Source organism: Coenobita brevimanus, chromosome 60 (assembly GCF_032717465.1).
Source record: "Coenobita brevimanus isolate Jiangsu-jjx chromosome 60, ASM3271746v2, whole genome shotgun sequence".
NCBI classification, from domain to species: Eukaryota; Metazoa; Arthropoda; class Malacostraca; order Decapoda; family Coenobitidae; genus Coenobita; species Coenobita brevimanus.
This window is the reverse complement of record NC_137013.1, coordinates 30,919,024-31,063,202: the sequence shown is the minus strand read 5'-3', so window position 1 is coordinate 31,063,202 and position 144,179 is coordinate 30,919,024. Positions and strand designations below refer to the sequence as shown.

The following is a 144,179-nucleotide window of genomic DNA, read 5'->3' as shown; positions in this document are numbered from 1 at the left end:
GCTGCTGAGAGTGCTAAATTATCACGAACATACTGTACTGATGTATCTTTTGGAAAACAGTGAATCTAAGCCTCACATAATAGTCAAAACTGTATAGGGGTCTCGGTCTGTCCATGAGAAAGGAGTGAGGTAGACACTTATGAAAGCCATACATGACAATGAAGGTGTTTCACCAATGAGGCAATTAATGAAGGAATTTCCCGAAGCAGCTCCCTGTGGAATCCACTTATCCCACGAACTCTGACTACCAACTACTGTAGGTGTCAGGGACTTCCCAAGACTTCACAATTTTGAAGTTCAACCAGACCATTAGAAGCAGGATGATGAGATACAACACTACATTTATTGCTATTATACTGCTGACAAATTTTGTTAAGGGAGAGAACTCTTAAATCCCCACCATTATCTGTGATGACAATATTACGCATCATGTAAGGACACATCACATTATCGATAAAGGCATGATCCACACTTGTTGATGTTTTGTTTTGAGAGGTGCAAGGATGTAAAGATGAGATGAGTGATTAACTGTACTCATTTCTGGATTCAGTAGGACATAGTTTAAGTAGGTCAACAGATACAGTTCCCCATGGATGCAATGGAACAGGATACTGTAAAAGTGATCCTGGAATCCAGTGTCAGACATCATCATGCACAAGAAACACACGAGTCACAAGAAAATATGATATGATGCATGGTGGGCCAGTAATAGGAAAGGTGAACATGGTGGAAACACCAATTCCTCCCCAGATGAGATGCATGGAGAGAGTCATGAACAATATGTAATGCAGCAGAAATGAAATCCATTGCAATAACCAATTGTCAGACCTCACACTAAAATGGGGTCATCTTTCTTTAACAATTTTATTACTGGTGATGCACTTTGGGCATAACTGTTAATGTACTGACAAGGATACCTGGACAGGCCTAAAAAGCGATGGATGTCATCAACATCAATGGGAGCAGGAAGGTTCTTCATTTACTTGGATCTTATCATCTTAAGTAAGAATACCATGAGCATCCACCACATGACCAAGGAACTTAAGCTGTTTCTTAAGAAAATGGCATTAATCCCTTTTAATTTTCAGGCATGCAGATTTCAGCCTTTTTAAACCATGTCTCAACATTTCCATGTGTTCTGACACACTGTGGGTTATGACGCTGGTATATTCAAAATAGAGTAAGCCCGACCATACTATGGAAAACTATGTAAATTAAAAAGATGTGTGGTGCATTTCTCAACCTGAAGGGCAGCCTCTTGGTAATGTCCTGACGGAGTGCTAATTGCTGTGATTGGACAGGAAGTCTCTTCCGTCTCTACTTGCCAATAACAGCATAGTACATTAGTTCAAATTTCAGCCAGAAACGTTCAAAATGTGACAAATGTGTGAAAACTTGCATACTGGTAGGATTTTTAATGCTCTTTCATGTAAAAACAGGACACACACAATTTGAACAAAACTGCGGCCACTCTTTTTATTTCAAAATGACCACCATGAAACAAAAAAAATTGCAATATTTCAACAGCCAGTGCATACATTAGCTGCTATAATCATCTGTTTTCATGTACAAGGAATTAAATGCAAGTGATAACAGTGCTCTCTGTTCCACCTAACCAAATTACAATAATATACACACATGTTATACTACACTGATCACAATACACAAAACAGAGACAACTTTTATACACAGTACACAGAACAATGCAAACTGGAAGAAAGGCTAACTGTCTGCAGATTGTCACAGACTATTAACAGTCACTCTGTAAGCTGGCATGTTCCTGCACAATTGCAAAGTTCTAGGCATGGGAGAGCTGCACTGAAACGCTTGCAAGGAGGCCTGCATGCCTTATTACTGGCGCATTTGATCAGTTGCTTGCATGATTTGGCTGCCTTTGGAAGTGTTGTACAGAAAGGAATCCACTGACTGCTGGAGTTCATGGTCCATCCCCCACTCAGATGGATGTGGTAAGCGATTCTTTGTTGCGGTTGACGGACCTCAATGTTCTGCTTGGTATGCGGGTCTCTTAACCCCTAAACCAAGGGGTTGTTTTGGTGCTCCTTGCGTGTCATGTGAGAATATTCGCGCTCCGACAGACTTTGTAAAAATATTTGCCAAAAATCAGTTATTACGAGTAGTCCTACAATATTATAACTAAATATGCATATGGCACATACCTTCAGCTTTCTCCTGGGATGTTTGTTGAGCCTTCGTCGAGTACCGTAGGACTTGCGGAGACTTCTGAATTTAGGTAACGAAGGCTCCACCTTACACTTCCAGACACCCCGAAATATGATTACCACAGCCTGATATTATCACTAGAAACACTATTCTATGATTTTCAAATAGTTTGGAAAAAAAAAAAAAAAAACACTGTAAAAGCAATGAAAATTACAAGTGCGTAAGAGCTTCCCACTTGCACTCGTTCCCTGCTGGTATTCTGTCATTTATTATTCATAAACATACTCACACTTTTTATTCCTATTACTTTATTACACTTATATATATATATATATATATATATATATATATATATATATATATATACAGTATTTATCCATAAGTTTCCTTCAGTAATAGTAGTTTATTTTCATTCTCGTTCAGTAAACCAGCGTAGAGAACAAAGCTTTGACTGTCATTACTCCAGGAATTTGTACTCATATTCTTATACTAGTAATTATTTACATTTCTATTTTATTTTATTTATACTATGTTATACACTGTCACTTCCAGTAAATAAGGGCTCCTTTCCCTTGGAGCCAGGATGAACCCGGGACACTGAAGCACTTGTAGTTTATCACCATTTCCTCCACTGGCTCATCACACGATTCACCAGATTGTAGTCACTGTCCATCATTATCATGGATAAATTAGCCAGTTCATGCTTCACAGCAGAGTCATTTAGTCCTTTACCCCTTCCCACACGAGGTTTAGTAGGGGTAGAGGTCACAGGGCCCTCTAGAAGCGGTGGAAATGGAGAGGCGCGAGTGCTACGTGCTTTCATCTCAAGAAACGACACTGAACTAAATGACGATGCGGATATGGGGCCCCCAAGGGTTGACAACATCAGCAATGTGACAGCTGCTAATTTATATGCTGTGAAATGATTGGGAGGAAATTAGGTAGTTCCAGGTGAATGTAAATATCACTTAGGCTTCTCCCTTCCTTTCTTATATATATTTTTATTACGAGAATAGATTATACGGCATATTTCAAGGGGAAATTACCTGGGAAAATTAGTGAACAAGTGCACGTGGGGTGCTGCCAAGTGATAATTAGCCAACTCCAGGTGTATGGCACTATCAGTTACCTTATTTTTTTTTTGTATATATTATTTTGTATAAGAATAGGGCATAGGGCTTATTTCAATGGATGAAATCAGTGGAAAATTCCGCAGAAGATATGCTTAGCGCAACGCGGACAGGCAGGCGAGAGGAGAGGGTAATGGAGGGGAGGTAGGGAGGGGAGTCAAGAACGGGGATAAATAGCTAAATTGTCAACAATGGATGGGAGTACAGATGAGATTAGGAGTGCTGACTATTGTTGGACACTGGCACTACTGATAGATGATACAAGCCACCACTTGAAAGCCCGGGAGAATGCAAAATAACACAGAATTGCAAAAGTGATGCCCCCCGGTATGATCCATTGCTCCTGAGTGCCACGAAAGTGACGCTCCGCAGTTAAGGGGTTAATGTGCTGTGTGAGGGCAGCCTCTGTCAGTGGTATGCGATCTTGACGCCTCCCTATGGCAAACAAAAGTTTACTTGCCTGATTCACCTGTGTGCTCTTGCTTGTCCTCTCGTAAAAAGTATCACAAATCTTTTGAGTCTGGCAAATGTTGTCATCTGTGATACAGGTGGGTGTTTGAGAGAGACACATGAATGTCTGTGTAACCTAGGGGAAAGCTGTCATTTACCAATACCACCAAACGATGAGGTGGTGTCGCATCCAGTAAGCATGAAAAAATGGACATGTTGTGGTCTTCTCTTCTAAGTTGGTTGCAATGTCATGAGCATGTATTAACCTATAATGTTTTTTGACTCCATGTGCAATCCACAGTTCGTCCACACGTAATGCATCATAGTTGGCAGATGCAAGGAGGACAACATCAGCGTCAACTGACCTGATCAAGACTTTCTTATGGCCATTGTGAGCAATGGAGAGCATGCAAGAACAGCCTAGTGTCAACTTCTTCATGATCTGAAGCAGCTAGGTCAGGTCCCATAGCACAGTCATGTGACAACACAGCATTCATGTCCTCTGTGCTATACACCTCCTTCCCTTCAGTGGATAAGTTGGACATGCACTGTGACAGGTACTGATATGGCTCGTGTTTATTTTTGTCAATGTGAAGGAAACTTTGCCAGTTCTTTCGAACTGGTGTGGAGCTTTTGAAAATAATGCGGTTCCCTGGTCTCCTTTACTGTCTTGCTGAGCCCTTCAAGGTGTTATGGACATATTGATCCCACACCACATCTAGGTGTTTTGTGGTTTCCAAATTCCTGATCAAGTAAGGTATGAAAACTTGTCCTGAACAGTCACCAAATGTTGCGCAGGATTTGAGAAGCAGCATGTTGACTACGACAGATCCATCTAAAATTTTTGCACTTACTGTAGGGGTGTCATAATCCGAGGCTGTAATCAGCTTATCAAGGCCTCCAATGAGGTATGACTTTGTGCATTGCCTCAGCTCTCCCATGTCCGAAAGAGGTGGTGGTGCTACCTGGTTGTTGTGTTTACAAAACTCAGCCATATCCTCATATCTTGACTGACAGGAAATGTTCATTCGGCAGAATAATTCACAGTTGTTTTTCAGACCCTTTATTTGATGTGAAGTCCTGGACTGTCTTGCAGTTGACGTCTTGTGGAAAAGAGTCATGCTGTTTTTTGGAATGATGTCTGACACTGGAGTCACTCGTTTTTCAAGCCGGGCAATAACACAGGAACCATAATGCGATTGCCCTATTGACTTAATTCTGGAGACTGGAAACTTCACCTTCATCCATGACCTTTGTATCCAGCCAAACAAGATTGCTTCTCTCTTCTGTGGATGGGTTACCCAATTCCTGAAATGTTGCAACCACTACCTTGCTGTGCTGCGAAAACTTCGACTGAATGGGGGGTAACTGATCGTGGTGTTGTGTAGTTTCTGAGCATGTCCTTTCGGTTGAAGTTTCAAAGTACTAACATTAAATTCCAAGCATACTTATTTATTGTCATATGGAAATAGGTTAGCAAATTCAGTCTTTCACAGTCCAGAGCATACCCTTTTCACAACACTGTGCATACCCTTTTCACAACATTGTGTATCCAGTGGCCAGTTGCACCAAACAGCTTTTCCTGATGTAGATTTGGTGACATATATGGCGTTGATTGTTATGAAAACCAGAATAACTTAATAAAGCTCTATTCAACAAAATACAACATCACAACAGATTTGTGGTCAGAGTAACGCTGGAAAATCAACAAGTGCCACAATCATCAAGTGAGTGCAATAATTGTTGCCAAATCTACCTTTTTTTTTTTTTTTTTTTGCAACCAGCCTCTGATGACTATCTTATTTAATTTCTTGCAGTACAACTGTAAAGAGTAGATAGGAAGTTGTTGAATGCTGTGAAGAGTATGTATGATGATGCTAAGGCTGCAGTGTGTGTGGATGGTGAACTGAGTGAATTTTTCTCTTTGAAGGTTAGCTTGAAACAGGGATGTGTCATGTCTCCATGGCTGTTCAATCTGTACATGGATGGGATAATAAAAGAGACACAAGTAGGGCAGTGGATGCTGGAATGGCCCTGGTGAGAGAGGGTAGTGTTTGGAAACTCCCTGTACTGTTGTTTGCAGATGATACTGTGTTGTTAAGTGAAAATGAAGGGGAGCTGCAAAGCTTGGTGGATGAGTTTGGGGGAGTGTGTAAGAAACGGAATCTAAAGGTGAATGTAAGGAAGGGTAAAGTGATGGTCTTTGAGAGAGGTGAAGTCAGTGAATGTGCAGTGAGGTTGGATGGTGAGAAAATGGAAAATGTGCGTAAGTTTAAGTACAGTGGAACCTCGGTCCTCGAACGTCTCACATGTCGAACAAATCGGACCTTGACCAAAAAATTCAAGAAATTTTTGCTCCAGAGGTCGACCAAAATATCAGACCTCGACCAACCTGAACGTAGCCAAACGAAGGGAAGCTGGCCGACCGACGGTCACGTGTCAACCTTTGTTGTTCGTCAACGAGGTCGTCCTGCTGTGCTTCACATTTTTCATGATTCAGTGCAGTATTAGCCCCTAATAATGGCTCCAAAGAAAGCAAGTTCATCCAGTACGGCTACTGGCAGTGAAAAGAGGAAAGTACTGCGGAAAATAATTGAAGGAGTGGAAAAATTATTGCTTATCTTCATCAATTTGAAACAGTTAGCAGGAGACAGTGTTAGTGAGTATATAATTTGTGAAAAGGCAAGAGAAATATACAGTCACTTCGTAAAGGAAAGCACTGGTACCAGTGCTGAAACTTAAACAGGTAAGCATCTGGGGTCTTGGAATGGATTAAAATGATTTACATTATTTCTTATGGGGAAAATTAGTTCGGTCCTCGACCAATTCGGTCCTGGAAGAGCCTTCCAGAACGGATTGTGTTCGAGGACCGAGGTTCTACTGTACTTGGGGAGTGTGATGAGTAAGGATGGAAGTTTGGAGGATGAAGTGCTTGAAAGGGTACAACAGGGAAGAAAGGTTGCTGGTTCCTTGATAGCAGAGATAAGAAATGGGGACGTGAGCAGGGAAGTGAAAAAGTTACTACATGACAGTATTGTGATACCAACTCTAATGTATGGAAGTGTAGCTTGGACATTGTTGGAAGGACACAAGTCAAGAGTGAGAGCAGTGAAAATGAGTTATTTAAGAGGAGCATGTGGAGTCACATGGAGAGACAGGCTGACAAATGAGGATATAAAGGAGCATTGTGGTGTAGATGTGGATGTGGTAGGAAGCATTAGGAGGAACACACCGAAGCGGTTTGGCCATGCAGAAAGGATGGAGGGTGAGAGGCTGACGAGGAGAGTGTATGTGAGTGAGGCACAGGGGGGGAGGGGGAGGATAAGGATGAGATGGAGGGATGGAGTGGAGAGGTAGTAGTAGTAGTTGTTCCCTAGGCAGTCTGGCCGAATGGCCCCGAGTCCCTTAGGAAGGCCATGGCCGAGACCGGGCTTTCCCACAGAGCTCTCAAAGAGTGTATGTTGTGTTGTTGGCGTAGGTGATTGTGTGCAATGCAGTCTTCCATAATGTGCTTAATAGTATGGGGTGTTGTGTTGCATCCTGGACAAGCATCAGCGACGGAGTCATCCACCCTCTTCTGGTAGCTTAAGAGGGCTGGATGGTGCCCACATCTCAGCCTAGCCAGGTGGTCCCTGTCCTCACGAGGAAGATAGGATTCAGAAGGGTGGATGTCAGGAGGCCGTGCATGCAGCTGTGTGTTGTCTTTAAGTGACTGAATGGAGGGGCGAGTGATCTGAGTGTGGATATGCTTCTGGAAGCTGGTCTGAGGTGGGCGAGGGGGGAGAGATGACAGTATTTGCGTATGGTATCGTGTGCTGGATGTTGTTTTGATGTTCCTTGGTGTGGGTGGATGTGCTGTCATGTACCATAGTGGATGCTGTGGGTTTGTGGCGGCTGCAGTAAAAAACTGGGTCCCTCTCATGTCTAGGTGATCCTTGACTTTGAGGACTTTGGTTTCTTGATGTAGGTTGTCTGTGGGTGTAGTAGCTGTGCAGCCTGTGATTATTTTTAGGGTCTTGTTCTGTATGGTCTGTAGAGTGTTGTAGTGTGTTTTGGTCAGGTTAAAAGCCCAGGCAGGGCTTGCATAATTCATCACTGAACGTATGTATTGTTTGTATACTGTTGTGGTGGTCTCTTTGTTGTGTCCGAATGTTGTTTGGGCAAGTGACCTCAAGGCATTGAGTCTTGGTGTTATTTTATTTTTAATGCTTGTGATGTGTTGTTTAAATGACATTGATGTATTGTATGTTACACCAAGGATTTTGGGTGTGTGTGTGTGTGTGTGGTAGGGGAGTGTTGTTTATGGTGAGGTGTGGGATGTGACTGTGTTCTGCTGTCCAGTTTGTGAGAAGAGTCACTGTAGATTTGGCTGGGGCTATTTTGAGCCTGTTTGTGGTGAACCATTCGTGTAGTGTGTTGAGGTAAGGTTGAATGATGTGTGCAGCTGTGTTTGCATTTTGGTGCGTACATGTAAGTGTTATATCATCTGCATAGGAAGCTATGTGTATCTGTGGCGTGTGAGGTGTGGGTACATCATGCATGTATAGGTTAAAGAGTGTAGAGGACAAAACAGATCCTTGGGGGACACCATTTGTGAAGTTTCTGATGTTAGAAGACTGACCGGCAAATGTTATGTTTGCACATCTGCCTGCTAAGTAGTTTGCCAGCCATCTTTTTGTGTTATTGTGCATGTTTGTGTTGAGTATTTTGTTTGTGAGGTTGTAGCGGGGGATGGCATCAAAAGCTTTGCTAATGTCTAGTGTGATTAGGATTGCTCTGTGTGGTGGCCTAGCTGAATTCATGCCATAGAAAACTCTCTGTGTAAGGTCTGTAAGAAGGGTGTTTGTGGAGTGTAGTGGCCTAAAGCCATGTTGTGACTGGGCTAGGGGAATGTGAGGTGTGACTAGTTGTAGTACGAGTCGTTCAGTGACTTTAGAGGGGGTGCAGAGGAGTGTGATGGGGCAGTGTGAGGAGGGTAATGTGGGGTCTTTGTTGGGTTTAGGGATAGTGATGATATTGCCATGCTTCCAGATGCTGGGTATTATGTTGTGTGAGTAGCTGTAGTTTGATATGTTGGTGAGTGCTTGTATCCCTTGTGGTCCTAGGTGTTTAAGGTGAATGTTGCTTATGTTGTCTGGTCCACAGGCAGATGAGTGCTTGAGGTTGTTAATGATGTGCTTCATCTGGTTATAAGTGAAAGGTGCGTAGACTGGGTCTGTGGGGAACTGTCTCTTACGCTGGATGATACTTCGGTCTTCGGGATGGGGGTTTAGATGGCTGACTTGTGAAAAGTGATTGATGAGAGTGTTTGCTTGTTGTTTGTTTGAGGGTATGGTGTCTGTTGTTGTGATGGCAGCGTGTGATTGTGTGGTGTTGCTGTTGGAAAGTGTGATGCTGTTTAGTGTTTTGTAGAGTTTGCTGATGTTTGTTTTGTGGCCAAGTGTTTGGAGGTAATTCTTCCAGTTTAGTGTTTGCTGTTCTGATATTTTATTGTTTATTTGAGTGTTGAGTTCTTGTATTTGTTGTACAGTGTCTTGTGTATGGGGTGTTGGGGAGTGTCGCAGTGTGTCCCGTTGTCTGATGAGGCCTTGAATTTCTGGTGTAAAGTTGGGGTTGTGTCTCTTTCTGTTGCCTCTAGGGATGTGTCTTTTGTTTGCGTTTTGTATAACTGTATTGAAAGTGTGCACAGCAGTGTTGATGCTTATGATGGGTGTACTGTTTAGTGTTTCGAGATGTTGTTCTGTTTCAGTTACAAAGGCCTCCCAGCTGGCTCTCTTATAATTAGTGTATGTGTGTTTGTGGCCAGCGGGGGTGATTCTGGTTTTGGTAGTGATGATGATTGGGAGGTGATCAGAACCTAGGGTTTTGACCACTCTCCATGATGTAGTGGGGATGAGGTTTGGGGAGCAGGTGATGTCTGGAGATGATGGGAGGAAGAGGGCTTGGTGTGGGATATGGGTATGTTGGTCTAAACTGTTTAGTATGAAAAGGTGGTCTGTCTGGGATTGTAGTACCAGACCTCTGTCTGTGTCAGGGTTGTTGACATGCCAGGCCGACGACTTGGCGTTGAAATCACCACCCAGGATGATGCTGGGTATGTTAGTGATGTGCTGTATCCATGGAGAGTAACTGTGTGGTACTGTGGGGGACGATTGGGGGGGGAATGTATGTGTTAGCGATTGTTATGTGTGATTTGTTGCCACTGCATATTTTAATTGATTGTATTTCTGTTCTGGTGTCACGTGGGGGGAGAAGGGACTTTGTGTGTGCACTGGTATCTGCAAAGTTGATGGATCTGTGTACCACGGTGATGAGTTCACCGCCACTGCCGTCGGCCCGGTCTTGTCGAATGGTGGTGAAGTTATGAAATGTCGGTGTTTTCTGTGCTCTGTGTAGTTTTGTTTCTTGTAAGATGGCAATGTGTATGTTCTGTTGTTTGATGAATTGTGTGAGTTCATGTTTTTTGGTGTTTATGCCATCTATGTTTAACCCCTTAAACGCGGATCGTCGCGTTTGCGACGCTCGGCCAAAAGGACATGACAGCGGGTCGTAGCGTTTGCGATTCTAGTAAATTTTGAATAACAGCGGGCAAGCAGGCTCCAGCTGGTATTGTCTATCAGTACCACCACCCTCTAGCTACAATTAGCATACTTTACCTTTGTACTACTGACCTCAGTTGTTGCCAAATATCGCGTTTTCCCCCCGTCCCCCCCCCACCATGGCCCGGCCAGCCTGGCTGTGATACATGGCAGCGCTCTGAGCGCTCAGAACTGTAAATCTGCGCTCTCCTCTCACAAGCAGTTTATGCTAATAGGAAACGCTTGTTTCCCCAGTTGTAACACTAGCTTTTTTTCTCACGGTTTGCCCCTGTTTAGCGTCAGTTTACTGCAGGCTTTCAAAGTGACATTATGGCGAGTTCTAGCTCTTCCCAGTCAGTGCAAGCGGCCGACAGGAACGAGAATAAAGTGGCGGACGTAAGGCAGAATAAAAAGCACGCCGTGGTGATCTTTTGGGAAGTAATATGATTGAAAATAATGTAGTATACATGTTTTTAGCTGTGAAAATGGAAATGTTTGCTGAGTGACGGGAAGACCGCCGCCACAGTGCATGTCGGCCGTACGCTCCATTGATTTTAGCCTTATTTTCAGTGCTTATTGTACAAATACGGATTCCTAACTACCTTTACGTTGTAGTATAAAGTTTACTGTGACAGAATGAGGCTGTGGTAGAGGGGAAACCGGGTTGCTGGAGGTGTGAAAGTGAAGATTTGGTTACCCAACTTTGCAAGTCTCCACAAGTCCTTGGGTAGTCCACGAAGGCTCAACACCTGTCTCTGGAGAAAGCTGAATGTAGGTACTATCTGCCATACCAAGTATAATGTTCTAGGGTTAATCTCTGATTTTTGGCGAATATTTTCCTACACGTACTCAGACCGCGATACAACCCCGCCACTCGGGGGGGAACGACTGTACACAGCCGCGTTTAACCCCTAAAACGCGGATCGTCGCATTTGCGACGGTCGGCCCAAAGGGCAGAACGGCGGATCGTCACGTTTGTGATTTGAGTTAATTTTGAATAACCGCGGGCAAGCAGGCTCCAGCTGGTATTGTCTATCAGTCCCGCCACCCGTGAGCTACGTTTAGCACACTTGACCTTTGTACTACTGACCTCGGTTGTTGCCAAGTATCATTTTTTTTACCCACCCACGCACCGATGCGCGGCCCTCCCTCGTCGTGCAATATGGCAACGCGCGGACGGCTCATATGTGTCAATCTGCTCCGTCATCTCGCAAGCACTTTCTGCTATTGGGAAACGCTTGTTTCCCCAGTTGTCACACTGTGATTTTTTTGCGCGGTTTGCCCCTGATTAGCGTCAGTCCACGCGAATCTTCCACGGTGACACCATGTCCAACTCGAGCTCTTCCGAGACTGTGCCTTCCAGCCCTCCGAAAAAGGGTTTTGTGACCTCAACCCCCTTCAAAACCTTACCAGGAACTGCTAAGGGCCTAAGTGACTCTGCAATAGCCAGTGAACTGTTGAAAGCCTCGATGGACTATGGCAGTGACGTCGGTGTGTGGTCAAGCCTGGCAGAGTCTGACACACAATCAAGTGCCGAGTCCGGGCGAGAAGTGATTGTTTCTGTGCCTGAAGTGAGTGTGTCAGTGCCCAGCACCTCAGCAGGGAAGGCTCCTGTCAGAAGGGGCCTTGAATATGGGAAGGGGGCAAAAAGAAAAAGGAGTGGTGACCCCAGCTCACTGCCATTGTCCCCTACGCCACGTCACGCCACCGCCAGCCCGCCACGTACTCCCAGCCCCATTCTCTCGTCCTCCTCTTCTGCTGCCCTGTCTCCTGAGTCGTCTGAGTCGCCTTCACCACCTCGAAAGGGAAGTAGATGTGCTACTTTACGTACTACAGGTTTTCGTAGGCCAAGTGTTCGTGTTGGTAGAGCTAGAACTTTGTCCCCTAGTGTAAGGCTAGCTCGTAAGGAAACTCGCACTAGGCAACTCGGCAGTCACGCCACCGCGAGTGACCTTGAACCCTCTGATAATGTCCCCACCACCACCACCACCACAACACCAACACGACCTGGGACAGCCTCTGCCTCACGTACTGTCTCACCGCCTGCCTCACCCACTCCCACACGACCTGCCTCACCCCCTGCCGCCCCCAGCACCTCCCAGCCTAGGCAGGGCACACTGGATGCCTTTGTGTGGTCAGAGGGATCAGATTTTGTGCCGGAGGATCTGCCCTTTGATGACAGTGGGTGTGGAGTTCAGGCTGACTTCCCTGTCGACGAGGATGGTGAATGCTTGGACTACCTGTTGGCCTTCCTTGATGACAAGGTTATGGAGCACATCTGTACCGAGACAAACAGGTACGAGGGGCAATGTGCTCCAGTTCGCGAAGGAGAAGGTGAGGCGGCCACGCCATCCACGTCGCGGATGGCAGCATGGGTGCCTCTTACGATCAGGGAACTTTTTGTATTTATTGGATTGATGTTACTAATGCCCCACAACTGGAAACACAAGCTAGAAGAATACTGGACTTCCAACGAGCTGTGCCCAACACCAATTTTCAATAAATACATGAGCCGCGATTGTTTTAGGCAGCTAATGACTTACCTTCACTTTGCGAACAATGATGAGCCTTCCCAAACTGACCCATTATGGAAAGTAAGGGGAATCCTGAACTTGATCTTAGGATAAGTTTATGAGGTTCCTGCGCCCTTTCAAGAAAGTGGTGATTGACGAGTCCTTGGTTTTGTTCAGGGGCCGTCTTCGGTTTGTGCAGTACATTCCAAGCAAACAGCACCGCTTTGGAATCAAGTTTTTCGTGCTGTGCGACTGCAAGACGGGGTTCATCTTAGACTTCGTCATTTACACCGCCAGCAATGTCGATTTGGATAAGACTGACCCCCTTGGATTCTCTGGTTCTGTGATGAAAGTGCTTTTGGAAAAGTACTTTGGCGAGAATCATGTCCTATATACGGACAATTACTATACAGCTCCTAAACTCGCCAAGTACCTTTCTGAACACGGCGTCGGCTCCTATGGCACTGTCAGAAGCAAAAGGGCACATTACCCTGCCTTCCCCGAAGCTGAAAAGTCAAAGTGGGGAGACGTGCACCTGAAGAAATCTGACAAGATGCTTGCGATCAGGTGGCATGATAAGAGAGTCGTGAACATGCTCACCACAGTACACAAGGGGGAAATGCTGGCAACAGGGAAGGTCGACAGAAGGACTGGCGAGCCTGTGATGAAGCCTGATGCTGTCATTGACTACAACGTCAATATGCGGCTGGTGGACAAGTCTGATATGATGATCGGAGAGATTGACTGCCTGAGGAAAAATTGTCGTTGGTACAGGAAGGTGTTCTTGCACTTGATTGATATGTGCATGTTGAACGCCTTCATCCTGTATAAAATCAAGAACAGGAAGCCAGCAAACTACTCTCTCAGAAGATTTTCCAAGACTTGTGTCTACCAGCTGCTTCAGTGTTACGGCCAGGTTCTTTCAACAGGTCCCAAACGCCACCCTCAGACACCTCCAGACCGCCTACAGTGTATGGCCTACCTTCAGCGACACCGCCTGGAGCCACTGCCAGCCACTGCAAAGAGGGGGAAAGCACTGAGGAGGTGTCATGTGTGCAGCCACACTACCAGGCAGGACAGAACCTTTAGGCGCACCTCCTTGCAGTGCAAAGAGTGCAAAGTTCCCCTCTGTGCTTACCCATGTTTCTTTGACTACCACAGCCTAAGTAGATTTTGAAAATAAGGGTAAGATTCTGTGAAATAATACTGAGAGTGACAGTGATAATAGTGTTTAGTTTTCTTTTACGTGCTGACAGTGACAGCCTGATGAGTGTAAATTAGTGTATGTACTTGTAAAAGCACTGACAGTGACAGTGTTTTTTGATGTAAATAATTGTACATAGTAATAATATAAGTATTGCGAGTGACAGTCACTCCAGTGTAAGAAGATGAAAGCATATGTTCCTATTCTATGTTCTGACAGTGACAGTTTGTTGTGTAGAAAATATTATTTTTATAACACTGGACAGTGACACTGATGAATAAGGCAAAAAAAGGACAGCTACAGTGAAAGTGAGCGATAGAAATGAAGTGCGAGTGGCCGACCAGAGCGAGAATAAAGTGCCTGCCGTAAGGCTGAATAAACTCGCGCCGCGGTTGTCTTCCTCAGTCCCGATCCACAATACTGGCAGTGACAGTGATTTTTATGGCCGTAATAGTGACAAGCGAATGTTTGCGAAGTTCTATGATGGAAAGTAATGTAGTATACGTGTTTTTTGCCGTGAAAAGGCAAATGTGACAATAGTGACGGGAAGATCGCCACCGCGCTGCATGTCGGCCGTGCGCTCCGTTCATTTTAGCCTTATTTTCAGTGCTTATTGTACAAATACAGATTCCAAACAACCTGTACGTTGTTGTATAAAGTGTACTGTGACAGATTGAGGCTGTGGTAGAAAGAAAACCGGGTTTCTGGAGGTGTGAAAGTGAAGACTTTGTTACCCAACTTTGCAAGTCTTCACAAGTCCTTTGGTAGTCCACGAAGGCTAAACATGTGTCTCAGGAGAAAGCTGAATGTAAGTACTATATGCCATAAAAATTTTAATGCTCTAGGGTTAATCTATGATTTTTGGCAAATATTTTCCCACAGGTACTCAGACCCCGCTACAACCCCGCCACAGCGGGGGGATCGGCAGTACACAGCCGCGTTTTAGGGGTTAAGGGGTTAACTGAAGGATATTTATGTTGTGTGTGTGATGTGTGTTAGCTGCTGCAGCACAGGGGAGAGGTGGTGTGGGTGGAGGGGAAGGGGTATGAGGAAGTTGTGATGGAGGTAAGGGTTGAGGTGAATTAGGATGGGTTGGAATGGGAGGAGTTGGGGGACTGGATGGTGTGGGAAGGGTTGGTGGGTTTGGCTGTGGAGGTGTGAAGGAAGTAGGAGTAGGATTGGAAGGGAGGTTGATGGGTGATGGGAAGGAGCATAAGGAGCAGGTCCAGGTGTTTGTGTAAAGTTTTCTGGATGCAAGTTTGTGCAGGTGTAATGGGTCCAGTCCTTGCAAGAATTGCACTGAACTGAACCCTTTGTCTGTCGGCTTGACGTGATAGGTTTTGAGCATGTTGGACATATGTATTTGCTGGTGGGTCCTGGATTGCTCTCAATGTCCCCGAATAGAAGAAGTCATCGAGAAATGACAGCCGGGGAGTCATTTCTTGGTGTAGAACAAACGGTGTTGTTGTGTATGTTGTGTTGGGAGATGTGGTACTTCCCGGATGGCCGAAGCCACTCCCAGGTACTCGAGCCCCTTGAGGGGCCGGGGGGGTTTGCGGTCGTTTGGCCCCCATGCTGTCCTCCTCTTCTCTTCGACAGCCTCTGGGAGGCAGACCCACGACGAAGACGCCACCGCTCCAGGTACAGTACAATCCCAGCTATCCGGTATCCAGACAAACGGAATACTCAGAACAACGGGAAAATTCAAGGGCTGGTAAAAATGTCAGTAAGTTATAACTGTGCGCCAATTTGAATGGACCGCCAAACCGCCGTTTGATTGTGTCACGTGAGGCTGGGGGAAGTCAGACAAAGCGAGGTGAAGGCATTTCCGGCTGATGTAAATCCCTAGCAAATCCTCTTAACCACCCCTCCTCTCCCCCTCTTTCCCCTACTTGAATTCAGTCATCCTCCACACCCTCCAAAAATCACCAGTCTGCGTTTTGCCACCAGACAGTAAACAAGGTCTTTTGCTGTTGTGTTCCTCTGATAGACGGTAATTTGTACACTCCAAAATGCCTGAAGTGCAAACTAAACGTAAGCGTATCGTGCTTACCTTGAAACAGAAGCTGGACATATGCAACAGACTTGAAAAAGGCGAACATTATAAAACACTAATGGCTGAATATAAATGTTAATAGGAATGAAAGTTTACTTTGTTGGAAGAAAAATAAATACAGTATATGAGAGAGGGGGGTGTGAGTTGGGAGCGGGGCAGTGAAATGGTGGGGGGCAGGGCGACGTGGAGGCGATTTGTTTGTGACCACCTCGTATGGGATTAAGGCGTCTGGCAATAGACAGACAGATAGACAGACAACTGTAAAAAAGCAATTCATTGCGTGAAAACAGATGATTTAGGAAATTATATCAACTTTTTATATGCCCTAGCAGTTGAAATACTGCAAATTTCATTGTTTTTTGGCAGCCAAAATCAAGGTGGCAGCTGCAATTGCAGTCAAATCGTGTGCATCCTGTTGTTATGTGAAAAAGCATTTAAAAATCTACTAGTATGCACATTATCAGACTTTTTTCATGTTCTGAACAATTTTTGCCTAATATATTGTGCTATAACCACTAAGAAGGTCAAGAGAGGAGACGATGCACCTGTCTTCCCCCAAGGACCAATAATTCCATTAAAACTATAAGAGGGAAATGGTTTGGCTCAGTTACCACATCTACCCTATGATAATCCACAACCAGAAACAGTTCACTGCTCCTCTTCAGAATGAGAAAGAGAGGGCTATTCCACGGACTACCTGATTTTTCAATGACATCCTTAGGAAGCAACTCTTTTATTAATTCATCACTTACAGCTTGTTGGCTATGTGGAAATCTGTACAATGGCACATACACTGGTTGAGTGCCAGATTCCAACATAATGGAGTGTTGAAGGTCAGTTTATCCTCCCATCCCCCCTCTTTTTTTTTTTTTACAAGGAAGAAGGGATCAAAGGCCAGGAGCCCACAAGATTGTTCCCTCCAAGCAAAAAACAAAACAAGATAACAGAGAGCCAAATTCAGGATCTGTTCATTTTGAGATGCCTGGACACACTGCATCTGAAAAACCGGTGGTCGTAAGCTACATGACCATGCAAGGCCACAGTGTCCCTAAATTCAGAGAAGTCAAGCATTTGATTCGTATGTTCTGGATAGTCACTTTATTTCAAATAAGGTTCAATGTCTATTGAAGGCATTCGCTAAGGCAATCACAGAGTCACTGTGCGGATTTCAGATACAGAGATGGGCAAATTCTGGCTCACCACTATGGCTGCTGGGTACCCCAAGAAAATTCCTAACACTGTCCCTCTCATAAGATACAAAGAAGCACTGGTAGTGTTAATCAGGTACCAAAAAAGATAGACCATCCTTCAACATCAAGCACAAAGCAAACTCGTAGTTTTTTTTTTTTTTTTTTTTTTTTTAATAACTGAACAGAGGAAGGAAAAATAAATGAATTAAAAAAACAAAACAAATCCATGCACCACACTACTGGTGTCCTCTGTTCATAAAATATCTGTAACAGTTTGACTTGAACATGCACCATATTACTGGTGTCCTCTGTTCATAAAATATCTGTAACAGTTAGACTTGAACAGCAGTAGGTTGAAGTTTGGAGGGAAACAACTCTGGGGAAGCGAGTTCCAGGGAGATGCAGTTCGGGGAATGAAAGAATTCTGACAGGCAGAAGTTCTGCAGTATGGCTGAGTGACATTCCTGTCATGAGCACTGCCAGCTGCCCCTGTAGCATGAGGGAAGGCATGGAGAGGTGGCACCATGGACGTAACTTCGTCTGAGCATTTGCTATAGAAATATCTGTAAAATAACGCAAGGGAGGCAACATTCCTTCTTACTTGTATGGGGGGGTAGTTTATTAGTAATAGCAGGGTTATTAATAATTCTAACAGCTTTGTTCTGAATTTTATCTACTTGTTTTAATGCAACCTCTCCACATCCATTCCACAAGGGTGAGCAGTATTCAAGCTGACAGCGCACATGACTCTTATAAATTATAGCTAACTGCTTGTCAGTGAAGAAGTTACGGACTCTGTACAATAATCCAAGTTTCTTTGAGGCGGTTTTAGCAAGTGATCTAACATGAGAGGTCCAGCTGAGGGCAGTGTTAAGCGAGACGCCGAGACTTTCAATACTTTTGGAAATGGGAATATTTGTAGCACTGAAGGTAATATACGATTCTGGCAATACCTGTTCAACAATTCACACAACATGTTCCTGGTACTGTAGTGTTACAAGCATTCACTCCTTGTGCTCTTACAACCGTGACTGAGACTTTCATGAATTTGAGCGGCAACAAAACCTTGCACTGTTCTATCACCGACCTATTCATCTCTGCCTGTCGTAGTACACCTGCTACCAGAACAATGTTAGAAAAGGGAAAAGAAGACAAATCTGTCTCTCTCACTACTACAGGATGGCACCTCTGTGTGAATGGTCTCAATTTTAATTATATTACTCCAATTAGGTGGCTTATCACAAGCAAAATCAGGATTAGGTTAAGACACAGTTGTTCGTATGAGTGATGGAGTTATGTGGGTCAGGTAGAAAAGTGTGCAAGAATTGGTTACATCTGATGAAGAAGGTGGTGTCTATAATTACATTTACTGTTATCTGAAGGGTATACAATAAGGGCCATCCGTGGCTTTAACATACTGACCATCAACAGCAATTCTTCCACTACCAGGCACTCTATTCTAGAATGGTACACAGGTCTCTTGCTAACTGCCAATGATTGCGAGCCATTTGGCTTCTAAGTTTCAGATTTACGAGCCAAATATATCTTTAGTAGCCAAACTGACTACGAGCTGAAATATTTTACGAGCAATAAATATATTTATTTATTTATTTAAACATTGTCTATTTTTAAACATTCACAGTGGCAACAAGGTAAGACTTAATAATCGATCACAACGTGCTTTTTGCTCATTTAAGTAAGATTTACTTCTTTTGTAGTTTACTGGGTTTGGATGTGGATGTGTTTTCTTCTTGCCAAAAAGCGACTTGCATGTAAAATCTGTTCGCCGAAGGGATTAAACACTCGCATTTGCGAGCTGTGGCTCCTTTCACGGATCCACCTGGTGAACAAGCCTACATCTTTTCTATCCTTAATGACCTAGAGCAGCTTGTACAGCACCCTACCCGTATCCCTGACCGCCTTGGAGAGAGCTCCAACACACTTGATCTCTTCCTCACAACTAATCCTTCTGCTTACTCTGTTAATCTTTTCTCTCCGTTGGGCTCCTCCAATCATAACCTTATTACCTTAACCTGTCCTATCACTCAGGTACGGCCTGTGGACCCTCCAGGGAAACGTCGTCTGTGGCATTTTGGAGCGGCAGACTGGCAGGCCCTCAGGCAGTACTTCTTTGATTTTCCCTGGAATGATTATTGCTTCCATGGCCGTGAGCCATCTGAGTGTGCCTTACACATTACGGAGGTTATTCTCTCGGGCATGGAAGCATACATTCCTTTCTCATATCCTTTGACTAACGCAAGAAAGCCTTGGTTTAATCACGCTTGTTCTAATGCTGTCCGCAACAAGGAGACGGCCTACAAAAGGTACCGGAGCCAACCCACCCCTGAATCACATCATCTTTACGTTTCTGCCCGGAATCGTGCTAAGTCTGTTCTTCGCTCTACTAAAAATAATTTCATCCATACTAAATGCTCTCAACTCTCCAACTCGAATTCTTCCCGCTCCTTCTGGCATCTTGCCAAAAATCTTTCTAACAACTTTACCTCATCATCCTTCTCTCCTCTTTTCTACTCTGATGGTTCTGTAGCTATTTCTTCTACTGATAAAGCAGATCTCTTCGCACAGACTTTCTCCTCCAATTCTACCTTAGACAATTCCGGTGCTGTTCCTCCATCACTTCCCCCCTCTGACTTCCTCATGGCTGACATTAAAATTTCTTCAGTTGATGTATTTTCTGCCATCACTGGCCTCAGTACTAACAAGGCATATGGGCCTGATGGGGTCCCTCCTGTTGTTCTCAAGAACTGTGCTTCTGTGCTTACACCCTGCCTAGGCAAACTCTTTCGTCTTTGTCTGTCAACTTGTACCTTTCCTTCTTGCTGGAAGTTTGCTCTCATTCAGCCAGTCCCAAAGAAGGGTGACCACTCCCAACCCTCCAACTATCGTCCAATTGCTTTAACGTCCTGTATTTCAAAAGTTTTTGAGTCAATTCTTAATAGAAAAATTATAAGGCATCTTTCCTATCACAACCTTCTTTCCGATCGTCAGTATGGGTTCCGTCAGGGATGCTCCACTGGCGATCTTCTCACCTACCTTTCAGACTCCTGGTCATCCTCCTTTCGGGACTTTGGAGGAAGCTTTGCCATTGCACTTGACATCTCAAAGGCTTTTGATCGAGTCTGGCATAAATCTTTAATTTCCAAACTGCCCTCCTACGGTTTCTATCCTTCTATCTGTGCCTTCATCGCTAGCTTCCTTTCTGGTCGTTCTATAGCCGCTGTTGTAGACGGCCATCGTTCTTCTCCTAGATCTATCAACTGTGGTGTTCCTCAGGGCTCTGTCCTATCACCAACTCTCTTCCTTTTATTCATCAATGATCTTCTAAGCTGTACATCTAACCCTATCCACTCATACGCTGATGACTCCACCCTTCACCTTTCCATTCAGTTCCCGCAACGCCCATCTCAACAGTTACTTCAACAAACAAGGGATGAGGCTATGGCACACCTAATGTCTGACTTGGCTCGTATCTCTGACTGGGGTAAAAATAATATGGTTGTCTTCAATGCATCTAAGACTCAGTCCTGGCACCTATCGACCCGACATAATCTTCCACAGGTATACTCACTAATGTTTAATAATGTTCAGCTTAATCCTGCATCATCCTTGAACATGCTTGGGGTTTCATTTACTCGGGACTTATCTTGGAAAGATCATATTACATCTCTTGTAAAATCTGCTTCCAAGAAACTGGGTGTGCTAAGCCGACTCCGCTCTTTCTTTACCCCTGCGCAATTGTTGACTCTATACAGGGGTTTTATCCGACCCTGTGTGGAATACAACTCTCATGTGTGGGGAGGCTCCCCACATACAGCTCTTCTCAATAGGGTGGAGTCAAAGGCTTTTCGTCTCATTAACTCTCCTCCTCTTACTGACTCCCTTCAACCTCTGTCTCTTCGCCGCACTGTTGCATCTTTATCTCTTTTCTATCGCTACTTTAATGGTCACTGCTCCTCTGAACTGTCTGCTTGCATTCCTCCACCTCTACGACGGGCGCGTAGCACCCGTCTGGCAGCAAACTCTCATCCTTTTTCTGTCCAAGTCTCTAACGCAAGAGTTAACCGTTACTCCCAGTCTTTCATTTATGCAACAGGTCAGCTCTGGAACTGTCTCCCTCTGTCTGTATTTCCTGCTGCCTATGATCTCCAGTCTTTCATTTATGCAACAGGTCAGCTCTGGAACTGTCTCCCTCTGTCTGTATTTCCTGCTGCCTATGATCTCCAGTCTTTCAAACGCAGTGTGTCCAGGCATCTCAAAATGATTGGATCTTGAATTTGGCTCTCTCTTGTATTTTGTTTTTCTCTTGGAGAGAACTGTTACTGCGGGCTCATGGCCTTTGGTTCCTTCTTCCTCGCATTTAAAAAAAAAAAAAAAAAAAAAAAAAAAAAAAAAAAAGCCCTGGAACATAGTATTAACTTCAAGCAAAATGTCAGAGGGATATCACAGGCTAGGGATGACACAGAACTCACAATTAATTGGCCCTACCACATTATGCAAAGAAATATCAAGGGCAGCATGTCATAAATGATTTATGACAAGACAGTGATTTAAATCATGTGCAAAGAAATATCAAGGGCTAAAAGAGTCTTCCGAAATCAAGCTCCTGAATCCATAAATAAAGAAACATCCGTGTCACCATATTTCCATGGTATCACAACACCTAAAGATGTTAAAGTATAATGAAGTAAAATAGTAACTCTGATTCTTCTACCTTTGCTTCGGAGAACAGCCCTGAAATTGAGCCTGGTCTTCCCGAACTGTCTATGAGCAAGCACTCTGCATTCACTAGTAGAGTGTGCACAATGTCAAAGGTCTCTAATTAATATTAACCCTTTAGCCTCCCCCCTCCTGTTTTTTTTTTTTTTTTTTTTTTTTTTTTTTTGCTAATGCTGACATGCTTAATATCTACACTATAAGTGCAACATATATAAGAGGCAGTGTACAGTACACTATTTTTTGGTTCAGCTTAAGAATGCTACACAGTATGATGGGGCTGAGAATAATTTTCAGTAAAGTAATACAAGATGTACGGTACTATTTATTAAGTAATGGCTCATGTCAGACATTCAGGTTAGGATCATCAGGCTGATGGGACAAAAACCTGCCTGACAAGATACCATCACTTACTCTATCCTGTTGCAGGGCCAAATTATGCCCAGATCTGATTAGATTTAGCCCCAGCTTGGTCTAGATTAATCAACTCCCTGAATCTTTTTTTTTTTTTCCCCTATCAAATGCTCTATTAAACTCTGGAAAGACCTCTCACACTGAAGGAGATTTTCAAGCTTATATTTAACCCCTTCAGTTCAAGTCTAAGCTAAATAAATAGGGTAATTTTCTCATTTCACCCCAAACTCTTTTTGGTAATAAATCTACAGCTTTCCCTTTGAATTTCTGAGTGCTTTGTGCAATTACAATCTTCCTTTCAGTCAGAAATTACCAGTTTTTGGGAGATGACCCCCTAGCTCCTAGCAATCATGGGTGACTCACAGGAATCACGGTTCTTAGGTGGGAGAAAGTGGAAATAACTAACTGGTAATTTCTGATGGAAATGTGGCTAGAAATGACACAAATCACACACGTACACACACACACACACACACACACACACACACACACACACACACAAACACACACTAGAGTATACATGAATGTTTGTAGTTTTTTTTCGGTAACAGCTGTTTTGGTACTTTAACCAACATCAAACATGGCCGAAAATGTAAACAATGAGGGACTAGAATTTCAAGGATTTGATACAAATACCAATGTCATGGACCTGGTTAAAACATTAATTATGAGGATTAGTGAACTTGAAAAGAAAGTAGAGAATCTAGTGATAAATGATGTGTCTGAAAATACGGAGACTACCGTACAGAGTCTGATCCAGTCCAATGAGACAGCGAATGAAGAGATTAGAAATTTGAAGCGTGAAAATGTCGACTTGAGGAGGAAGCTAGAAGAGAGTACTAATAAAACGGAGAAGGTGAGTAGTGTGGTAGAAGAACATGAGGCAAAGTGGGCACACGTAAAAGAAGAACAGAAAGAAGTGGTCAGCTTAATAGAAATCATTCAGGAAGAAAGGGAAATGAACAAGAAAAAAATGGAAGAAAATGTAGTGAAAATACTGAAGGAAAAAGAGAAAATAGTGAGAGAAACTGTAGAAAGGAACAGATGTGTGATAATATTTGGAAACAGGGAAGAGGAAGAAAAGGTTAGGTTCGTAAGACTCGAGAGAGACACGAACCTGGTGAGAGGAATATTAGGCAAGATTGACCCAGAAGGAGACGAGTGGGTAAAAGAAATTGAAGTAAGGAGGATAGGGCCTTATAAGAAAGGGGAAACAAGACCAATGAGAGTCAAGTTTACATCAGAAAGTGTAATAAATGAGATACTTAAAGTGACCTGGAAATTAAGCAAAGAGGCAGGGATGGAAAATATTATAATAAAAAAAGATTTGAATGAAGAAGAAAGAGAAGTTTTAAAATCATTGAAGGAAGAAGTAAAGAAAAAAAATGATAAGAGGACAGAGGAAGAATGTAATACTTTTTTTGGGAGAGTGATGGATATGAAAGTAAGGAAGTGGTATTTAAGGAAATAGAAGTGAAGGAAACTAAGGGGAATGGCTGTGAAAGATCAGAAGTTGAGGAAGTGGTACTGACAGAGAGTAGGAGAGAAGAGGGTATTAAAAACGTCAAAAATAATTTGAAGGTGATATTTACTAATGTTGATGGTTTCATATCGACAAGGATCGAAATTAACGATATCTTGAGAGAACATGAACCTGATGTCATGTGCTTTGTAGAGACCAAATTAAGAGAAGATATTGATGTTCATTTGGGAGATGGTAAATACAAACTGTGGAGAAAAGACAGGAAAGAAAAAAAGAGAGGAGGAGTGATGATAGCAGTGAAGAACAACATAAATGTAGATACCGTGGAAATGGGAGAAGGCAGGGCTGAAGTGATATATATGAAATTAGAAACTGGAGAGTATGTTAAGAGAGATATGGCGGTAGTGTATGTTCCCCCAAAGCCGAGAGCATGGAAGGATGACGAATACCAAGAGATGTTGTCAGATATGGCCAGCTATTTACAAAAAATAATTGAGAAAAGCAATAATATAATTTTGGTGGGTGACTTTAACTGTAAAGAGGTGAACTGGGAGGAATGGTACTCGGGAGGCGGCAAGGATTCGTGGAGCACTATGTTATTAAATATAATAATGAATAATGTGATGACGCAATGGGTCAAAGAAGAGACACGGTTTCGAGGTGAGGACACACCAGCAAGGTTAGATTTACTGTTTACCAAAGAACCCGATGTAACAGAATCATTGAAATATCTCTGTCCTTTAGGAAAAAGTGATCATGAGGTCACTGAGTTCCAGATGTTAATAGGGAACGTTGGGCCAAGAGACGAGCTTCATAGACAGGGAAGATACAACTTTGGGAAAGCAAATTTTACAGGATTGAGAAACTTTTTTGAAAATGCGGATTGGAGAAAATTCAGAGAAACAAGAGAGATACAGAGGAAGTGGGATATCTTTCTAGACCTCTATAATTTGGGAGTGGAAAAATTTGTACCAAGAGTAAGAGGGCAAGAAAACAGGAAAAAGGAGTGGTTTAATATAAGGTGTATGATAGCAAAAAAAGAGAGAGATAAGGCGTGGAACAACTGGAGAAAGAGAGGTAACAACAGAACACAGGAAGAATATAAAAGAACAAGAAATGAATACACAAGAATACGTAGAGAAGAAGAAAGGAATTTTGAAAAAGGTATAATAGACAAATGCAAGGATGAACCCAAACTGTTTTATAGATTTGTTAATGGCAAACTGAAACAAAAGGAAGGAATCACCAAACTGAAAGTAGAAGGAGAGGTCTTTAAGGATGCGGCAATGCAAACAGAAATAATGAACAAACGTTTCCAGTCAGTTTTCACTAAAGAAAGGAAGCTTGTGGAAGGGGAGGGAGTGATTAGAAATGTTCCTGTGATAAAAGATATAAAAGTGGAGGTACAGGAAGTGTATAAATTACTGGAAACTCAAGATGTAAGGAATGCCCCAGGACCTGATGGAATTTCTAATTGGGTACTGAAGGAATGCAGAGAACAACCGGCGGATAAAATTCACAGTTTAATCGTATGCTCATTGGAAGAGGGGAAAGTGCCACAAGAATGGAAGAGGGCAAATGTGGTACCAATTTACAAGGAAGGAAACAGGGAAGAACCCCTGAATTATAGACCAATGTCTCTAACCAGCATGATCGCAAAATTGAGTGAGAGAATCCTGAAAGACAGATGGATAAAATATCTGGAAGAGATTAATATTTTGGCTGAATGTCAGTTTGGATGCAGAAGTGGAAGGTCATGTGTTTCTAACTTGAGCTTTTACTCATGAGCGATTCACGTGGTACAGGAGAGAGACGGTTGGGTGGATTGTGTGTACTTAGACTTAGGGAAGGCCTTTGACAAGGTACCTCATAAGAGACTAATGTGGAAACTAGAATATATAGGAGGACTGAAGGGGAAACTTCTGGAATGGATGAGAGACTTTTTGAGAGACAGACAAATGAGGACAGTAATAAAGGATAGGATGTCTGGATGGAGGGATGTAACAAGTGGAGTCCCTCAAGGCTCGGTGTTGGCGCCAGTAATGTTCCTGATTTACATAAATGATATGGTAGATGGAGTGAACAGTTATGCAAGTCTGTTTGCTGATGATGTAAAGATCTTGAGGAAGGTAGAGGTTGAGGAGGATTGTAAAATACTGCAGGAGGATTTGGATAGGATACACGATTGAAGCCGGATGTGGGAAATGAAATTTAATGTAAAGAAATGTAAAATAATGGAAATGGGTAAAAGTACCAGGAGGCCATCACTGAATTATTTGTTGGGTAATGAATTAATCACAAAAAGGAGAGAAGAGAAAGATTTCGGAGTGCTGGTCCAAGATAGTTTGTCACCAGAAAAGCACATTAACAAGATAGTTGGAGAGACTTATAAACTCTTGACTAACATAAGAGTAGCATTTCATTATATGGATGAGGAGATGATGAAAAAATTAATAGTGGCAATGATCCGCCCCAGGTTAGAATATGCAGTGGTAGTGTGGTCCCCACACAAAAAGAAAGATATAAACAAGATTGAGAGAATACAAAGAACAGCAACCAAGATGGTCCCCAGTCTGACAGACCTGTCATACAGAGAGAGGCTGGAAAAACTGGATTTGCCTTCGTTAGAGGAAAGGAGAAAGAGGGAAGACATGATTGCAGTGTTCAGGACCATGGTGGGAGTAGATAAAATTGACAAAGAAGATCTGTTTCTATGGGATAAGAGAGCAACAAGAGGACATGGAATGAAATTGAAAAAGTCAAGTTGCTTGAAGGATATCAAGAAATACAGCTTTCCTTACAGAAGTATAGACTTATGGAATAGCCTGGACAAAGAGATCGTCCAGTCTAAAAACTTAAACGAGTTTAAAGCTAAATTTGACTTATTGAGAAACAGCGACGGAAACCCACGAGCAAGGTGTATACCACAATTAGGTATATTAGGTAAATACTTAAATATTTGGAACGACTTAGACAAAGAGGTGGTGCATGAGAAAAACAGTCATGTGTATAAAGGTAGACTTGATAAATGTGGATATGGAGACAGGACAACACGAGCATTGTTCAATTCCTGTACACTACAAATGGGTAAATACAAACAGGTAATACACACACACACACAAATGAAAATGTACAGTTTTTCCACCCCAATCCACATTTTACTTAGATGGAACTACTGTACAATATGACAATGAGCGTAGAACGATCAGCCAATTAACCCCTGCTGGGCTGATTCTTTGTAAGGTGGCTTCCTTCTCCTGAGTCATTATTTTATAACCAATGCAAACTGTACCTCACATGAGGCTTGTATATTGGCTCATGCAGACCTTCATGGTGCCTTATATGAGGTCTGCAGCTCAGCAAGGGCATTGACCTATCCTGATCCGAATTTATCTAACCAATACCTTGAGGCAAGCACTCCAAACTTAACTGTTCTTTAAAGGTGGGAGGGGGGGGGGAATTGACTACATTATCTAATTTATGTATTTACTCACCCTGACCCCAAGCCTAAATTAAATCAACTTAAACCTTATCAACACAGGAAGCAGGGAGTCAACACACAGGGATCGGGAAGAGTACATACCGTATTAACTTTCAGCCCAAAAAGTCTCACACGCACACACACACATTCTCCTTTGTGTGTGTGTGTATTGATGTCCATATGGGAGATGGTAAATAAAAACTGTGGAGAAGAGACAGAAAAGAAAAAATGGGAGGAGGAATGACGATAGCAGTGAAGAACAACAAATGGGAGAGGGCAGGGCTGAAATGATAAATATGAAATTATATACCGGAGAGAATGGCAAGAGAGATATGGCGGTAATGTATGTTCCCCCTAAGACTAGAGCATGGAATGATGATGAATACAAGGATATGTTGTCAGACATGGCCAGTTATCTACAGAAAATGATTAAGAATTGCAACAATATCATTTTAATGGGTGACTTTAACTGTAAAGAGGTGAACTGGGAGGAATGGGACTCAGGAGGCAGTGAAGATTTGTGGGGCACTATAATATTAAATATTACAACGAATAATGTGATGAAGCAGTGGGTCAACGAAATGACACGATTCCGAGGTGAGGACACACCAGCAAGATTAGATTTACTGTTTACCAAAGAACCCAATGTAACAGAATCTTTGAAATATCTGTGCCCTCTAGGAAAAAGTGATCATGTTGTCACTAAGTTCCAGATGATAATAGGGAAAGTGGTGCCAAGAGACGAGCTTTATAGGCAGGAAGATACAACTTTAGGAAAGCAAACTTTACAGGACTGAGAAAATTTTTGGAAAATGCAGATTGGAGAAAATTCAGAGAAACAAGGGAGATACAGAGGAAGTGGGATATCTTTCTAGACCTGCATAATTTGGGAGTGGAAAAATATGTGCCAAGATTAAGGGGGAAAGAAAGCAGGAAAAAGGAGTGGTTTAATATTAGGTATATTCATTCATTCATTCATTGCCAGACGCCATGTATCCCAGACGGGGTGGCCAATGGCTTAGAGTTAATTGTTTTACAGGGAGGGGCACTAATCCTCCACCAACCCCACTTGACACGTAGGGATGCCAACAGCATCTGGTGTTCCCAGGCGGTCACCCATCCAAGTACTAACCAGACCCAAAAAGAGAGAGAAATGGTGTGGAACAACTGGAGTAAGAGAAGTAACAAGAGAACAAAGGAAGAATATAAAAGAACTAGAAATGAATATACAAGAATATGTAGAGAGGAAAAAAGGAGCTTTGAAAAAGGTATAGTAGACAAATTCAAGGATGAACCGAAACTGTTTTATAGATTTGTCAATGGCAAAACTGAAACAAAAGGAAGGAATCACCAAACTGAAAGTAGAAGGAGAGGTCTATAAAGATGCAGCAATGCAAGCAGAAATATTGAACAAATGTTTCCAATTGGTTTTCACTAATGAAAAGGAGTTTGTGGAAGGGGAGGGAGTGACTAGAAATGTAGTGATAAGAGATAAAAAAGTGGAAGTACAGGAAGTGTATAAGTTACTGGAAACTCAAGATGTAAGGAAAGCACCAGGACCAGATGGAATTTCTAATTGGATACTGAAAGAATGCAGAGAACAACTGGCGGATAAGATTCACAGTTTAAATGTGTGTTCTCTGGAAGAGGGAAAAGTGCCTCAAGAATGGAAGAGGGCAAATGTGGTACCAATTTATAAGGGAGGAAACAGGGAAGAACCCCTGAATTACAGACCATTGTCCCTAACCAGCATGGTTGCAAAATTGTACGAGAGAATCCTGAAAGATAGATGGGTAAAATATCTGGAAGAGATGAATATTTGGGCTGAAAGTCAGTTTGGATTCAGAAGTGGAAGGTCGTGTGTTTCCAACGTGTTGAGCTTTTACTCAAGAACAATTGATGTGCTACAGGAAAGAGATGGCTAGGTGGATTATGTGTAGATTTGGAGAAGGCCTTCGACAAGTTACCCCATAAGCAACTAATGTGGAAACTGGAGCACATAGGAGGACTGAAAGGAAACCTCCTGGAATGGATGAGAGACTTTTTGAGAGACAGACAAATGAGGACAGTAATAAAGGATAGGATGTCTGGATGGAGGGAAGTAACAGGTGGAGTCCCACAGGGCTCGATGTCAGCGCCAGTATTGTTCCTGATTTATGTAAACGATATGGTAGATGAAATGAACAGTTATGCGCCAATAATGTTCCTGATTTACGTAAATGATATGGTAGATGGAATGAACAGCTATGCAAGTCTGTTTGCTGATGATGCAAAGATACATGATTGGAACTGGATGTAGGAAATGAAATTCAACGCAAAGAAATGTAAAATATTGGAAATGGGTAAAAGTACCAAGAGGCCATCACTGAATTATTTGATGGGTAATGAACCAATCACAAAAGCGAGAGAAGAGAAAGATTTGGGAGTGCTGGTCCAGGATAGTTTGTCACCTGATAAACATATTAACATGATAGTTAGGGAGAAGTATAAATTCTTGACTAACATAAGAGTAGCATTTCATTACATGGATGAGGAGATGATGACATTATTGATAGTGGCCATGATCTGCCCCAGGTCAGAATATGCAGCAGTAGTGTGGTCCCCACACAAAAAGAAAGATATAAACAAGATTGAGAGAATTCAAAGAACAGAAACCGAGATGTCCCCAGCCTGACAGATGTCGTACATAGAGACGCTGGAAAAGCTGGATTTGCCTTCTTTAGAGGAAAGGAGAGAGAGGGGCGACACAATTGCAGTGTTCAGGACCATGATGGGAGTAGATAAAACTGACAAAGATCTGTTTGTATGGGATAGGTGAGTAACAAGTGGACACGGAATGAAATTGAAGAAGCCAAGCTGCTTGGAAGATATCAAGAAATATAGTTTTCCTTATAGATGCACAGACCTGTGGAACAGCCTGGACAAGGACATCATCCAGTCCAAAAACTTAAACGAGTTTAAAGCAAAATTTGACTTCTCGAGAAACAGAGACGGGACCCCACAAGCGTAGCTCATTTCCTGTATATCACAATCATGTAAACACACACACACACACACACACACACACACACACCACTCGCTGGTGCAGTGGTAACGTTCTCGCCTGCCAACGGGTGGACAGGAGTTCGCGCCTCACTCAGGTTGCAAAAAGTTTCACTGACGAAGTGGGTGGTTACTGTCCCCCTTGAGCAAGGGGACGGGTGTGTGCTTGTGTGAAGGTCACAGCCTTGCCCTTAGATCAGACTATATGAGCTCTCAGCTCCCTTCCGGGAGGGTAAAAGCTGACGATCACAACCATCAAGTGATCCTGACCGACCCGGTGAATTACACAGACTCACAGGTTGCCAACAGAGACATAGCTCCTTGTGGATCATGAGGAAATTGCCGAATCAGCGGCAAAAAGGAGACCATCCTATGTGAATGAATACGTGAATGGTGGTCCTGTCTGATAATAGTGTGGGGGGGGGGAAATGCGGATTTCGGTCGAACAAGAGTACAAAACACTGTGGATGCAGAAAGATTTCATAGGTTGCACCATGGTGGAAGGAGGTAGTTCATTGTTTACATCTGATGGTGGTGAATTTGCGAGCTTCTCAGATGAGGATAAGGGTAAAGGAAGTACTAAACTGAACCAAATATGAGTAGCAGGAGTGGAGAAAATGGCAGAGAGGAATGTCCAGGAGATAAAAAAGGTATGGACAATAATTAGAGAGTTATAGGAACGGGCCTTAGAACAGGAGAAAGAGATTGGAAATGACAGCACAAGCAGGATGAAAAGCAATCTAGATGAGCAAGAATCAAAATCATGGATGCAAGATAAGCATACAGTATTAAGGAAATCAGGGAGCAACATGAGGGGTGGAAAAAAATTCAAGTGGAAGGAAATATAAATTTGAGATTACAGAATGACAAAGCAAGGGAAAAGTGGAAAAGGAAGTGGTTAGAGTACTAAGAAGTAGAGAATCTTCAATCAGGGATGTAGCAGACAAGAAAAAATGTGTGATAATTTCAGGAGTAAAGGTAAAACATATGACGGTAAGATCAGAAAGGGAAAGAGAAGAACTGAGTAAGGCTGAAGAGATAATATCAGTAGTTATGAGGGATAACAACGAAGCTCAAGAAGAGACTGAAGAAGTGTTTAGGTTAGGAAAGTACGAGGAAGGAGGGACGAGGCCACTTAAAGTTTGAATCGCAGGTAATGGTAAATGAAATCATCAATAGAACATGGAAATTATCAGAAAAGGAGGAGTTCATGAATGCTTGGATAAGGAGAGATGCAAATGAGGAAGAAAGAGCTAAGATAAAGAAGCAAGTAAATGAAGTAAAGGCAAAAAACAAACAGAGCATGGAGGAAGAGAAGACAGAGTTCTATTGGAGAATTATCGATCAGAAATTAAGGAAGTTGTGATGTGGATGTGGATGTGATAGGAAGCATTAGAAGAAACACACTGAGGTGGTTTGGCCATGTGGAGAGGATGAAGAGAGAGAGACTGATAAAGAGAGTGTATGTGAGTGAGGTGGAGGCCAAGGATGAGATGGAGGGATGGAGTGGAGAGGTATGTGAGAGAGGGGGGTGTGAGCTGGGAGCAAGGCAGTGAAATGGTGGGGAACAGGACGACGTGGAGGCGATTTGTTTGTGGCCACCCTGTATGGGATTAAGGCATCTGGCAATAGCTAGACAGAGAGACAGTACCGACAGAGAGAGGGAGAGAAGAGGGATAAAGAGCAATGAAAAATGTTGGAAAGTGGCATATATTAATGTTGATGTTCAATATCGGAAAGGTTAGAAATCAATGATTACTTAAGGGTACATGAACCAAATATTATGTGCTTTGTAGAGACCAAGTTAAGAAAGGATATTGATATCCATATGGGAGATGGTACATACAAACTGTGGAAAAGAGACAGAAAAGAAAAAACAGGAGGAGTGATGATAGCAGTGAAGAACATCAATGTGGAAAATGTGGAACTGGGAGGGAGTAAGGCTGAAGTGATAAATATGAAACCAGAAACTAGAGAGAATGGCAAGAGAGACATCGCAGTGGTATAAGTTCCCTCTAAGACAAGAGCATGGAATGATGATGAATACCTGTACAAGGAGATGTTGTCAGACATGGCTAGTTATCTATGGAAGGTGACTGAGAAAAGCAACAGAACAATTCTGATGAGTGATTTTAATTGTAAAGAGATGAACTGGGAGGAATGGGAATCATGAGGCAGTGAAGATTCATGCGGCACTATATTGTTAAATATAGCAATGAATAATGTAATGATCTAGTGGGTCAAAGAAGAGACAAGATTCAGAGGTGATGACATGCCAGCAAGACTAGATTTACTGCTGACCAAAGAACCTGACATAACTGAATCTTTGAAATATCTGTGTCTTATAGGAAAGAGTGATCATATGATCACTGAGTTCCAGATGATAAAAGGGAACATGGTGCCAAGAGATGAGCTCTATTGGCAGGGAAGATACAACTTTGGAAAAGAAAACTATACAAGATTGAGGAAATTTTTTTTAATATACTGACTGAAGAAAATTCAGAGAAACGAGAGATACAGAGGAAGTAGGATAGCTTTCTAGGCCTCTATAATTCAGGAGTGGAAAAATATGTGCCACGAATAAGTGGGAAAGAGAACAGGAAGAAGGATTGGTTTAACAGAAGGTGTATGAGAGCAAAAAGAGAGAGAGACATGGCATGGAACAAATGGAGAAAAAGAGGTAATAATAGAACAAAGGAAGAATATAGAAGAACTAAAAATGAATATACAAGAAGAGAGGAAGAGAGGAACTTTAAAAAGGGTATAATTGACAAATGTAAAGAAGAACCCAAACTGTTCTAAAGATTTGTTAATGGCAAGTTGAAACAAAAGGAAGGAATCACCAGACTGAAAGTAGAAGGAGAGGTCTATAAAGATGAGGCAATCCAAGCCAAAATAATGAACAAATGTTTCCAATTAGTTTTCACCAAAGAAAAGGATTTTGTGGAGGTGAAGGGAGTAACTGATCCATATTCTCTTATATTCTCCTTCTATCTGTTACTCACAACAATACATACTCCTTCTTTTGCCCTCTCATTCTCACCTACTACCATGCATATACCCCATCCATACTCCCATGCTCCCACACTCTCACCTCCCCATTTAGTTTCAGTTAATCCACATACATCCACTTTCGCACCCTCAAGCAACTGGACAATCTCTCTTTCTTGCACCTCATCATTTGCACCCCATACATTTCATGTAGCTATCTGTACCATGTCCTTTGTTTGGTCCTTAGTCATCATCTTTTGGTCACTCCTGTTCCGAGGCTTCTTAAAATAAGTACGGTAACAAGCTTATTAATTTCATTGTGTGATAGTTGGGTGTAGTTCCAAAACTTATTTAATGGCAGTCCAATGCAGGCATATTGCCCCTATTGCCTAATCATGTTTCACAGTCTCCACACTTTTATCCAACCACTACTAACCTAATTAGGCTGTGCTAGAGTACTTGCTATACATCTCTTTCACCTGATGTCATTGTATAAATAAAAGAGGTCATAGTGGTTAATACAAATAAATTTTGAATGAGCTAAGAGAATGATTGTTTATGATCCATCTCAACCTTCCTCTAGAGGTGGGTCCACAGCAGACCACAGATTCTGCTGAGTCATGACCGACAGATCCCAAGACCCGGATTCAATGACCCACACAGAACATCATCTGACTGTGGATCTGTGGTGTGATCTGTGATCTGAAACGGATCCTCACTAACAGAAGAGGCCTGTACATGAGTAGGAAAGGAAACTACGCTACAGTATAAATATATGTAGTTGTTTGGAGGTAAATTTGCTTCATTCCCATTTCTACTAAATATACCATGACAGAGAGATATCAAGGCTATATCCATTAATAAACTGTAATTCCGGCATAAAATATAATAGTTGAGTATGTGACAAATCATGAACAAAAAAAAAATAATAATAATAACCACTTACCTGGGATGGGTTGAGCCAAGAGCAGGTGAGGGATATCCTTGTCACACCTGGCTTTGTTATTCATTCCACTATAAAGCAATGCGAGATTACATTTACTTGTCCTCTACAGATGAGTTGAAACCTTTCTTCTTATCATTTAAATGGAAATGAAATGTCAAATTTCCTCCGTATCTTCTCAGTGACGGCTGAATGGCACACCTTTTTCCAGGAATTTTCACTTATTGAAACTGCTGTCTAATCATTTTGATTTTACTGCGTCTTACGAACAAGTTTTCTGTTTTAGATTGCCGAAGATGGTAAGAACTATAGTATTCTGTTCATACAGACTAATAGTTACAGTTTGAGATTTTCCTTAATAGTGAGTAATGTGCTGAAACATTACATTTTATACGAGCTATAGTATTTACTTTACTTTGATAACATACCAAGAAAAGTCAGAAATGTAGAAAAGTTTAATATTTCGACATCTCTTATGGGTAATAATACAATATCCCAGATAGTGTCCGGGTGGTCGTAGCTTTCGAAAGTCAGCTGATAATCATAACACGGAGAGGCAACACAGTGTCTGCATCAAAACACGTCATTTTAAAACAAGTATCGCTGAAATAGTGACATGGGGATATATAGCTCAATGTAAACCAGAAAAATAATAACAGAAAAGAGAGAGGCATCAGGATAAAAAGTAGAAAAGCCTTGCCATTCCCGGATTTGATTACTACCACGCCTTCTCTGTTTCTTCGGAGGGTTGGGAACGGGAGAGGATTTCCTGTGTTGAAATCATTTGTAATGTTGTGATGAGATTGTATCAGACCATGTAAAGCTACATTGTAGTTATGGGTCTTTCAGAGGTGGGAAATTAATTGCTGTAGTATGAATGAGTAACTGTGCTTACGTCTCTCAAGCAAGGCAGCAAAGTGAGCAGACGAACTTACCGTACAAAGACATTCAGTGGACTGTATATTGTAGGTATTCAGTATTAACGAGGATTAACAACAATGGATACGGAAACAGCACTACTCTGGGGGTTTCTGGTGTTGCTACTTCTTGTTTTAGTAACGATCTTTTTACTTCTGGTTCATTCTGGGATCTTCACACATGTTGAGGTTAAAACATGCAAGTAAGTCTTACAGCTTTGTAATAATAATTTGTCATGTTCCCCAAACTATATTTTTTGAACAAAATCTAGGCAAGATCCCATTCAGTCAGGGGATGAAAATTTTGTGTCATGTTGGATTTTCTTGGTACAGTGTTTGACTCTTAGGTCATGTGGAAATAACGGTAAATTTTACAAGTTGCCAATATACCCACCAAGTTATGTAATATATTTGTCTGGTAGTTTTTTATTAGATTTGAGTAATTTTGACCTTCATTTTTGTCAGAAATGCTTCATTTTGCCTCTTTTCCAATCATGAACTTTAACTGGATGAGGAGATGAAGCATTTTTGCCTGAAAATGAAGGCAAAAGTCACTCACATTGCATAAAAAACCACCAGAAAAATATACTGCACAACCAGTTAACCTAACTAAATAGACCTCACCTAACCTAACCCAACCCAACTGACAAAAAATGAAGGCAAAAATCACACAAATTGAAAAAAAAAAAATCCAGAAAAATATACTGCATAACCGGTTAACCTAACCAAACAGACCTAAACTAACTGAACGTGCTGCAGCGGAATGCTTACCTTAGAGATATGATGGTCCAGGCTGTGCAGGATATTTTCTTGGTGGTTTTTGATGCAATTTGAGTTATTTTTGTCTTCATTTTCAGTTGAAAATGCTTCATTTCACTTCCTCATCCAGCCAAAGTTCATGATTGGAAAAGAGGCAAAATGAAGCATTTGTGACAGCAATGAAGGTCAAAATCACTTAAATCTCATCAAAAACTACCAGAAAAAATACACCGTGTTTTCTCAATAACTCAATGGCTTCCTCCGGTTCTGAGTGGAAACGCTTAACGTATAAATAATCAGTGTTACACCCAGTGGACAGATCATGTCTTCATCAGAAGCCACAGTGAGAAGGATTTGAATTTTCCACCCAGAAGGAAGCAAATTGATTGGCAGAATGCCATCACGTGACATAAAGTAGGCCCATGCCTATGAGTGGGTGAAACAAACCTGGCAGACGCATATGCAGTCGACAGAGAGAGAAACACACGTACGAACGCACGCATTTTTTACACGGACTGGCCGAGTCAAGATCCAAAGTATGGTTTTTTGAGAAATTTTAATTAAATTCATTATCTCTGCAAATATTGATTTCCGAATGGGGTTAAGAGGGTTCATTAGCATTCATAAGGCCGGTTCACACGATCAAAGTCGTGGTCGTTTTTTGCCGGAAATTGCTTCCCGGTAGAAATTCCGGCAACTTTTTTTTGCTGGTATGGAGAGACCGACATGTCGGTCTTTTTTTTTGCTGGAATCGGGAGAAAGAATCTGGGTCGATTTAAAGAGAAACACTGAACAAGGCAAAGCTCTGGGAATGAAGTCGAATACAACATCTTTTGTTTTTACACTACTACTACTCTTACTTTAACGTTCATTCCAGTTTGGATGTATCTGGTATGAGCCTGAGTATAAAAGTATGATTATTTAAGTGTGAGTTAAAAGTATACACAAGGAATCTTATACTGTACATGATATACTTAAGAAAATTTATGCATATGGCCACTGAAGCCACCAGAAAGCTGAGTGACAGTAAAGGCCTAGTCACATGAGCTAAATCACGGCCGTGAGGGCTTATCTTGAAGTAGGAAAAGTGTAAGAGCAAGAGCTGCACACCTAGTACGAGTACAGTGGTCCATCTTTGTTTGTAGACACTGTTGCCGCCTTCCTGCCTCTGCAGTCCCCGCACACGTGAACACCTTTCTGGGAGAAATGCTGAAATCAGCATTTTTTCCCCGCAAATCAGCGGAAAAAACGGCCATGATTTAGCTTGTGTGAACTGGCCTTTAGGTAGTATACTATGTGTTTATGGTGATAACATTCGTGAACTGCATATTGGCAACTTGTAAAATAATACCAAAATAAGTCTAGGGTAGATTTGAAGAATGTGTCTTTAATGGTTAGGTCAGTAGGCATGGTTTGTGTGAAAAAGTCAACTAATAAGGAAAAATTAATGACATCAGAATTGGAATTTTATAACTTTGAAGCTCTTAGCTATACAGTAACCTGTTTCTGTGCTTTGATAATTGTGTTATATTTTATGAAGGAAAAAATACAGGTACTACCAGTATATTGTTTTACAGAAGACAGAGCTCTCCAAGATTTTTGCGACATTTGTAATTGTTTATTGCATATACTGTAGTTAGTGCTGTTCATGAGTGTGTTGCAGATTAACTTATGCCATAAACTTTTGGAACATCAGCTGTACACTGTGAGCTATACAGTACCGTACAGTACTTGTAAAACAGTAGTGTGTACAGTTGCAGCTTTGGTATACAGTAAAACCTCGATATAACGGACTTCATTATAGCGGAACTCGCTTTTATCAGACTCGAGAAGCCAAGTGGACTAAATTTTTATGCGTCAGGAAAAGTCCAATAAAGCCAGAAGCAGTCCTCTCTTGGAATAAATGAATAAACAAACAAATGGAGGAGATACCATAACATCGATCCCTCCTCTCTCTCTCTCTCTCCTCCTCCATACCTTCCCTTCCTCCCCGTCCCTCTCCCGTGAGAGAGAGAGAGAAAAGGTAAAATGAAAATAACTGTGAAAATGAGGGTAAAAGTGAGGTTGAAAGAGAGCACACAAGTGAAGATGGAATGTCAAAGTCAACAGAGAGAGAGAAAGAATAAATACAGAAATGACAAGTGGCATCCCCATGGCATAAACAAATGAGGGAGATAGGCATAACCTTGCTCCCTACTCTCTATCTCTCCTATATTTCCTCCCATTCTCTCTGTCTCCAGGAGAGAGAGGTGAAAGTGAATGAAAATGTGAAGGTTAGTGAAGGCATTGTGAAGGTGAAAGTAAAAGTAGTGTGAAAGTAAAAGTGAAGGTAAAAGTAAAAGTGAAGATGAAAGTAAGAGTGAATGTGAAAGTGAAGTTGAAAGTGAAAATAAATGTGAAAGAGAAGGCAAAGGTGAATGTGAAGGTGAAAATGAATGTAAAAGTGAAGGTGAAAGTAACGGCCAAGGAGAAAATGAAGGTGAAAGAGAAAGTGAAGGTGGAGGTGAATGTGATAGTAAAAGAAGGGAGGGCAAAAGTGAAGGTGAGTGAAAAATTGTAAAGGTAAATGTGAAAATGAAAAAGTAAGGTTGCAAGTGAAGGTGAAAAGGAAATTCAAAATGAGTGATAGTGAAAGTGAGTGTGAAGGTGAAGGTGAAAGTGAAATGAGCATGGAAGAGAATATGAAAGTGAATGTGAATGTCAGAGTGAACTGAAAGTAAAGGTAAAAATGAATGGGAAGGTGAAGATGAAGGTGACGATGAAGACAAAAATATGTGAAGTAAAATAGAAGTACCCAGGGCGGAGAGAGAGAGAATAAATGCATGAATGACAAGCAAGCCTCTGTGCATAACAAAAGGAGGAGGAAGTCCAGGGGGGAGTCCTGATGCGCTTTTATCAGACTTTTGCTTTTTTCAGAGTGGCTTGGGCCCCAATTAGTCCGATATAGTGAGGTTTTACTATATCATCATCGTCATCCGGACCTCTTTTCCCACCCTAGGGCAAAGTGAGGAGTAGCAATGTCCAGACAGCCCAAATTTGCCCAATGTAATGGGCCACGCTTTCATTCAAGCCCCCGGAATCCTGACTCTATCTGATACGCCAAAAACATCCACCATGTTCTGTAGCTTCACATAAACGTATGGTAGGCTATCTGATAGAGTCAGTCCGGACGCTGTCATGTTAAAAGGGTGCTAAATCTCTGATTGTGTGCTTCTCACATTATTCATCCAGCCAGCTTGATCTCTTGTCAGTCTCTTAGCCTCAACGACTTCCAAACCTCTCTTCCTCACACACTCATCCACCATATCCCTCCACCTTCTCGTTGGCCTACCTCGCCTCCTCCCTCCTTCAAATTCTCTCGGATATACCATTTTCACCACTCTATTGTTATCTACTCTCTCCACATGACCATACCATCTAAGTACACTCTGATCGATTCTGGTGTCCACAGATTTCCTCACTCCACATCTTTCATGAATCACATTATTTTGTATCCCATCCATTCTCTATACTCCACATACATTCCTCAGCAGTCCCATCTTCACTGCTCGTTCGGTACTCTTAACTTTTCAGTTTCATGCAACACCATAGTCTCACATCCATATGTTGAAGTTGGCACTAATACTTCTTCATGTAAGCCATGTACAGCTGCAACACTCAAGCCTTTGTTTCTTATCAAGGCCTTCATTGCACCAGCTACTTTCCTTTCTTGTGTCACTCTACTTTCCACTTCTCTTCCACATTTTCCTCTCTTCTATCACTGTACCCAGGTTTTTGAACTTTCACCATTTCCATTCTCTCTCCATTCACTGCAACATCATCTTCCATCTCAATAACCATCACTTTACTCTTTTCTACATTTACTCTCAAGGCACGACGGTCACAGACATCAGCAAAAGTCTGCACTATGCTACCAAGTTCTTGTCTGGTACAGTATGTGCAAGTAGTACTGCATCATCAGCATACAACAAATCTGAGATATTCTGTCCATCACCATTCATTACCAACGCCATCCCTTCTCCATTACTCGTGTTATTACTTCTCGCATCACCCAATCCATATACATATATACAGTAACCCCTCGTTATACGATGGGGTTCCTTTCCTGAAAACCCCATCATATAGCGATCCATCGCATAGCGTGCCCATTATAACATGGAGTCAATGGGGATATGTTCCCAGATCTGCCTAAACTCCCACATACACACACCTTAGCACTCACATGCATGAAATATCCTTATGTTTAAACATTTAAAGTAACACATTACTAATGAATAAAGAGGATAAAACATGAAAACTACAGTATACGGTAGTTCTTACCTTTACTGAAGCAAGTAGGGTTGTTGATGTGGTTCCGAATGAATTCGCCGTAAAGTCAATTCACCGTCAGAATATAGACGATTCCCCGTCAGGACAATTCCCCATCATTCTATAAATATACTTATTATTGATTAATTGATACTTTAATAACTAATTTTCAGGGGGATCTATCAAAGCCTGTGTTCATTTAATAGCGTAGGCTTTGGATATCATTTATAAGTTGCACTTTTAGACAATAATTAACTTGTTTCTGCCTCGCTGTAGTTGACTTTGAATTATATTCTAGCGTCACCCATAACTGTCTTCATTAATTTCCATTGGTACTAAAACATCCTGGGTATATTTTAAAATGACTTTGAATAGGTACAAGTATTCAATGACTAGTGAACTTGCTAAATAAACTGATATGTAAATAAATGACGGGGAATCGTTCTGATGGCGAATTGTCGTTATCATTGTGATGGCGAATTGTCCAGAAACGTTTATATAGACATAACATGAAGATTATTTGTATAATTCCAAAGTATGTCGATCGTTCACTTCAGGTCATTAGGCATTTATATAAATGCCAATGTCTCATATGTAGCTTTGTGTTAAACGATGAAGGAAAGATCATAAATCGCCTGATTCGCGTTTCAATATATTTATATTTTTTTCGGTTAATACCCATTATTTGATGCCATATTTTACATTTATTATAAAAACAATAAACCACCATCACCTTTATAAATCATATATTTCAAAAACTAGTGTACTTGCTAAATAAACTGATATGTAGTCATTACTCATTCTACGATGGGGTTATGTCAGGTCATACCTTATCGTTTACCGATTTTATCGTAAATCAGGAGATTGAAACCCATTATAAAAAGGGGGTTACGTCAACTCAACTTCTCAAAGTCACCTAACCAAGACTGAACCATAAATGACAACCCACCTTCATTCCTTCCTGTGTTGGTCCAAGTCGTCTCCAAGTCATCCCCACCGAGGCTGGGGGACAGCGTGTGCTTACAGGCACTAGTGGTCAGCCTCTGAGTTAGACAGGAACAGGTTAGGGGGAGGGGAATCCAGCCCATACCTGCACCAACTGTAGAACTGGGGTCTACACTGGCATTGACCTTACCACAACCATAGCACTGGGGCTTACACTGGCACTGACCTTACCACTGGGCAAACAAATCCACAGTACAGTAATTCCTTAATTCAGGTGAACTTTTTTCACGCGACTTCGGTTATCCACGAATTTTTCGTACAATAATTAAAACAAAATTTTAGTATTCAAATAAATAATTTTAATATATGAGAGAAATAAATAAAATATAAAAATGCCTACCTGCTGCCAGTATGCATACATGTGTGTGTGTGGGAGGGTGGGTGGGTGGGTGGATGGGTGGGTGGGAAGTCGGTCTACCACGCACCACACAGTCAGTTTGAATCTGACGGACGAACTGTGCGTGACTCATGAATCGTTATTTGTGGCTTATTTTTCTGCCTTCCAATGATTGGTTGCCTTGTTTATCAACATGGGGCCTAAGCGTGGTGTTAGTGATGCATGTGGTTTCACACCAAAGCGGGCTTGTAAAGTGATGTCGCTGACAGAGAAAGTTAAAGTGTTGGACAAACTTAGGGATGGAATGTCAGTGACAATTCGCCGTCAGGACGATTCCCCGTCGTTTATTTACATACCAATTTATTTAGCAAGTACAGTACACTAGTTTTTTACTTATATGAGTTGTAAAATCCCCCTGAAAATTAATTATTAAAATATTAATAAGAAGTATAATTATAGCATGGCGGGGAAGTGTCCAGGGTGCGAATTGTCCTGACAGGGACTCATCCATGTTTTGACGGTGAATTGACTTTTTGGGGAATTGTCTCGGAACCATATGTTTGGGGTGAATGAGTCAACTGTTGGTACAATAAAGAAGGCAGAATGTACAGTAGCATATGGGAGGCAGTGATGGCTAGTGCAACAGACTGTGTTACAGTGTCTCCACCTACGCCTGTGCTTGTCAGCTTTCAGGAAGTGTTAAATTTCTTACGTTTTTGTTGTTTTTCATACTTTATGCTAGTTTATAAGGTATATGTAGTGCATAAACAGTATTATTCAGATGTAATACACTTAACCCCTTAACCGCGAGGCATCACTTTCGTGACGCTCGGGCGCAATGGATCATACCGCGGGGCATCACTTTTGTGATTCTGTGTTATTTTGAATTATCCCGGGCTTTCAAGTGGTGGCTTGTATCATCTATCAGTACTGCCAATGTCCAACACTAGTCAGCACTCCAAATCTCATCTGTACTCCCATCCATTGTTGACATTTTAGCGATTTTTCCTCCTTCCTGACTCCCCTCCCTACCTCCCCTCCATTACCCTGTCCTCTCACCTCCCAGGCCGTGCTGCGCTAAGCAAATCTCCCCCGGATTTTTCCACAGATTTCATCCATTGAAATAAGCCCTATGCCCTATACAGTAGTGCACCAACTTTCGCTACAGCAGGATTCGCGGAATCCACTTTCTCGGCATGCACCAAATATTCCCTAACTTCCACTTTCGCTTGAAAAAAATCGATTTTCGCACACAAATTTTGGGTTTGGGACAATATTTTGAACTTTGAATTTCCTGCACTGCCCGCCCGCAACCCACCGCCATCTTGAATGACGTCATGTCAACACTCTGTCCACCCATTCCCGCCATTGTGTACGAGCGTGCTAGCTCCATTGTGTTGGATTCTCACGGTTCAGTGGCCATAGAGGAGCTTAACCTGGATGAAGATTTCAATGGATTTGTTCAAGAGAACCTAGCACAAAGGGAAATTCAGCACAGAGTGGAAGTGTTGCATTAAGTTGCATCTGAGGAGGCAGAGAGAAAGAGTGGTAGCGAGGCAGCAAGAGGTGGCGCCAATACGTCTGGCGTGGCTTAATAAGCCCGCCACGCGCCTCGGGTACTTACCCCCAACATCCATTAAACACCTCAACCTGGTCTCTGTGGTATGTTTCTCCTCATATAATGTGTACTGTACAGTTTTTATTGTTTGTATCTCACAATGCAATGTACAATAGTGATTTGATGTACTGTATTGCAAGTGAAAATGAAAATCTGATGTTACTTTAGGATAACCGGGAACCAATTAGCCTTTTTGCCATAAAGACAATGCCCCAACTTTCGCTAATTCCACTTTCGCACATTATTTTTGGACCCAATTAGGCGTGAAAATTGGTGCCCCACTGTACTTACACAAAATAATATATACAAAAAAAAATAAGGTAAGTGATAGTGGTATACACCAGGAATTGGCTAATTATCACCTGACAACACCTTACATGCATTCATTCGCTACATTACCACGGTAATTTCCCCTTTGAATTATGCCTTGTAATCTATGTCTGTAATAAAAATATATATCAGAAAGGAAGGGAGAAGCCTAAGTGACATTTACATTCACCTGGAACTACCTATTTCTTTATGTATTGCCGAGATTTTCTACCAATAATTTATTACCATGTAAGTTAGCAGCTGTCATCCTCATTGTCCTTGTCAACCCTTGCCTTCTCAGATAAGCTGCGGCATTTAGTTCCTTGTCCTCCGCTGTGGTCAAAACATGTCGCACTCGCGCCCCGCCATTTTTGCCGCTTCTGTGCCCATTGCAAAGGGCCCCGTGACCTCTACACCCAGAAAAAGTCGTGAGGGAAGCAGGAAAGGACTAAGTGACTCTGCAGTGGAATGTGAACTAGCGGAATTGTCAATGGTGATGATGGATAGTGATTTTGACCCTTCGGGGGAATTGTGTGATGAGCTGGGTGAGGAAATCGTGCCAGAAAGTGCTAGTACGAGTGCTTCAGTGTCGAAAGTTATCCCTAGCTCCAAGGGAAAGGAGCCGTTAGTGCAGCAAGGGAAGGAATTTGGGAAGGGAGTGAAAAGGCAGCATGTTAGCCCCAGAACAATGACCCCGCGTGACCCAGCCCGCCATGAGTCCCGAGTTGATCCACCTCCCCGTTCCCCAAGCCCCACTTCACTCATTTCTTCCTCTTCTTCTGCTGAATTATCTCCGGAGTATTCGTCGTCGGAGTCACCACCAGCATCAACAGTGAAGGCAGGCCATAGAGGAAGAGGTAAATCCCTGACCCGTAAAAGAAGAGTTGCTACTAGAGTAAGGGCTGCTCCTAGATGACGAAGTCATGCAGCACATATGTGATGAGACCAACAGGTATGAATGACAATGTGCTGCAAGTGGTACAGGTGCAGCCATGATGCAACAGTGGTCCATGCTGGGAGTGCAGGAGCTGTATGTGTTCTTCGCCCTCATGCTTCTCATGCCACACTCAAAGAAGCATGAGTTGGAAGAATACTGGTCCATGGACCCCTTACTACCCTCACCCACCTTCAATAAGTACATGGCCAGAGATCGCTTCCGGAACATCATGGGAAACCTGCACTTTGCCGACAACGATGTACCTTCCCAAACCGATCCACTCTGGAAGATCCGGGAGATTCTGAGCAGAATGAAGGATAAGTTTATGTCATTCTTCCACCTCTTTCAGAAGGTTGTCATTGACGAATCCTTGGTTTTGTTCAGAGGACGTCTTCGGTTTGTACAGTACATTCCAAGCAAACGCCATTGCTTTGGAATCAAGTTCTTTGTACTGTGCGACTGTAAGATGGGGTACATCCTTGACTTCGTCATTTATTCAGCCAGCACTGTCGATCTGGATAAAACACACCCCCTTGGCTTCTCAGGCTGTGTAGTGAAAGTGTTCCTTGAAAAGCATTTTGGTGGGAATCATGTGCTGTATACAGACAACTGTTATACAGCACCGAAACTTGCCAAATACCTTTCAGAGCACGGCATTGGCTCCTGCGGCACTGTCAAAAGTAATCGTGCCCACTTCCCTAAATTCCCAGAGGCAGGAACCTCGCAGCGAGGAGACGTGCACCTATGCAAGTCTGAGAAGATGCTGACAATACAGTGGCATGACAAGAGGGTCGTGCACATGCTCACCACCGTACATAAGGGGGAAATGACAGACAGTGGGAAGGTCAGCCGTAGGACAGGCGAACCTGTGATGAAACCTGATGCTGTGTTAGACTACAATATCAACATGCGGCTGGTGGACAAGTCCAACATGATGATTGGTGAGATTGACTGCCTCAGGAAGACTACTAGGTGGTACAGGAAAGTTTTTCTGCATCTCATAGACATGACGATGCTGAACGCCTTCATCCTGTACAAGATGAAGGTCAAGCCACCCAAGTCCTTCTCCCTGAGGTTGTTCACCAGGACTTGCGTTCAGCAGCTGCTGGAAAGATATGGTAGGGTGACAGCAGCAACTTCAAGGCGCCACCCAGTAACACTTCCCGACCGACTTGAGCAGAGGGCGTATGTGGATCGGCACAGATTGGTGCTAATGCCTGCCACAGGCAAGAGGAAGGCTGCGATCCGCAGGTGCCAGGTGTGTGCACATACCACCCGACGCACACCTGAGCACAAACGCACCCCTTGGCAGTGCGCTGAGTGCTGGGTTCCCCTCTGTGTTACCTGCTTCTTTGATTACTACAGCCAGAAGCAGTTCTAAAAGTGCAAGTGGGAAAGGAGAGTAATGTGAAAATAATGTGTAAATAATGTGTAAATAGCAAGTGAATGCAATGGATGTTCAGTACATATGATTGAACAGTGTATTATAGTTTTATCTTACTGAAAGTGACAGTGAATAACATAGTGTAAGTAAAATAGAAGGGTAAATATTGAAAATACAATAGAAAATGTAAATAGTAATGTAAGTAATTAGTAATATAAGAATATGAGTACAAATACTTTATGTTATAACAGTGAAAGTGAATCCGTGGCTCTCTACGTATTTTACTGAATGAAAAATTGAATGACTTCAGTGACAATAAACTAATACTACTGAAGGAAACTTATGGATAAAAACTCCAGATATATATAAGTGTTATATAGTAATAGAAATATAATGTGTGAGGGGTTTTATGAATAATAAATGACAGAGTACCAAGAGCGAACTAGTGCAAGTGGGAAGGTCATACGCGCTCGTAATTTTCATTGCTTTCACCGTGTTTTTTTTTTTTTTTTTTTTTTTTTTGGAGTATGGATCCCAAACTACTTGATAATCATGAAGTAGTGTTTATAGTGTTAATATCTGGCTGTGGTAATCATATTACGGGTTGTCGGGAAGTGTAAAGTGGAGACTTCGTTACCCAACTTCAGAGGTCTCCACAAGTCCTTCGGTAACCGACGAAGGCTCAACAAACATTCCAGGAGAAAGCTGAAGGTATGTGCCATAAGCATATGTAATTTTAATATTCTAGGACTAATAACTGATTTTTGGCAAATATTTTTTGAGAGTCTGTCGGAGCCCGAATAACCCCGCGGGACACGCAAAACATTGGTAAACATGCCCGCGGTGTAAGGGTTAATACACATGCGTAATTACGTGCACACATGGGCAGAATGTTTATGCGAATTTACCACATACGCAAAGGGTCTGGGAATGGAACCCTCGCATGAATTAAGGGATTACTGTACTGTAGTACGATGTTTGGCTGAGAGGTGACGATAACAGGGGCACACATGAACAAGTTGAAAAGACAGCTTTGAAGGGGTGGCGGGACCTGAACCATAACAATGCACACCGGGGCTGCCATCTTGCCTGAGACAAGTGACGGTCACCTTGCGTGTGCTTGGCGCTTTCCGATGGCAAAATCGTTATAGCGGGAAATTTATTGTAAATTGAATTGTGGGAGTGGAACTTTTCTATTATCGTTGTAGCGAATTATTGTAAACTGAATCACCGTAAAACGAGTAATGACTGTATATAAATGACGGGGAATCGTCCTGACAGCGAATTGGCTTGACGGTGAATTGTGCCGACTCCGAGGCTAAGGGACAGAAAGGGCCTCACAGCCCTCATTCATCACTGTCAGAACTGGTAGGGTGGGCAGGGTTGGCTGACTGGGCAGGGTTGGCTGACTGGGCAGGGCTGGCTGATGAGGCTGGACTGGTGGACGAGTGTGGGTGTTGTCCAGCGCCGACCGTGTGGGGACGTTTGCATTGCATTCGCTGTTCACTGAGCCGCGGACTATCCATCGTTGTAGCAAATCGTTCCCATCATATAGTGAATGTAGGTTACTAAACTGTTGACACTGTATAAGTGAAGTATTGTATAATGAGGCATTGTTTAACCCTTTCATCCCCTGAGCAGTACTTTCCAGACATGACAACTCGACATTACAAAAATAACAGGGCAAACTGTAATGCATACAAAAAAAGAGGGAGGTGCAAGCTGGGAGCAACGAGAACATATACTCCCACTCTCGCTTCTGGGTAAGCACTGACATGCTGAGTGTTTCACCACCTCCCACCAATACCAGAGGAGTTGCCAGTTACTTCTTTGCCTCAAAACTTCACTTGGTAGAGGTGGAAACACAAAGCAAAGAGAGACAACTCTCCCATAGCAATTCTGTGCGTAGGTTCTAAGTCAATTTGCAGTGGGTGTATATATATATATATATATATATATATATATATATATATGTATATACAATATATATATATATATATATATATATATATATATATATATATATATATATTTATATATATATATATATACAATATATATATATATATATATATATATATATATACTGCATATATATACAATATATATATATATATATATATATATATATATTTATACACACATATAGTCAACCCTCTGTCCTCGCAGTTCCTCTGTTTGCGGTTTTGATTGTTTGCGGTTTGTCACCGGGGAAACCAAATCACCTTTTTTGAAGTCCAGAGAAAAATGGAAACACATTCAAATCGCACACCACCCGCAGCGCCACCTGTGCCACCCCTGAATTGTTTTGAATCTCTCGTGGCAGGCTCTCTCATTCTCAGGTTCCGAGATAATTCGCCGTCAAGTCAATTCACCGTCAGACAATTCTCCGTCAAAACATGGACGATTCCCCGTCATCCTATAAATATACTTATTTTTGAATAATTAATACTTTAATAACTAATTTTCAGGGGGATCTATCAAAGTCTATGTTCATTCAATAGCGTAGGCTTTGGATATCATTTATAAGTTGCACTTTTAACCAATAATTAACGTGTTTCTACTTCGCTGTAGTCGTCTTTGAATTATATTCTAGCGTCACCCGTAGCTGTCTTCATTAATTTTCTTTGGTACTACAACATCCTGGGTATATTTTAAAAAGACACTGAAGAGGTACAAGTATATTTTCATCTCAGACGAGAATATCCAACGTATTATTCTGATTGGCCATAGTGGACTCAAACCGTGGGGAACGATATGGCTGAGCCTCAACAGATGTCACTACATTTATTATAAAAACAAAAAACCACCACCACTTTTAAAACTCGTATATTTAAAAGACTATTATAGTATGTAAATAAATAACGGGGAATCGGCCTGACGGCGAAAAGTCCTGACGGCGAATTGTCTTGTTATTGTTGTGACTGCGAATTGTCCCGAAACCCATTCCGAGATAATTCGCCGTAAAGTCAATTTGCCATCAAAACATGGACGATTCCCCGTCAGGACAATTTGCACCCTGGACAATTCCCCATTATTCTATAAATATACTTATTTTTGAATAATTAATACTTTAATAACTAATTTTCAGGGGGATCTATCAAAGTCTATGTTCATTCAATAGCGTAGGCTTTGGATATCATTTATAAGTTGCACTTTTAGCCATTAATTAACGTGTTTCTACTTCGCTGTAGTCGACTTTGAATTATCTTCTAGCATCACCCGTAGTTGTCTTCATTAATTTTCATTGGTACTACAACATCCTGGGTATATTTTAAAATGACTCTGAAGAGGTACAAGTATATATTCATCTCAAATGACAATATCCAACGTGTTATTCTGATCAGCCATAGTGGACGCAAACCATGGGGAAATGTATGGCTGAGCCTCAACAGATGTCACTACATTTATTATAAAAACAATAAACCACCACCACTTTTAAAACTCGTATATTTAAAAGACTATTATAGTATGTAAATAAATGACGGGGAATCATCCTGACAGCGAAAAGTCCTGACGGCGAATTGTCTTGTTATTGTGACTGCGAACTGACGACGGCAAATTGTCCCGAAACCCATTCTCACTGTGACCACGCTTGTGTGTGCTTGTACTCGCTGATCTCTCCGTGACACCATCATCTTATCTACAATGGGCCCTAAAAGAGCAGCAAAGACATCTCCTGAACGCACCCCAAAGTGCCAGAAGAAGGTAATGACCCAGCTGGAGAAGGTAGAATTGCTGGACATGTTACGGGAGGGAAAATCCTGGTAACGGTGGTGGAGGGTGAGAGTGTAGCTGTGACGAGCGGTGTGAGCGGCCATCCACCTATGCAATTACAGTAAACTATTTTTTTCACACTTTAATTATAAATAAAGTGTTTATTGACATGTACACAGGGGTTTTCTTTCATTAAAGAAAGAAATGGGGGGCTAGGGGTGTTTTTAGGGGGGCACCAAGTTTACACGGATTTTCGATCTTCATGGGGGTCTCAGGCCCCTAACCTCCGCGAAGACAGAGGGTCGACTGTATATATATACATACAGTATATATATCCTACCCGTAGCCCTGACCGCCTTGGAGAGAGCTCCAACATACTTGACGTCTTCCTTACAACTAATCCTTCTGCTTACACTGTTAATCTTTTCTCTCTGTCGGGCTGCTCCAATCACAACCTTATCACCTCAACCTGTCCTATTGCTCCGGTACGGCCTGCGAACCGTCCAAAGAAACGTCATGTATGGCAATTTGGAGCTGCGGATTGGGAGGCCCTCAGGCAATACTTCTTTGATTTTCCCTGGAATGATTATTGCTTCCATGGCCGGGAGCCATCTGGGTGTGCCTTGCACATTACGGAGGTTATTCTCTCGGGCATGAAAGCATACATTCCTTTCTCATATCCTTTGACTAATGCACGAAAGCCTTGGTTTAATCACACTTGTTCTAATGCTGTCCGCAACAAGGAGAGGGCCTATAAAAGGTACTGGAGCCAACCCATCCCTGAATCACATCTTTTATATGTTTCTGCCCAGAATCATGCAAAGTATGTTCTTCGCTGTCCTAAAAATAATTCCATCCGTACTAAATGCTCTCAACTCTCTAACTCAAATTCTTCCCAATCCTTGTGGCACCTTGCCAAAAACCTTTCTAGCAACTTTACCTCATCATCCTCTTTTCTACTCTTTTCTACTCTGATGGCTCTTTAGCTGTTTCTTCTACTGATAAAGCAGATCTCTTCACTCAGACTTTCTCCTCCAATACCGCCTTAGACGATTCCGGTGCTGTTCCACCATCACTTCCCCCCTCTGACTTCCTCATGGCTGACATTAAAATTTCTTCAGCTGATGTATTTTCTGCCATCACAGGCCTCAGTACTAATAAGGCATATGGGCCTGATGGAGTCCCTCCTGTTGTTCTCAAGAACTGAGCTTCTGTGCTTACACCCTGCCTAGGCAAACTCTTTCGCCTTTGTCTATCAACTTATACCTTTCTTTCTTGCTGGGAGCGTGCTCTCATTCAGCCAGTCCCAAAGACGGGTGACCATTCCCAACCTTCTAACTGTCGTCCAATTGCTTTAACATCCTGTATCTCAAAAGTTTTCGAGTCTGTTCTTAATAGAAAAATTTTAAAGCATCTTTCCTATCACAACCTTCTTTCTGATCGTCAGTATGGGTTCCGTCAGGGATGCTCCACAGGCGATCTTCTCATGTACCTTTCAGACTCCTGGTCATCCTCCTTTCGGGACTTTGGCGAAAGCTTTGCCGTTGCATTTGACATCTCAAAGGCTTTTGATCGAGTCTGGCTTAAATCTTTAATTTCCAAACTGCCCTCTTACGGTGTCTATCCTTCTATCTGTGCCTTCATCTCTAGCATCCTTTCTGGTTGTTCTGTAGCCACTGTTGTAGACGGCCATCATTCTTCTCCTAGATCTATTAACAGTGGTGTTCCTCAGGGCTCTGTCCTATCACCACCTCTCTTCTTTTTATTCATCAATGACCTAAGCTGTACATCTAATCCTATCCACTCATATGCTGATGACTCCACCCTTCACCTTTCCATTCGATTCCTGCAGCATCCATCTCAGCAGTTGCTTCAACAAACAGGGGATGAGGCTCTGGCACACCTAATGTCTGACTTGGCTCGTATCTCTAACTGGTGTAAAAATGGTCAGGTTGTTTTTAATGCATCAGAGACTCAGTTTTTGCACCTATCAAGCCGACAAAATCTTCCACAGGTATACCCGCTAATGTTTAATAATATTCAGCTTAATCCTGCATCATTCTTAAACATGCTTGGTGTTTCATTTACTCGGGACTTATCTTGGAAAGATCACATTACATCTCTTGTAAAATCTGCTTCCAAGAAATTGGGTGTGCTAAGCCGACTCCATTCCTTCTTTACCCCTGCACAATTGTTGACTCTATACAGGGGTTTTATCCGCCCCTGCATGAAGTACAACTCTCATGTGTGGGGAGGCTCCCCACATACAGCTCTTTTCAATAGGGTGGGGTCAAAGGCTTTTCACCTCGTTATCTCTCCTCCTCTTACTGACTCCCTTCAACCTCCGTCTCTCCGCCGCACTGTTGCATCTTTATCTCTTTTCTGTCGCTACTTCAGTGGTCACTGCTCCTCTGAACTGTCTGCATGCATTCCTCCACCTCTACGACGGGCGTGTAGCACCCGTCTAGCAGCAAGTTCTCATCCCTTTTCTGTCCAACTCTCTAATGCAAGAGTTAACCGTTACTCCCAGTCTTTCATTTATGCAACAGGTCAACTCTGGAAGTGTCTCCCTCTGTCTGTATTTCCTGCTTCCTATGATCTCCAGTCTTTCAAATGCAGTGTGTCCAAGCATCTCGAAATGATCGGATCTTGAATTTGGCTCTCTCGTATTTTGTTTTTCTCTTGGAAGGAACAGTTTTGCGGGCTCGTTTCCTTTGGTTCCTTCTTCCTCACATAAAAATATATATATATATATATATATATATATATATATATATATATATATATATATATATATATATATGGATATTTATAGATAGATGGATAGATAGATAGATATAGATAGATAGATAGATATATGTGAATGCATTTAAGTACTTGGGTAGTGTGATGAGTAAGGATGGAGGTTTAGAGGATGACGTGCTTGAAAGGGTACAACAAGGAAGAAAGGTTGCTGGTTCCTTGAAAGCAGTTATATGAAACAGGGAAGTGAGCATGGAAGTGAAAAAGTTACAACACATGACTATTGTGATACCAACTCTAACAAATGGAAGTGAAAGTTGGACCTTGTTGGAGGGACAGAAGTCAAGAGTGAGAGCAGTGGAAATGAGTTATTTGAGAGGAGCATGTGGAGTCACATGGAAAGACAGACTGCCAAATGAGGAAGTGAAGGTGCATTGTGTTGTGGATGTGATAGGAACCATTAGGAGAAACACACTGAGGTGGTTTGCCCATGTGGAAAGGATGGAGAGTGAGACTCTTACAAGGAGAATGTATGTGAGTGAGGTGGAAGGGAGGAGAGGGAAGTGGAGACCAAGGATGAGATGGAGGGATGGAGTGGAGAGGTATATGAGAGAGGGGGGGGGGGTTAGCTGGGAGCAGGGCAATGAAATGTTGGGGGACAGGGCGACATGGAGGCGATTTTTTTTGTGGCCACCCGTTACGGGATTAAGACATCTGGCAATAGATAGATAGATAGATGGTGAAAAATTACAGGATGTGCTGTTGCTTGTGATATTAAAATGATAGCAATGTTTTAACTTTGTATTGCAAATAATTTATCTGTCTATTGCCAGACACCTTAAGCCCATAAGGTGTGGCCACAAACAAATTGCCTCCATGTCGCCCTGTCCCCTGCCATTTTGTTGCCCTCCCCCTAGCTCACACCCCCTTGTCTCATATACCTCTTCATCCCATCCCTTCAACACATCCTTGTTCTCCCACTAACCCCCTCTAACTCACTCACGTACACTCTTCTCGTTCGTGTCTCGCTCTCCTTCTTCTCCACATCAATAAGCTGAAAGTATAAGGAAATGTCTATAAAGATGTGGTTATGCTAGCTGAAAAAATGAACAAATGTTTCCAATCAGTCTTCACTAGAAAAAGTTATTTTGTGGAGGAGGAGGAAGGACTAGAAATGTAGTACTGCATTAAAAGATGTAAAGGTTGAAGTGCAAGTAGTATACAAATTACTGGAAACTCAGGATGTGAGGAAGGCCCCAGAACCAGACAAGATCTCTAATTGGATACTAAAGGAATGCAGAGAACAACTGGCGGATAAGATTGACAGTTTAATTTTGTGTTCTCTGGAAGAAGGGAAAGTGCCCTGAGAATGGAAGAAGACCAATATGGTACCAGTTTATAAGGGAGGAAGCAAGGAAGAACCCCTGAATCATAGACCAGTGTCCCTGACCAGCATGGCCGCAAAATTGTGCGAGAGAATCCTGAAAGACAGATGGATAAAATATTTGGAGAAGATGGACCTTTTTTGCAGAAAGTCAGTTTGGATTCAGAAGTGGAAGGTCGTATGTTTCCAACTTGTTGAGCTTCTACTCAAGGCCGATTGATGTACTACAAGAGAGACATTATTGGGTGGATTGTGTAAATTTCGATCTGGAGAAAGTCTTTGATATGGTACCCCACAAGCGACTAATGTGGAAATTGGAACACTTAGGAGGACTGAAGGGGAACTTTTTGGAGTGGATGAGAGACTTATTGAGAGAAAGACAAATGAGGACTGTTGTAAAAGACAGCATGTCTGGGTGGAGGGAAGTAACGTGGAGTCCCGCAGGGCTTGATGTTAGTGCCCGTAATGTTCCTGATTTACGTAAATGATATGGTAGATGGAATGAACAGTTATGCAAGTCTGTTTGCTGATGATGCAAAGATCATGAGGAGAGTAGAAGTTGAAAAAGACTGTAAAATGCTGCAGGAGGACCTGGATAGGATTCATGATTGGAGCCGGATATGGGAAGTGAAATTTAACACAAAAAAATGTAAAATATTGGGAATGGGTAAATGTACCAAGAGACTTTCACTGAATTATTTGATGGGTAATGAACTAATCACAAAAGCTATATCAGAAAAGGACATGGGAGTGCTGGTCCAGGATAACTTGTCACCCAAAAAACACATTAACAAGATGGTTAGAGAGACGTATAATCTCGACTAACATAAGAGTAGCATTTCATTACAGTACTTGGATCAGGAGATGATGAAAAAATTGATAGTGGCCATGATCTGCCCCAGGTTGGAATATGCTGCAGTAGTGTGGTCCCCACGTAAAAAGAATGATATAAACAAGATTGAGAGAATACAAAGAACAGCAGCCAAGGTGATCTCTAGCCTGGCAGATCTGTCATACTGGGAAAGGCAGGAAAAGCTAGATCTGCCTACCTTAGAAGAAAGGTGAGAGAGGGGCGACATGATTGCAATGTTCAGGACCATGATGGGAGTAGAAAAATTGACAGAGAAGATCTGTTTGTATGGGATGGGAGAGTAACAAGAGGACATGGAATGAAACTGAAAATGCCAAGATGCGTGAAGGATATCAAGAAATATAGTTTTCTTTATAGATGCATAGACCTGTGGAATAGCCTGGACAAAGAAATCGTCCAGTTTAAAAACTTAAATGAGTTTAAAGCAGAATTTTACATCGATAAACAGAGATAGGACCCAGAAGCGAAGCTCATTTCCTGTATATCACAAATTCGTAAATATATGGCCAAACCACCTCAATTTGTTTCTCCCAATGCTATCAAATCCACATCCACACCACAATGCTCCTTGACTTCCTCATTTGTCAGTCTGTCTCTCAAGGTAGCTCCACATGCTTCTCTCAAATAACTCATTTTCACTGCTGTCCTTCGTGACTTGTGCCCTTTGAACAAGGTCCAAGCTTTGCATCCATATGTTAGAGTTGGTATCAGAGTACTATCATGCAGTGATTGTTTTACTTCCATGCTCACTTTCGTATTTCTTATCAGTGCTTTCAAAGAACCAGCAACGTTTCTTCCCTATTTTACCGTCTCAAGCACTTCATCCTCCAAACTTCCATCCGTATTCATCACACTTCCCAAGCTTTGTACTTAAATGCACTCACATTTTCCATTTCCTCATTATCCAATCTCACTGTGCATTTAGCAACGTCATTTCTACCAAAGACCATAACGTTACCTTTTTTTTTTTTTTTTTTTTTTTTTTTTTTTTGTCCGACTCTGGGCATAGGCTTCACAGCCTGCTATCAAGGCCCAGCAGGCCTCCTACATACCATACGCCTCTACATGTCACCACTTCGGCGCTAACACCCACCGTCCATATTGAATACATGCTAGGGCAGTCTCATACAGGACTGGTGTATTGGTATTAGCGGGGGTATTTTTACGACATGTCGGCGGGTCTTCTGGTAGATCAGTAAAGCTTGATTTAATGAAATTCAAATCTTTAAACTGTTCCCTGCCCCAGCCGGGATTCGAACCTGGGTCCGTTAGGACTGCAGGCCACCTCTCTACCGATTGAGCCACCGCCTCCTCAATTCACCTTTTGATTCTGTTTTTTACACACTTTCCCAAACTCGTGCAAATAGTGATAGCTTAAAAAAATAAACTAAAATAAAATAAAATCTGTGCACAAGAATGGTCGTATTTGAAACAGGTTTTGGGTCAAAATATATACATGCTTAAGAAGTTTAGTACAGTATTGTATTATTGTATTTATCATCTGACTTTAACTTGAATTTTTTTCCATTTCCATCAGGCCAGACATCGGTGAGATTTACATTGCCTACAAGTTTGCACGTGGCCCCTACAAAGAGTCTGGAGCACTCTTCACACAAATACACACTCTTCTACCGGAATACCGTACAGTTGGAGTCTACTATGATGATCCAAAAATGGTGAGCTGCAGTTTTTGCCTTCAAATGTGCTATTACTTACAGTTATATACAGATAGCTACAGACGTCCTTCTGGAAGAAGCTCAATGAGCCTGTGACTCCAGATCTTGAATCACAACATTTCTAGTGTGATAGCTTTGTATGGTGGAGATAATTTATGCAATGTATAGAACTGATCCTGTTTTTTCCAATATTTATCCAAATTCCTTTCAAAAATTTCAACTGAATCCGAGTGTATCACCAATTCAGGCAACCCATTCCAGTTATCTGTTATCTACTCGTCTCTCATCTGAAAGACATCTGTGCAGCAGTCCTCGTCATACTTTCCAATTAGAATTTTGCAGGTTTCTATTAAGGCCTCTCATGATCTTCTAAACGTCATAGTCGGTAAATTTGATGCCCCTAATCTTTCCTCGTATGACAGTTCCTTCATTTGTGGCAGAAGTTTGGTAGCTCTTCTTTGAATGTTTTATATTGCTTCAATATGCTTATTCAAGTTGAGGTTCCATACCTGGTTGGCATATTCCAGATGAGGTCTTATGAGAGCAACATACAGGGATTTAAACATCTTTGCATCCAAACTAACAAATGATCTTCTAAATAATTCCAGTTTGTTGTCTGCCTTATTAATTTTTTCAGAAAGATGTGTTGAGGAAATCAACCAGTCATCAGCTATTGCCCCAATATCTTTCTCAGCTGTGGATCTGTCACTATACTGTAGTTGGTCAAGTAATAGCTTTCATCTTCAGCATTCGTTTTTCCAATCCTCATGTATCTGCTTTTTTGGGATGAAAACTTAACAGCCATTTTTCAGTCAATGATTTCATTTCATTCCAGTCCTCTTGCAGCTTGTCACGGTCGTCTTTACTTATTATTTTCTGAAAATCTTAGTGTCATCAGCATACAAATATATTTCACTCTGATTCTTTATACATTCTGGTAATTTATAAATATGACAAGCAGCAGAGGACCCAAAACTGACCCTTGAAGTACCCCACTAATTACATCTCTCCAGCTAGGTGCTACCCCGTTAACTACCACTCTTTGCTTCTGCTTCATAAGAAATTCCTTTATCCAGGCCAATTATTCATCTCCAATACCACAGCATGAAATTTTCTCCAGGAGCCAGTTGTGTGGTATTCTGTCACGTGCTTTCTGGAGATCACAATATATTACATCTACTACGTGCCCCTCATCTATTACGTCAGTCCATTTGTCCAACACTTTAATAAGTTGCAGTACAGTAGAACGTTGACGACCAAGGACCGGACAAAGGACATTGCAATTGGAACGTGGAATGTAAGGGGAGCAAATGATGAGGTGAAAGAGAGAGAGAGATTGTCCAGGTGCTTGAGGATGCGAAAGTGGATGTATGTGGAATAACTGAAACAAAATGGAGAGGAGAAAGTGTGAGAGAATGGGAGTATGGATGGGTATATGTGCTGGAGTAGGTGAGAATGAGAGGGCAAAGGAAGGAGTATGTATAGTTGTGAGTAAAAGATGGAAGAGGAGCATAAGACAGTATGGATCAGTTGGATCAAGGATTGTGTGGGTAAAGTTGAAAGTTGGAATACAAATGTGGGCGATTGTCTGTGTGTATGCGCCAACGCAAGATCGTGCTAGAAGAGTGAGAGAAGAGTTCTGGACAAATGTAGAAGTGTGCATGGAAAAGTTTGGAAGGAATGATAGAGTGTTTTTGATTGGTGATATGAATGGTAAAGTTGGGAATGTGAAGGTGGATGGAATAGTTGGTGAGTGGGGTGTGCCTGCTGAGACAGAGGAGAATGGGAGTGCGTTAGTGGACATTTGTGCCGGGAGGGGGTTGGTGATAGCCAATACCCTCTTCAGGCATAAAATGATCCACAGGTATACATGGCGAGTGGTGAGAAGGGTGGGTGGTGAATTGAGTGAAAGGAAGGCAATGATTGATTATGTGTGTGTGGACGAAAGGATGCGAAGATGTATATTGGATACAAGAGTTTATAGAGGTTGGGGGAGTGGACTTTCTGACCACTACTTGGTGGTGGCCAGAGTTAAAGTTCAAGTAAGATGGAGGAATAGAAGAAGGGAAAGACGAGAGGAAGGAGTAGTTGCAAGGAGAGTGGAAAGGTTACAAGAGGATGAGAAAAAGGCAGAGTATAAGAGAGAAGTGGAGGAACGATTGGGCAAATATGAGTTGGAGCAGATGGGGACGTGGAAGGTGTGTGTAGAATATTTACAGAAGAAATATGTGCAGCATGTGATGTGGTGTGTGGAAGGAAGAGAAGACGGAGGGGGGTGCAAGGAACAGCGTGGTGGACTGAAGAGGTGAAACGGGCTGTGGCACAAAAGAAGAAAGCATATAATGAATGGATGAGAAATAGGGGCGTGGAAGAAGTTGAGAGGCGGAAGAGAGAGTTATATGTAGAAAGAAAGAGAGAGGTGAAAAGATTAGTAAGAGAGAGTAAGAAGAGAGTGAATGAGGAATTTGGAAGGAATTTGAGTGTAAAGTGGAGGGACTGTAAGAAAATGTTCTGGAAAGAGGTGAAAAGAGTAAGACAGGGTGGAAGTGAAGTTAGCAGGGGAGTGAAAGATAAAAATGGTAGATTACTAGTGGAGAAGGGAGAAAAAGTGAGCAGATGGAGAGAACACTTTAAGGAATTGTTGAACGTGGAGGATGGAAGTAATGCGAGTATAAGTGGCTGGGGAATGGCTGGAAGAAGAAGGGAGGTGAGAAGACAGGAAGAAATCAGTAGGATAGAAGTTGTGGAAGCAATGAAGAAAGTTAAATCAGGGAAAGCCCCAGGAATTGATGGAGTGTGTGGTGAAATGCTGAAGCATGGGGGAGAGATAGTAGTAGAATGGATGTGGAAGATGTGCAGATTGGCCTGGGAGGAAGGTAGAGTCCCGGAGGATTGGAAGTCAGGTATAATTATTCCCTTGTACAAAGGAAAAGGGGAAAAAGAAGTGTGTGGTAATCACAGGGGCATTTGTCTTCTTAGTATAATAGGAAAAGTGTATGGTAGGATACTTATTGACAGAGTTAGAGAAAGAACAGAGAAATTAGTTGGAGAAGAACAGGGAGGCTTTAGGAAGGGAAGAGGTTGTGTAGATCAGATATTCATTCTCAGATCTTTAGTGGAAAAGCTTCTAGAGAAGGGAAAGAAGTTGTATGCGGCGTTCATGGATTTGGAGAAAGCATATGACAGGGTGGATAGACTAGGATTGTGGAAAGTGTTAAGAATATATGGAATAGATGGGAAGTTGTTGAATGCTGTGAAGAGTATGTACGATGGTGCGAAGGCTGCAGTGCGTGTGGATGGTGAACTAAGTGAATTTTTCTCTTTGAAAGTTGGGTTGAAACAGGGATGTGTCATGTCTCCGTGGTTGTTCAATCTGTACATGGATGGGGTAATAAAAGAGGTACAAGGTAGGGTAGTGGATGTTGGAGTGGCCCTGGTGAGAGAGGATAGTGTTTGGAAACTCCCTGTACTGTTGTTTGCAGATGATACCGTGGTGTTGAGTGAAGACGAAGGGGAGCTGCAAGGCTTGGTGGATGAGTTTGAGAGAGTGTGTAAGAAACGGAATCTAAAGGTGAATGTAGGGAAGAGTAAAGTGATGGTCTTTGAGAGAGGTGAAGTCAGTGAATGTACAGCGAGGTTGGATGGTGAGGAATTGGAAAATGTGAGTACGTTTAAGTACTTGGGTAGTGTGATGAGTAAGGATGGAGGTTTGGAGGGTGAAGTGCTTGAAAGGGTACAGCAGGGAAGAAAGGTTGCTGGTTCTTTGAAAGCAGTGATAAGAAACAGGGAAGTGAGCATGGAAGTGAAAAAGTTACTACATGACAGTATTGTATACCAACTCTAATGTACGGAAGTGAAGCTTGGACGTTGTTGGAAGGACACAAGTCAAGAATGAGAGCCGTGGAAATGAGTTATTTAAGAGGAGCCTGTGGAGTCACATGGAGAGATAGGCTGACGAATGAGGATATAAAGGAGCGTTGTGGTGTTGATGTGGATGTGATAGGAAGCGTTATGAGGAACACACTGAGGTGGTTTGGCCATGTGGAGAGGATGGAGGGTCAAAGACTGACGAAGAGAGTGTATGTGAGTGAGGTGGAGGGGGAATGAGGGAGGGGGAGGCCGAGGATGAGGTGGAGAGATGGGGTGGAGAGGTATATGAGAGAGGGGGGTGTGAGTTGGGAGCAGGGGAGTGAAATGGCGGGGGACAGGGCGACTTGGAGGCGATTTGTTTGTGGCCACCCCAAACGGGATTGAGGCGTCTGGCAATAGATAGATAGATAGATAGATTATGCCCTCAGAATGTATTTCTTCTCAAAGTAGGGTTTCCATACCACATTTGTTTGATTCACTGGCCAGTAGTTTCCAGGTTCAGATTTTTTACCCTTTTTGGGTATTGGTGTTATGTCTGCTTTAACGCAATCCTGTGGTAACTGTCATGTGGTAAAGGAATATTAAAAAACAATTTGTAATGGTTCCAGAATTTTTTCCATCACTTCCTCAATTATTCTTGGGTGTAAGTGGTCAGGACTGGGTGATTTATTCCTTTTTAGTTTCTTTATAATTTTTCTGATCTTTTCTTTAGTAATTGCCATGTTGCGGATTGTTACTTCTTCTCTTTTTTCCCTTGGAGTTTCATCGTCAGGTTCTTTGATGAATACTTCTGAGAATTTCTTGGCCAACACTTCAGCTTTTTCTTTATCACTAACTGTTTTCAAAGTTTTGTCATCATTAACAAAGAGCTTTGGTATTCTTGATTTTGTTCGGGTCTTTGACTGAATATACTTCCAAAATATTTTGGGATTGTCCTTAATGTTTCATGCTATTTCTTGTTCCTTGTTCTTCACTGCATTTCTCATTTCCCTTCTAACTTGATCATTGACTTTCCTGCTGTCCTTGTCAACTTCAAGATATACTTCATCTTGTTCATTTCCCCCACTGTCTCCCCTACCTCTCATTTCCCTCAAATGTTCCCAAAGCCTCTTATTCATAGACAGAGCCTCATTCAGTCTCTTCCTTTCTTTTCTTATCTAACCCAATATCTTTTTTGGGAACACCTTCATCGATAGTCGCATGCATTTTGTTCTTAAATTTGTTCCACTTCCCTTCCACAGTATGTTTTGAGGATAAGTAGTCCTTCCAATCTGTGTTTAGTTTTTGTCTCATGAAAAGGTAATTAGCTTTTTCGTACATGTATAACACTTTTTTATGCTCTTGGCCCTCTCTTCCTCTACATCACAAAAGAACTGTATGCATGCGTGATCACTTTTCCCAATCAGACTTCCAATATTAATGTCCTCAATAATATTTTCATCATTGCTCAGTATCAGATCTAGGATGTGCCTATGATTGTGCCTCTGAATCTAGTTTTTTTTCATTAACATGTTGCACCAAGAAACATTTTCTGACTTTTTCTGTGAATAAATCATTTATATAATCTACAGTAAAACCTCAATATAACGGACCTCAATAGACTGGAATTCGCTTTTATCAGACTCTAGTAGCTACCGGACTAAAGTCCTATATATCGGAAAAAGTCCGATAAAGCAAGAAGCAGTCCGGACTGCCTGACCACTTCAGGTATGTTCACCACAATAAGGTAAATAAAAGGCATGTTTATCAGTGTACGGTACAGTATTATTATATGTACTATACCATTTGATTAATGTAGTGAAGTTATAACACAGTACAGTACTGCAGTGGTAGTCAAAACAGTTTAAAAACTGGTCATTAGATCCGGACTAATGTCTGATATATTGGAAAAAGTCCGGGTTAGCAGGGGGAAGTCCGGATGTCACTTTTATCGGAATTTCACGTTTTTTGGAATGGCTTGGGTCCCAATTAGTCCGTTACAGTGAGGTCTTATTAGTCGAGGATGTACAGTATGACCAGTCTACGAGTGGAAGACTGAAGTCTCCCACAATCACTTTATATTTGCTTCTCAAGTTACTTATTTCATCATTAACAGTAGCAGCTTTTTAATATTTTCTTCATCACTGTTAGGGCTTCTGTAAATTGAAGAAAATATAAAACTACCTTCTCCACAAAAGATCTCCATGCACTGATACTCGCAGTAAGTAGAAGTGAGACACATTATTATGTTTTATGTTCATCTTAATATATATCATTACTCCTCTACCTTCCTTTCCAGTAAAATTTGTATCTACAATATCATATTCTTCTAAAATCCTCTTGTACCTGTAGTGCTTGGGGCTGACCTCTTGTAGAGCAATAATCTGCAGAGGAGTATTCATGGCATTAATTCTATACCTTAAATCATTGACTTTGTCCATAGTATAAACATCAACATTACTAAACATTATATGGAAATTACACTGTGTACATTTTCTAATGGTACTGCACTTCCTCTGGCTGTTGCTCCTGCTGCCGCAGAAGTTGTTCCCCTTCAGGCACTTTCTTAATGATCCTGATTACTCTGTTCATCCATGGTGGTCCCCCCCACACTGAATTTCACATCCACCAACTGGTCTCTGTCATGTTTTTTTTTTTTTTTTTTTTTTTTTTTTGTGAAGCTGCCTTCTGTTCCCTCTCCAATTTAGTCATGTCATGAGTGGTAGGTGGGGACACCCATCATCCACCCACTTAGTGTAGTGGTACTCTGTTTTGGGGGAAGCTCTACATTGAGTGGCAAGCCAAATGATTTTCTGTAAACCGGGAATGCATTTACAACACTGGGTGGTAACCTCATAACCAACCAGCATGTCTTACCTACGTGACAACAAGTGGGTCCCTGGAAAACAACTAACTAAAAATACAAACAAGAAGCCTTGGAGCAGGACTGACCAAAAGGTGATGGTTAAGGACCGAATGAAGGACATGGTATGGATAGCTACATGGAATGTAAGGGGTGCAAATGATGAAGTGAAAGAAAGAGAGATTGTCCAGGTGCTTGAGGGTGCGAAAATGGATGTATGACAAGTGGATTAACTGAAACTAAATGGGGAGGTGAGAGTGTGAGAGAATGGGGGTATGGATGGGGTATATGGACGGGAGTAGGTGAGAATAAGAGGGCAAAAGAAGGAGTGTGTATTGTTATGAGCAACAGATGGCAGGAGAATATAAGAGAGTATGGATCAGGTGGCTCTAGGATTGTGTGGGTAAGATTGAAAGTTGGAGTACTAACGTGGGCGATTGTGTGCGTTTATGCGCCAACGCAACATCGTGCAAGTAGAGTGAGAGAAGAGTTCCGGACAAATGTGGAAGTGTGCATGGAAAAGTTTGAAAGGAATGAGAGAGTGTTTTTGATTGGAGATATGAATGGTAAGGTAGGGAATGTGCAGATGGATGGAGTAGTTGGTGAGTGGGGTGTGCCTGCAGAGATGGATAAGAATGGCAGTGATTTAGTGGACATTTATACCAGGAGGGGGTTGGTGATAGCTAATACCCTCTTCAGGCACAATATGATCCATAGGTATATGTGGCGAGTGATGCGAAGGGTGGGTGGTGAACTGAATAAATGGAAGGCAATGATTGATTATGTGTGTGTGTGGATGAAAGGATGAGGAGGTGTGTAACGGATGCAAGAGTATATAGAGATTGGGGGAGTGGACTTTCTGACCAGAATCAAAGTCAAAATGAAGTGGAGACATAGAAGAAGGGAAGGACAGGAGGAAGTAGTTCATACAGGGAGGGTGGAAAAGTTATAAGAGGATGGAAAAATGGCAGAATACAAGAGGGAAGTGGAGGAGCGATTGGGTAAATTTGGATTGGAGCAGATGGGGGATGTGGAAGGTGTGTGCAAGATATTCACATAAGAAGTCTGTGCAGCATGTGAGGTGGTGTGTGGGGTGAAGAGAAGACGAAAGGGGGTGCAGGGAACAGCATGGTGGACTGAAGAGGTGAGAGAGGCTGTGGCACAAAAGAAGAAAGCATATAATGATTGGAAGAGAAACAGGGGTGTTGAAGAAGTTGAGAGACGGAAGAGAGAGTTATATGTAGAGAGGAAGAGAGAAGTCAAAAGATTTGTGAGAGAGAGTAAGAAGAGAGTGGATGAGGAACTTGGAAGGAACTTGAGTGTAAAGTGGAGGGAATGTAAGAAAATGTTCTAGAAAGAGATAAAGAGAGTTAGATAGGGTGCCAAAGAAGTTAGTTGGGGAGTGAAAGATAAAAATGGTAGATTACTAGTGGAGAAGGGAGAAAAAGTGAGCAGATGGAGAGAACACTTTAAGGAATTGTTGAACATAGAGAATGAAAGTAATGCAAGTATAAGTGGCTGGGGAATGGCTGGGAGGAGGGATGTGAGAAGAGAGGAAGAAATCAGTAAGATGGAAAATGTCTCAGCAGTGAAGAAAGTTAAAATGGGGAAAGCCCCAGGAATTGATGGAGTGTGTAGTGAAATGCTTTAGCATGGAGGAGAGATTGTAGTAGAATGGATGTGGAAGATGTGCAGATTGGCATGGGAGGAAGGAAGAGCCCCGGAGGATTGGAAGTCAGGTATAGTTATTCCCCTGTACAAAGGAAAAGGGGAAAAAGAAGTGTATGTTATTCATAGAGGCATTTGTCTTCTTAGTGTAATAGGAAAAGTATATGGTAGGATACTTATTGACCGAGTTAGGAAAGTAACAGAGGAATTAGTTGGAGAAGAACAGGAAAGTTTAGGAAAGGAAGAGGTTGTGTAGATCAGATATTCATTCTTAGAGCTTTAGTGGAAAAGTTTCTAGAGAAGGGAAGGAAGTTGTATGCGGCCTTCATGGATTTGGAGAAAGCACATGACAGGGTGGATAGACAAGGATTGTGGAAAGTATTAAGAATATATGAAGTTGATGGGAAGTTGTTGAAGGCCATGAAGAATATGTATGAGGGTGCTAAGGCTGCAGTGCATGTGGATCGTGAACTGAATGAATTTTTCTGTTTGATCGCTGGATTGAAACAAAGATGTGTCATGTCTCCATGGTTGTTCTGTCTGTATATGGATGGGGTTATAAAAGAGATACAAGGTAGGGCAGTGGATGTTGGAGCAGCCCTAGTGAGAGAGGGCAGCATTTGAAAACTCCCTGTACTGTTGTTTGCTGATGATACTGTGTTGTTAAGTGGAGACGAATGGGAGCTGCAAGGCTTGGTGTATGAGTTTAGGAGAGTGTGTAAGAAACGGAATCTAAAGGTGAATGTAGGGAAGAGTAAAGTTATGGTCTTTGAGAGAAGTGGTCAGTGAATGTACAGTGAGGTTTGATGAGGAGGAAATGGAAAATGTGAGTGTGTCTAAATACTTGGGTAGTGTGATGAGTAAGGATGGAAGTTTAGAGGGTGAAGTGCTTGAAAGGGTACATCAAGGAAGAAAGGTTGCTGGTTTCTTGAAAGCAGTGATAAGAAACGGGGAAGTGAGCATGGAAGTGAAATAGTTACTGCATGACAGTATTGTGATACCAACTCTAACGTATGGAAGTGAAGTGAAGCTTGGATCTTGTTGGAGGGACAGAAGTCAAGAGTGAGAGCAGTGGAAATGAGTTATTTGAGAGGAGCATGTGGAGTCACATGGAGAGACAGACTGACAAATGAGGAAGCGAAGGAGCATTGTGGTGTGTGGATGTCATAGGAAGTGTTAGGAGGAACACATTGAGGTGGTTTGGCCATGTGGAGAGGATGGGGAGTGAGAGACTGACAAGGAGAGTGTATGTAAATGAGGTGGAGGGGGGGGAGAGGGAGGGAGAGGCCAGGGATGAAATGGAGGGATGGAGTGGAGAGGTATAAGAGGGAGGGAGTGTGAGCTGGGAGCAGGGTAATGAAAAGATGGGGGACAGGGAAGCATGGAGGCGACTTGTTTGTGGCCACCCCTTATGGGATTAAGGCATATGGCAATAGATAGATAGATGAGTGATATAAATATTCTTAAACTTGTCTTTTCCCTGGAGCTTTCTGATGTTTTTTTTTTCCCTGGAGCTTTCTGATGTTTTTTTTTTCCCTGGAGCTTTCTGATGTTTTGGAATAACTTAACTTTTGTAGTAGATTCTGCAAGTGTAGCCAGCAGAGGCCTCCTCTGCTGACATTCCTCATCATTTCATTTTCCCAGCCTGATCACTTTCCTAATCAAACTTTGACTTCTACCTAAGCCACAAATACAGTACAGTATAGCACTGTTAGCCTTTTTAGTGGCTGTATTGATACTGAAACCCCAGTAAACTGACTGAAATACGCTGCAAACATCAAATATAATGCTGTATCATTTGCACTGTATGTAGTAAACTGTCTACCCTAGCATGTGGACAGAGTCATTAGAAGAAACTCAGCTCTTCCATATGTACAGTAATATGTTAACTTGCTTTGATACAGAACTGTCATATTTCCATACACACACATAGTTACAATACAGCCAAATACCACTGCATATGTTATTTTTGTAGCTTTGAAGCCCAGTCTGATTTTTCTCCATTATCCTAAACAGAAACAACCTCAAAAGCTGCGTTACATCGTAGGTGTAATCCTGGCAGAGAATGGATCCGCAGTTAATCCTGAGCATCAGCAGTTGCTAAAAGAACACGGATACGAGTTTGCCACATTTCCAGCCATTGACCATGCAGTGCAGACAACCTTTCCTTTCAACAGCACCATCTCCATTGTTGTGGCTGTCATGAAGGTTTACCCTGCTCTTCGGGAGTATGTTGGTGAGTATAGTACAGGTATATAAGGTAATATTGTACAGTAGTTCATATTAACCCCATTAGGGTAGTCATAGTGAGTCATTTATTTTTCATCATTCATCATCCAGTCCTATGTCGCCCCATGAGGAGTGTAGGAGCGTTGGGCTAGGCAAGTTGGTCCTGACATTTGAGATGAGAGTGACCAGCCTCACTCATCCCTGAGTGGCATTACAAGGGCAATAAACCCCAACCACCCCTTGGATATAAACCTGCACTGGCTCAATCCAATTGGAGTGCCGTAATTACCAACTAAACCACCAGGTGCCAGAATTTGCTTATGTGGTTACCACCCATTGTAGTGAATGGTTTCCTGGTGTACAGAAAACCATTCGGCATGTCACTCAGTGTAGAGTCACCCACAGGCAGAAGGAAGACGAAATTATGAAGGAAAAAAAGGCAGAACTGGGAGTGTAAAGTCACCCATAGGCAGAAGGATGAGGAAAGAATGAAGGAAAGGAAGACAGAAGAAGATGGAAGGAAAGAAGGATGGAGGAGAGGAACGAGCACCCACCCGAGAGCTGCACTACATTTTATTTATTTATTTTACTTCCAGCCTCCAGACTATCTCAACCCTATCGGGTTTTGGGGCTGAGCTGATTGTGTCTGTGCTAGAGTCAGCCACACTCAAGCTGACCCACATCTTCACGGCACGATATATTTCTTTGATCCCTTTGTGTAAATACAATTTTCATGATAGAATGTTGGTTCTGGTGTCATTTTAAAGCTGAATAGTTGTACTTTATTATAGCAACATGTCAAAATGACGAGTTGAAGTTAGGCGAAAACCAAAAATTTTATACCTTGACATAGAAAAATATTCGGCAAAAAAAAACTAACAAAGATATGTAAGTCTGGTTTAAACCATGCAAAACTACAACAATTTACCTTTACTATGGTATATAGATTATAGTAACTTTTGCATTTTATTGCGCGGTCAAGCGAGAGGAAAGAGATGCACAATTTTATTTTAGACTTGGCCGTATATTTGCTTTGCAATCTTTTTCTTTGATTGGTCAGTGTAAATACATTTTGTATGATAGGATGCTGGTTGTGGTGTTATTTTGAAGCTGAATAGTTGTACTTTATCATAGTATGTTCAAAAAAGGAAAACAAAGAATATAAAAAGTCAAGGTGACAAGTTGAATTTAGGCAAAACCAAAAATTTTTACCTTGTAAAATATATTTGCCAAGAATAAAGTGATAAAGAAACAAAGCCATGAGTCAGACCAGCTGTGCAGTACCGGCCACGCATAGAGCAACTATTCCTTTACATCAGGCTCAAGTCTCTTTGTTATTACTCGTAAACGTGATTTATGATGAATATTTTACAAAAGTTCCTTAAAATGACGATTAAAAGTGTCATCGAAATCTCTGAGGTTGGATTTGAAATGACGATCAAAATCGTCTTTGGAATCTCAAAGGGTTAATTTACTTTTGGAAACACTTCCACAGTGAGAGTATAGTAACAAACTTCTTTACTGATAAAGAACCCCCTGGTCCTAAGTAAAACAGTTAGATGTTAAAAAGAATGTTTAAAATATGTTCTTGGGTTAACATCTGCTTAAGGACATCTTTCCACTAAAGAACTGCACAGTAAATTTTACTGGATGTTTTGGGTGTAGTGTCTCTACTAATGTTTATCCGTTGCCAAGCCTAGTACAGTCCAGGACTTCATGTTGTTATATTTAGTCAGAAATGCAATATAACTGATAGCCAGCACTTATTATGAGCAACCTTTATGACTAATAGACTAAACTTCAGACCACAATTGACCACTTCCATTTGTGGAATTTTTATTTGCGCATTCCATTACTTTGCTTGCAGTTGCAAAATGTTTATGTTGTGTTGATCTTTTCTGTATATTATCACCTTCGTATGGCTTCAAAGCATCCAGCACTAGCTTCTTCCAAAGGTGGTAATGCACCCTCAAGACATAAAACTTGAGAGCATCCCTTAAATTTTATTCTTGCCATCTGATAATTTGATTCAGCTTGGTTTAGACTCAGTGAACTGGAGGGGTTAGATTTTGTTTTAATGAACCCATTCAATATAAGAATCATTTTTTAAGCTGAGTGGATAATCTGATAACAGGTAGGGGTTCACACAGGGTCAAGAAGTTAATGCCTTGCATCTGTATTGCTGTGCAATGGTGTATTATTGGTGGGGTAATAGTGGCACTGTTTTTTTTAAGTGACTTTATACTGAGTGACAATCCAAGTGGTTTCCTATACACCAGGAAACCATTTGCTATGCTGGGTGGTAAACATATAACGAAATTACGGTGCCTGGCGGTTTAGTGGGTAATTAAGGTGCTCCAATCGGATTGAGCCTATGTAGGTTTATATCCAAGGGGTGGTTGGGGATTATTGCTGACATTATGCCACTCAGGGATGAGAGGCTGGTCACCCTCATCTTAAATGTCAGGACCAACTTGCCTAGCCACGGACTCCTATGCTCTTCACAGGGCAACATAGGATTGGATGATGAATGGATGGTGCCAAGTGTTTTATTCCTAATAGCTAATGACTGTGTTCCTTATGATGAAAGGTTTAGTTTGAAACCAGTTTTGAGTTAATTATTTTGCAAATTTTTGACTGATAAAAAAATATGAGCCGTATCAAAGACCGAAAAATGTACTGGGAAATACGTGTGTGTATGGCACCTGGACAGCCCATTTGCATCAAACCTGTATACCTCCTGCATACTATGGATTTTATAAGGTAACTCGTAATGTAGAGGTTTTTATTAGTCGTTCTCCAAGATGGGGTAAGAATGGCATACTTCATGGGGTAATATCGGCATAATTCATGGGGTAATAATGGCATACCTTTGGAGGTAATAATGGCATACCTGTTGGGGTAATAATGGCATATCTGGTTGGGGTAATAATGGCATATCTGGTTGGGGTAATAATGGCATATCTGGTTGGGGTAATAATGGCATATCTGGTGGGGTAATAATGGCATATCTGGTGGGGTAATAATGGCATACCTGGTGGGGTAATAATGGCATACCTGGTGGGGTAATAATGGCATACCTGGTGGGGTAATAATGGCATACCTGGTGGGGTAATAATGGCATATCTTAAGGAGTAATAATGGCATATCTGGTGGGGTAATAATGGCATATCTGTTGGGGTAATAATGGCATATCTGGTGGGGTAATAATGGCATATCTGGTGGGTAATAATTGCATACCTGGTGTAATAACAGCATCAGTTTAGGTAATGGATTTCTGCCAGCAGGAGTGAAATTAAGTGCCCAAGCAATTAATGTAATCAAACTTCTGTGTTTCAGCCAGGGATTTAAAACATATTTTTGGACAACAGACCATTTCTCCAGCTGCTTAATCACCCTCTGTACTCTATAGAGGCTCGGAGTCTTTGTGCACGGCCATTCCTAGAAGTATACAACAACAAGGAGGCTGAAATCCTTTTCATCGGCCCATTAGCTCGGCAGGACGACTTTTACGTCCCTGAGGTGCAGCTTGATGAGGATCAGGATCACCAGGTAAGCAAGTAAACTGATTGGGAGGGATACTCATTCATTTGTATCACAATCCACAGAGATGTTAAACAGGATCACCAGGTAAGCAAGTAAACTGATTGGGAGGGATACTGATTCAGTTGTATCACAATCCACAGAGATGTTAAACAACCGTGGTAACTTGTCAGTGCCACACCTTGCTTATGCTTCTCCCCCTACCCACCCTCTCCATCCGTCCATCCCCACCTCTCTCTCTCTCTCTCTCTCTCTCTCTCTGTGTTGCCTGTACAGTGGGGCATCAATTTTCGCGCCTAATTGGGTCCAAAAATAATGCGCAAAAGTGGAATTAGCGAAAGTTGGGGCATTGTCTTTATGGCAAAAAGGCTAATTGGTTCCCGGTTATCCTAAAGTAACATCAGATTTTCATTTTCACTTGCAATACAGTACATCAAATCACTATTGTACATTGCATTGTGAGATACAAACAATAAAAACTGTACAGTACACATTATATGAGGAGGAACATACCACAGAGACCAGGTTGAGGTGTTTAATGGATGTTGGGGGTAAGTACCCGAGGCGCGTGGCGGGCTTATTTAGCCACGCCAGACATATTGGCGCCACCTCTTGCTGCCTCGCTACCACTCTCTCTCTCTGCACTGTCGATTCTGGGATGTTAAATATACGGCAGATTTCACTGTTTTTTGCGCCCTTGTCCATGTGCTCAACTATCTTCCTTTTCATTTCATTATTATACTGCCGTTTCATCACTCCAACACGATACTCTCTTTTAGCCTTGGCCTTTCCTCCTGACTTTGAATGTCCCGGCCACTTTTTATCACCACCACTGCCTCCCGGCCCTACCCCCACACCACCAGGCTCTCCCCCCACACCACCAGGCCCTTTCCCCACACTACCAGGTATAGTAGAGGCCATTGAACCGTGAGAATCCAACACAGTGGAGCTAGCACGCTCGTACACAATGGCGGGAATGGATGGACAGAGTGTTGACATGATGTCATTCAAGATGGCGGTGGGTTGCGGGCGGGCGGTGCAGGAAATTCAAAGTTCAAAATATTGTCCCAAACCCAAAATTTGTGCGCAAAAATCGATTTTTTTCAAGCGAAAGTGGAAGTTAGGGAATATTTGGTGCATGCCGCGAAAGTGGATTCCGCGAATCCTGCTGTACCGAAAGTTGGTGCATTACTGTATAGGCACTGCTTTGTCCTTAGAAATAATATTGTCTCCAGTAGTCTCCCTTCTTTCAGTAAACATTTACCATCATCATCAGGTGGTTTCATTTATAGTCATAATCTTAAAACTGTAAGGGATCAGGTGTAGACTGGCCTCCAAACTGGTGGTCATACATGAAACAGTTTTGAGCATGAGTTGTTTTTTGTCTACATGCCATATTACAGAGTACAGTTTGGAGCAAGTTAGAAGGAAAAGATACATTTTGTCCCCTTATTTCACTAATGAAATGACCATAGTTTCAGGAATAAGATAGTTCCTTCCGAACTCTTCATTTGATTTTTTCTGAGCCTCATATTCCTTCATCCTCTTTGCTTAGACCACCTTAGGTACTTTGGATTCCATCTTCCTCTTTTGTTTGAGTGATTTACGTACTGTGTATTCATTCATAACATTTCATCCAGGCCTTTTTCCTCATCCTTGGTAATAATTCTGATGTCTCACTGTTGTAGTTGTCTTAATTATTTTTTAACCACATACATCCATTGGATCTATTATGTGGTAGGTGGGAGTGCACACCGTCCACTCACTCAGTGTAGTGCTGCTTTGGGTGTATGCCCTTTCCTGTCGTCCCCCCTTCCGCGTCTGTCTTTCTTTCCTTCATTCTTTCCTCTTCCTTCTGCCTATGGGCGACTTTACACTCCCTCTTCTGTCTTTCCTTTATTCTTTCCTCTTCCTTCTGCCTGTGGGCGACTCTACACTCCCTCTTCTGTCTTTCTTTCCTTCATTCTTTCCTCTTCCTTCTGCCTATGGGTGACACTACACTGAGTGACAAGCCAAGTGGTTTCCTGTACACCAGGAAGCCATTTACTATGCTGGATGGTAACCATATAACCAATTTGTGGTGCCTAGTGCTTTAGTGGGTAATTAAGGCGCTCCAATCGGATAGAGCCTATATAGGTATATATCCAAGGGGTGGTTGAGGTTTATTGCTCATGTAATGCCACTCATGGATGAGTGAGGCTGATCACTCTCATCTTAAATGTTAGGACCAACTTGCCCAACCCTGGGCTCCTACACTCCTCATGGTGCAATATTGGGTTGACTGATGGATGGATGGATGGATAAATTAATATACTGTACTACTGTATTAAGAACTGCTTCGCTGTACTTGGTGGTAATACTAAGTAAGATGCACCATTAGAATTATCTGCCATTGTCCCTGGTGATATTGCCATAGGAGTGATGTTACTAAAAGCTTAGTTTTAACCACACAGTCTGCATGCCTAAGCAGGTGATTCACTCGTAGGTACAATGAATCTAAATGCAGTTAGTGCTTTCGCACTATAGCCTTCTTTTTCCTAACGGTGTTCTGTGGCTGTCATGAAATAATTTGCTGTTTTGGCACCACGTTAAACTTCAAACTCATGTAAAACCATCATTTGTACTATAGGCAACCCCAGTATGTGGCTTCATGAGGAGGGAGCATAGTGCCATTATGATCATGCCAGTAATGGACACATGGTTATTGTCATATAATTACAGTAGCACAAGAATATCTCCCTAGTATTCTCCCATAGGGAACAGTGCCATATGATGGTGATAAACGGACATGTGATTTTTATTTTGTTACCAGTAGAATAAAGCAGGGTAATTTCACCATAAACAGTGGTTTTTGCAAAATACAAAGAGCCATATATGGAATATTGGCATTTTTATTGCTTTATCAATACATTCAGCCATTCTGCTAAAGATACCTGTAATCTTTTTGTAAAAATTTTTTTGTCCCATGCCACAGATTTAAAAAATAGCGTGTCTCGCAGTGAAATTACCTCGCCTAGCGGGGTAATTTTGCCGCAGACTATTTATTGTTGTTATTGTCATAATATTGTTGTTATTGTTATTATAGTTATAATACCACACTACATATACACAATTGATTATAACTAGGCTTAGGTAGCCTAGGCTATACCATACAGTAGGGCCAATGCCATGTATTGGGTGAACTTTATGTCGACTGCATCCTTGATTGTTTCACTGTTTCGTGGTTGGTAAGATGGTCAGGGGGACTCCCATGGCACGAATGCAAGGCGGGGTGGTGTTTTGTTCTGTGTGTGTGTGTGTGTGTGTGTGTGTGTGTGTGTGTGTGTGTGTGTGTGTGTGTGTGTGAACAATGCAAACAGTTCTGGACCACTTTCAACATGAAACATATAAATCATGGTTAAATAGAATGTTTTTTTCCAGTTGTTATTGATTCAATAAATGCTGAAAATTTTCAGTAAACAGTTTAATTTCATCAGTGCCATTTTTTGCACAATGGGGCAAAACTTCACATGACTTTGTTAAGTCAGCATATAATTACAGAGAAGCACTGGAATATCTTTCTAGTATTCTCCCTTTGGGAACAGTGCCATTCGTTTTTTTTTTTTTTTTCATTTATAAAGGCTCCAGTATGCTTGCATGTGTTGGCCTTGGTCACCTAATGGTGGCTCTTGATGCTGCTCGATCTCTGGCAGCCTCCCTGTTCAGTTCCTTATCCCTGAGATCACATCTATGACCTCTTCCCAAGTCTTTTTTGGTCTGCCACTCACAGCCTTACCCCCAGTGTTTAAACTTCTCACTTTCTGCACCTAGTTGTCATCCCCCATCATCTCTGTATGCCCAGACCATCTCATTTCACCCCCTCATCACAACACCAATACACTCCAGCCCCATCCTTCCTCGCAGTTCTTCCGTCATAAACCTAGCCCCCCAGGCCTCGAATTCAAGGATGCACTACACATCCACTTAATTATTGTCATTTCTGTACATTGAAGCCTATGAATATCCTCTTCCTTAACTGCCCAGATATCACAACCATACAGCATTACACTCCTAACACATGCCACATGTAGAGATCCCCTAGCATGGAGGGAGAGCCCTCTCAGTGTCAGTAGAGGCAACAGTTCCCAGAACTTCCTCTAACCACTTCTCACTCCTGCCCTATACATGTCTCCAAAGTGCCATTCATTGAAGATAAAGACGTGATTACAGTATTATTTTGTTTTATAATTACAGAGTAGCACCAGAACGTATCATAATTCCCCTATAGGGAACACAGTGCCATTCTTTCCTACTGCTTTCTTTCATAATTACAGACTACTGTATTACAATAATTACAAACTATTACAATAATCAAGTCGTATGATATTTTCTAAACAGAATGACTACGATGATGATGATCGGACAGAGAACTCAAGTCGCTCATGGAATGAGTCTGCTTCCTTTGTCAGAGGTGAGGCAAGATGTACAGAATGCACCCTTGGTTTTAGGGGTAGTAAAATTTGGACACTGTGGACACCAAAGAGCCTTGACAAATTTCCACAGTTCATTACAGTATTATGTAGTTTGTACTGAATTTTTGAACTGTAGGTTACAGCTGTTTGGGAATGTAAATTGTACTAACATTAGTTGACTGTACAGTATTGTTTTAGTGATCAGAGTTTGCTTAGTTAAGGATTAAATTACTATACTGTAGTACCAAATTACAGATGAATTACTGTATTTTATTAACTAATGATAATTTGGTATCCACATTGCCATTTTTGATGGATGAATTAGTTTCCACATCTTACCTAGGACCATATTCTCATGAATGTAGGAGGCTTTCATGGTGTACATTTTTTCATTTGTCAGCTTATTTCCAGTAGCTAATTGACACGTTAAGATAATACTCTGGTTTTGCATCCTTTCTGTAGTATGTCTTTATGACCAGCATCATATTCAAGTGTTAATCCCTCATTATAGCTCACCATTCAAGATGTAGAGATGGCAGTTTTAGGCCTTGTTAAAGTGGGCAGGACATAGCTCCACTCCCTTAGAAATATTGCACATCCCTTTTCAGTACTATGCCATTTATTCCATGGCAGTTGACTTAGATTGCATAAACAACTTTAAGGCTATCAGTACTGGTAATGCATCGTTATGTTGAAAGAAGTTGGTAAGGAAGAGTTGCTCAAAAGCCTCCTAAGCTGGCAAGAATAGGAGTCCTCAAGGTGATAGTTCATATTTAGGTGATTTCTGAATGTATATATTTCTCTTGCTGTTTGTGGTGAGATCCTGCTGGTGTTTTGCTGTGCCTGGCTTGTTATATTTAGTGTTAATGCAAGGGTTTAGTTTAGTGTGCATCTATCAGATCTTTATTGAATGTGAGTTAAACCCTTTCAGTCAGGTGGTGTGTTTCTTTCCCTATCTCCAGGCAGTTTGAGGATGCTTAAATGGGAGGAGTTAAACTGAGCCTCCACTAACCTTTCATTACTATTATTAGCTAGATCTCCAACTTACAAAAAATAATTTGGCAGCAACCTGAGTAAAATGAAAATTGTCATCGCAGTGAAGGGGATAATGGAAGAATATGAGAAAAATAAGGAAGGTCTGGTGTGGAAAGGAGGAATGTAATGGGAGAAAAGGATGTTGGGAACAGGGAATCAGAAAGAAAGTGGTACAGAATGAGAGAGAGAGAGAGAGAGAGAGAGATGATGATGATGATGATGATAATGATGATGATGATGGATGAGTTGAAGAATTACCCTTATATTGAGGGAGGTTCCTATTGCTTATTTAGGCTCTTTCTGGTTCATCTCCTTAGGGAAAACCTGGATTACCAAATGCGTTATAATGCAACATGTTTGAAAAACATTGTGCCTCTTGAATCAGTCATTGTGTTTATTAACAGTGAAATTTCTGTACACAGATTACAATCATTAGTGTTTTGTGTATTTTTTATTTTATGTTTCGTAAGGACTCAGCACTTCATTTGACTGTGACAGTCATGCGTCACCTTCACAGTCTTGTTTTTTCTTGCATTCTTCAGCCATATTTTGTAGTAAGCCTTAGCTTAACCCCTAAAACGCTGGGCGTCGCGTTTGCGACGCTCGCCGAAAAGGACATAACGGCGGATCATCACGTTTGCGATTCGAATTAATTTTGAATAAACGCGGGCAAGGATGTTCCAGTTGGTATTGTCTATCAGTACCACCACCCTTTAGCTACAATTAGCATACTTTACCTTTGTACTACTGACCTCCGTTGTTGCCAAGTATCGCTTTTTTCTCCCCCCCCCCCCCACGGCCCAGCCAGCCTGGCTGTGATACATGGCAGCGCTCTGACTGCTCAGGACTGTAAATCTGCGCTCTCCTCTCACAAGCAGTTTATGCTAATAGGAAACGCTTGTTTCCCCAGTTGTCACACTAGCTTTTTTTTTGCACGTTTTGCCCCTGTTTAGCGTCAGTTTACTGCAGGCTTTCAAAGTGACATTGTGGCGAGTTCTAGCTCTTCCGAGTCAGTGCGAGCGGCCGACAGGAACGAGAATAAAGTGACGGGCGTAAGGCAGAGTAAAAAGCGCGCTGCAGTGATCTTTTGGGAAGTAATATGATTGAAAATAATGTAGTATACGTGTTTTCAGCTGTGAAAATGGAAATGTTTGTTGAGTGACAGGAAGACCGCTGGCGTGCTGCATGTCGGCCGTACGCTTCGTTGATTTTAGCCTTATTTTCAGTGCTTATTGTACAAATACGGATTCCAAACTACCTGTACGTTGTAGTATAAAGTTTACTGTGACAGAATGAGGCTGTGGTAGAGGGGAAACCGGGTTGCTGGAGGTGTGAAAGTGAAGATTTTGCTACCCAACTTTGCAAGTCTCCACAAGTCCTTGGGTAGTCCACGAAGGCTCAACACCTGTCCCTGGAGAAAGCTGAATGTAAGTACTATCTGCCATACCAAGTATAATGTTCTAGGGTTAATCTCTGATTTTTGGCTAATATTTTCCTACAGGTACTCAGACCGCGATCGAACGCTGCCACCCGGGGGGGGATCGGCTGTCCTTTGGCCGTGCGTTAGGGGTTAAGATGGTCATCACACGAGCCAAAGTACATGTTGCTGTCATTTATGCACACCCCGTTAATTTCAGATTCAGATAATGAATTATTTTTGCAAACTAGAATTCAGTTATACTTAGATTTTTTTTTTTTTTCTAAAGGTGTTTGGTTTGTTAAGCTTGAAGACAAAGCCTTTCCACCTATCACTGTGGACAGGTTCACTTAGGGTGAGGGATTCATTGTGACACGGCCATAAGTTGAGAAGAGGTAAATTGAAACTCGTCTTAAAATCTTGAACTATTAGGGTGCCTAATAATATAAGAAAATCCATTATTATACATATACAGTACAGTATCTCAGTTCGTGGGTCTCACATTTCGTGCATCCATTTGTTACGTTGACAGGTTGCACTGTAGGAATCTCTGATTGTGTGTTCATATGCCAGCTATCCCCATTGTGTGCTAGTGTTATTCCTTTGAATACTGTATATCTTTCAAATACCAGTCTTTGAGAGAGGTGAAGTCAGTGAATGTACAGCGAGATTGGATGGTGAGGAATTGGTAAATGTGAGTATGTTTAAGTACTTGGGTAGTGTGATGAGTAAGGATGGAAGTTTGGAGGGTGAAGTGCTTGAAAGGGTACCAGCAGGGAAGAAAGGTTGCTGGTTCCTTGAAAGCAGTGATAAGAAACAGGGAAGTGAGCATCATTCATTCATTCATTGCCAGACGCCATGTATCCCTAACGGGGTGGCAAAGGGCTTAGAGTTAATTGTTTTACAGGGAGGGGCACTAATCCTCCACCAACCCCACTTGATATGTAGGGATGCCAACAGCATCTGGTGTTCCCAGGCGGTCACCCATCCAAGTACTAACCAGACCCAACGTTGCCATGCCACGTTGAGTACACCTCTTCCCGTCCGATCAGCAAAGTTAAGCAATGTTGGGAAGTGAGCATGGAAGTGAAAAAGTTACTACATGACAGTATAGTGATACCAACTCTAACGTATGGAAGTGAAGCTTGGACGTTGCTGGAAGGACACAGGTCAAGAGTGAGAGCAATGGAAATGAGTTATTTAAGAGGAGCCTGTGGAATCACATGGAGAGACAGGCTGACAAATGAGGATATAAAGGAGCATTGTGGTGTGGATGTGGATGTGATAGGAAGCGTTAGGAGGAATACACTGAGGTGGTTTGGCCATGTGGAGAGGATGGAGGGTGAAAGACTGGCAAAGAGAGTGTATGTGAGTGAGGTGGAAGGGGGAAGAGGGAGGGGGAGGCCGAGGATGAGATGGAGGGATGGGGTGGAGAGGTATATGAGAGAGGGGTGTGTGAGTTGGGAGCGGGGCAGTGAAATGGTGGAGGACAGGGCGACATGGAGGCGATTTGTTTGAGGCCATCCCAGAAGGGATTGAGGCGTCTGGCAATAGATAGATAGATAGACCAGTTGAAAGTATGTTTTTTATTCATAGGACATAATATTGGCCAGTCTTTATTATTTATCAGCACTTCAAATTTTAAATGGAAATGGTGCAACCTCTATTATGAGATTTCTGTGCTTGTTTAAATTTAAGTGGAAACTGGTGGAACTTCTATTATGAGATCTCTGTCATTGTCCCAGAATGCCTTTGTCAGTGAATGAAATTCTTATTACCATGATTACATGTCTGTCTGCTCAGTGTTGTGTGGTAAGTGTGAATTATGTACAGTATACATTCAGTGGGTCCACATTGATGGACCCTTGTTGGGTGATCCCCTCATGGCAGCTGTTATTTCCTGCTCTAAAAGTTTCCATAGGTGCCTTGTGTTGAAATATAACCTTGGTTGTATGTGAAATGGAGAGGGAGTATTCTAATGCCTTTGGGTCAAAGTGCCTTCCCTTCAGAATGCCAGCCAAAGACAATACAAGCTTTTCAGGAGTCGGTTTTGCCCATACTCTCCTCCCGTCTCCTCTCCCCATCTCTGTCAATATCCCCAACTTGATCTCCTGTATCCCAACTTCATTCACATTACTAGGTGTCCAGAGGTGCCTCTTCTCATACCATCAGAAGAGGCGGATACAGTACATACTGTACTGTACAGTATAGTGTATGGCTATTGATTTTCTGGTGGTTGGTAGTTACCCATGCAAGTGGTGGGGGAGGGGGAGGGGGATGAAGAGTGTAGGGGAGAACAGGGAAGTCAGTCTACAGTATTTGGCAATACTGGTACAGGTACTTTGGTGTTCAGGGCAATGATCCCACCTATACCTTCACAGGCCTAGTTTTCCACCCCATTGCTCACTTCTCACATAAGCAAGCAAATTGGTTGTTACAAAATGAGGGGAGCATGAGCTGTGTAAATAGAGATACAGGGTCAGCCTCGCTTTATCCAGACTCACTCAGGTATCTAGCAGTTTGAAACTTGGTGTGAATTTCACATTATTTTTACAAAGAGACAAATTCTGGCTGTGTCTAGGTTAGTGTCACCCCCTCACTGGTCTTCACTGTGTGCAGCAATAAGTATGAAGGCTGTACCTCTATGATATCACACTGGGAGAAACATAGCTTTTGGCTGTGCAAAAATGTGTTGTAAGTATTGAAATGATGAGGCTGAAGTACAGTACACGGAAACGAAAACCAGTCACACAGTTTTTTCTTTTATCCTTCTTTCCAAGGATAATAATCATAATGGTAATAATGTTAGTTGCACTTGGAAGACCCCAAGTGTTTGCAGGATATCTTTGTAATGACATCATGTGTACTATAGCTGCTTCTTTATTAATTGACATTAAATTTTATTAATTTATTTATTCATTGCTCTTATAATGTAAATTATGAATTAGGTGTTCCAGTACATTATAGATATATCTTGCCTTATTTTTTTAAACCCAGGTCATTGCTTAAACTTCCAAGGATGGCCAGTAACTACTTAAACCAGATGTTGCATTAATGTTAGGTTTTGATTCATGTGATTCATTTGACCTACCCCTGGGGGTAGGGTTTTTTTTTTTCAAGAATACTCCCCCAGTATCCCTGCTTGTCGTAAAAGGCGACTAAAAGGGTTGGCGGAGGGTTAGTGCCCCTCCCCGGAAAACAACTAACTAAAAAAACAAACAGTAAGCCTCGGACAAGGACTGACCAAACGATGACGACCAAGGACCAGACAAAGGACATGGTTATTGGAACCTGGAATGTAAGGGGAGCGAATGATGAGGTGAAAGAGAGAGAGATTGTCCAGGTGCTTGAGGGTGCGAAAGTGGATGTATGTGGAATAATTGAAACAAAATGGAGAGGAGAAAATGTGAGAGAATGGGAGTATGGATGGGGTATATGTCCAGGAGTAGGTGAGAATGAGAGGGCAAAGGAAGGAGTATGTATAGTTGTGAGTAAAAGATGGAAGAGGAGCATAAGACAGTATGGATCAGTTGGGTCAAGGATTGTGTGGGTAAAGTTGAAAGTTGGAATACAAATATGGGCGATTGTGTGTGTGTATGCGCCAACGCAAGATCATGCTAGAAGAGTGAGAGAAGAGTTCTGGACAAATGTAGAAGTGTGCATGGATAAGTTTGGAAGGAATGAGAGAGTTTTTGATTGGTGATATGAATGGTAAAGTTGGGAATGTGAAGGTGGATGGAATAGTTGGTGAGTGGGGTGTGCCTGCTGAGATAGATGAGAATGGGAGTGCGTTAGTGGACATTTGTGCTGGGAGGGGGTTGGTGATAGCCAATACCCTCTTCAGGGATAAAATGATCCACAGGTATACATGGCGAGTGATGAGAAGGGTGGGTGGTGAACTGAATGAAAGGAAGGCAATGATTGATTATGTGTGTGTGGATGAAAGGATGCGAAGATGTGTAATGGATGCAAGAGTTTATAGAGGTTGGGGGAGTGGACTTTCTGACCACTACTTGGTGGTGGCCAGAATTAGAATTCAAGTAAGATGGAGGAATAGAAGAAGGGAAAGACGAGAGGAAGGAGTAGTTGCAAGGAAAGACGAGAGGAAGGAGTAGTTGCAAGGAGAGTGGAAAGGTTACAAGAGGATGAGAAAATGGCAGAGTATAAGGAGAAGTGGAGGAACGATTGGGCAAATATGAATTGGAGCAGATGGGAGACGTGGAAGGTGTGTGTAGGATATTTACAGAAGAAATATGTGCAGCATGTAATGTGGTGTGTGGAAGGAAGAGAAGACAGAGGGGGGTGCAAGGAACAGCGTGGTGGACTGAAGAGGTGAAACAGGCTGTGGCACAAAAGAAGAAAGCATACAATGAATGAATGAGAAATAGGGGCGTGAAAGAAGTTGAGGGGCGGAAGAGAGAGTTATATGTAGAAAGAAAGAGAGAGAGGTGAAAAGATTAGTAAGAGAGAGTAAGAAGAGAGTGGATGAGGAATTTGGAAGGAATTTGAGTGTAAAGTGGAGGGACTGTAAGAAAATGTTCTGGAAAGAGGTGAAAAGAGTAAGACAGGGTGGAAGTGAAGTTAGTAGGGGAGTGAAAGATAAAAATGGTAAATTACTAGTGGAGAAGGGAGAAAAAGTGAGCAGATGGAGAGAACACTTTAAGGATTTGTTGAACGTAGAGGATGGAAGTAATGCGAGTATAAGTGGCTGGGGAATGGCTGGGAGAAGGAGGGAGGTGAGAAGACAGGAAAAAATCGGTAGGATAGAAGTTGTGGAAGCAATGAAGAAAGTTAAATCGGGGAAAGCCCCAGGAATTGATGGAGTGTGTGGTGAAATGCTGAAGCATGGGGGAGAGATAGTAGTAGAATGGATGTGGAAGATGTGCAGATTGGCCTGGGAGGAAGGTAGAGTCCCGGAAGATTGGAAGTCAGATATAATTATTCCCTTGTACAAAGGAAAAGGGGAAAAAGAAGTGTGTGGTAATCATAGGGGCATTTGTCTTCTTAGTATAATAGGAAAAGTGTATGGTAGGATACTTATTGACAGAGTTAGAGAAAGAACAGAGAAATTAGTTGGAGAAGAACAGGGAGGCTTTAGGAAGGGAAGAGGTTGTGTAGATCAGATATTCATTCTTAGGTCTTTAGTGGAAAAGTTTCTAGAGAAGGGAAAGAAGTTGTATGTGGCTTTCATGGATTTGGAGAAAGCATATGATAGGGTGGATAGACAAGGATTGTGGAAAGTGTTAAGAATATATGGAGTAGATGGGAAGTTGTTGAATGCTGTGAAGAGTATGTACGATGGTGCGAAGGCTGCAGTGCATGTGGATGGTGAACTAAGTGAATTTTTCTCTTTGAAAGTTGGGTTGAAACAGGGATGTGTCATGTCTCCATGGTTGTTCAATCTGTACATGGATGGGGTAATAAAAGAGGTACAAGGTAGGGTAGTGGATGTTGGAGTGGCCTTGGTGAGAGAGGATAGTGTTTGGAAACTCCCTGTACTGTTGTTTGGAGATGATACTGTGTTGTTGAGTGAAGACGAAGGGGAGCTGCAAGGCTTGGTGGATGAGTTTGCGAGAGTTTGTAAGAAACAGAATCTAAAGGTGAGTTTAGGGAAGAGTAAAGTGATGGTCTTTGAGAGAGGTGAAGTCAGTGAATGTACAGCAAGGTTGGATGGTGAGGAATTGGAAAATGTGAGTACGTTTAAGTACTTGGGTAGTGTGATGAGTAAGGATGGAGGTTTGGAGGGTGAAGTGCTTGAAAGGGTACAGCAGGGAAGAGAGGTTGCTGGTTCTTTGAAAGCAGTGATAAGAAACAGGGAAGTGAGCATGGAAGTGAAAAAGTTACTACATGACAGTATTATGATACCAACTCTAACGTACGGAAGTGAAGCTTGGATGTTGTTGGAAGGACACAAGTCAAGAGTGAGAGCAGTGGAAATGAGTTATTTAAGAGGAGCCTGTGGAGTCACATGGAGAGAGAGACTGACGAACGAGGATATAAAGGAGCGTTGTGGTGTTGATGTGGATGTGATAGGAAGCATTATGAGGAACACACTGAGGTGGTTTGGCCATGTGGAGAGGATGGAGGGTCAAAGACTGACGAAGAGAGTGTATGTGAGTGAGGTGGAGGGGGAAATAGGGAGGGGGAGGCTGAGGATGAGATGGAGGGATGGGGTGGAGAGGTATATGAGAGAGGGGGATGTGAGTTGGGAGCAGGGCAGTGAAATGGCGGGGGACAGGGCGACTTGGAGGCGATTTGTTTGTGGCCACCCCAAACGGGATTGAGGCGTCTGGCAATAGATAGATAGATAGATAGAATAGACCTCAATGGTAGTACAGTACACACATTGGAAATGCACGGTACAATCTGTTGTATCTGTAGACTACCAGTTATGTGCAATTTTCATTCTTAAACTGTTGAAGTATTCATATGCAAAGTTATCAAAACTTACAATATAAAGAGCTGACCTTAGTTTGGCACATGGACACCCATCACAAATTGACTTACAACCTACACACAGAATTGCTATGGGAGAGCTGTCTGCCTTTGCTTTGTGTTTCCACATCTACCAAGTGAATGTTTTGGGCAAGAAGTAACTGGCGACTCCTCTGGTGTTGATGGGAGGTGGTGAAACATTCAGCACGTCAGTTCTTGCCCAGAAGCAAGAGTGGGAGTATATGTTCCTTTCACTCCGAGCTTGCACCTCCCTCTTTTTATGTATGCATTACTGTTTGCCCTGTTATTTTCCTAGAGTCGAGTTGTAATGCCTGGAAAGTACTGCTCAAGGGATGAGAGGGTCCGTATCATTGCATGGAGCTAGGATAATGTCCCTATCAACACGATTTGTGAACATATTGGACGCTCAAAGTCGACTGTCATGAAGATTCTTGCTGCAGTGTGCAGCCTGCCACCTGATGTCGTACAAGAGCACAAGCATGGCGGTGGAAGAAGAGGACTACTTCCAGAGTTACAGATACTTTTCTGAAGAGGGAAGTAATCAAGACTCCTCGACTGACTGCAGCAGAATTGAAGAGAATGCATCCTCAGCCGTTACAAGACGTCTCAGTTTGAACTATCCAACACCGCTTGCAGAAGGAGCTGGGTTTGCCAAGCCACACTGCAGCCAAGAAACTGCTTCTCACTGACCGCATGAAGAAGCAGCACATTCAGTTTGCCAAGATATATGCACACTGGACATCAGATGATTGGAGAAAAGTTATGTTTTCCAATGAAAGCACATTTCTAGTGTTCCAGGTGCCTTCTGCCAAGGTTCGTCACCCTGCCTTCCGTAGTCGATATGACCCAGCTTACATGGTGCTGACTGTTAAGCACCCACAGTCAGTAATGGCATGGGGGTGTTTCTCAGGTGCAGTGGGAAGGGGAGGCCCATACTTTCTTCCTGAGAACTTGATGATGAGTGGTGGCCGGTACATTCAAGTTCTGAAAGATCATTTGTTAAACTTTTTTGCTACTCATGGGTGCAACCTTTTCATTCGCGATTCAGCTCCATGTCACAAGTCAAGAAAGTTGACAAAGTGACTTCAGGATAATCGGATTGAGGTCCTCGACTGGCCTGGCAACAGTTCGGATCTAAATCCAATAGAAAACTGCTGGGCAAGGATAAAGAAAATCATGGCAGAGAAGAAGACACCCAATCTGGACAACCTCAAGACTGAACTGAGAGATGTTTGGTTTAAAGAAATGTTCTTAGATTACTTTAGAGATCTAAGTGATTCCATGCCAAAATGCATCCAACTGGTCCTGAAAAACAAGGGAAACATGATTTCATATTAATGAATGGCATTTCATGAAGAAACATTATGATATACTATGATTTCTGTGTTTTTTAGTACCTTGTGGGGGGAGGTCCTATGTCAATTTGTGGTAGCTGTATCTTATGGCTTAAATGAGGGCAAACTGTACAGTATATCATACATTGTAGATATAGACCGATTAATGTCCATTTGTATGAATGTATAAAATATCAGTAAGCAATAGATGCAGCACAAAATACCACAACACTCTAGGCAGTACAGTGATCCTTTGGCTATCGTGCATAATTGGTGCTGAGCTTGGTGTGTGATAATGAAATTGCCCCACAAAAGAACAGAGCATATGGAATTTATCCTATTTGGTACCTGGCATCCCAGGTGGAAGCCCAAATTTTTCTTTTTACAACAATTTAAACCCATTACAACATATATACTGTTATGGTATCAGAAACACACGTACATGGTTATATTAATAGAAAGTGATGAAAAGGGCACAGAAAGGAAGAAACATGTACCATAGAGAGGGCTGAGATGGGCTTGAGGTAAGGGGTTCCATGGCTAGAGTGTGGAGAGTTAATTGTCTCCACCACCTGGGATTAACTTCTTGAGTAGGGCCTCATCCGTGAATCCCTCCAAGTCATCAGAAACCACAGACATTGCACAATCATTGTTGGCAGAAACAAGCTCAGGTGCATCATAATGGTGTTTTTTAGCCAAGAAATGTGCTATATTTGCAGTAAAGCAGATTTTCATCACGCGATGAAAATGAAAACTGCTGTAACCAGGTGTGCGGTAACCAAGGGATCACTGTATTCCAAGAGGCATGGAATATAACATTCCCCAACACTGTTTGTGTGACAAAACCATACCCTTTTGGATTTAATAATTTCAATCTGTAGCATTACATCCAGATGCTCTACAGTATTGACTCCTTTAGTCTGCTGACATATATTCATTTTTTTCTTGCTATCTCTAGACAGTTTTTTCAGCTTTTGAGACACATCTGTAACTGGACTGGTTAAATGTAGCCTTCATTTACCTCATCACCACCAGAAGCCTCCCCAGAGTTAAATAAAATCATCTGCAGGTAGCAAAATAAATAAATCAAACATCCATATTGAACGAGTTAAAACTTTTTGTTTGTTCATAATGGTGCTGAGTCTGTGCCACCTATGCAGATATTCATCACCACAGGTAATTGTGTTGAAAATGTTGCAGGAATGTATTTCCCCCCCCCCCCCCCATGAACTAGAGTTTGACAAATATAACTACAGCATAAACGCTGTGGATGTGATGTCTGCAAAATGAAAATGCATGGTAAGTAGAGTTTAAGCTGCAGTAACTGTTCCTGGAGGCCAAATTGCAGTACAGTACTTATCTGTCTGTTGTAATATAAAATTGAAGCCTCACCTCCACTTCCAGTTCAGTATTACGCAGTAGCCATTAAGTAAAGATAGGGATATATTCTAAGTGGGTTTGGATGCTTGTAACAAATTTTTTTAGCATTTCTTTTGCTGCACATTACTGCTGTATATCCTCTTCCATTATTGATGCAAACTATGCCAATAATAGAGTGATATATATAATGTACAAAACAGTGTTAAGTTGTATTATGCAAAATAAGCAAATTATATTGGTAAAGAAGAGGTGCTATAAAGTCTCGTGTCTCACTTAGAGTATTACCCTTAGCCTTATCACCTCCAACCAAACTCAAAATACTGTAAACCCTGCTTCAATTTGCACTCTGCCTGGGCTCATCATACAGGCGACTCTGAGTGTTCCGATAGTGCTGGAGATGAGAGTTTCGGCTATCCACCACCACCACCACCACCACCACCACCACCACCACCACAACAACAACAACAACAACAACAACAACAACAACAACAACCATCCCCAGCCACTACCACCACCCTTAGCAAGCCCACAGACTCCCCTAACCCCATTACCACCACCACCACCACCACCACAACTACCACTGCTACCACCAGTACTACCACTGTTAATCCATCGCAACCACCACCACCACCACCTTCATCCTCCATTCCTGTGCTTGAAGGTTAGTTTGCCTTCATACTTACCCATGAAAGATACAGTAGACATTATTAGAAAGTAAGACAACCTATATGACTTGCATTTGTCATTATTGTAGACACCTCAGAGACATAATGTACTCTGCCCATTTTACCTTGGCCTGAAATTTTCATGACTTCATTTTGATTGGTAAGCTGTAACAAGAGGTTAGCACTTGAGCATGGTACTGAGTTCTCAGAAATAAGCTGCAAAAAGACAAAAGCCTCCACCAAGTTAAGGTGTAAAAACAACAGGCAGGGTTATAGATTAAGACTACCTTCTCTATATAAATTCACATTTGTCATTATCACAAACCTCTGAGTAGAAATCTATTTGCATTTGTGATTATTCCAGCTCCATGGCAACTTTTCTGCTTTTGCCTTCTTGGCACACTGACATCATGAATGAACATCATTATAATGTTTTCTCCTCTCCAGTTGACTTCGAAGAGTCTTACTTGCCTGAGCTAAGGAAGCTTGGTAACACCTTTGCCATAATGATTTAATTTGAATGTTACACCTTAATATTCAGTTACATATTTTTTTAAAACACAGGTATACACTGTACATACTATTGTAACAGTTTGCATAAGTAGGATACTAGAAAATATTAATGCACACAATGTACCATATGCAAAAATATTATTAGGAAGAGGTGGTAAAAAGTGAGTGAGGTGGAGGGGGGAAGAGGGAGGGGGAGGCCGAGGATGAGATGGAGGGATGGGGTGGAGAGGTATATGAGAGAGGGGGGTGTGAGTTGGGACCAGGGCAGTGAAATGGTGGGGGACAGGGCGACTTGGAGGCGATTTGTTTGTGGCCACCCCAAACGGAATTGAGGCGTCTGGCAATAGATAGATAGATAGAATACAGTCCTCTTTATCTTACTGTCATGAAGGCTTCTTTTTGCTTCAGACTAACTTTAATCCTTTCAGTATGATGATTTGTTATTTTATTCTCGTAACTTTTTTTTTTTTTTTTTTTTTTTTTTTTTTAAAGGAGTGACATAATCCTTTCAGTATGATGATTTTTTTATTATTTTATCTTCTTGTTATAGACAGCTTTTTTTTTTTTTTTTTTTTTTTTTTTTTTTTTTATATAGCTTAGGAGTGACTTATAATTGAGTGTGACACAGTCTCCACTAACCCCACCAGATGACTTTATTCAATGTAATGAACACAGCCTCCTGAATGAGTTAACTTCTTGAATCAGGGTGACTTTATTTTCAGGTTGTTGTTATTACAAGTATACAATTTTATTCAACTTTAAAGGGCCTTGTATACTGAAGGAATTTATTGAGGCTATTGTAACCTCTCTAGCTGGAAGAAAGACTCCTAAGCTTAATTAAATCATCAGGAGATGGCAAGAATAAAATGAAAAAATTACCCTGAATTCAGTGGGTTAAATAAATAATAATCATAATGAAAGGAAGCCGTATTTTCCCAATGCTTACCCCTAAGCCATGTATTACACTTCTGAAAACATAATTGTAAAACAACAAATCACCACTCTGGAGCATTTACACGAAAACATGAGCTACACACTAGTTCTTAGTCATAGTGCTGTAAGTATGGTTATACGTAACCTATGTCAGTGTACTTATTTTGAGAAAATTGGCACATGTTTAATTTGTCTGTGTTATTTGACATTGCTTAAATACAGGGTGGTCTTTATATTGCACTCCCATGACTTAACTGGAGGTCCTTTTTTGTAATGGACACAGCTGGTTTGCTGTGCGAGAAGCATAGATATTGTGGCTGCCTCATAAAATATTATATCCTTTTAATCTAACTTGGCCTAAAATTGCATTCTTCCCCATCATGAATTTTAAGCCTTAATGGGGGCACTCACCATCCACTCACTTGATGTAGTGCTGCTTTGGGTGTCTGCCCTTTCCTCTCTTCCTTCCATCCTCATCTGTCTTTCTTTCATTCTTTCCTCTTCCCATGGGTGACTTTACACTCCCTCTTCTGTCTTTCTTTCTTTAATTGTTTCCATCACACCTTTCTTTGGAGAGGTCATGAGTTGTAATAGGTTTCAGCAGATTCTCAGCCGCCTCCACTTTTTTGATGCAGAAGATCCAGCTAATGCAAATAACACTGATAAAATGAGGAGAATTAGGCTTGTTTTTGATCACCTACAGGAAATGTTCCGCTCCTCAGTTTATCCTTACAGAAACCTCGTCATAGACGAGAGTCTTGTGTTGTGGAGAGGCAGTATTTCCTTTCGCCAGTACATACCCAGCAAGAGACACCGTTTCGGGTTCAAGATCTTTGTTATGTGTGACTGTAAGACTGGTTATGTGCAAGACATAGTCTTGTACACGGGCGCACAGACAGACATAACAGAAGATCGTAGTTTAGGACTCTCAGGGGCCGTGGTGAAGACAATGATAGAGGAGTACCTTCATCGTGGTCATGTGTTGTACCTGGACAACTGGTACACTAGCCCTCTTCTCGCTCGGTTCCTCCACCAACACGACACCGGAGTCTGTGGTACAGTAAAGAGAAACCGTCGCCATATGGTCAAGATAGGGAGGAAACTTGACAAGAACGAGGTGGTTTTCTTCCAGGCAAATAACATCCTTGCCACCCTGTGGAACCACAACAGGGAAGTTTGCCTCCTATCGACTGTACACAGCCCCCTGATGCACCGCACAGACTCCGTTGATCACCGTAGCGAGAGGAGGCGCAACGTCTGGAAACCTGAGTCTGTACTTGACTATAATCTGAACATGAGGCAAGTGGATCAGTCAGACTCCATGATTTCCAGTGTGGACTGTGCCAGGACCACGATGAAGTGGTACAAAAAGCTCTTTTTCCACTTGCTCGACATCACGGTCCTCAACGCGCACTACCTCCACACCATAATGGAATCTCTGAGACCTTTGAGGGGTTTGTGAGGGAGCTGTCACGTGAAATTATCGCCAGGTACGCACAAGACAGGCCCACACACCACACACGCACCCCCATGGCTGCCCAGACTCCCCTACGCCTCGCAGGACGCCACTACCCTAGCACAATCCCTTCCCAACCAAACCGTCGTAAACCCCAGCGCCGCTGCCATGTATGCAAGCACTCGACAGTCAGACCAGCCACTCAGAGAAAAGACACAAGGTATGAGTGTGCAGAGTGCAATGTTGCGTTGTGCCTTCAGCCCTGTTTCAAAGAGTATCATAACTTCCTACACTACTGAAACTGTGTGGGATGGCGATATGACGCTCAGTATAATGGTAAGGCCAGTCAGTATGTGATAAGTTTTATATAAAGTTGAAACAGGTGTAATGTTAGCAGGAATGTAATGTATAAGTTGAGAAATAGTGTAAGTTGAAAGAAGTGATATCAAAACTACACCCACTGTGTAAATCTGCGAAAATATGACGCTCAGTATAACAGTCTGGTCTGTAATTATGTGATAGCAATGATATAAAGTGGAAACGGGTGTAATGTTAGCAGGAAAGTAATGTATAAGTTGAAAAATAGTGTAAGTTGTAACAATTGATATCACGAGTACACCCACTGTGTAAATCTGCGAAAATATTATGCTCAGTAGAACAGTCTGGTCTGTAAATATGTGATAGCAATGATATAAAGTGGAAAAGGGTGTAATGTTAGTAGGAAAGTAATTTATAAGTTGAATAATAGTGTAAGCTGAAACAAATGATATCGCGATAACACTCACTGTGTAAATATGCGATAATATGATGCTCAGTAGAATAGTAAGGTCTCCAGTTATGTGATAGCAATGATGTAAAGTGGAAATATGTGTAATGTTAGTGGAGAAGTATTATATAAGTACAAAAATAGGTTGTAAGTTGAAATAATAGTCATAGCGACTTCACCCTCTGTGTTATTATGCGCTATTATTACGCTAAATATTATCGTAAGGCCTGAAACTATCTCAAAGCAGTTCTCTAAAGTGGAAAAGTGTATAATGTTATTAGGAAAGTAGTATGTAAGTTGAAAAAACACAATGCGAGTTGAAACAACAGTCACAGCGAGTTCACTCACTACGTAAATATGCGCTAACATTACGCTAAATGTTATCGAAAGGCCTGTGAATACGTAAAAACAGTTCTATAAAATGTAAAATGGTATAATGTTATTGGAGATGTATTATGTAAGTAGAAAAAATGATATGTATGATGAATCAGCAATGCTAGCAATTCATCAGTGAACAGTTTGGCCGATTTTGCTCAGTTCGCCCGATGGAACAATGCTTATTTCACCTCTATTTTTGTATAAAATCCAATTTACTCTTGTATCACATGTTTTTATGTTTGTAATAAATACATATCTACTTACTTTTATTGGTTTCCCAGACTTATAATACCATAGAAAACATGAGAGCCACAGACCACCTCCACAGAACACGGTACCAGGTGTAACGAAGGTATACCTGTTTAGGCCACTTATGGACCCCAGTGAACACTTTCTTGGTGATTGACCATTGTTTCTGACCAAAAGCGAAAGTTTGAGCAAAAAAAATTTGGGTCCAAAAATGGTCGGGATTGGGGGGTACCAGTGGTGAAAAAGTGGTCTGGACAGGGTGGGTTAAGGCCAGTCAAATGTTATACTTCTTCCAGAATGCAACAACAGTCAGTATGGTGGGGGTTGCAGGTATGCCAGGTGAAGCAGATGAGTCAGGTGGAGCTGTGGAGGTGGAGGGGGCTGCGGTAGGCGAGTCAGGGAAGGTGGTGAGAGGAGGATCCTCCCTCTCCTCTTTGCTACTGCTCACATTTTTGGCAGTTTCTTTCATCTCATCTTGTTTGTCTGTTTCATTCCTCATCATGTTATGGACGTATTTGCAGTATAACAACATGGCATTCATGAAATAACCATTGTTCAAGTGAATCCAGATGTCCTTATAGAAACTGGGTATCTATTCTAACATACCGTTTTTGCCGAAAACGTTATTGTCGAAGTTGTTATTGGCGAGATCTTACTGTAGACTCCTCTTAAGCACCTTCCCCACGAGCCTCTAAGTCATGATGGGCACGTTGTGTGGGGAAGGGGGGTTGCGTAGTCTGGGAAAATAGCGGTTTTGGGCCACTCCTTTTTTGTCTTGCATATGAGCTAAACTTGCGCATTCAATTTTTATGGTTATCATTTTTGGTCACTCGTGTACTATGCGATTCATGCACTTTGATTACGTGTACTGTGCGAGTGAACTGTGTATATATCTGTGTGTGTGTGTGTATGTGTATATATATATATATATATATATATATATATATATATATATATACTGTATATATATATATATACTGTATATATATATATATATACTGTATATATATATATATATACTGTGTATATATATATATATATATATATATACTGTGTATATATACAGGTAAGCCCTTAATTCACGCGAGGGTTACGTTCCCAGACCCTTCGCATATGTGGTAAATTCGCGTATACATTCTGCCCTTGTGTGCACATAATTACGCATGTCTACTAAGTATATAACATCTGAATATTACTGTTTATGCATTACATACATCTAATAAACTAGCATAAAGTATGAATAACAACAAAAATGTAAGAAATTTAACACTGAAACCTGACAAGTACAAGCGTAGGTGGAGACACTTCAGCAGTCTGGTGCACAAACCCTCACTGCCTCTCATATGCTACATTCTCCCTTCTTTATTGTCCAAACAGTTGACTCATTCACCCCAAACATACGGTTCCTAGCCAGTTCACAGGCGTAGATGGAGACACTTTAGCACAGTGTGGTGCACTAGCTCTCACTGATTCCCGTATGCTATGTTCTGTCTTCTTTATTGTAAGAACAGTTGACTCACCCCAAACACACCGTTCAGAGACATTTCACCATGAAGTCAATTTACCATCAAAACATGGACGATTCCCTGTCATTCTATAATTATACTTATTATTGATTAATTAATACTTTAATAACTAATTTTCAGGTAGATTTTATAACTCATATAAGTAAAAAACTAGTGTACTGTACTTGCTAAATAAACTGGTATGTAAATAAATGACGGGGAATTGTCGCCTACATTCCTCCTTTAAGTTTGTCCAACACAACTTTCTCTGTCAGCAACATCACGTTACAGTTCGTTTTGGTGTGTTACCACATGCATCACTACCACTATGCTTAGGCCCCAGGTTGGCAGACAAGGCAAGCAATCACTGGAAGGCAGAAAAATAAGCCACAAATAACGATTCGCGAGTCATGCATGGTTCGACCGTCTGATTCAAACTGACTGTGTGGACCGACCTCCCACACACACACATACATATATGTATGCACACGGGCAGCAGGTAGGCATTTTTATATTTTATTTCTTTCTCTTGTATATTAAAATTATTTATTTGAATACCATAATTTTGTTTTAATTATTGTACGAAAAATTCGTGGATAACCGAAATCGCGTGAAAAAAGTTCGCGTGAATTAAGGGCTTATCTGTATATATATCTATCTATATATAGCCCGACGCCCTAATCCCGCAAAGGGTGGCCGCAGACAAAACGCCTCCAAGTCACTCTGTCACCCACCATTTGACTACCCTCCCCCCAACTCACCCCCCCCAACTCACCCCCCCCCTCCCTCATGTACCTCTCAAGTCCATCCCTCCACCTCATCCTCGGTCTACCCCTCCCTCTCCCTCCCTCCACCTCGCCTACATACACCCTCTTAGTCAGTCTTTCATTCTCCATTCTCTCCACATGTCCAAACCACCTCAGTGTATTTCTCCTAATCTTCTCAACCACATCCACATCTACCCCACAACGTTCCTTCACTTCTTCATTCGTCAACCTGTCCCTCCACGTCACTCCACATGCTCCTCTCAAGTACCATAACTCATTTCCACTGCTCTCACTCTTGACTTGTTCCCCTCTTGCAAGGTCCACGTCTCACTTCCATACGTCAGGGTAGGGATCACAATACCATCATGCAGTGACTTCTTAACTTCCATACTCACCTCCCTATTTCTCATCACTGCTTTCAGTGTACCAACAACCTTCCTTCCCTGCTGTACCCTTTCTCGTACTTCATCCCCCAAAGTTCCATCCTTACTCATCACACTGCCCAAGTACCGTATTTCGCGGCATATAAGACGCACTTTTTTGTCTCAAAGTTACCTTAAAATATCCCCATGCGTCCTGCACGTTAGACTAAGGCAGGTTAGTTAGGCTTCACTGAGAAGAAACTCTTATAAAGATGATCATCTCAATGCTTAGCAACCACAGGTGTTTTCTACAGTATGCAGACTTGATTTTATTTTTAAAAATAATATACACTAGTGTGTATATGCAGCAGATTTAAGAAACACCCGAGATCAGAAACACATAAAACTTTCGCGGGTTTGTTTACAGCTCAACTAGCTAACATCGTGAAAATATTTAGCGGTTTAGCAATTTAACAGTTTAGCATCCGCACTATTCCAGCAAGCTAACATACATGATCACTGGTGAACTGTCTGCTAACCTTCTGAAAGGCAATCATGACCACTTTGCTTGCCATCCATTCACTAACGAGCAAAGCAATCATACTGAAGAGATGCTGGCTAGTGAAACTGCCAAGTCATCAAAACACTTTCGTCACGTATGGAAATACAGTAACCCTAATTAGGTCAGTTACTTTTGTGACATTTTGTGAGTGTATATATGCAGCAGATACTAAAACACGCAAGTTCAAAAACACAAAGCATTCACGGTTTGTTTTCAGCTCAACTGGCCAATACCGTCAAGGGGTTTAGCGGTTTAGCAACTTAGCAGTTTAGTGTCTAGCGTACACCCTACTCTAGCAAGCTAACGTGCTCACTGGTGAACTGTCTGCTAACCTTCTGAAAGGCAATCTGACCACTTTGCTTGCCATCCATTCACTAACTAGGAAAGCAATCATGCTGGAGAGATGCTGGCTAGTGAAACTGCCAAGTCATCAAAACAGACTTTCGTCACGTATGGAAATTCAGTAACCCTAATTAGGTCAGTTACTTTTGTGACATTTTGTGAGTGTATATATGCAGCAGATATTAAAACATGCAAGTTCAAGAACACAAAGCATTCACGGGATTGTTTTCAGCTCAACTGGCCAATACCGTCAAGGGGTTTAGCGGTTTAGCAACTTAGCAGTTTAGTGTCTAGTGTACACCCTACTCTAGCAAGCTAACGAAGTTACAGCTTCACTTTTTCAGTCAAGTGAAGTACTTTAGCAATGTCTGTGCAACTCAGGGCACACCAAATTACAGTATTTTGTTATGAAAATAGGATAAAATTCATTGAGTAGCATAACTGATGCAATATCTGAAATAGCAGTGCCTGACGGGCATTCATATCAGCGTCCGCCATTTCTGCTGTATTCTTAGCAGACGAAGTGATCAGAATGATTGACAACGTTCACTCTCTGCATCTCTGCTGCCTAAGCAAAGCTCTCATGATCGGCAATGGGGATCATTTAGGCCGTAACGTCCAAATTTGTTAGGTTAGGTTAGGTTGTAAAATCGTTTGCCATTTTGGACGTTACGGCCGAAACGACCAGAATTCTAAGGTGTAGGTGAGAGTTTGGTGTGGGTGTAGTTAAGGAAGTAGAAGTGGGAAGAGTCAGGCTAGGGAACTGATAATCCGCTTATTATAATCCCTTCAGCCCAGCAATGTATTTTATAGTGTAGTTTATTCATGCTCGCCATATGATTTTATTCAGTTCAGGAAACATGTACTGAGGAGGTTAATGTGGACTGTATCAAATGCCCCAAGTCTGAATATCGCCTGTGCTCAGTTAAAACGATTGCCAAGTTAAAATCGTATGAAGTGAGGTATAAGCAATTCAATGGATGGTACTGAGGACCATTTACTGCATGAAAGTGACAGTGAAACAGTGATGATGACCGTGGTGATGACTTCCAGTGATGCTTCAGGACTCGGGGGAAGTAGTGATGAATTCTCAGGATTTGAAGACGAGTGAAATTTTCACCATGTCAGTAATATGAAGTGAATATAGGTTTTAGGTGATCATGACAGATGCAACCATGGAAAATTTAGGATCAATGGTGCTGTACACCTTTAGTCTTGCACTGACGATGTTTGGATGAATAAATTGTTTGAGATGTTTCATGTCCTTAAGTGATGATATTTATATTGAACAACCAAATACATTTTGATGTTTTTGGCATATAATAAAGCCACTGGGTACTCCAAAACGGACTGATGTAAATGTTTCAGAGGTGAGCGAATGTTGCATGTGGTGTGTACATGTGTGCGTGTGTGTGTGTGTGTACCATAGCGACTAGGAGGCAGCAGTGTTAAGACCAAAAATGGATGTTTTCACAGTACAATGTGTTTTGAGATGGATGTCTGTTTTTAGCAAATTCTGGTAAGAGAAATATGCATTTTTAATTGTTGATGCTGCAAGGAAAACAGCTGACAGTAAGGGAGTGATACTGGGAGAAGAGGGTTGAGCCAGTTGTCTAGCGCTTGGGATGCAACAGTGTTGCTAAGAGATAGTTTCACGATTCTCGACATGTTTTGAGATGAATGTCTGTTTTTAGTAAATTGTGATCAGTGAAGAACGTATTTTTAACTGTTGATGCTGCAAGGGAAACATCGCTGACAGTGAGGAAGTGATACTGAGAGGAAGGGGTAGAGACTGCTGTCTAGCGACTGGGAGGCAGCAGTGTTACTAAGGTGTAACAATGGATGTTTTCACCATAGTATGTTTTGAAATGAATGTTTATAGTAAATTATGATCAGTGAAGCATACATTTTTAATTGTTGATGCTGCAAGGCAAACATAGCTGACAGTGAAGGAGTGATACTGAGAGAAGAGAGTAAAAACAGCTGTCTATCCTGTTCCCAAGCAGCCTTGCTATATTGAACTTTGGTTGTAAAACATTGTAATTTGTGTATTTACAAGTGCTACCTTTTTATATTATTTGTGGAGGTAATTACAGGTTAGTTAGAGTGCATGATTAATGATGGTAGTCGTCTGATATTGTGCTTGAGTCAAGGCAATGTGAGGATATTCCGTAACAGGTGTGGAATATGAGGGGGTTCTTTTAGGATAAATGAACTGATGTGAACATTCATTGTACTTTATGTTTTCGTCAGTGAATGAAAGAATAGAGTTTATTGACTTCATTTGTGGTTTTAAATTCATAAAATATTAAAAACAGTGTTTATATCAGTTTACTGATACATATTTATCAACAAAGTTGAGATGGCCTCGTGGTGTGAAGTCACGTTTTGTTAAGACGGGGTTTTATTTTCTCTTTTCCTGTATCATTCTTTGTACATAAAAGAAGAAACTAAAGGATGATGAGCAGTACTGAATAGATTCTGAAAGGTGAGTGTTGTATCTAAGTGATAGTGGCTCATATCAGTCACGTTTTGTCAAGAAGGGGCATTGTTTTCTTTTCCTGTACCATTCTTTGTCTTTTCCTGTACCATTCTTTGTATATAAAAAAAGAAACCAGAGGCTGATGATCAGTAATGAATAGATTCTGAAAGGTGAGTGTGTATCTGTGTGGTAATGGCTCTTATCAAGAAACCTTACTGCAGTCTTGGTTGGGGCAAACTTTTTTTTTCACAGAACTGCCCTGCCAGAATTAGGGTGCGTCTTTCACAATGCTGCGTCTTACATGCCGCGAAATACGGTACTTGAATGCACTCACATTCTCCATATCCTCATCATCCAACCTCACTGCACACTCTGTGACTTCATTCCTCTCAAACACCATAACTTTACTTTTGTTTACATTAACTTTCAGCTTCCTCCTCCTACACACTGTCCCAAATTCATTCACCAAATCTTGCAACTCCCATTCATCTTCATTCAACAATACTGTATCATCAGCAAACAGCAACACAGGAAGCTTCCAAATCTCACCCTCATTCATTAGGGCCAGCCCCACATCCACTGCCCTACCTTGCACCTCCTTTACAACTCCATCCATATATATATTAAACAGCCTTGGAGACATCACACACCCCTGTTTCAGTCCCACATGTATATGTATATATATATATATATATATATATATAATATACAGGTATATATAATATATATATTATATATATATGTATACAGGTATATATATATATATATATATATATATATATATATATATATATATATATATAATTCATTCATTCATTCATTGCCAGCCGCCATGTATCCCAGACGGGTTGGCCAAGGGCTTAGAGTTAATTGTTTTACAGGGAGGGGCACTAATCCTCCACCAACCCCACTTGACGTAGGGATGCCAACAGCATCTGGTGTTCCCAGGCGGTCACCCATCCAAGTACTAACCAGACCCAACGTTGCTTATTTATATATATATATATATATATATATATATATATATATATATATATATATATATGTATGTTTATATCTATATATATAATATATGTATATATATAATATATGTATATATATATATATATATATATATATATATATATATATATATTTATATAATATATATATATATATATATATATATATATATATATATATATATACACTTTATATACAGTCATCTCGCATTACGTGGGTGAATATGGGCAACACAGCCTGTCGCACTTTATGAAGTCGCACTTTGCGAAGCATAGGATCCCATGTTAAAAAGGCTTTATGGGCGACCTATCCTGAATTTTCATATACTGATTCACCAATACCTATCCCTAACTAAAATACAAAAGGAACACTTACAAAAGAAACATGCAAGAGTAATTCTGTATATTTATTATGATTATTCAAGACCTTACCAGCATTGTACAGGGGGTAGATAATGGGAATTGTTGTTGTGGTACACGAGGCAGTACCACGGAAGCTAGCTGAATCAAAACACTCAACAGCTGTTCTGCACGAGCCTCATCCTCACTCTCACTTTCACTCTCATCACTACTGGAGGGGTTTTGGCTCTCATTTGTATTTTTTTTTTTCTCTCTTGGAAGGAACAGTTTGTGGGCTCTTAGCCTTTGGTTCCTTCTTTCTTGCATTAAAAGAAAAACAAAAAAATAATCCACCGTCTCCACCTCGGTACACTCATACATGTGAAAAATCCTTTTGGTAATGAATCATTCTGAATCATTATCGATTGAATTTTTGGTAATTATTCATTCTGAATCATTACCGATCGAAATTTTGGTAATTAATCATTCTGAGTCATTACTGATCAAATTTTTCATTACCAGACTGCCTCATATTTGGTAATGAAAAATACCACATGGCAACCCTGGTGACAACTGCACCATTGATTAACAAATGCTCTTAAAGCACAATATTGTGTGGCCGGTTTTATGGAATGCACATCTTAGTTTGCACTAGGTTAGGTGATGCCAATTGCTGCTCCAGGAAAACCCTCAAAGTCCAGGTCAGACACTACAGACATTACGTCATGATCTGCTGCTGTGGCCACCACACATGCACCGGCTGCACCCCATCACACGTACTCACTAGCCCCACCCTTACCCGTCGCACGCTACAAATTATGCTCGTGAGTTGCAAGAGAACCATATATACCTCAGTTTTTCATGCCTGTTGCACACTGAAAGTAGCAAATGCACTTTCTAAATAATTAATTATTGTCAGACCCCCGTCGCACATTAGGCATGACGCACTTTGCAAAGGCGCATTTTAGGCGGGATGACTATATATATATATATATATATATATATATATATATATATACATATACACACACACACACACTAGGCTCTCCACATCTGCGGGGGTTAGGGGACACAGACCCCCACGAAAGTGGATTTTCCACGAATGTTTGGCGCGCCCCCACCAAAATGCCTCTACAGCTGCAAATCACCCCTTGTGAGCAAATGTACACATGCTGTACCTAATAAACCATATCGGGGACCTGAAAGCAGCATAAAATATTACAAATAGTAACAGACCAACTGTAAAAAAAACTTTAATAACAATTTAGTTTTGATTGGGTATGGCTGCAGTACAGTACAGTGCAGTACTGTACTCAGTTAGGGTAAATACAGTAAACTCGCCCCGAACACGTTCTCGACGAACACGCTCGCAATTATACACGGTTAGTGCTGGGATACGTATAAGACAACGTAAGATTAAAGAACCATTACGAAAATCATAAATTTATGCAAGAGAGGCCTTTGAAAGGCCAAATCCTCAAACATCAGCTCAGCACGCACAGTTTGTTTTGATCACGTGAAATGATTTGCTGTACTGCTTTTCCACAGTACTGTATTTGTAAGTTAAATATTTACATTACTGTTCTGGTAAGTTTATATGCAAGTTAAAGTACAATTAAATGACGTTCAAGCAGGAAATAATCTTATAACCTGTTTATCTGATAGGTGTCGGAATATTACCTTTTTTATTTGTTAAATATTTGCTGTACTGCTTTTCTACAGTACTGTATGTGCAAGTTAAATATTTACTATTCTGGTATGCACTTGTAAGTTAAAGCACTTAAAGAAAGTTAAAGCATTAAATAAAGCCTTGTAACTAGTTAACCTGATTTATATGATTACCCACGATCGGTGGGTTCTGAGACAATTCGCCGTCATGTTAATTCTCCGTCAAAACATGGACGATTCCCCGTCAGGACAATTCACATTCTGGATGATTCCCCGTCATTCTATAAATATACTTATATTAATTAATCAGTACTTTTATAAATATACTTATTATTAATTAATCAATACTTTAATAACTATATTTCAAGGGGATCCATCAAAGTCTATGTTGTCTTGTTATAGTTGTGACAGTGAACTGGCTTGACAGCGAATAGTCCTGAAACCATTTTGCTCCATAGGTCTGCTAAACGTGGTATTTTGCTGTTATATTCCATTGGTAATCAATATGAAGCACTTTAAGTGGCTAGAAGGTTTATTTAATGTTATGACTTACAAATACAGTACTGCACAGCAAAACTTCAACATACAAATACATAAACACAGGGCAACATTCCAACGCCGATTGGTTTTGGCATCGGAATGTTGCCTTGTGTTTACGTATTTGTATGTTGAAGTTTTGCTGTGCAGTACTGTATTTGTAAGTCATAACATTAAATAAACCTTCTAACCACTTAAAGTGCTTCATATTGATTACCAATGGCAGATAACAGCAAAAGACCACATTTAGGGGCTCTAGGGAGCAAAATAAGGAGTAGTTAAAACTTATGCGGTTTCGCACCACGTTAGTAACGAATCCCACGCATTGGGACGAGCTTGCTGTATGTACCTGGTGGCTTCCACAGACTCCCACGAGTGAGTGTGTCTCGCGCTCATCCACGTGAGTGTGGGCAAGTCATCAGCTACATATTTTCCCCTACTTCTTACAACCATACCCATTTAATTCAGAGTTAACTCACCACTGTCCCTGAAACTTTGGCAGACGAACTCTGACGACTTGTGAGGATGATGATGATGATGATGATGACAATGATGATCATGACATTGATGACATTGAAGGTGATTAGCCGGTGGGCTTGCTGGGAATGGAAGGTGATATCTGAGACTGTAGGTAGTCCTACTGGGTCCCTGGAGGATGGCTGCTGCTCCTCCTCAACCTCCCTCATAAATCCTTTGAAATTCCTCTCACCTTTCTTCTGCCTCTCGATGAATTCTAGCTTGGTGGCCTGAGGGAAGTGCCGCCACTTCTTGGGATTCTCAGAAGGCTTCCTAGGTATCGTGAGCAGGGTAAAATGCAGTAGCAAGGGCAGAAAGTGCAGCGAGAAAAAAGCACTGTCCAATGCGAATTATGCAACTGAGTGGCGCTGTGGCGGGAGAAATTTAAACAAAACATCATGTGAGAGCAGAAGCGTTTTTCTTTGGGCGACATCACGATAGTGGGCGGGGAGGCTACTTGATCGGAAGTTTTGATTGGCTGTCAGCGTCACGGGAACGTCCAGCATGACCGTGTTGGACCGGGGGTGATCGTGCTAGAGGCGAACTCTGCGGATTTTGCCCACTTCTCGGAGCTCCGCCAGTGTTATGCTTATGCACCCATTTTACAGTACAGTACTTAAATCATATTAAATCGTACTAATTTTTTGCTCTCTGTGCTGGATGCGAATCGTGCTGGACAAATGCATGTTGGACGTGAGGGTACTGTACACGCATATGTGTACACATACCCTCAATGAGCTGGTCTAAACCAGTTTGCTGCCCTCCCCCCCTCTCTCTCTCGTAAATAATACGAAGCAAGACGCACCCAAATCGCACTGAAATTGTTCAAGTGGCTGGAAGTGTTATTTTATATTGTGAATTAGTTTTTTTTTTTTTTTTTTTAATAACAGAACAGAAGGAAAAACAAATGAATAAAAAAAAAAAAAAAACTAATCCATACACCAGATTACTGGTGTCCTCTGTTCATAAAATATCTGTAACAGTTAAACTTGAACAGCTCTAGGTTGAAGTTTTGAGGGAAACAACTCTGGAGAAGTGAATTCCAGAGAGATGCAGTTCAGGGAATGACAGAATTCTGATAGGCAGAAGTTCTGCAGTATGGCTGAGTGATATTCCAATCACGAGCGCTACCAAATGCCCGTGTAGCACGAGGGAAGGCATGGAGAGGTGGCACAATGGATGCAACTTCATCTGAGCATTTGCTATAAAAATATCTGTAAAATAATGCAAGGGAGGCAACATTCCTTCTTACTTGTAGGGGAGGTAGTTTATTAGTAATAGCAGGGTTATTAATAATTCTAACAGCTTTGTTCTGAATTTTGTCTGGTTGTTTTAATGCAACCTCTCCACCTTAGTTCCACAAGGGTGAGCAGTATTCAAGCTGAGAGCATACATGACTCTTATAAATTATAGTTAACTGCCCTTCAGTGAAGAAGTTACGGACTCTGGACAATTCTGTACAATTGTCCAAGTTTCTTTGAGCCAGTTATAGCAAGTGATCTGACATGAGAGGTCCAGCTGAGGGTATTGTTAAGTGAGACACCGAGAATTTCACTACTTTTGGAGATGGGAATATTTGTCATATTTTTGTGATAATCAGAGAAGTCATGATGCTAAGCGCATTAGCTAGCGAACATTTTTGCGGTTGCAAACTGTGCAGCTATGCTATGAAATGACTCATGACATTATATCAATAAGCTTTATAAAAGTAAGTGGTAATACAAGTCATTCATGAAGTTTGATAAAGTTTGTAATGATTTTCCTCACATCATTACTGTTTCGGTAAAGCCTAATGTACACACTGGAATACCTTAACAAAATCATAGGAGACTGGCTAGAAATGTTTTATTTTTATTATTATTGCAATTACTGTGATGAGCCATAACCCTATTTTGTATGGAAAAAATCTTGTATTTTGGTGGAAATTTCTGCCTCCCTGGGCTATTTCCTGCAACAGACAGTCAAAACACACCTTGTATTCTCTGAACTCATTCTCCTTGCTTGGAGTGCCTACGGTCATGCAGTTTGTTGCAAACGATAGTAGAAAGATTGACGTTTGTCTGACAAAAATTTTAGCTCTCAAGATTAATGATAAGTGGGTTAAAACATGAGTTGAAAACACACAATCTTTTTTTTTCTTTCTCTACAATGAGCACAGTCAGTACATTGTCATCACAGCCGCTGCAGCCAAAGGGTTAAGGTATCTACAGAAGCCAAGATTCAGCAGATCTACATCATGGAGAGTACATGTACAGTACATAGGAAATGGGGGGTGCTGTTACCTACAGAAGATTTGTTTTTGTTGTTGGCAATGTCAGTGACGTGGAGGTTGGAGGAGGGAGCTTGGACAAGTAGTCAGAAGAGGCCATCCAGTAGTATTCATTATTTTTAACTTTTTTAGTGTTTTTGTATTAGAGTGGTTGTAAGCATGCACATAGGTTTTTCTTTATTTATATAAGGAAATGTGGGGTCCAGGGGTGTTTTTAAGGGGGGCAGCAGATATCCGTGGATTTTTAACATATGTGGGTGTTACCTAACCTCTGTGGATGTTCAGGGAGCACTGTACATTTATGACATTTTAGCGCATTTTTTATGATTTACAGTATTATTGCTTACATAATCACTATGATGCCTGATATCTTGTTATACAATCATTTTCTTGCTTATGTGGTCACTTTGATGTTAAAAATTCATTATATGATGAATTGTTACATGATTGGATTTTTATAAACGCATCCCAGTCATATAACAAGGGCATGCCATGTTTGGCTTATCACCAAGTGTAGCCACACGAAAGCAGCATAACATCATGTAAACGGATAGTGGGTGTCCTCATCTACCATAGCTGTGTACTGTACAGTGAGTGCCAATAGTCGTGTCGTGAAATTTGATGAAAACATACGCTGGCGGGCTAAACGTCTGGTATATTCTGCCATCTGTCATACGGAGGGTTCATAATGTTTCACGAGTTACATATCTTCGGACAAAACCGCGACACGACTATTGGCGCTCACTGTACATTACGTTAAACCCTCGACATGTCGAACGCTCTCTTAATGAATTTCGGTTTAATGACCACCTTGAGCTTGCCAAACAGTACAGTGCTCGTCAGAAGTATTCAGCGTTGTCCGCCGGGCGCGCAATACTTATGGCCAAAAAAGAATCACCCATTTTTGGGGGTAAGAATTGAGCCACAAGTTTGAGCTCCGAGCATGACGTCACGGTAGCCTGGGGCCTTCTGACGCGCTGGTTGGTTCCCGCCTCAGTCGCCCACGGGCTGCCTGAGAGAGAGGAACTCCGCCGAGTGTCCCTCTCAAATTGCGCCATTTTTTACCGAGTGTCCCGCAGTGTTTTGGCCTTCAAAACTTTGTTATGGCACCTACCCGTGAACTATCGAGTGAAATCATATCCCAGATCATTGCTCTAAAGGAGGCAGGCCACCAGACAAAGGAAATTAGTGAATTGGTTGGTGTGGCACGATCGACAGTGCGTCGTTGGTGTGCGCGGTTTCGGGAGGAAAACAGTGGTGAAGTTCCCACAAAGAAACCGAGGTCTGGTAGGCCTAGGAAAACTTCCCCAAGGTCTGTTAATGTTTTAAAACGTGCAGTGGAGTTTAATCCTCATGTGAGTGCAAGGAAAATTAAGGAGAGCAACCCAGAAGTGTTTGGTGAGGTGTCAGTGAGAACAGTGTCTCGTAGGGTGCATGAGCTTGGTTACACAAGTCACAGGCCTGTGAAAAAGCCTCTTCTCTCTAGCAGCCAGAGAATTCGTAGGCTTGCCTTTGCTAATAAATATCTAAATTGGGGTGAGGAGCAATGGTTGTCAGTGTTGTGGTCTGATGAGGCAACGTTTAGTGTTACCTGTAACAGAGGAGCATGCAAAGGTAGTGACCCACTTGACCCACGGTATGTAGAAAGCACAGTTAAACATCCTGATTCACTCATAGTATGGGGTTGTTTTTCAGGGAAGGGTTTGGGGAAGCTTGTTGTACTTCCCAAGAACCTCAGAGTGAATCAGGATGTTTACCTGGAGCTTCTGTGTGATCATTTACCAGACTCCTTCGAGCTAGCAGGTGCACGAGTGTTTCAGCAGGACGGTGCACCTGCTCACAAGGCCAAATCGGTCACCAATTGGCTTCGTGACTGCGAGGTATCATTCATGACAGACTGGCCAGGAAATAGCCCAGACCTCAACCCGATTGAAAACCTCTGGTACCTCGTAAAGAAGAGTCTCCAAGGGAAGGACGTAAGCTCTCTGCCTAAGCTGGAAGCCGCCATTCGTGACTCCTGGGACAAAATACCGCTCCAGCACCTCAGGAGCCTCACCCTTTCACTTCCAAGACGTCTCAGGTCCGTGAAGAAACGTAAAGGCTACCCTACGAAGCACTAAAGGTAAATAAAATGCATTATTTATATGTTTTTTCAATGTTGAAAGGTTTGTTTCTCAGGAGGGACGCAGGGCGCTCCATACTTCTGACGAGCACTGTATGTTCATTTAAGGGGGCCGACCACCTTTTTAGGCTAATTTTCGATGATGTTGGCCGTTTTCTGTTATGCCATCCAGGGGGTAGTCTAACACCCCCTCTAACCTCATGAGGAGTCATAAGGGTGAAAACCCATTCTAAAGCTGGTAAATTCAGGCTTATTTGAAGGTAACTCGAGCTAATACGCACGCCAGAAACGTGTTTATAACCAACATATTGTTTGCAAAGTTGTTTGCCATCCCAAATACTCTGACAGTTGTTTTATATTGACAAAAACGTATGTATTTATCACTACAGCCTTCTGTCTAGTAACATTTGGCAATCCCTCCCTCACACTGTCATCTGTCACGAAGAGAGAGAACATCATTCAGTGCCGGGTGAGCCCCTGTCCAGAGTAGGTCTATGCCCCACGTCTCAATCATTCCCCTTGACACTCGCACCTTACTTGATATATTTTTCTATTCTCTTTTGGGCATACCAACAGCTTCAGCTAAGATGCCAAAGAAGCCTGCCAAGAATGCTAGAATGCGTGCATTACGCCTACAACAGCTACGCATGACAGATGTCCTGCCACGCCCACCATCACCCATCCCGCCTACACCTCCCACCAAACCTCCCTCACAACCTTCTACATCAGGCACAACACCTACCTCTCCACAACACCTACCTCTCCTCCTGATTATGATTCTTGGTGTTTTTACAAGAGGTGGGAGGCAGACAAGACCCAGCCATGTCGCAAACACAGTGATAAGCCTGGATACCTGAGCAAGTTGTCAGACGAGGAAAGGAAGATGGTGAAACAGGTTTACCTGGACTTGACTGATGAGAAACTGCTTAGTAGATGCCTGAAAGGACGGACCCAAAATCCCAACGAGAGCATTCATCACAAGCTATGGATGAAGACCTCAAAGTCCAAGTATGTTGGCCTTCGACGTGTCACATTTCTAGCTCACCAGGTGTCCCTAGAACACAACTTTGGCTATGAGGCGGCTTATTTGCTAGCACACCTTGGTTTTGGAGTCACTGATAATAAGCTAGCTAACCTTCAATATCTCCAGAGTGCGTGAGGACCAGCACCCCTCGGAGGACCAACACCCGCCAGAAACGAAAGACACCCGATGATGATGACGATGAATTTTACAGTCCTGGGGCCTTCTAATATGACAATCCTGGCTACAATGAGTGGGAGGGGCGACCCATGATACCCTTATACTATCATATTACGTGAATTCTTTTGTTAGAAACAATAACTTTCTAATCGAGGGCTATACTTAGTATGAGGGGACCAGGTGCCAGTCAGTATATCAGCACATTCTTGCCTGTACCTTGTATTTACTTGCCTATATGTGTAAATCCATGTTTCATATACAATGAGAATAGTGTATAGTACCTCTACTAGCAATTTCATAAACCTATCTTTACTAAAACGCACGGTATACGTGTTCAAAACCTTCGAAAATCTTTGACAGCGATTTTCTCAAAATGTAAGTTATAGCACTTTCGAGTCTATTAACTCGAGAACCAATGCACCTACATAAAAACTAATGATACCATTGGAATCAGCGTAAAAAATACAATAAATACACGCCGGGATTTTCCCCTAATCTTCTCTGTTCGTTCACACGAAGTACTCAAAGTCCGAAATTTAGCAAAAAAAAATAATTTTCTAATTACACTAATTTCCTAATGCCCTAATTTCGAAACTAGAGCAGGTAAATGAAATCCCTAGCGCACAATTATAGTAATAGTGTTGATATGCAATGTGTCCTAAGGAAATTACGATAAAAACATCTTGGTATGTCTAGATAGTGTATTACTTTGACTATTTTTTACGAAAATTTCGACACAAAATTGGCCATAACTCGAAAACTATTAGACATATCCGATTTATTTTGGTATCAGTTTTAACTACTAATGGACCCCTATAACTGTGCCAAAAATGGTTATGATACCTTAAAAATTACCTGCCCCTCAAGAGTAAAAAGTGGGCGTCCCCCTTAATGAATTTCATTTGGTGAAAGAATAACGGACGTGTTGGTAACACAGACCAATGTGGTGTCTCCACGCACACACACACACACACACACACACACACACACACACTCCTCTGCATCCAGCAGAACGCTGCATCAGTCGCTGGGTGACCAGCATCATGAGAGGAGCCATAAATAGAGTATTTATTAAGAAAGAGCCATTTAGACCTAGCTATATGTTATTGTGTATGACTGTACGGCCAAACAACACTCTGTATTTAACTATTTATGTTCGTTATAAGCCATGATGCCTGGGAAATTACTGAACAGTGTGGTGTTCAGCATTAACGTCAAGGTTTTGGTACCAATTAGTTTGTTATATTGTGGATGTACATTGTAGTATAGTACATACATGAAATATAAATTACTGAAAGTATTCCCTCTCTCAACACACTAGCTTACTGGAGATACCTCATGATAACAGCAAACCATTACTCAGCTGTACTGTAATTTCTTGGACAAACCAACATTAATTTACTATTGTGGGGATGGGGTGGGGTCATTAGGGTAGATATGAGGATACAGCATCATGCATTAACAAAATTGTTCATGCAGTCAAGTCGTAGCTGAGCAATGCATATTTTTGAAAAATTAATAGATGAGAATAATCCACTGCATCAGTTACTAAGGTATTTAGTGTTGGTGGTGGTTCAGTAAGATTTTTTTTTTTTTTTTTTTTTTTTTTTTTTTTTTAAGTCCGATCATTTCCCCATAAATGTATTGTTATTTGCATGTAATTTATGTATGTACAGGCTGTTTGAAGTCAGTGTGTATGTTTTGAGCACTTGCATAGTACAGTACTGTGTGCTTTGAAAGTTGCCTCCCACTGAAATGTGCTTGTCATATACCTTAACTTTAGAGAGAAATTAAATGGGTCAGTTATATACACTAATAATTTTATGAGAACTTTACTTTTCATGGGACAGTTGTAGCCACATTACTGTTTCCCGTAATTTGTGCTAAATCTGATGTTTTATGTATATGTTGTCATGTGTACAGTTTGGTCATATACTGTACAGAGTTTACTGCTTCTTGTAGCCTAGGTACTGTAGATGGTTGCTTATGACAATAAAAAATTATTTGTTGTTCAGTAACCTGTAAAATGTTTTAGGATTTCTGGTGATATTATTATACAGTATTATTAGCTACTCTTGTAATACTTATTATTTTTTTTTTTATTGCCATCATCATTCTCTCTCTCTCTCTCAATTTGCATGTTATCTGATTTCATTCATGATTTTTAATTTTAAGTTTATTGATTTTGAATTATGGCAACACATCCTGGTTATATGTAGCTAGTTGGCCATGGAATGTTAATTTTTAAACTGTCAGGTACTATCTATGCCATAATCCCATAAAGGGTGGCCATTTGACTTTGAGTTATTTACTGTGTATACTTTGAGTTATTTACTGTGTATTTTTTTATTGATTAACACTGCATCTACTAACATTACTGTACTGTCAGTGTCTGTAGTGCGGATCTGAAGTCCACTCTTATTGCAGTCATGTTGTACTTACTTGCATCTTCTCCCACACAGATGATGTGGCAGAGAATCCTACCCCAGCCCCAACTCCCACCCATGCCCCTGCTCCTGCTCAAGCGGATATTATGCCACCACCTCAAACACCCCCTACTGCTGCCGCTGCTGCTGCTGCTCCTCCTCCTCCTCCTCCTCCTACCCTACCCTCTCCTGTTCCTGCAGCTGCTGCAACTCCTCCCCCTCCTTCTGCAGCTGCTGCAACCCCTCCTCCTCCTCCTGTTCCAGTCTCTCCTTCTGTTTCTGCTGCTCCAGCACCTCCCTCTCCTGCAGCCACTGCCTCAACTCCCCCATTTTCCCCTCCTGCTACCCAGATGCCTCCTCCACCTGCTCCCATGCCCCCTCCTACTCCTCCAGTTACTCCTGCCACTCCCACCCCTGCTGAACCAACTGAAGCTGTCGACACTGCAGAATCAGGGTCTTTGGGTGGGGAGGAGAGCGACGCGAATACAGGCTCGTCCTTCGAGGAAATTGATGAACGGGAGGCAGCCATCGCCCTCCTGGCTGGTGGTGGGGATGGTGGTGGTGATGGGGATGTCAAGAAGGATGATGATGAGGGGGAGCGATAAGGATGACCAGTACAGTAGATACAACAAAAATGGGATTACAATAGGCAGCATGTTAAAGAGTTCATAATGATGCAGTGGTAGAGAGGAGTGTGTTTGTAAAGAAAAAAGTGTGAGAGGGTGTGATTTGGAGAGTCGGAACAAGAAGAGGATAAGAAAGGTAATGATACCTTGGAAAATGGTGATGCACCGAGGAGGTGTGTGGATTTATGAAGAAAGTTTGGTGGAAGTGAGATTGGAAAACTTTTGTAAAGGAGTGATAAAGAGAGAGTTTAGATGTAACAAGCTTGTGGGTGAGGATAATGGTATGGAGAGAAGGGTTAGGTTATGATAGAGTGCTGGAGAGGAAGAGAAGTGTGTGTATAATTGGAGTCCCCACAAACTGGAAAAAGAAGCCACTGCTCATCAGACGTAATGTAAAATGCAGAAGTGTGGTCAACTTGAATTACCTTCTGTTATACAATTCTTGTTTTACTTGACTGAAAATAGGATATTCATTGATTTATCTACATATAATACTTGAGAAAAAATTGCTTATTTATCAAAATACAGTAAAACCTCAATGTAGTGGACTTCAGTAGACCGGCATTCAGTTTTATCGGAATCGAGGAGCTACTGGACTAAATTCCTATATATCTGAAAAAGTCCGATAAAGCCAGAAGCAGTCCAGACTGCCTGACCACTTCAGCAATGTTCAACACAATAAGGTAAATAAAAGACATGTTTATCAGTGTACAGTACAGTACTATTATATATATTATACCATTTGATTAATGTAGTGAAGTTATAACACAGTACCGCAGCGGTAATCAAAACAGTTTAAAAACCTTTCGTGTGATCAGGACTAATATCTGATATATCGGAAAAAGTCAGGGTTAGCAGGGGGAAGTCTGGATGTCACTTGATTGGAATTTTGCATTTTTCGGAATGGTTTGGGGCCCAATTAGTCTGTTATAGTGAGGGCTTATTGTATAATAGAAATGGAAGGTTATCAGTTGTGTCTGTCTCAGTTTAGGGACAGTCTGCATGCAGTTATTAATATGTTACCTAAGTATTGATCACTATCATGGTCTTAGGTGTTGGATGTACATCTCTATGGAAAAATGGTAAATGGATATAACGAAATTGTATCATACATAACAAATGAAGGAAATATGGTACTTAAACAATTGAAGATCATATTATAAACCCACTGAGCTCATGTGGAGGGGTTTTCTCATGCGTAGCACAGCGTAGTTTGTGTGCCCACTGCCAGGGACCCAGGACGGCACTGATACACCACACCTGTCACTCGTGCCTTTTCAAATCAGTTGATGAATCCAGAAAATAGAGTGCCATGGTCCATGGTGCAGCTAAAATATGTGGAAAAATGAACTGAGACATTTCCTTATTTGCAAGAAGAATACCATGCCTTTAAAAATTCGGATCGCTGATCTCGGCCCTGTGCGATTTCGACCATGCATTTCTTAATATCATTAAGTGTATAGTGGATGGAAGCATGTCAGGATTTGCCAAATGATAGATTACAATCTTTGGAAACTGTATGATAAGTTTTTCCAACAACTGAGATTCATAACACATGGTAAAAAAGTGCTGAATGCAAACATACACAGTAAGCTTTCATGGTTTTTAATAAACTCTGTGAAGAGCTTTTCAGCGTACATCTCATTTAGTGCACCCGTATAATATCTAAGATTAATAGAATACTGGTGTACTACTTTATGCATGAATAATAATCCCGATTTTTATAAAGGAAGGTTCACCAGCACTGAGCGGGTAGTGATCCCACGCTGTTTAGTGATCCAGCGAACACTGGCAACTTTCAGGACTTTGTGGGGGCTCTGATTAAGAGTGTGTAAGATGAGGGAAGCAGGAGTGAAAGTGATGTAAAGGGAATGATAAAAAAAATCCAGTAATATTGAAAAGAATGGGGTGATACAATGATGGCTGGGAACATGTAGAATGGTAAAAATTGTTTGAGAGTAGTTTATTTTTATGAGGAGGGAAGATTGATGGAAGGAGGGTTAGGAGAGTAAGTATAGAAAATAAATTGAAGGATGTGACACACACAGCCAGTATTTGTGACAAGAATGGGGTGAATAGGATAATGCTAGGGTAGAAAATGGTTATAGAGTAGGAGTAGTGTGCATTTAGCAAGAAAAGGAATGAAGATGTGGAAAGGGAGAGAGAGAAACTAATGTAAATGGAGTAAAGACAGAGAAAATTATTATATTTGGGAACATATTGAATGGTAGGTAAACGATGTTGGAGAGGAGGCGTCTGTTCAGAAAAACAAAAGTATGCTGGAAGGAAGATGAGGGAGTGTAAGGAAATCTAATGAAGAGAAATGATGAATGAGAAATATGGGGGCACAATATAAGGATGCAAGTAAAGAATGGACGCAAAAAAGTTTATAAATTGTAAGAAACTGAGAACACCCTCGATAATTATTTCAAAGATATAAATTAGCAATTAGGGTAGGATATGAACAGGATGAAGATTATAAGGATACAGTAAAGTTGAGGATTGGGGGGGGGGGATCTATCTATAGCCCTTAATCCCATAAGGGATGAAAAATGTACAGTTGAAATTTATGATATACAGGTAAAGAAAATCTTGAAATACAGTAACTGATGAAAATTTGAAGGCTGAAGTGAAGGAGCCATGATCTTTTACACACACGTAAATTGTTTCAGTGCAATCCATTAACCCCCTCACACAAGTGATCTGTTTTTCAGTTTATTCTTACCTCCCTCCAGATGAATTTGTTTCAAGTTAGGAAAGACCTCTGATATTGGCAAAGTTGATGAAGCCTGTACTTCATCTCTCCAGTTACAAAGTCCCTCTGAAGCCTACAGTAGTAAACTCATCTGGAGGTAATAACAATAAAATTAAAACTCATTGCACATTGTATAGAAAGGGTTAGTCACCTTACATAACAACCATCTGTCAGATTCTTAGGATTCATTAATATCAAACTCTGTTTACACTATGCTAATTGTTTGCAGTATCACGAGACAGAAAATATGTTTTGAAGATCTGAGGGAGTGAAATGAATCAGTAATTGCTGGATTTTCTGAATTTGGTGGAATTGATTGTTAAGTGTTCTTTATTGTGTAGAGATGAGGTGCAAGCTTCATACAGTATTCTTTTGACATTGAGTCAGCTTTGCAATTGAGCTTGGATTTAGGAGAGAATGAAGAATGAACATTGGGTGAAAGGGTCTGTGAGTGTGATTGTAGAGGGTGCAGCACCAAGAGGTTAATACAGGGAGACTTAAGATATCCTAAGAAATGATCTGAATGTTAAGGGAACTATTGTAGATGATACCAGAGACTGTATAATGTGGAGAGCCACCATGTGAAAAAGGCTGACATGTGCAAGCATGTACAAAGCCTTTCAGATAAATGAAATGAGAGAAGGAATGGAATTAGGAGAGAAGGTGCAAGAATATCTCATTATAAATCAGAAGATACAAAATGACAGGCAGTATTGTTAGAATACTAGAAGAGATATATACTATACAGTAGTAGTGCTATAATTAATGTACGATGGGGAAAAAGGCAGAGGTGACAAAAGGGTTGGATAGTTCAGCACAGTTTTACCTACTTAATATTCACAGTCTAAGAGTACTAGTATAATAGACACAAATGGTGTATAATGTAATCTTGACTATGGTTGTCATCACATTTGTATATTCATTTTGGATAGATGGGTGTACAGTAACAGAGGAAGCAAGATATGAGAGTTGGCTATTTTTCCTGACATTTCATCACCAAGCGTGTCTTCAGAGAAATGAACATAGTGGGAAACATAGTAACTTATTTACATCTCTCATGGGCCAAGTGAATCAGGTGGGACTGCTACTTGCCCTGTGATTGATCCACATGAAGTATATGTAAGCTGCTCTGTTTCCCACTTGGTTCATTACTCTGAAGATGACATTAGTGATCAAACATCAGGAATAAAAGCTATCACTTGAATCTTGTTTGCGTTGGTACCTTACATCTGTCACACTTGTATTTAGAAACTAACAGTTTATAAGTGTTGGGGTTGCGTGAAGGTTGACAGCTTGTAAAAATCTACTAAAGGGAGAGCAAACCAAAGTTGCTTGACTGCTTTCATAACCTGTAGGTAATGTAGGGTTCTGTTGTGCTAGGCAGCGTTCAGGTCATGTAGTGTGCAGTTTTTATAGTGAATGTTAAGGGACTCATGTGTATTTGTATATTGTCTGAGATATATTAGCTGTGACACTTCACTGTTACCTTCCATTTTTCACATGAAGGAGAGGGGCATTATTTTGATGTTTATTCAGGAGGAGCATGGCATACATTAGGTACAGTAGACCCTCAGTTTATGCAGGCCTGATTTGCACTAACCGCCGAGTAGAAAGATAAACCCTGACCCAGCCCAATAAACATGGAGCGAAAAAAAAAAAAAAAAGTGCAGAAAGATAACAGAAGTCAATCCCCCCAACAGAGAGAGAGAGAGAAAGAGAGAGAGAGAGAGAGACACACACACACACACACACACACACACACACACACACACACACACACACACACACACACACACACACACACACACACACACACACACACACACATTCTCTCTCTCTCTCCTTCTGCCACTCATCTTTCACCTCACTGTCACCACCACCATCCACTATGCATTTTCTCCTTTCAACCAAGTTTTTCATTGCATTACTGTATGCTGTCAAAATAGTTTTTCACCTACTTACCTACCTACCTCTAGGTAGGTGAAGGTACCTCCTTCCCCTTCAACCAAACATTGCTCTGTCTCCTATAATAGTAAGTGATGACTTCTTATTTACCACTTCGTTCACTTGAATTAACACCTTTTTTTATACCTAGTGATATTCCCAGGGTTTGTATGTGTGCTTCAGTGAATGTTAAGTCTGATCAGGGTGAGGGGGTAAAAAATTTTCAAAAGGGCCATAGGGGGAGACTGGAAATTTTTGGGGATTTCACCATACTAATTAGCCATATAACATGAGATTCAGTTGCAAGATGTGCATCTTTCGATTTGCTTGGTAAACTTCTTGGTTGCATTAGCTGCACATTTTTGAGAGTCTACTGTACAGTGTAATTTGTATTCTTTCAATGGCGTTAATGAACAAAGCATAGTACTGTATTTGGGGAAGTTACTTAATATGTGATAAGATATGGTACAGGGAAAATGTGTGGATATACAATTCAAGAAGATAGCTAGGGCTCCCCCCCCCCCCCCCAAACTCTAAAACCATGGTAGGTGTATTATGTACAGTCTATCCTCGTCTAAAACAGTATTCCCTAACACGAAAATGGTCTAACACTGTACAATTTTCTGGAAGCAATATCGCTTCTGACGTGGCCATTGATGAAGCTGACACAGTTTTTTTAACCATGTGGTCGGTGATGAGTTGAATCATAGGAGTGTTGCCTTGCCAATGGGAATCATATACCTCCCAGCTAATCATGCTTCAGCATTCTCACTTTTGAACTACCCTCGACCTCCTCTCTGGCATAGTATGTCTTGTCTTATCCTCCCATAAGGTAAATAAAATGTTGCTTTTAACTGTAATAATATTCTTTATAATTTTTTGAACCATATTAATGCTTTCTAGGAGGTTAAAATGGAGGGGGGGAGGGGGGGGTAAAAAAAATTTCACCACAAGGGGGGGAAAAAGTGGACTTTGGGCAGGGATGCAGAAGGATATAGGGGGTTTCTAGAGTCCCTGTAACACAAAATTTCTCTAACATGGTAGGGGTGCGGAAGCAATAAGCTGTTAGACAAGGACAGACTGTACTTCTTAAGAATTGTATCCAAACTTGGTAGTTCAAGACAACATTGCATACTCATTTCTATGATAAAAAATGAATGGATTTATTGTTACAGACATATTTTCTCAAAGAAATGTAAATGAATCTTCTTATATATGTGTAAAGGAATCTTAGTTTTGTAACCAATCATTTATGCTATTCTTCACAGAGGTTGCTTAGAGTTTAGGTATTATTTGGTGGTTGTTTGAACCACCAGTAAAGTCTTTCAGGAAAACTCAAAATTCAAGCTAACTATAAATCAGAAATTTTTTTCAGTATATAGTATCAGCAACAGTTGCCCTGCTTTCTTCCTGTCTCTCTGGCAAAGGGCTTTGAAAATTAGTCAAGCAAATATGTAACAACTGACACTGATCAGTGTCACCAGTTTCAGCTACTTTTGATACAAGAGACTTATTGTCAAAGTGTTTGGAGAGAAATGTAAGAGAGCTGACAGGACTTTTGTTGACAATAGTACCTTCTATGGTCCAGGAAAAATTTATAATTATGGTCATGAAATTCACCACACACCTAGTAGGTACCAGTGCTTAACACAGATTACACTCCAGTCTAATGTGGCATAGATTAATGAGGTTAGTTACATGCCTTGATAACTTCATGTTGTTGGATACCACAGTCATACAGGAAAACTAAAGATAAGTTTCCAGTTTACAGTACCAACGAGACCCTGCTATGCAAACACTATCAGTCCTACAGTGAAGTATCTGTAGTTCTTTTTGTAGAATTTAGATTATCATTGAGAATCCGTACAGTTTTGAAGTGTAAAAGGAGTATAGTGTTGACTATAATTTTGTGTGATACAACTCTTATCATATTATATGTTGCACAATATAATTTTTTTTCTCAGCACAAGGAAGACCTAAGATTCAGAAACTTTATACAGGTATCCTTTATCCAGTATACTATTGAATGTATCCAGTAATGACAGACTGTTTCATTTGCATTTTATTGACTGCTCCTGATGAATCTTTTTTAATACAAAGATATGTGTTCATGTGTATTGTATTGTGTTTAAATAAGTTTTATGATGACAGTGCATTTATAATAAAGCTTCAGATAATCAGTCAGGAGTAAATGATGGTACCATATAATTTTTAAATCAAGCTTATGCTTGAAAAAATGCAGTAAAAAAATTGAGACACAGTGTCATACTAACCTTGGAAATGTAACCAAGACAACTTATAATTTACATAATCATCCTGAGTTTCCCACCCAAAGACAGAATGAAGTTGTATTCAGAAATGGTATTAATATCCAGAAAGAGAAAGCATACAAGTGGTAGAATAATCAACAGGTTATCCAGTGGAATGTAAGTTATAATAAGGTAATCATTCAGACCTCCAGAATCCTGGCTCCACTTTACAGGCATAACCACATGCACAGATTTTTTTTTTCAGTATTCATTACAGATGTGCTCTATATGCACATTCCAGACAGTCAGTCCTTTGACTAATAGGGTAAAATTCGGGATGTTACAAACTTTTCATTACATACTGATACCTCCAACCAGTTTGATCCCAACATTTCATGTGTTGATTAAACAAAAAAAATGTCAAGCTAATGAATACACAGTAACTAAAGTTTATCATAACTGAGGTTATTTAAAGAAAAACCACTTCAGTGTATCTGTCCAGAGATGTGATGACTCCTTTGCCAAGGAGAGGGAATATGGCAAGATTTCCCTACACTTTGATTCATTATCCCATGGGAAGTTATGAAACAGGCTCAGGGTGATGATGGTAATTGATAAGAAACAGGGCAGATTACAACCTCAGCCCTCCACCCCATGAACCAGGTACAATGTGCATTCTGTGCTTGACCACCATTTCCTGCATTAAGCATGGGTTAGAGAAAAAATGTTATAGAGAACTTTGTCCATTTCATTTAACACTGAACATGTGACAGAAATGTGAGTGTAGTGATATTACACTGTTCAGCACAGGCAGTCTCTGTTTATTAGTCAGGGATTTTGTAGTACATTACAACTTTTTCGGTGCAATTATACAGTAAGGCCGCGCTGATAGCGTTATTTTGCTTAGCAATTTCACAGATAGCAACTGGATAGAAACGATCTCATAGCAAGACATGCTTTGTGGATAGACAGGCCGCCAGAGAAGAGCAGGCTGGCAGGCAGAGTTGCCAGGGTCAGGACCCTGGCAACCCTGACATTGAGTGCAAGGCGATTGTCACTTGTCGCAGGATGCCATTCCATCCCATTGTTGATTCCCCCCCCCCCCCCAAGGCCACCTTTACAGTGATTACATGCTCAATACTGTATAGGGGCATCCATTTCTGCCATGGGTCCGACTGGTGGGCAAAATGGTGTGGCAGTCTGTACAAAAGGCTGGAGAAAGGAGGAGGTGGAAAAAAAAATATATATATAAAAAAAAAAAAGCCTAGAGAATATATGTTTGGTAAACCATGATGGGGACACTCACCATCCATTCACTCGATGTAGTGCTGCTCTCGGGTGTGTGCCCTTTCCTCTCCTCCATCTTTCTTTCCTTCCATCCTCTTCTGTCATTCTTTCCTTCATTCTTTCCTCGTCCTTCTGCCTACAGGTGACTTTACACTCCCTCTTGTGTCTTTCTTTCCTTCATTCTTTCCTTTTCCTTCTGCCTGTGGGTGACTCTGCATTGAGTGACAAGCCAAATGGTTCCCTGTACACGGGGAAACCATTTACTATGCTGGATGGTAACCATATAACCAGATTTTGGTGCCTGGTGGTTTAGTGGGTAATTACAGCATTTCAGTCAGATTGAGCCTGTGTAGGTTTATATCAAAGGGATGGTTAGGGTTTATTGCTCACGTAATGCCAGTCAGGAAGTGCCAGTCAGGAATGAGTGAGGCTGGTCACTCTCATTTCAAATGTCATGACCAACTTGCCTAGCCTCGGGCTCCTATGCTTCTCATGGGGCAACATAGGATTGGATGATGAATGAATGAATGGTAAACCATGAGCAAGACGAAAGCCACCAGTAGGCCGTACCAGGACACTCAGCGTTCAATAACCAGAACTCAAAACTAATAAAAAGTAAGTTTGTTTAACCTTCTTGTTTAATATATGATACTTTTAATATTGTCAAAATTCTACTTGATATATATGGTTAATGAAGGACTATAGGGATGTAACTGAAAAAGCCCCAGACTAATTTGATTCATTTATGTAAGATGTTTGCCCCACAGATAGCTGTTTCATGAATAGCGACTTTAGCGCCAGATTAAGTGTCGCTATCAGTGTGGCCCTTCTGTACTGTAAGTTGAGAGAAACTCATTCATTCATTCACAGGTACCAATGAAGCTTTAGTATGCAGTTCTTCTCTAAACTGACTGTGGGCTATAGTAAGAGTGAGAGAGAGCATCATAAAAGGTAACTTAGAATTCACTGTATACTTGTTTATGCCACAGTGGTTTAATAAAGTGTAAAATACAACTTAACATGTATAGATAAGCTGCCCATTAGTGTCAGGCATGTGCAAGCCAACTGCCACACTTCATTCATTCACAGTAGTATAGAACAGTAATGGCATTTGCAGAAACAAAATTTGTATGTAAATGCATATTGAAAGTGATCCCTATTCTGCCAGGTTCTTTGCATGGTTTCTGTTTGGCATTCAGTTTTTCCTGTTGTCAGTTTATTTGCATCTGATTGAACTGGGCCACTCTTGCTTCTTGAATGACTCTTAACTCGACAATTGCGGCATTAGGTTTCCTGGTCTTGTCCCCCACATGCAAAAAAAATGGGAGAAAATATTTTTCTCAAATATATTTTTGCCACTTTCTTTTGACTGCCACAATTTGTTCATCACTACTGCTGCTAGAATCATCCTCTGTTTGCTTCTGTTTCATAGGTATGGTTTTCCTAAAAGTAATCCTACATCTTGCACCACCAGAAGTGGAGGGTTTTGGGTCCTGTGGCAGTGACTGACCTCTGCCCTCCATACTGGCTAGGGAGGTACAGAGGATGCGTGGTTGGTGACGGAAATAGCTCAGCTGAGATGCCGAACAGCATTAGAGGACACATGGGAAAAATATGTAGCACACCCATTAAAAAAAAAAAAACTTGCTTACATGATGTATGTTGCAGCTACAAGTTTTCCATCATATGAAGCATGTTGCAGCTATTGGGTTAATTATCCAAAATGATTCTCCTTGGTAACTAAATAAAAATCAATCATCCTATCTAACTACAACTGGCTGTCAGCCAAGTGGAAGTGGGTCAGGAATCATTGTCAGGTTAGAGCAAATGCACTATAATAAGGCAGAAATGTTGTATCTAGGTGAGAAGCTAACCATGTGTTTGATATCCCCCACACGTGTTAACCTCTTGAGTGTGGGCAGTTTCCTATTTTGTACAATATACTCTTGCTGCTACCACACACTATTATTCAAGTTAGGAAAGTCCTCTTGTATTGAAGGAGTTATTAACCCATGGCATCCAGGTGTCATGTATGGATGACTGCCTAGAGATGTCTGGGTAGCATGTATACATGATCTAGTGTTTTGCGGCAATGTTTGAATATTTCGCAGGCAGTTACTACCAGAATCAAACATTGGCAGCCCTCCTGCACGCATCCCAGTCATGCTTCAGCTGCCTGCTACCTCAGTCATGGAAAGACCTACGCAAAAAAGTTTTCCCTGTGTCTGGTGAGATGTTGGCCAGACTGCCTCAAGGTCGTTGCCATGGTGACCTCACTCCCCTGCTCACACCACACTTCTGGAAACCTACAAGGAAATGGTGTTTGTGGTTGATTGTGGTATTCTGAAAGTATTTATTTATTAAGGAGGGCTAGTATAAGCCTTACTTGTGCCACGCATACGAACACAGCCACAAAAACATGAAAAGTTCCCCCACTTCCAAAGGCTCTCTCTCTGATTCTACACACTACCAGGACACTCTGAGGCCATCAGCTTGAAGTCAAAGGATTAGTGAGTATTGTGACACTTAATTTTTTTATTTTTGGCTGCATCTTAGCTAAGATACAGTAATCCCTCCAAGATCTGACGTAATAGAGCCCAAGCAACGTCTGAGACTTGGTCTTGTCCGGGACTTGGGAAAAATGCCCCTGGACAGGTACTTATAGACCCCAGCCCAACCTAACATTGAAAACCACCTAAGTAACTCCCTACTGGACATGCACAGCACCTATTTAAGACCCTACTCACACAAATAAGGGTCAGAACCATAAAATAAACGAAAAGGAACCAAAGAATGAGAAATTAGAAGTGAGTAAGGAGAATATTTGGCAGTGTACGGTGTACTTATGACACATCCGCCGCCGTCGCAAAGATTAACCACCCGCCTCTATGGCTCTGACAGTGGTGAAGGTGCACTTGAAGCACGTATAGCAATCCAGTGTTGGCGCTGCACTTAATCTTTTGCACTGTGAATTGTTTAACACTGCACATTCTGTTCTTACTTGTGCCATGCCAGTCGCAACACGCCAGTGTTGCACTCTGCACTTAATCCTTTGCACTCTGAATTTTAATTTCTTAACATTGCACAACACTGTAAATTCCCATGTGGTCTAGTGGCGAGGTATTGCAGGTAGGGCACCACCACAAAAGCGAGCACGTGGGCAGCCATGCTGACGAGTGTGCAGCCACGACAGTAGGTAGGAGGGAAATGGGGAGGATGGAGGGGCACAGTAGTGGACGTTGCCTGAATTGCATGCCAAAACACAGCCGTTCATCACCATGCAACAAATTTAGAGTAGGGACGAACACATACTGGCTCCCCCCCCCCCCCAGATGTCCAGATATCTTGGGAATAATCCGAGACTAGGACTAATGGACCCAAGCCCAAAATGTCCAGGACTTGGGTGTCCATGTCTTAAAAGGACTACTGTATTATGGTTTTTAAAAAATGGTGATTATCCAGAAATCCCCAGCTGGGGGATGGGCCAGCGGAAATAAACGCTGAACGCAATGGGTTAAGGTAATACTAACCTTTTGTTCATTAGTTCATTTTTAAAGGTTCCAACATGCATGCATGTGTCTGCCTTGGTCATCAAATGGCAGCTGTCCATGCTGCTCTACCTCTGGCAGCTTTTCTATTCAGTCCCTTATCGCTGAGGTCACAGTGGCCTTATCCCAGGTCTTTTTCAGTCTACCTCTCGCAACAATACCCCAAACATTAACACTTCTCAATTTCTGCACCCAGTTATCATCCCCACCCTCTCCACATTCCCACACCATCTCAGTTTATCACTCCTCATTGCAACACCAATACACTCGTCCTATCCTACCCCTCAACTCTTCCATCGTAAAACTGGCCTTCCCAAGCCTCGCACTCAGGGACACACTGCACATCCTCCCAATCATTGTCATTCATGTACGTCTTAGCCTGCGAATATCCTCTTCCTCTGCTGCCCATGTCTCGCTACCATACAGTATTACACTCCTAACATGCTGCATACAAAGATCCCTGAGCATGAGGGAAGAGTCCTCTCAATGTCAGGAGAGGCAACAGTTCCCTGAACTTCTTCCAACCACTCCTCACTCTAGTCATAGAGCTAGCTCCTGCGGCACCTCCAGCATTTAACATGTCTCCCAAATACCAACACTCTTCTACACACCCAAGAGACTCACCAGCAAGTTCAGTCCTTTTATGCCTGACAATCTCCACTTGCTCGCCCTGACACACCGTACACATGAAATCAGCATTATCTTGCAGTCTGCCTCTAATACCACTACATCTCTTATGCACCCACTAATCAGACTTTGCAGAAGATGGAATAACTTCCCACACCCTTGTGGCAAATCGCGCATGGCCATTCTCCCTCTTCTTTGACAGTACCACCACCAGCCCTAGATACCATCACTTTTGTTTTATCTGACAATCTTTCCATTTGGAAAATCATATTCTAAGCATAATAAAATCATCAGGAGATGACAATAATAAAATGAAAAAGCTTTGTGAATAATATGAATTTGTACATATTGTAGAGGTACAGGTAGGTCCTGTTATATGACCACTCGATATATGAGAAACTGATGATACGACCTGGGTAAATTAGGGACTATTTTTTATATGCGATCTCAAAAATCCTATGATAGGACATTCAGTCTGGGGTGAGGTGTTAGGATTGTAACTCAGTCATCCCAGCAAACGCAGTCACCGCCGTTTTCTCTCAACCACGGATTGAAATAGCAGGACTGTTCAGGTGCAGCGTTGCCAGATGTGCGATAATTATCGCAAAATGCGATATTTTGGCACACTTTACGATATGTGATAGCATGCATGCAATAATGCGATAACTTTCATAATTTCATAATCTGAAAAATAAATCGGGGATTGCAAAATTAAGAAGTCTACTGTAAGACTAGAACAACAGTAGGATTTAGTAACTCTTATGATAACCAGTATTATTATCTGGTAGGTACTTAACAGTTAAACTAATTCAATAACATTAATTAATCACCACATATAAATATATAAATTCCACAGTAATTACGGATTTATGTGAAGAAATGTCTTTGTTTATGAGTAGATAATTTTGATCAAAAGGCGATAATTTTAACATGCCTGGCAACAGCCAGGCCAGCTTCCCACCTTCAACACAACATTACCACCTATAGATGAGTGTTATGCATGTTTTATATATGTTTAATCAATGTGCAGTCATGTTATTTGCATACTATTGGCTCTTTCAGGTTGCTTTCTCTACAGTTCAGTAATATAGATATGTTTGTTGCATTTGGTGTTGCATATTTTAGCTTGAAAACTTACTTTGATGGGGTCCTTGAACCTAACCAGTATTTTACCATTAGTTACGTGTTTCGTTATATGAGAATTCATTATACGACTATGGCAAATGGAACCTAACTGCTCGTATCTTTGGGATCTCCCTGTACCTGTATATGAATTACAGCAATCCCTCGATTATCCAACTTAATAGAGCCATCAGTATGTCTGGCTATGGACGAAATCCAGATACAGAGGAATACCCTACCTACCTATACCCAACCTATATGCACAGTACCCTTCCTAACTGTGGCAGTTTTTTCTTTGGTGTTTCAGCTATTTAAACATCAAAACACATATAGGAATATCTGATATAATGCTAGACACTAAGAAAATGGTGCCTAAATAATAAAAACCCACAAATAAATAAATAAAGATAAAGGTTACAAAAAGAATTTTAATCATGTAGTGTACTCTACAGTACTTACCACCCAGTGAATGGCCGACAGGTGTCGTAACCCGCCAGCCACCAGCAGGTGAACAGTAGTAGTTGTCCCTAGGCAGTCTGGCCGAACAGCCCTGAGTCCCTAAGGAAGGCCACTGCCAAGACCAGGTTTTCCCACAGAGCTCTCAAGGAGTGTATGTGGTGTTGTTGGTGAAGGCAGTTGTGTGCAATGCAGTTTTTCATTATGTGCTTAATAGTATGCAGTACTGTGTTGCATCAAGGACAGGCATCAGCGACGGAGTCATCCAGCCTCTTCTGATAACTCATGAGGGCTGGATGATGCCCACATCTCAGCTTGGCCAGGTGGACCCTGTCCTCAAGAGGGAGGGAGGTGAACAGTAATTCCATGTGGCCTAGGGGCTAACAAAATCACTTAACAAATATCAAATGCCAGATCATATTCCCACAAAATGTGTGAAGTGGTCCAGCTCACATCATCTTTGCTTAATATCTCACACTTCTTCTCCAGAGTAAAAGCCTTCTTCTTTTGTTTCTTGGGTGGTGGTGGGGCCATCATCACACATAAGAATGCCCCAGAGGAAAATCAAAGCCTGGAGAAGGTAGGGAACCACCACAAATGCAACAATAGAAGCTGCCATGGTTACAACTCAGCCAAGCACATCCACACTCGACATAGACAAAGGCGGGAACTGAGGCGCAGTACTGCTATGCGAAGACAGCGTTGCCATGTCTGTACCCACGCTTGGTTATGAGCACACAAGTAAAATGCGCCAAAGTGACCTATGAGTGCAAGGATCATTTGCTAGGCTAGGCAAATGTTGCAACACTGGATCCACCATACATCATGGCCTCAGGAAGCGTCCGAGTAATCCAACTGGCCAGGTGACTTTGACTATTTGGTAGGGAGGCAGACAGCCACGCGTGCCTGGAAGCGTCTGAGTGGTCCAGCCGGCCAGGGGACTTTGACCATTCGGTAAGAAAGTGGACAGTCATTTTTGCTCAGCTTGTGGGTCAGGGTCTGTATCACTTGCGGGCAGCTAGAAGCATCCAAGCGATCCAGGTGGCTGGGGAACTTTGACTGTTTGGTGACAAGGTGGATGGCCATTTTTGCTCAGCTTGTGGGTTAGGGTCTGTATTACTCACTTGTGGCCCGAGAACATCAGAGTGATCTGGGCGGTCGGGGGACTTTTGACTGTTCAGTGAGGAGGCAGACGGCCATTTTTACTCAGCTGGTAGATTGTGGTCTATTACCTGTGTGTGGCCAGAAAGGCCACCCCCCCCCCAACTGATTTTTTAAATTTGTAGGCCGCCCAGCCGGTGATGTCGGAAATTTTATGTTCGGATACGGACAAAGGAATCCGGATACTGCCATAATAGAGCCAAGGCCTAACGTTCAGAAACGGAGCATGTCTGGATATGGAGGGTCTGGATAATGATTACTTTCAAACAGCTCAATCCCCTAGCTGTTATGTACAGTAGCACAGTTTTGCGTGAATTGTTTGGACTGTGAGGTGGAGCCAAGAACTGTCAGAGCTTGAATGATGAGTGGGTGGATGTGTGGCTCATGTTAACTGGGCACTCTGTTGAAAGTTCTCTTAATTTTTGTACTTGGAACTATTCCTGTTTATGGATTCCTCCCACCCCTGGCAGGCTAGGTGGGAAAGAGAGTTATGATGGTGATAATGGTGATGTAGGTGAATGATACGTAATTTGATATCAGTAACACAGCAGTTCAAGCATATTAGTCTTATGCATGCATACATCTAGTTTACGTCATAATGAAAAAGTTTATTTTTTAAAAATGAAGGTCGTATTTTAAAAGGTATTTATACAGCCACCAAGATTCTGACCCAAAGTCATCTCACACAAATAATAATGTTTGTGTTTCATGTTCTGTAAACTACAGTGCTTAAGTCTTGTTATGCCAGATATTGTATGTTATTGCACTTATCCAGTCTGTGTTTGACATTCATATTGTTTTATTGCCATAGTTGGTTGAGAATAAAGAAGTGATTATTATTGATAATGAAATGCAAAGTTTTTGAGCATTAGCATACTCTGAAATCTGAAATCTGAAGTGTTCATACATTTATTGGTACTTTATGTTTATAAACAGCAAATTATAATTTTTGCCCTATGTTATATGCGTTTTTCCAACTAGCATAGAAACTGTGTATGACTTCAGTGTGAGCATAAAGAAGCAAAGAAGCTTTAATATATTTGTAGGCTACTCACAAAGTATAAAGAACAAAACTAAACCAATTTATACTAATTGTGATAAATGTCAGCCTTGGCAGAAGTCTGGGCTATACAGAACAATGCTTGAAGTAGATATGTAGTTGGTGAAAAGAGGTATACTGTATTTGGTACAATATAAATAACAGTAAAGATTTTGTGTTAAACACCAGACAGCCATTGACATTTCGACATGCACACAGCAAGTCCTCCATTATTGCTTGGTTGCAAAGCCTTACCTAAAGATTGTTTATGATATAAAGGAAATGCACTTTGTGCAAGATAACTGTCTAGTTTGCAGCAGTGTCCAGATTGACTCAATCAGATATGTTTATGTGAAGCTACAGAATGTGGTGAATGTTTTTGGCATATCCGATAGAGCCAGGATTCCGGGGGCTTGAATGATGAGTGAATGGACATGTGGCCCATTGGATTGGGCAAATTTGGGCTGTCTGGACATTGCTACTCCTCACCCTGCCCTAGGGTGGGAAAGGAGGTCTGGATGATGGTGATGATGATGAATATCCTTGTGACATTGGAGGGTTTCAGCAGTGGTTATTGTCTTTCCTACGTGCATCATTCAGCCGTAGTATCCTGAGCTCTTGCCTAGTGTGCGATATGTAATAATGCAATATGCTTTTAGGATATACTAGTATCTTAAACTGCAACACTGTGTATACACTACTGATTATTTTGTTCAATAAAGCAAGCAAATTTGACATTTAATTTTTCACCATTACTCTTATGCTGTTTATTGCACAGTATGTGCATTGTGCGAGCTACATGCACTACTACAGTTGTTAGTTATTTCACTTTTAAGACTTATGGTGCTTGAACATCTGTCTTTAGGTACCAGTCTTTTCTTGCCATTCTCACTCTATAGTATACTCTTAAAATGTGCAGATCTATAATTCACAGTTTCATTTATTTGCTGGTTTGCAGGTGTGACTTTTAAACTGTGATATGTGGTGCAGTAGGGTTTACTGCTGCTTTGCAAATATCTCTCGACTTACATTTGCTCTTACCATACTAGGCATTGGTCTCCATCCATCTTCTTGTCTTAAAGTCTTCATTTGCCAATCAGTGTTAACTTACCATCTCATTGACATTATCATCATCATCATATCACCATCAGAAACACTAACAACAAAGGAAGAGCTGACAGGAAGAAAGAAGGAAAGGAGAAGGGAAGAAGAAAATGAGGAAACAGCATTGGAGTAGTGAGTACTAGTACACAAATACTAGTCATGTTTATTGTATATTGTACAGTACCTGTACTGTAATTTTTATAACAACCATTAATTTTTTACTGTACTGTACAGATACATGTCCTGCCATATACTTAGTGTTTTGGCAAAACGAAGAGCCTTTAAGTTGTTACTTAGAGCTCCAAAGTTGTTAATTTATGTGTGTTTAACATAAGGAATGCAGATGGTTTCAGTACACTTATGTTAAAACCATGGAGTAAATTTAGTTCTTATGAATCTTCACGGTTCAGAGTATTCATGGAGTTTAGCGGATGTTAACCCCTATCAGTCTCAGGGGTGCACTGTAGTGACAACTGTGTTTGTTTACACCATCTCATAGGTTCCTTGATGTGAGTATAAATGAAATACAGTTTGGTTTTAGGTCAGGAGAGGCACAACTAAGGCAGTATTCATTGTATGATTGCTGCAAGAGAAATACCACAGATAACAGAAAACTGTACTGAATTTGTGGATTTTATAGAAGGAACATTTGATAGTCCTAAGTGTGGAAGTAAAAATGGGCTGTATGAAAGCTGTGTGTTGTTGAATGGACCATCAGGCTGATGACATTGAACAAAGGGACAGCTGTATCTGGAAGAGTGTAGGAAGTTAAATAATTTTGTCATTGTTACTGATTGCATCAGGGTTCCAAGATGAGCCCATTGCTGTTCATGCTGGCACATGATGCACTGTCAAGAGTGGGATACCTTGGTAGGTATTATATGCTGATAATTAAATTCTGATTGCTGAATGCATGCATGAGACCAGGGGGAAGTTCTACAAGGTGCGGGAAGGGATGGAAACAAAGGGACTGAAAGTTACTGGCAAAACAAAGGTCATGGTCAGTAGGTGTGTGGGAGGTAATATAATGGAACAAGGTGCGTGACCCTGTGCTGTATGTAAAAAGGGGATTGGGTGAATTTCAGTCCCGTGTACAACTTACTATATAATATATGGGTCCACAATAGATGCAGTGGCGGGATGTGAGAAATTTCCAGTTTGTTGCTTGTAGAGGTGTTTGGGCTGTGAATGATACAGTGTAAAGCAGGGGTTCCCAACCTTTTTAAGCTGATGGGCACCCACCTGTTTTCTGGATAACTATGAAAGCACCACTATAATTTCAAGTTCAGGTATAAAGAAGCAGTCCAATTAGTAAGTGTAAGACTTAGGCCTTTAGGGCATGCCTAAGCACCTGACCCCCATCACAAATGCATTTTTAATAATTATAAAAAATACAATTATTTACCTTCCATTACTCGATGACGAGCTGGACTTGGACGACCCTCTTGCCTTATAAGCTATGTAAAATGCAGTATAAAGTCACTGAGGTCAACTCAACACCCCCAGAAGGAGCCCACTGAGGAGCATATACAGCGCGCCTGGCCTTCGGGCGATAAGGACATAAGTCCGCCCGGGCTGCGTGCCCCTATGACCTGGAGCTCGCCCGCCGCCACTATAACAGGAATACGAGACTACCTTCCGGGTGAGCTGACCACCAACAACCACTGGATGGAGCTGTTACTCCAGCCAGCACCTCTGAGACAGCCGGTAGCCGCTCAACCCTCCTACAGGAGACAGCCTGCAGCCGCTCTGGAGGCAAACAGGAGACGGCCTGTAGCCGCTTCCGCCTTCGTCAGGAGATGGCCAGAAGCCGCTCTGAAGGTACCCCTAACAAGACGGCCTGTAGCCGCTCGACCCTCCTACAGGAGATGGCCTGCAGCTGCTCTGGAGGTAACCAGGAGATAGCCGGTAGCCGCTCCTGCCTTTGTCAGGAGACGGCCGGTAGCCGCTCTGAAGGTGCCCCTCGAGAGACGGCCTGCAGCCGCTTCAGAAGCAACCAGGAGACAGCCGGTAGCTGCTCTGAAGGTGTCCCTGAGTCAACCTGTAGCCACTCCCTCCCCCAGGCCACGGCCAGTAGCCGGGTCTTAGCAACAGCCGGTAGCTGCGCCCCTAGAAGTCCACGGCCAATAGCCGGGCCCTATGGTAGGAGACGGCTGGTAGCCGCTCCTCAGTCAGGTGCTGACTCCTGCCCACCAACCTATGACCCAGAAAGAGCCCTCTGCCTGGAGAAGTACTGGAGAGGCCCCATGACTACCACCGGGCTCTTCTCCCTGCAGCCGGATCCTGAGAGGGCTCACCTGACGGGCCCCGACGTAGGCCGACACCACAGCCCCCTCCTGACGGCGTCCCCGAACACCGAGGACCGCAGCCCTTGGGACCTTCAGACCACCACCAGGACCCCCGGGCGGGACCTCCCTACACCAAGACGCCGGAGATCTTCATCCTCCGTCAGGCGCCTGAGTGAGAAGCTCAGGCAGCTATTCGGCCCCAGCCCCGAGGGCCAGACTCCCGCCTCAAGCCCCGAAAGTGCGGGATCCTTCGCCACCAGCAGGCCCAGACAAGAAAGGACGCCCCTATGAGTGATCCCGTGGCCCCTGAACACAAAGGCCCCCGGCGGAACCCAGCCCCATCAGTAGTGAGGCTGAGTCACCTCCACCGCCCTTGCACCTGACCGCCACGACCCCAAGACCCAAAAGGAGTGACAGTGAAAGCACAATGTCCGTGACACAGTGAAGTAAAGGCAGAACAGTGAATTAACAGTATAAAGGAAGTCAGTGAGATAAGCATCAGTGACTATACATGAGTGGTGGAATAAGCAAGGTAACAGTGAAACAGTGAACACGGCAAGGCAGTGAAATACGGGTCTAGCACAGTGAACACGCTACCAAATAGTAACGCCACATCACACTAAGATCATACACAGGCCCCAGTGTTAAAGTAATAATTACCCACAGTGAAATAGTGCCACCAATTCCACCAATATATAGAACTTGGACTTCCTGCAATCATAGTGCATAACCCGTCTGCCCTAAGTGTTATTCACCTTACCCGACCCTGACCTGAGTAGTATCCTGCGCGATACTAACAAACCATATTTAGGCCTAAGAATTATAATTGTCCAGTATATCTGTATTTGTGACATCTACCCGTTCCGCTGTAGAATTTAGTAACACACATGTAAGATTGTTACCTTGAGTTTTTGTGTCCCGCCTCTCTCCTGTTTGTCTAAGCTCCGGTCTAGAAAGAGAACCCAGCTGCACACTAGGCGTTAGAGGGACGGGAAGCCGACCTGAAAACACCTAGCATTACACTGGTGGACAGCAGTGGTTCTTGACCCGGGCATACGAAAGAGGTAATCAAGAAATACCGGAAAAATGGCAACCAAACCGCATGTGCAAATACCTAAATTCGACCCTGAACAGTATGATATTCACACATACAGTACCTGGCAATTATTAAACCTTTGCTAGATATCGGGTTCAAGGATGACAAGCAAAAAATTGCATTCACACTCCCGCTACTGGGCAAAGCGGCAGCAAATATAGCACCCAAGATCATTCCGGGGCTCACCTGGCAGAATTTCACGAAACTCGTGATTCAAGCCATCACTCCATCACTTAGTAAAGTGGTGGCACTATCCCAATTGGATAGCCTAACCTTTGATGGCAATTTGGATGATACCCTAATCCAGGCAAGACGCCTGGTCACCACTGCCCACCCAGAGGCAGATGATGAAACCCGAGAGCAACACACCTTTAATACTCTCCTGAGAGTGCTCCCCAGCATGGTCAAGGAGCACTTTACAATCCATGACCCTACTGGAGACATGGATAAGAATATCCAACTGATACGCCACCTCCTGACCTCCCGCCCTGCACCCCAGCAAATCAACGTGGTAAAAAAGTTTCCCACTCCCCCAGTCAAGCCACATCTGCCTATGCCCTGCACAAACCCCACCCCAGCACCCAGACGGCCTAGGGCACACCCTACCCACCGGCACCCCAGTCACAGGGAGAACCCGAACCTCATTCTGGTGAATCCCTGGGAGTTCTCTGCTTGCAGCTCCAGGTGCCCACTGCACGATATCAGGGACCAATTAAAAGCTGCCAGATGGAAAACCACCACCCCAGGCCAACGTAAAATTTCCTCTCTAGAGAACGAGGAACCAGAGGACGAACCTGCACCCGCGGAAGAGACCGAACCCAGGGAACAGGAGCCGGAGGAAGAAGAAGGAGGCCCCCGGCAGTTGGATTTTTAGGACCACCCCTGCACCTTCCCACGGTGGCAGGGGCCACTTCCCCCAAATACCGCCCCCCAGTTTACCGCAAGATGAAGCTGAACGAGATGAAAGCCACACTTCTGGTCAATGCGGCCAGATCCTGCCTGTATAGCCACTAGTTCTCCCGTCGCAAGTTGACTTTTGGCCCGCTATTCCCAACGGCTACTCACCTTGTGGACACGGGGGATGGCCCCCAGCCGATCCGTGGGGAAACACGGGCCCTGCGCATCGACACCCATCAGCCGGCGTTGACACAGCATAAGTTCATTGTATTCAACTCTTCCTGCCGCAATTACGATGGATATCTGGGGCTGGACCTGTTGCAGAAGTTAGGAGCCACCATTGATTGCCACAACAGACAGCTCCAGTTCCGGAAATCACCCGACCCCCCCCCCCACCCCACTCAGGCCATCTGCACCTGCACACCATGGCCCCAGCCGGAAGATTCCATGCCCCCCCCTTTCTCCCCCCCGACCTCCCTTCCCTCCCCCCCCCTCTTTTCCCACCACCATTTCCTCCACTGTCACCATTCCCCCCCACCACAAAGCCTGGGTGCCCCTTAACCAGACCTCAGGTACCTCCATCCTGTTCTCCCCACTCCTGCCGCCTGGAACCCTCTCAGACTGCCTCCTGCCTCCAACCTTCCTTCCCCCCTCATCACACGGCAGTTCGAATTGCCAGCTTTGCCCCCTCGCCCCTCGCTTTCCCTAAAGGGCTTATAATCGGAGAGATGAAGGAAGCTGAGCCCCGTGTCCCCTCCCCTTCCCCCTCCCCCCCCATCCCCTACCATCTCTCCGCTCGCCAATCAGACACCCTCCGCTGCCTCCTGGATTTCCAGGATCTGTTCATGGCGGGACCTGCCAATATTGGACACACCACCTACCTGGCTCACTAGATTCACAAGACAGGCCCACCGACCCGACAGCCATCCCGGCAGAAGAACCCCAAACAGCGGGAAAAGGAAGACCACCACGCACAGGAGATGATTGAAGCCAGAGTCGTCTCCCCCTCCACCAGCCCCTGGCCCTCCCCTGTCATCCTCGTGAAGAAAAAGGATGGCACGATGCGGTTCTGCGTCGATTACTGCCGGCTTAACGACGTGACCACCAAGGACGCTACTCCACTCCCGCGCATAGACAACTCCCTAGATTCCCTATACGCCACCTGCTGGTTCTCCATCCTTGACCTCCAGTCAGGGTATTGGCAGGTCCCAGTGCGACCGAAGGACGGAGGCAAAACCGCTTTCTCGACCAGCAATGGGAAACATTATGAATTTAATGTTTTACCCTTCGGCCTCTGTAATGTCCCCGCCACCTTCTCAAGACTAATGGAATCCATCCTCAGCGGCCTCACATGGGAGATCTGTCTCGCTTACTTCGATGACATCATCGTCTTCAGCCAGACCTGGGCTGACCACCTGCAGCCCCTCTGCCGGGTTTTCACCAGAATCTGACAGGCATGCCTCAAACTCCGGCTCTCCAAATGCGTTCTGGCAGCCAGAACCATCTCATTCCTGGAACACGTCATCTCCCAGGTTGGCATATCTCCCAACCCAGACAAGCTCCGCACCATCGCAGACATACCCCCACCACAAGACATTCATGGAATTTGAGCCTTCCTCGGCCTGATGTCCTATTACCGCCGTTTTGTGAAGGCGTTCACTCATCGTCCAGCCACTCCACGACCTGACCCATATGGGAGAACCGTCTGTCTGGACGGATGAGAGATGAGCCGCCTTCCAACAACTTAAGGATAAGCTCGTTTCCGCCCCAGTCGTGGCCTTTCCTGACTATGCCCTGCCATTCCGGCTCTACTGTACACTGACATTTCCCTAATCGCGATCAGAGCTGTGCTGGGACAAGTCCAAGAAGGCCGCAAGCCCATCATCGCCTGCGCCAGCCATACCCTCAATCAAGCGGAAAAGAATTATGCCGCCACCAAGAGGGAGTGCCTGGGCATCATCTAGGCACTCGAGCACTTCTGGGCATACCTATCAGGGACTCAAGTTACTATCATCACTGATCACCAGTCCCTCAATGGCTGCGTCAGTCTGACACCCACAATGCCCAACTCATCCGATGGCGCGAAACCCTGGAGGAGTTCAACTATGAAATCTCGTATCACCCCAGCAAACTTCACACCAATGCGGATGCTCTCTCCCGGCTCCCCATCAATGCTGCCCAGCTGGAACCCGACCTCCTCCGGCAGTGGCATCGTAAGGAACGACCCCGCTGGATCCCCCAGCACTTCTTCAAGAAGCTGTATTGACAGGGTGACCACCTGCTCACTCGATCCGGGCATATCATCCTAGTCGCTGACACCATCCTCAAAGCCCTCCAACACCTGCATACTCACAACGGCATTCACCTGGGCACAAAAAAAACTCCTGCAGGTCTTTAACGACACCTACTGGGTGCCCAATCCCTCCACCTAGCCAAGGAGATTATCCAATCTTGCTGAACATGCGCCCTTGGTAAGGACATCACCTGTACTACCGGCCCATCAGGACATGTTACCGCCCACAAACCTTGGCCGTTGTTGGTGATCGACATAGTGGGACCTCTACCCCCGAAATCAGGCTATCGGTACGTGATCATGTTCATTGATACGTACTCCAAATTCATCATAGCCTGCCCGGTGAAAGAACACCACGCTGTCACAGTAGCTGACGCCCTGATTTGGCAAGTATTTCTGTACTTCAGTATCCCACAGGCAATCCACTCCGATAATGCACCGGAGTTCACCAGCAAAATCTGGGAGGAGCTGGCCCACATATTTGGCTATAACATCTCGCACTCGTCCCCTTACTGGCCCCAAGGAAATGCCATCTGCGAACGAAGCCATCGTACGTTGATGAATCAACTCTGCACCCAGACAGAAGCCACCAGAGTCGATGACTGGCCCGCCCATGTAAAAATCGTGCAATGGGGCATCAACTCCTGCCCCCGAGAGGACAGGATTTCGCCATACGAGTGAGTGTTTGGGGAAACACCTCTTCTCCTGCCCCTTCGGCAACACTTACAACCCCCCACCTCTACCCCCACATCTGACCCACTACATCATCTCAAATGACAGCTAACCCACCTTCAAAACACCCTGGACCTCTGCCCCAACACTGCCTCCAACCCCTACAAGCCAGGCAACACTGTTATGATAGTACAGCTCCCCACTTCCCCACAAGCTCGTGCCACGCTTCACGTGGCCCCATACCATCATCCGTGTCCCTAACCCTTACCAGGTGACAGTCGAATATCACGGCACTTCCCGCACTCTCAGAAACTGTCATTTATGCCCTTTTCACACTCCCACCTCCCTGCCCCGTGCCCCGCCCCACCCACTACCCCCGCACCGCTTCCCCCTACCTCCTACGAACGCTACATCTCCCCCTCGCCATCTCTCTCTCTCCCTCCCCTTCCCCCACTGCCTCCACCTCACCTCCCGCCACGCTGCCTCATGTCTCACCTGATAGCTCACTGACACCATCAATTCCTCGCCTCTCCCCCACCTCCCCACCACTAACCACCCTGTCCCACATGCCCAGCATCAAGTGCCCTGCGCCCCCGCAACCCACCACACCCCCGCCCCAGCCATCACCCACCCCTGGCCCAAAATCTCCCTGCCCACCGCCCCCCCCCTTGACCCTGCCTACCCTGTCCCACACCCCTGACTCCACCTGCGCCGCCTATGCACCCACTACACCACCACCCACTAAGCCTACACCCCACCCCATGCCCCATGCCACCCACACTCCTACCACCCCACTGCTGCCCTAGCACACCCCACATGCGCCGACACTGCACACCCACATTGCCACCCACACCCACCCTTAAAGCAACCATCACACGCTCTGGCCACCTCTTCTGCCCACCTGCCTGATACACCTACACTCCCACTCCACCCACCTCGCCGCAAAATCACACTCCAGCCCCTACCCTAAATCATCTCACATTCATGCTACACCAGGCCCAAATCCCAGCCACCTACACTCCCCAAAGACACCGCGCTACATCACCCCGGCATAAAACCCCATACTCGCTGTCCATCTCCAGCATTCAGCATAGCCCTGCACAGAAGACAACACCTACCACCATGAGGATTCGCCGAGCTGTATGGGTGCCGCCCTTCAGATGAAAACATCGAGTCCGTGGACCCCACCACCTCCTACAACTCCTCCTCCACCGACCCATCCACCCTCTTCATCACCTGTGACATGCAGCTAGATGAGAATCCTACCACCACAACCTGGCACGCCCTCCTCCAACAACTACAGCCAGTCTACCACACCTATGACACCAAAGTTTACCACTTCTGGTCCCAGGGACATAACTTTTTCCCAGAAGACGGTGGTAAAATGCAGTATAATGTCACCGAGGACAACCCAAGACCCCCAGAAAGAGCCCACAGAGGAGCATATACAGCATGCTTGGACTCCAGGCGACAGGGACATAAGTCCACCCGGGCCGCACGCCCCTACGACCCGGAGCTCGCCCGCCGCCACCATAACAGGAATACGAGACTACCTTCCGGGTGAGCCAACCACCAACATCCACGGGGTGGAGCTGTTACTCCAGCTCCAGTCAGTACCCCTGAGATGGCAGGTAGTCGCTCAACCCTCCTACAGGAGACGGCCTGCAGCCACTCTGGAGGTAACCAGAAGACAGCTGGTAGCCGCTCCCGCCTTCATCAGGAGATGGCCAGAAGCCGCTCTGAAGGTGTCCTTAACGAGACAGCCGGTAGCCGCTTGACCCTCCTACAGGAGATGGCCTGCAGCCGCTCCGGAGGTAACCAGGAGATGGTCGGTAGCCGCTCTCGCCTTCATCAGGAGACAGCCGGTAGCCATTCTGAAGGTGCCCCTCGAGAAAAGGCCTGTAGCCGCTCGACCCTCCTAAAGGAAACAGCCTGCAGCCACTCTGGAGGTAACCAGCAGATGGCCAGTAATCACTCTGAAGGTGCCCCTTGAGAGACGGCCTGTAGCCGCTCAACCTTCCTATAGGAGACGGCCTGCGGTCGCTCCGTAGGTAACCAGGAGATGGCTGGTAGCAGCACCCGCCTTCGTCAGGAGACAGCCGGTAGCCGGTCCGAAGGTGCCCCTGAGTCGGCCTGTAGCTGCTTCCTCCCCAAGGCCACGGCCAGTAGCCGGGTCTTAGCAACGGCCGGTAGCCGCGCCCCTAGAAGTCCACGGCCAGTAGCCGGGCCCTATGGTAGGAGATGGCCAGTAGCCGCTCCTCCGTCAGGTGCTGACTCCTGTCCACCAACCTACGACCCAGAGGAAGCCTCCAGCCTGGAGGAGTACTGGAGAGGCCCCGTGACTACCACTGGGCTCTTCTCCCTGCAGTGGGTTCCTGAGAGGACTCGCCTGACAGACCACGACATAGGCCGACACTGCAGCCCCCTCCTGACAGTGTCCCTGTTGGGACCTCCAGACTGTCCTCCATCATGCGCCTGAGCGAGAAGTTCAGGCAGTTATTCGGCCCCAGCCCTGAGGGCCAGACTCCCGCCCCAAGCCCTCAAAGCGCGAGGCCCTTTGCCATCAGCAGTCCCGGATGAGAAAGGTCGCCCCTACGTGTGATCCCATGGCCCCTGAAAACAGAGGCCCCTGGCGGAACTCAGCCTCGTCATTAATGAGGCTGAGTCACCTCCGCCACCCTTATACCTAACCGCCACGACGCCCAGACCCAAAAGCGAGTGACAGTGAGAGCACAGTGTCCGTGACATAGTGAAGTACAGGGAGAACAGTGAGTTAACAGAATAAAGGAAGTCAGTGAGAAAAGCATCAGTAACAGGATAAAAGAGTGGTGGAATGAACAAGGTAACAGTGAAACAGCAAACACAGCAAGGCAGTGAAATACGGGTCTATTACAGTGAACACGCTACCAAATAGTGACGCTGCACCACACTAAGATCGTGCGTAGGCCCCAGTGTTAAAGAAATAATTACCCGCAGTGAAATAGTGCCACCAATTCCATCTATGTACAGAACCTAGACTCCCTGCAATAACAGTGCATTACCTCTCTGCCCTAAATGCTATTCACCTTACCTGACCTTGTCCCGAGTAGTATCCTGCACGATACAAATATTTAGGGGTAAGAATTATAATTGTCCGGTATACCTGTATTTGTGACATCTGCCTGTTCCACTGTAGAATTTAGTAATACACATGTAAGGTTGCTGCCTTGAGCTTTTGTGTCCTGCCTCTCTCTTATTTGTCTAAGCTCCGGTCTAGAAAGAGAACCCAGCTACACACTAGGCGTTAGAGGGATGGGAAGCCGACCTGAAAACACCTAGCATTACAAATAGAAACCACCGTAATCCGTAATCCAACGGCCAAGAAATACACGAATAAAATGGTATGGAACAGTGGTGTTAATGGATAAACATTCAAGAGGGACTGTATGGTGGACTAAGATAGCTGAAACAGAAAGAGTAGCAGGACAGAATAAGAAACAATAGCCGGGGATAGGTACCGGAGGGGAAGACAAACAGGTTCCTGTAAACAAACTAATTACATTTGCAGTGAACAGTCTCAGCAGAGTTCAACAAGATAAAATGCTTTAGTAAATGCAGCCTCAGTACTGTATCCACCTGCGGGTATTTAAAACTGTTTATGTTATATCCACCCGCGGATATTTAAAACCATGTATGTTAAAAATGCGGATGTTAAGGGATGACTGTGCATATATTTGTTAATGTGTGTGGGCATGCATGATCATTTTCATCTCTCAAATCCACTTTCTTCTGTATAAACTGATTGGAAATTTTTGTTTAGTACTTCACAAATATCTTATTCATTGATACAGACTTTCCCCCATCCAAGATTGACTGTATTTTATCCAGTGGCGGGCAGTGCAAACGAAGAAGGGCCTTGCACAAGAGCGCAATCCACAGTTCACTACCTTGTGCAAGCGCAAAGCGCAATCCACAGTTCACTACCTTGCGCAAGCGCAAATGCGCAATCTGACAAATATTTAGCCTGCGCAATGTCGCAAAGCGCAAGCGCAAGCCATTTGCATATATTTTTGGGAATTACTGAAAAATATTGAGATATTTAAATAAAACAGCATAACTACTTACTAACTTTTATTTATTATTATTATTTTCTATTATTTGTAATTTGCGCAAGTGCGCAATCTAATATTTAGCTTGTGCAATGTTGCAAAGCACTAGCGCAAATCATTTGCATATATTTGTGGGAATTACTGTAAAATATATATTGGTATAATTAAATAAATTACTAAATTAGCAACCTGCCCACCACACGCGGTGACTGAGGTACAGTAGGTCATTGTCCGGGAAAAACAGCCTATATTTACCAAGGCATTGGCAAAGATCATCAACTCTCTCTCTCTCTCTCTCCAACAGAGGAGGGAGGGAATGGAGAATAAGAGAGAGAGGAGGGAAGGAATGGAGAATAAGAGAGAGAGGAGGGAAGGAATGGAGAATAAGAGAGAGAGGAGGGAAGGAATGGAGAATAAGAGAGAGAAGAGGGATGAAGTTTATGCCTTATCTCCTCACTCAAAGGGACGCTCCTTTGCCATTCCCGTATTTATTCTCTCCCTCTCTCTCAGAATAATGCTCTTTATCTCTCTCTCTCTCTCTTGTCTTGTCAAGACAATTTATTTAATAATTCAATATAGATATACAATAGCATATGTAATTCGTTACAAAAAATAAAAAATCATGAAAACAGAGTATTTAAATCAAATATCCACAGCCTAATAAATTATTAGGCTGTGGATATTTCCATCCATCCATCCATTGCCAGACGCCATGTATCCCAGACGGGGTGGTCAAGGGCTTAGAGTTAATTGTTTTGCAGAGAGGGGCACTAATCCTCCACCAACCCCACTTGACACGTGGGGATGCCAACAGCATCTGGTGTTCCCAGGCGGTCACCCATCCAAGTACTAACCAGACCCAACGTTGTGGATATTTGATTTAAATAATACGTTTTAATGGTTTTTGTAAGGAATTGCATATGCTAATCTTAATAAATAATGTATATTTATTATTATTTACTAATAATAATAATTTAAAAAATATTAAAAATACATTATCTCTGTTGAATTAAGAAATGCTACTACCCCCTTCCCTCCCGTCTCCCCCACACCAACCCACCCTCGCAACCCGCCCCAGCCTCCCCCATCCATTGTCCAGCCATGCGGGAAGCTCCCATGACCACGTGTCCCCTGGAAGACCACGTTAATCCACAGGGCAGGTGCGAAAACGCAAATTTAATTGTGCAAGCGCAACTAAGTTTGCGCTTGCGCACCTGCTTTTTTATGTGTGCAAGCACAAAATTGCGCATGGTCTCGTGCGGTACGCAATGCGCAAACGATATCACCGGAGCGCAAGGGTGCGCAATTGTGCTTTGCGCAAGTGTTTGCGCACTTGCCCAGCACTGATTTTATCCTTTAGTATTGCTTTGCATGCAACTGTAAAATAGCCTCGGTTGATCTGTACTGTACTTTTATTTATAATGTCTTCCTCAAACTGTCTTTGAGCTTCTCTCCTTACCCTTATGTGAGGCCCCACGTGCAAGAGTATACCCATGCACCACCTTGTCGAAAATTGAGATATGCTATCCCACAGTCCCTCAGAGTATGTACTTTCATGTAGACTTGGTGGATGTGATGTATGACCCAAGACATAAGGGCAAAACCCATAAAAATAACATTGGGTTTACATCGCCAACCTTTATCAAATGCTTTTCGCCAATATGTTGGAGCAAGAGTCTACCCATGCGCCATCCTCATGGAGAATGGCTTCTCAGCGCGCCATTTTATGCGTGCAGTAGTGTTAACAATCACCAAGGTGATGAGGAGAGTCTCATCCCAAGCCTTTTTGCTGTGCTGTAGTAATACTAATGCTTTCATCCCAAGCCATTTCTGGCTGACCAAGAGGTGTGAACGCTCTGTTGTGTGTGTCATAACCTATATAATTTTGGTGGTTATAACACCACAATAGGACACAGTGTGAGTTTTGACTGTTTTTTCAGTAAAAAGAAATAATAACCTCTCATAGCTTCCCATGGCTTTGTGTTCATTAACTCATTCAGTGAGGTTAGTTTTTTTATTGAACCATTGTAGTTTTTATTGCAGCAGCCACTGTATTCCTTAATAAGATTATTTATGTAAAACATCATTATTCCTACAGTAGTATAATTGGTGTTATTTTGTTTGTTACTGCATTTAATGTACAGTGTCTATTGTTCACATAAAAACACAGAACAACAAGGACCAGGTGAAAAAAAATGCTGCGTGTTGATAATTTTTTTTGAAAAAATTTATAAAACTTACTTTTTATGACAGTAACCAGGCATATTCATAACCAACCATTCTACAGACATTCAACTTCATCTTACAACATAAAGGAACTCACTAACTATTGTCCTGCAGTACTGGTTTATGCATAAAAGTAGCAGCATTGTATGCTGTCGATTTTTTTTTTTTTTTTTTTTTTTAAGGTAAAAACAATAGTACCTTTACTAAGAAGTTTTTGGATAGAGACAGTCAGCTTTAAAATGATGTAAATGCCATTATCCTAGGTATAATAGTTTTTGCGGTATTGTTCTTCAGAGTTGTAAAAACTTTAAATGCGATTTCTGCCACTTTTAAAAAATGGCGCATGGGTATACTCTTGCATGCGGGGCCTCATATAATCATTTCTTGCCAGCTTGTAGTTGTTATATGCTCTCTCACTATTATGTCTTCTGTATCTGGTCCACAGCAAATCTCTTTTCTCCTTTGCTTTCTTGCAATCAGTATTAAACCATTTCTTTATCTTTTTCATTTCCTTGAGCTGTGGGTTATAGTTTTGCACTTGCTTCATAAAATTCACAGAATTTTTTATACATAACATTTATATCTTGTCCTTTAGCTCCTTTTCCCAATCATTTTCTTTAAAGTACTTTTTTAGGTCAAGGTACTTGCCTTTTTTGTAGTTTAGCCTCTTTTTGTAATTTTCATTATCTTCAGTTATATGCTATCCTGAAATTGCAGTCAAATACAGTATTGCATGGTTGCTTTTGCTGAAAGGGGGGTCATAGACTATATTCTCAGTTTCATTTTCATGCTGAGTAAATACGAGATCTAATAGTGAGGGATTTTCTGGCCCTCTTTTTCTGGTGTTTTCCCTTACATGTGTTATGAAAAACTTCTGCATGAGATCCAGGAGCTTTTGATCCCAACAGGTGTCATAGCTTCTTACATCTAGAGTGTTCAAATTTATATTATAGAAGGATAGATTTTGGGATGACTTAAGACGTGTGAATACATGGGGGACGTGCATATGGTACAAGAAATGTGGAAGGGGAATGGACACTCAGGTTTGGAGGGGCAATGAACATGATTCTGTGTAACACATTTTAGGAAGAGAGAGAGTACGTTGATTACATACGAGTCTGTGGGAAAAAACAGCCAGACAGAGTATTCCTTGTCAGGAAGGTTAATAGATTAGTGAGGGATGTTAAAGTTATAGGGAGCAAGGAGTGTGTGCAGTGACACAAGTTATTGATTTGTGACATGGTGCATAAGAAGCGGGTGATGATAAAAAGGATCTATGCACCTAGGAGGAAAATATGGAAGTTGAAAAACCAAACAGTAAGGGATGCCTTGTATATCGAGATGGCGAGAATAGTGGCTGAACAGGGAGACATTGATAGAAGTGTTAATGAATACAGAGCCCTCAAGGGCAGCCTCTTGAGAGTTACTGATTCTGTATGTGGAGGGAAAAGAGGCCCACCAAGACATAAAGTAACTTGGTGGTGGGATGAGGGTGTAGAAGCTGCAGTTAAGGAGAAAAGGCTTTTCTGGGAATGGAAGAAGGGTGGTAACATGGAGGAATACTTGGCTGCCAAGCACAGGGCTAGAAAAGAGCTTTGCAGGGTGAAAGCCGAGTCAAAGAGACTTACTTGATAACCTAAATCATGTGGAAAGGAAGAATATGATATTTATTGTGGCAAATCAGATTAAGGGGGAGAATAGGGATATCATACGTGAGCAGTGTGTTATGAATGATGAAGGAAGGGTAGTGGTGAACAGTGGGGATATTAAAGATGCAAGGAGTTGCAGCTGGTTGTTGAATGAGAAGTTTGACTAGGTCAAGGAAGGTTTGGAGCCAGCATATCCAGTGTTTGGCCCTTGGCCTTTGATTGACGCTGCTTCTGTGAGTGGGGAAATAGGCAGGATGCAGATGAGGAAGGCAACAGGTGTTTCTGGGTTGACTGCTGAAATGTTTAACCTGAGACGTCCCGTCGACGTATGGGTATGTTGCAACATTTTGCACTTCCCAGTCCCGTCGACGTACTGGTACGTTTTGCAATTGCAAGGTCCCTAATTTGCACAATTTTCAATTTTTGCGTGTGATTTTTCGTAAGTATACACGGGACACCTTCCTCTATTCCTCTACAAGATGCCAAGCAGGGACAATGCCTTACACCGCATAACCTCCCCCCCCCCCCGCACACCATTGTCTTGGCTATTCACCTGTTACCAGTGACCTGGCCAATAAAGACATTCAGGTCCAGAGTGATTCCCCAATCGATGACAATGTGGAGGACAAAGTTTACATAGCATTAGAGGAAGAAACAGTCAGAAATGATGATCAGGTAATGTGGCAAAAGAAGGTCAGGAATGGTGATAAGTTAGTGAGTGAAACAATGCTTATAATGCCTATATTACTGTTCGAAAACCAATATACTCTCATACTACATATAAATTCGTACCAAATAAATAAATAAATACCGTTTAGGAGTGGTGTGGAATAGTTATCCTCCCATAGAACTCGTTTTCTTTGCAGCCAGCCTGATAGAAAACCCTGTAAGGTAAGGAGGTACTCCTACCTGTATCGAGTATTTTAAACCTCAGGTGAGCGATTTCTCTATGAATTTTCGATGTTTCTCACCAAAAGCGGAGGTTTTAGCCCAAAAAAAATTTTTTCCAAAAATGGTCGGGACTGGGGGGTGTCGGAGGTGCGAAAGTGGTCAGGACGTGACGGGTTAAAGCCTCAGGAGATATAGGAGTGAGGTTAGTCACTGACCTGATAAGATTATATATTAGTGTGTTGTCCCAGATGATTGGCTGAAGGGTGTAATTGTAAATGTGTACAAAGGGAAAGGTGATGCCCTGGAAAGAGGAATTTATAGACATAAAGCTTTTAGACCAGATAAAGAAGGTAATGGTGAGAGTTCTAGAAGGTATGATTAGTGAAAGAGTAAATACTGAAGATATGCAATATGGGTTTATTCCAGGCAAAGGGACCACTGATGCCATACTCATTGTTCGACAGCTTCAGGAAAAATATTTAAGAAAGAAGAGGGAACTATACTTTGTTTTTGTTGATTTGGA

At 42.3% G+C, this 144,179-nt stretch overlaps 1 protein-coding gene across 1 annotated transcript; it reads left to right on the top strand.

Moving 5' to 3' along the window:
• Nucleotides 1–35,309: 35,309 nt before the first annotated feature.
• On the top strand, nucleotides 35,310–110,642 carry LOC145403350 (uncharacterized). Its single transcript, XM_080275139.1, has 7 exons — nucleotides 35,310–35,510; nucleotides 56,216–56,354; nucleotides 66,751–66,970; nucleotides 70,376–70,515; nucleotides 74,884–74,956; nucleotides 109,675–109,782; nucleotides 109,948–110,642. The coding sequence occupies exons 1-7, from the start codon at nucleotides 35,389–35,391 to the stop codon at nucleotides 110,241–110,243; spliced, it is 1,098 nt and encodes a 365-aa protein (XP_080131265.1). The 5' UTR covers nucleotides 35,310–35,388; the 3' UTR covers nucleotides 110,244–110,642.
• Nucleotides 110,643–144,179: the final 33,537 nt, after the last annotated feature.

What these genes read in the sequence shown, in the direction of transcription:
- LOC145403350 (XM_080275139.1), top strand. Translation starts at nt 35,389, where the DNA reads ATGGATACGGAAACAGCACTACTCTGGGGGTTTCTGGTGTTGCTACTT. An exon ending in TGCTCTTCGGGAGTATGTTG is followed by an intron (nt 66,971 to 70,375) that starts GTGAGTATAGTA and finishes TGTACTCTATAG; the next exon opens with AGGCTCGGAGTCTTTGTGCA. An exon ending in GTCTGCTTCCTTTGTCAGAG is followed by an intron (nt 74,957 to 109,674) that starts GTGAGGCAAGAT and finishes TCTCCCACACAG; the next exon opens with ATGATGTGGCAGAGAATCCT.